The sequence below is a fragment of the Podarcis raffonei genome, chromosome 6 (assembly GCF_027172205.1).
Source record: "Podarcis raffonei isolate rPodRaf1 chromosome 6, rPodRaf1.pri, whole genome shotgun sequence".
Lineage (NCBI taxonomy): Eukaryota > Metazoa > Chordata > Lepidosauria > Squamata > Lacertidae > Podarcis > Podarcis raffonei.
The window spans coordinates 83,206,093-83,350,271 of NC_070607.1; the positions used below are offsets into that span (position 1 = coordinate 83,206,093).

The 144,179-nt window shown below is 43.6% G+C and overlaps 1 protein-coding gene across 4 annotated transcripts; it reads right to left on the reverse strand.

Annotated features, from left to right (window-relative positions):
- Positions 1-57,883: 57,883 nt before the first annotated feature.
- BCAS1 (brain enriched myelin associated protein 1) lies at positions 57,884-110,832 on the reverse strand. 4 transcript variants are annotated; one of them, XM_053394287.1, is made up of 13 exons: positions 110,719-110,832; positions 105,373-105,452; positions 101,813-101,900; positions 93,116-93,684; positions 80,774-80,950; positions 76,757-76,801; positions 73,914-74,048; positions 71,403-71,438; positions 70,302-70,529; positions 67,483-67,644; positions 66,569-66,634; positions 60,920-61,165; positions 57,884-59,003 (listed from the first exon to the last, which is right to left on the reverse strand). In XM_053394287.1, exons 2-13 carry the CDS (start codon positions 105,442-105,444, stop codon positions 58,929-58,931), a joined length of 1,899 nt encoding a protein of 632 aa, XP_053250262.1. In that variant the 5' UTR covers positions 105,445-105,452; positions 110,719-110,832; the 3' UTR covers positions 57,884-58,928. The 4 variants fall into 4 exon arrangements, with proteins under 4 accessions (XP_053250262.1, XP_053250264.1, XP_053250263.1 ...); XM_053394289.1 differs by lacking the exon at positions 73,914-74,048; XM_053394288.1 differs by lacking the exon at positions 66,569-66,634 and having other exon boundaries at positions 110,719-110,831.
- Positions 110,833-144,179: the final 33,347 nt, after the last annotated feature.

Below are 144,179 nucleotides of genomic sequence, written 5' to 3' on the forward strand. Positions count from 1 at the left end.
AATGCATACCGGCTTTCCTTTCACAAAATAAACTCAAAGCATCTTACAATAAAAATAAACACATTAAATGCAATAAAACCGTTCAGGATTACTAAGATCAGTTTCATGCATCTTTCAACCACTAGGTAAGGTAAAGGTAAAGGTACCCCTGCCCGTACGGGCCAGTCTTGACAGACTCTAGGGTTGTGCGCTCATCTCACTCTAGAGGCCGGGAGCCGGCGCCGTCCGCAGACACTTCCGGGTCACATGGCCAGTGTGACATCGCCGCTCTGGCGAGCCTGCACCAGCGCAGCACACGGAACGCCGTTTACCTTCCCGCTATAAAGCAGTACCTATTTATCTACTTGCACTTTAAGGGTGCTTTCGAACTGCTAGGTGGGCAGGAGCTGGGACCGAAAGACGGGAGCTCACCCCGCCGCGGGGATTCGAACCGCCGACCATACGATCGGCAAGTCCTAGGCACTGTGATTTTACCCACAGCGCCACCCGTGTCCCCTTTCAACCACTAACCTCTTGCTAAATTTTAGGTATGGCTGAGAGCAGGATCTCTAGTCCTTCATAAGCAAGACTGGGAGGGAAGAGGTGGAGAACATTGCTGCTGGCAGAAGATAAATAAGATGTAAGCCAAAGGGTGACTGTAGTTCAGGTGGCAAAATTTATTGTGCTGCTCTGGGTGACAGAATCATAGAGTTGGAAGGACCCTGAGGATCATCTAGTCCAACCCCCTGCAATGCAGGAATATGCAGCTGTCTCATATGAGCATTGAACCTGCGACCTTGATATTATCAGCACCATGCTCTACCCAACTGATCGCTCTATATATAGCTAGATGATATTATTATTATTGTTATTATTATTATTATTGATATATATGACTTACAGTATATCTAAAAACATAATAAAAGCATCAAGTCCTGATACAGGGCTGCCTTCAGCTGTCTTCTAAAAGTTGTGCAATTCTTTATCTCCTCGACATCTGAAGGCAGGGCTTTTCACAGGGAGGGCGCTCTTCCTGGTTCCCTGTAACTTTGCTTCTCGCAGTGAGGAAACCAGCAGAAGACCCTCGGAGGAGACAGACAGTTCCAAACATACCCAAAGCACCACAGAAGAATGGTAAAACAGTAATTGTGTGTGTTTGTGTGTGTGTGTGTATGTGTGTGTGTGTGTGTGAGAGAGAGAGAGAGAGAGAGAGAGAGAAGCAGCAATAACACACCCAGCAAAAGCATATGTATACATAAGAGTTTTAGCCAACTTTTGTAAGGCTGGGGGCCAAGTGGTTAAAATCTAATCATCATGAATTGTCTGAGGGAGCCAAGGTGCTATCATCAAGAAGACCCTACCACCTACACTGTATACCGGGGTGGGCAAACTATGGTCCGGGGGCCAGATGCGGCACACTGAGCTCATAAATCTGGCTTGTGGACCCTGCTGCCCTCTCTGTCAGTCCCTGCACTAAACTGGCGTGGTGTCTGACTTCTGCGATGCAGCCAATCTGATGCCTTGGACGCCTCTGGGCAGGCGGCGACACTGGTGCAGCTTTGGATTGGCTGAAGGAAGCTCCTGCAGCCAATCCGAAGCCATGGACGCCTCTGGGTGACACCTCTTCCCACTGAGGCAGCCGTGTATGGCCAAGAGCCGAGCGGGAGGAAGCGGTGGGGAGGCTGCACCCTGCAGACCCCTGCGTGAGTGGCGGTGGTGGTGGGGTCATTTTGGGAGAGGGGGGTTTGGCCCTCCACAAGGCCTGAGGGACAGTGGACTGGCCCCCTCCTGAAAAAGTTTTCTGACCCCTGCTATATACTCACCAAGTAGGTGCAGGATTTGGAGCATCCAGAAGATTTCCTGTAAGCAAGTAAAAAGAAGAGGAGGGATGCAGACCCTCCCACCCCATCTCTCTTTGACATATTCCTTCACTCAACTGTCAGAAGTCGATGAATTTCTAGGAGGAAAAAGTTTGGAGATGAAAGAGTATAGGGAGGTGATTTGTGGTCAGAGGAGAGTTTCGTTCGTTTTGCTATTACAACACACAGATCTGCAGCAAAAATTCCGACCAATTCTGAAATTCAGGGGTGAGTGTAGATGGTTAGGTATCCAGAACCAGATAGCTCACAGACAAGGAATGGAACGAAGGTGGAATGGAATGAAGTGTCCTGGTGGAGGGCATGGCTGGCTGAATAAGACACCCAATCGGAGCAGTCCATGCTGCAAAATTTTGTTGCAAGCCCCGCTTGTCAGGTCGAATTGTAATGCCTTCCGTTTTAGCCCTAAAAACACCCTCCAACATGATTAAGGACGAATAAGGTACACACCCTGTTTTGCACTCTGAAAGAAAAGGCATGCTCACACAAAGCTTCAAAAGAAAGTTCCAAAATTTTAATATTTGCACATAACTTGCAAATAAAACTACATGGTAATGTTGCTGGGGATTTAGAGGGCTTTTTTGGTGTCCCCACCCCACCTCCAGCATGCAATCTTTTATTGATTTTCCTTTTCTGTATTTTTGGTATTCCAGGTCAGTTTGTTCTGTGCTACTGACTGACTGTCAGGCTGCCTAACACCCTCCCAAACAGGTTTGGCCACTTTTCCAGCTTTACTTCCGACCTTTGCTCTGCTTCCAGGGCTTGAGTTCTCTGAATCTGAACATTTCTTTCCTCTCTCAATGTTGTAATGTCTCTTTCTTTCCAAAAAGGCCAGAAGTTGAGTCATACATTGTACTGTACAAGAATAACTTCTTCTTTCCTTTGGAGGTGGGGGGAAATGAAGCCTTATCCAAGAAAGATAAAATAGCTCCTGTTGTTTTGCAAAAGAAGCAGCATATCCCTCATTTGTCCTAAAGAGAGTTCACCCAAAAGGTTAGCCAACTGGGGTTAGCTCAATGTTTTCTTGCAGCTTTGCTGAGAGTGGGGACAACTCTGTATGACTTAGTTTTGAGGGCCTTGGAGGGGCAGGGATAGATATCCAGGATTGTTCTTCACACATGTGTGAAGTTCATGTATGACACACCTGGGCATCTAAATTCTATATCCAAAGGAGTGAGAATCAGGAGATTGCTGGCATTGGGGTAGATTTCATGTTGTTGTAATAAAATAAAAACAGGAATTTATATTTGCACATAATGCTTTCGTAAGCTTTTGTGGGATATTTATAGATTTACAACTATTTTCTGTTATTCGCATCTGTCTGTATTGGGAGACAATGGAGGAGCGCACCTTTGGGGGATGAAATTGATTATTTATTGGTATTCATCATACAAATACTGTGTAGTAGTACGGTATTTATAGGGTCTTATGTAGTGCAGAATATATAGGGTTCTATCTAATCCTAATCCTATACAGAGTAAACACATTGAAATTAATGAAATGAACCTTAGCCATGTCTACAGTTGGTCTGTTCTGTGGAGGACTAGCAGTGGGTCCAACATTATGCATTTACATGGGATTTTTTTTGAGAGGGTTTCCAGTATATATTTCAGGCATATCTAAAATCCAATTGAATACATCACTGTATATTTAAATAGCAGCTGGAGGAGGAGAAGTGGGTAGAACAGCTGTGATTGGACGGGAAGGGCCATAGCTCAGTGGTGGAGCATCTTCTTTGGATGCAGAAGGTTCCAGGTTTAATCATTGGCATTTCCAGGAGGGACTGGAAGAATGTCCTGCCTACCCTGGAGACCTGCTGCTAGTCAGTGTGGACAGTACTGAGCTAGATGAGTCAGTAGTCTGACGTGGTATAAGGTCGCTTCTTATGCCCTAGGGACGTGGGTGGCGCTGTAGGTTAAACCACAGAGCCTAGGACTTGCCAATCAGAAGGTCGCGGTTTGAATCCCCGCAATGACGGGGTGAGCTCCCGTTGCTCGGTCCCTGCTCCTGCCAACCTAGCAGTTCAAAAGCACGTGAAAGTGCAAGTAGATAAATAGGTACCACTCCAGCGGGAAGGCAAACGGCGCTTCTGTGCGCTGCTCTGGTTCGCCAGAAGTGGCTTAGTCACGCTGGCCACATGACCCGGAAGCTGTACGCCGGCTCCCTCGGCCAATAAAGCGAGATGAGCGCCGCAACCCCAGAGTCGGCCATGACTGGACCTAATGGTCAGGGGTCCCTATCTGCCATCCTTGGGACCCCCTGGGAAACTTACCAGACCTACTTGTAGCCTGGAACAGGGTGTGTGCTGGGTGGAGGACTGAGGGAGAGGCTAAGGTGATGCCAGCAGTTTCCAGGAACCTTCCTCTTTTGGGGATAGTCTGTAAGTTTGTAAGAACCAGGTTCAATGGGCAGAGTCTTGGGTGAGAGCCAGGAGGCGGAGAAGGGACAGTGAAAGAAAGAGAAGGAACTGATATTGGTTTATATTTATCAGTAATTGGTTTTCATTCAGCATTTGTGCATGTAACTGTATTTTTGTAACATTTGTTAAGCCGCCTGTTGTTGCTTTAGTTTTCTGTACAGTGCTTATATATTACGTGGTAAGAAAGGGTCTAAATAACTTAATAATATGGAAATTATAAAAATATAGCATGGGGGGGATTTCATGGGTGATGACTACCATGAGTCGTCCACACCATCTTGTTTTGCTGAAAGACATCCAGTACTAATACTTCTACCAGTAATTATCTACTATTACTACCACCAATATTACTTCAACTACTGCAATCCAGCATCCTCTGAGTTCCAGGAAACGCCAGGCAAGATATTTTAACAAGTTGTGCTGAAATGCAGATCATGGCAGGTTTATGACTCAGGTTGCGTTTTCTTTAGTAGAGTGTTGCTGAGTTGAAATAGAGAAAAATAAGGGCAGACCAGCAGCTGTTAAATATCAAAACCTATACGTTTTAGAGGCCAAATAACCCACAAAGTTCAACCTTAACAGCTTGTTATTATGTGACTGATTATTCATCGGCTCGACAAATCATTTATTGATCTCCCTCCCCCACCCTGTTCTTTTACTCCTCTGATGTTATCACGTTCTAAAGAATAATTACTGGCATAATCGTTACCCGAGTTGTTATGAGGTTTGTAAGGCCTTTAAGTTAATGCATGGCATATGTCCGTGGCATTCAGCTAATTCACATATCTGTCTGCACTATTAATAGAGAAGGTTACATGCCGATTATCTAGGGTTCAGTCGGCCTGCTTAGGGTACAATAGCTGCAGTGTTCACGTACTTGATGAGCAACATTCCACACAGACATTGTAAGCAGCTGGTCTACATAAGATCCGAGTTTTAATACTTAGGCATTGATCTTCCCAACCTGGGCTGTGATCTTGATTGGATCACCTCCATCTCCTGCACCGCCCAAGTCTATAAATAATGACTCACAGGTAGCATGACCAAATTCAGTGGGATTTACTCCTTGGTAAACATGCATAGAATTGTAGCTAGAAATTGCATATATTTTAAAGTCTGGAACAATGGCACGATCTTCCCCACCCACCCTGCCCACCAAGGTAATGCATCATCTTTAAATGATGCTTAATATCCCCCACCCCACCCCTGAATGAATAAATAATAAAATGTTTGTTGCATCCTGGTTTTCCCCTGCTTGTTGAAAGCACAAACTATTAAGGTTTGTTCAAAATCCAGGAGAAGATTATATACCAGGGAATAGGTATAGAAAGCCCTTGCTGTGTTCCTCCACCAGACTTCATGTAGTAAACAAATTATAGGCAGGACTGTGGATTGTGACTGCTGAAAATGAGGCATGCATCTGTTCCCATGGAGATATTCCCTCTCTGAGTCAATCAGTGATCATCACACAATATAGGCTGTCACTGCATTTCTCGAGGCAAAGCGCACACACATTGTTCTGATTTGTATATTTTTGGTAACATTTGCAAAGTTCAGACAAATTCCAGAAATAAAGCAAAAAAATATAGAGAGAGGGTCAGCTCAGGTTTGCTACACCCCTACGAAACAGTTCACAGATTTGCAAGTGTCCACTTTACCTATTTTCTGGAAGATAGAACCACAACTTTGCAGCTTTCTGTGCAACTGGTTTTGCTCGGCAGAACTGGTACAACTGTGGAAAAACGGCAAGTCTTGAGAAATATCTATCAAGAGTTTGGAGCATGAGGCATCAGTCGTTAGCTGTTTATTATGCCCTTCCTCAAAGGAAATCAGAGCAGTTTAGCCTCGCAATAACCCTTCAAGGTAGGTTAAGTTGAGAGAGACAGAGACAGAGAGAGACAGAGAGAGATTTGCCCATGGCAAAGAGAGTGTGATTTAATTACTGAAGGTCCAAGTATGTGCTATGCCAGAACAGGGATAGACATAATTTTGCATCATAAGAACCACATTTGCTTCTGGGGACACATGTTGGGTAAGGGTAGGGAGATACGAGCCAAAACGTGGATGAAGCATCTAAGCTGACCGTTGATTTAATCATCCCCAAGGAGATCATTTGCTTCTTGCTTTTTGCATCTTGTCATTTAAGAACTTCTGTGAAGTCACAAACTGTTCACCTTGACCTCTGGTATTAGAATAGCTTTTTTATTTTTCCCTATGTTGCTCAATTGTAGAGCATCTGTTTTTGAGGCACTCTAGTGGCTGGGGCAACCCAGTCAATGGGTTGCATATAAATAATAAATTTATTATTATTATTATTATTATTATTATTATTATTATTATTATTATTATTATTATTATTAAGGTCCTGCATTGAATCCCCAGCATTTCCAGGTAAGGTTGGGAATGTTCCCTTCCTCAAAGCCTGGAGAGTGGCTGCCAGTCAGTGTAGACAATATTGGTCAATACTGGATGTACCAGTGGTCTGTCTGGATATAATAAAGCTTCCTCTGTTCCTAGGTTCTCTTCCAATTCAGCCTCATTTCAATCTGAAGCATAGACTCTGCTGGGGGATCAAAGAGACATTTTGTTCATATAAAATGGCAGGCAGAGCAATATCAGTGTTTGGGAGGGAACGGGCTCAGCACTTTGAATAAAACAGATGGGGCGAAGCTGAAAAGGACACTGACAGTATGGGTTGCGTGATTAAGTAACTACCTTCACTTAATGAAGTCACTCTAGTATAACCAGCAGCAGAGGAAAGCTGTAAAGTAAATAAAGCTAAACTCTCCAGGCTTGAAGCTGAAACCCGCCTAGCCTGTTTTACAACTTCTCACTAAATTGCATTTACATCCCTACATGGGGGAGGCCGCTTCACTTCTCTGAACTGTTGGGCTAGAACAAAGAAATCTGATCTCTCCGAATCTTCCTGGAGCCAGCCCAGCAGAAGGAATAACCTTTGAAAGGACTAAGGAGAGAGAGAGAGACTACAGGGAAGAACAAGGCAGCGTATAAAACTGGGCAGATGAGATGGTTCAATAACTAGATCTCGGCCTCGGTACATTGTGTGTCATTTAAAAAGAGCAAACCAGAAGTATCCCCGTGTGACTTTTTAAAGAATGGATGGTGCCTGAGTTTGTTTCCTCTCCCCGTTCATTTTCTACTTTTGTTTCATGACTTTTAGATCAGGATCTACTGGTACGTTTTGAAATAAATAGGTAATGGCATCTGACTCCCAAATGTTGAATATAAACTACTGAGACACACACACATCCTGAAAAATAATGGTGTGGGGGTGGATGGGAAGGATAAACCAGGAGGAGATGTTCATGTAGGGAGTTTTGTTATGGTACTGATTGCAAATTCCTGGACTGGGCATGTGTACAAAGGTCCCCGGCCCCCTCATTCTTAGACACTGGGCATGTTGGGGTTGTGTTCTTAGATTGTGTCATGTGAATGATTGTGGTGATACTATATGTGAGGCCTTTTTGTCAGGTGATGTTTATTCTTTTTCAAGATTGCATTTTGATGCTGTTATCTTGGTGTGTTTTGATGTTTTGCCCATGATTTTCTTTAGTGGCATCAGTTATTTTACTGATATACCATTATTTTACATTCTTTTGCGATACTATTGCTTAATTACTTGAACTGTGGACATAATAATTAACGGTAGTATAGCTTATTATTGACTGGAGATGTGAATCACTTTGAGATTTCTGTTGAAATATATAGTGGAACAACAACAACAACATCCACCAAAAATAAAATAAAATTCCTTCCAGTAGCACCTTAGAGACCAACTAAGTTTGTTATTGGTATGAGCTTTGGTTTGATAATATCTGAAGAAGTGTGCATGCACACGAAAGCTCATACCAATAAAAAACTTAGTTGATCTCTAAGGTGCTACTGGAAGGAATTTTTTTAATTTTGTTTTGACTATGGCAGACCAACACGGCTACCTACCTGTAACATCCACCCAGCCGAGCCATTATTTGCACCTGGCACTGTCAGGACCCTAGAAGAATAAGGTTACCAGATTTTTTTTCAATGAATCCGAGGACACTTTTCAACTTCAATGGATTTTGTATGGGGACTGATTTGTAAATCCAGGGACTGTCCCCAGGAAACGGGGACGTCTGGTAACCTTATAGTAGAAGAAATAATGAAGTAGATCCCACAAGTGTGAAAGCTCCCTCCCCCCTTTTAGACAGTAACCCTGAGGTGTAGGGACTGTTTTGTTTTTACTAATCACACGTCAGTCATTCTGTGAGCCTTTTGTGGTTAACCATCAGGGTCAAAAGGCTTTAAATAAAAGTGATAATAAATAGGACTTTTCAATCTGTCAATTTTGCTATGAAACATTGCAGGGGAAAGCTTATCAGCTGGGTCTCTCTTCTCCATTGGAGGAAAATGGATCTAATTAGCCCCCCAAAAAACACGCACACTTCAGTTTCCATATTCTAGAGGTGAACCATGAAAGGAGAAGCATGTAATCTCATATCGTTTCTATCGGCTTCCCTCACCCTTTCCCTGAGAGAAAGCGTTCTACAACACACAAAAAAAGATATGGGAGAGAGATGAGAAAAAATGGCCTCCTCCAGTTCAAAAATGATCAGTCATGCTGATGCCAAGGCCTCTGTACAGCATCCCACACCAGCTTATTAAAAGGGAAGACTTCATGAGTAATTCTCTGTCAACCATGTCTTTCATTCCCAGCCTAAATGCTCATAATCGGATAGTGACTTCATCAGCTTGAGGTGTGGTATACGGCTTCCATATGTTTCTTGCTCAGAAGACAACCCTTTAGGGATGCATTTGAGGAAAGGGGAACATTTGAGGGAAGGCAAGAACTGATATTCTATCTTGTACGGTGGAAAGATTGATTAAATTGTAATAGCAAAACACTGAATATCTGTAATTCAGGAGACTTGGGAAGAGGGAGGCGTTAATATTGGTCTGAATCCAGAGTTCCCTGGGAAGAGGGATTGGCAGTTAAACCCCTCTGAGAATTGTAGCTTTGTGAGGAGGGGACTGGAGGTCTCCTAACAACTCTATCCTTAACCAACAACAGCTCCCAGAATTATTTGGGGGAAATAATTCATCCTGGAGAAGAGTGACTACTGGGGTGCCACAGGGTTCTGTCTTGGGCCCGGTCTTATTCAGCATCTTTATCAACGACTTGGATGATGGACTCAAGGGCATCCTGATCAAATTTGCAGATGACACCAAACTGGGAGGGGTGGCTAACACCCCAGAGGACAGGATCACACTTCAAAACGACCTTGACAGATTAGAGAACTGGGCCAAAACAAACAAGATGAATTTTAACAGGGAGAAATGTAAAGTATTGCACTTGGGCAAAAAAAATGAGAGGCACAAATACAAGATGGGTGACACCTGGCTTGAGAGCAGTACATGTGAAAAGGATCTAGGAGTCTTGGTGGACCACAAACTTGACATGAGCCAACAGTGTGACGCGGCAGCTAAAAAAGCCAATGCAATTCTGGGCTGCATCAATAGGAGTATAGCATCTAGATCAAGGGAAGTAATAGTGCCACTGTATTCTGCTCTGGTCAGACCTCACCTGGAGTACTGTGTCCAGTTCTGGGCGCCACAGAAGGACACTGACAAACTGGAACGTGTCCAGAGGAGGGCAACCAAAATGGTCAAAGGCCTGGAAACGATGCCTTATGAGGAACGACTAAGGGAGCTGGGCATGTTTAGCCTGGAGAAGAGGAGGTTAAGGGGTGATATGATAGCCATGCTCAAATATATAAAAGGATGTCACATAGAGGAGGGAGAAAGGTTGTTTTCTGCTGCTCCAGAGAAGCGGACATGGAGCAATGGATCCAAGCTGCAGGAAAGAAGATTCCACCTAAACATTAGGAAGAACTTCCTGACAGTAAGAGCTGTTCGACAGTGGAATTTGCTGCCAAGGAGTGTGGTGGAGTCTCCTTCTTTGGAGGTCTTTAAGCAGAGGCTTGACAACCATATGTCAGGAGTGCTCTGATGGTGTTTCCTGCTTGGCAGGGGGTTGGACTCGATGGCTCTTGTGGTCTCTTCCAACTCTATGATTCTATGATTCTATGATTCTAAGCCATGACTGTTTAAAATGGTATCAAAGTGCCTTAAATGTGTGCAGATTCTGAAGTTCAGGTGCTCACCATGACACCTCCAGTTGCCACACCTGTTCTAAGACTATCCAAAATGAAGTTTTGGCTAGTGCTAACATAACAGTTTCAGCGCCCATACCAGGTTTTCTCCTCGCTTTGCTTAAGGGTGCTGGGAATTGTAGCTCTGTGAGGGGTAAGCTACAATTCCCAGGGTTATTTAAGGAAGTTGTGTGCTTTACATGTATGATAGGAATACAAAGTCCAAAACATCCTAGCAGAATGGGGATTTGAACTGGGGTTTTCACCACCATTGACAAGCACTCTGACTACTACACCAGATACTGCCTCTATTGTATCACACTGGCAATGTTTATTAGGTTGACCCTTTATATAAAACATTGTAAGTGCACAGGGTAAAAGAAGATGTGAAGTGGGGGGGAGATTGGCCCTTAAAAAAATGTTTTTTTAACGTTGACACTTAAAAAAATATCATTTAATTAGTCCTGCTCCTGTGTCTTTAGCAGCAGCCAGACACAAATAAATAAGTGGGTGCAGGAAGCATTTTGTGGGTGCTTTTCTCCTGGAAGCAGGGAAATGCTACACAAAATCAATTTCTGTGTGCTAGATTGCTGTTAACAGCACAGGAGCAGGGTCAGTAAAAAAGGTGGCAAATCTAGCTATTAATCAAAAGTTTAAAAGCAATATCATGATTTATAGAACAGAGGAAGTGCAACGCAACTTGAAAGTGAATTTGAAACTGGATCGCTTTTCACTGATTTAAAAAGTGAAATGGGATCAGGTATCATGCACATGATCACAAGTCAAACATTAACTAGAAGGGGTGAGGACATAGTGGTGGGATAGGGTGAGTAATTCCCCCCCCCATCTTAAAAAATAAAAATAAAAGGGCCAATGCGTTGCCTTGTGGGCCATGTGCATTCAAGCTGAGAGATAAAATCTGTGAGCAAAACAGTTATTGAAGTAGCATACAGACACAGAAATACTTAAGTGGCTGAAGTTTCTTTAGCAATTCTATGACATCCGTGTGCCATCAAAGGAGGAAGTGGGAAAGGGAAGAAAGACATTAGTCAACATTAAGAAAGAAACTACACTAAAAATCGCCCTGAACTTCAGTACAGGAAAAGAACAGAACAGAACAGAACAAGCAAGTCAGGCATCTATTCCCTAGGGTGAATGTACTGATATCACAGTTGGAAATTTTCATAAAGGACAGCAAGTCTGGGTGGTATAGTGATTAAACTAGGCACAAGTAAACATGCTGAGGGATGCACTGTTAATCTTTTAAATACTTGTACTAGTCACTGTTGGCAAGTTGGATTAAAAGTAACCCATGCAAAATGTTTTGGGTTATAGCCAGTGCTATAGAGTAGGAATTATTGAACCTAAGTTAGTAATGTCCATTATCTCTGAGTGGGACTAGTATTGGTGGCAACCTTTTCATTTCCAAACTAGCTATATTTGGTACAATACATTCTTTTGCTAGGTTAAAAGGAAGCATGCAAATCAGTTTCATTGGAGAAGAAGGCACTAACACATATACTGTACACAGAAATACATATACACAGAGGCTATAAGGTTCCTTGCTCCCGTAACCTGGTTAGATTACTGTAATGCACTGTGATGGGGCTGCCCTTGAAGACTATGCAGAAGTTGTAGCTGGTGCAGAAAGGGGCTGGCAGACTCTTGACTGGCTTAGCCTACTACATAATAACTGTTTTTATAATAATATAATAATTTATTATTTGTAACCCCGCCCATCTGGCTGGGCTTCCCCAGCCACTCTGGGCGGCTTCCAACAAAGATTAAAAATACATTTTAAAGAGTGTTGAACTCAGGTTCTGCTTAAGGGAATTCCTTAAGCATCTGGTTGGCCACTGTGAGAACAGGAAGCTGGACCTGGTGCTCCTTTGACCCGATCCAGCAAGATTCTACTTACATTCTTAACACAATGTTCTTTGGTGTGAGTAATAGTGTGTAAGGCCCTAAGCAGCTTAGGACCAAGGTATATGAAGAAATGCCTCTCCCTGTATTATTATAGAGAGCCAGTGTGGTGTAGTGGTTAAGAGCAGTAGTCTCGTAATCTGGGGAACCGGGTTCGCGTCTCTGCTCCTCCACATGCAGCTGCTGGGTGACCTTGGGCTAGTCACACTTTTGTGAAGTCTCTCAGCCCCACTCACCTCACAGAGTGTTTGTTGTGGGGGAGGAAGGGAAAGGAGAATGTTAGCCACTTTGAGACTCCTTCAGGTAGTGATAAAGCAGGATATCAAATCCAAACTCTTCTTCTTCATCCTGCCTGCGCTTTAAGTTCTTCTGTGGTTCCATCCCTGGACAATGTACATTGTTCAGCTACACAGGCAAAGGCCTTTCCATGGTGGTAGCCTGGCTTTGGAGTGCTCTCCACCCACAATCAAAACTGGTGCTGACTCTGGTAAGTTTACGGCACCTACTACAAAACTTACCTCTTTGTCCAGGAGGTCTTTTGTAGGGAGGAGGTGAGGTTAGGGTTGATTTATTATTGTGGGATGTAAAAGCTTTTTAAAATTTTAACATTACTATTTAGCAGTTACTATTGTTTGCATCGCTTTGTGATTGTTTGTGAAGAAGGGTGGGATATGAATTCAGCAAACAAATGCATACATGACTGGGATTTATGTGCAGGATCCTTCACACCCAAATGTCACCAGTGATTTTGACACATGGAACTGCACTGACAACCAGTGGAACTGACAATTCTGTTCATCGCTCACTTTCAAGTCAGGTTGCTCTCCCTGTTTTAAATTGACAGATCCTTTTTGAACACCTAATGCTTTAAAACTTTTAATTACTTCTAGGGCTAGCACGTGTTGTTGTTTTTAACTGTCTGTGCTCCTGCGCCACTAATCATAATGAATGCAGTAGATACTCCAGCTTCCTCTATTTGCCATGGACTCTCCTGATTTTATGTCATGAGACACTTTCCCTATATTCCTGATATTATGTCATGAGACACACTGTCCCAGCGTGTTGTTCAGACATGCAGCAGGATGGGCTTCTGCACCCTCTTACTGTGGCAAGAGATTTAACTATGAAATGTCAGTGCAGGGAGGGCAGGGCCATAGTCAATGCAATGAATGCTCAATAAAGAGATCATCTAGAAGTGATGAGTGAGGGTTTTTCCTCCTTTACCCCAGCTTATAGTTTCACATCTTGACCCAGAAGTATAAGGGATTCTGCATGATGGTCTCTGCGAAAAGGCTAAACGTGGGAGCTAGCAAGCAATACTGAAGAAGTAAGTCACTCCTATGTGGGATAGCTCAGTTGGTAGAATATGAGGCTCTTAATCTCAGGGTCATGGGTTCAAGCCGCACTTCCAGCAAAAGATTTCTGCATTGCAGAGGGTTGGACTAGATGATCCTTGGGGTACCTTCCAACTCTAAAATTATGTGATTCTATGTGGCAATGTAAGTGGGATGATGTACAGGTTGGCTTTCAGGAACGTGCAGAACAATACCTGGAGGAGCTCAGATTTATAAACTATTTTCGGCAATGTGTTGTTGGAACAGAGTTATTCTTGGGTATTTCAAGTCTTAAAAAGCAGAGACATCACCTTGCCAACAAAGGTCCGTATAGTTAAAGCCATGGTTTTCCCAGTAGTGATGTTTGGAAGTGAGAGCTGGACCATAAAGAAGGCTGATCGCCAAAGAATTGATGCTTTTGAATTATGGTGCTGGAGGAGACTCTTGAGAGTCCCATGGACTGCAAGAAGATAAAACCTATCCATTCTGAAGGAAATCAGCCCTGAGTGCTCACTGGGAGGACAGATCCTGAAGCTGAGGCTCCAATACTTTGGCCACTCATGAGAAGAGAAGACTCCCTGGAAAGGACTCTGATGTTGGGAAAGATGGAGGGCACAAGGAGAAGGGGACAACAGAGGACGAGATGTTTGGACAGTGTTCTCGAAGCTACCAGCATGAGTTTGACCAAACTGCGGGAGGCAGTGGAAGACAGGAGTGCCTGGTGTGCTCTGGTCCATGGGGTCATGAAGAGTCGGACACGACTAAACGATTAAACAACAACAACAACAATTTCAAGTCAGTGTGCCTTTCTCTCCCCACCCCTCATTGATGTATAGGCATATGCAGGACACACTTTTCTTCCTTCGCTCTTCCCATGTCTCTCACACATGCACACCATCTTACTTGCTTTTTTAAATGTACATTTATAGTGAGATCTTCGACACTTCCAGATGCCCAGTTTGTTGAGTGAACGCTCTGAATACTCAGAACGAACACTCTGATTTGTGTGTAGGAGGTGTTGTGTCAAAGCAAGTGTTATCTTTCTAGAATCTAGTGTATCTTCCCATCATTTTCCTTATCTCAAAAAGTCCGTGTCCTTTTTGGGGCAAGCGGGCTTGTTGCACAAGACCTCCTGATCAACTACAGCTGGGATTTAATTGAATCCTACACGAAAAGTGTAGGAAACGGATAAATGGCGATTGTTTTTAAGCACCCCTAGTGCCTAAAAAGACTGCCTTGTTTAAGGAGACCCAACAAAAAAGAAAACCAAGGGTGGGATGCTTAATGTTCTTTAAGCTGGATTTCCTCTGAGTTCTTCTCCCCAAAAGTGAAACCCCGTTTTTTGGCATGTGCATTCCAGGCTGTCACATTTCAAAAGGGCCCCTTGTGTGGCATCTGTGTGTGCATCACTCAAGTACGGCTTTTGTCACTGCCAAGCTTGGGCGTTGTTGCACAGCAGTATGCAAATCCTGCTTAAAAATAGCTTTCAGGAAGAACCGATCAGTATTTCAGGCTTTGTCTAAGCTGCATTAAGATTTCCATATGATGAGGACTGAAAAAATAAATAATTACACACACACACACTTTAAAAATGCATCCCCTTTTCTCTTTTCATAGCAATCCCTGGAGAGTATTCCCTCTAGTGGGTTGTCAGGCTTATATAATGGCTGCATCCCATGTGTGTGTGGGGCTCCTCCCCCCCCAACCTCTCCTGCAATGGCAGTATATTGCTAAGGAAGTCCCTCATTAGCTCTTTGATCATATTTATAGAGAAACATGATATGAATGCCTTTTTCTTTTGGGTTGAGAGCTGACCTTTTTCTCCTACAATGCAAGTAGCTGATTTGCTGAGGAGCAAATACAAATATTTTCCCTCACTCGACTGCTGAAGTTTGCTCTAAGTAACATATTAGATCAAAGAAAATACAACAAGTAGAGATGTATGCAAAATCTCGTGTTTGTATTTTTAAATATAACTTATATTGTTGTTGTTGTTGTTGTTGTAAAATCATGAATTAGCAACAAAAAAGCAGGTTATAGATAATTACATTAAATCATCAACTGCTTATATAACAATCGCATGTTATTGCGTATACAGAAAGCATGGCCACCACTAGACTTGAGCCTATGTGTTCATTGTAGCTATGATTTATCTGCTGTGGAAGTGGAGACAAAAGATAAACAAAGATGAAAAGGGAGAGAAGGCAAAACCCCTTGTTTGAGATTTCTAGCAATTTGAATTGTAGTTGTGCTATTTTTGTTTTACATGCTTTTCAAAGGCAGTTGGGAAAACGATAAAACAACAACAACACCGTGGTAGACATTTACTCTTGCTGACATCCTTTGGAAGGAAAAGCAAAACCCAGATGTATGTGTTTCTTCTTCCGCATTTATTTCAAGATGTTGAAATATGCTTTTATATTTACATTTATTTGTTTTTTTGTTTTATTTTGATAAAAAAAATCAATAAATATGCAAGTAATGCTCAGGCTGCTTCCATAAGGATAAACATTGGATTTTGTGATACATTCCCTCCCTATGTATTAGCCGGCTCCCTGACATCCTTCTTCTGAAAAACAAAACAAATAAGAAACCCAGCCATTTCCGCATGACATTCTGCTTATATGTGTGTGTGTGTATACACCCACACCCACACACCCCACATATAAAACCTTTTAATAAAATTCTCAGAGCAGTTTACAATTGTTTGTTTGTAACATGAAACAGGGTGAGATCTGAAGTTAGTCATGTCCAGAGTTTGGCCCATGGAAATCAAAGGCCTTAAAATCACTTAAATCCATTTATTTCAATGGGTCTCCTCTTAGTATGATTAACCTTTGATCGCCTACAGTTTAGCTGCAAAATAATTATAATTAATCACCCAATATTATGGTGGTAAAACTAAAGCAGGCTAAAAGAGTAACAAAGACCATTATGGTAATATAGGAGACCCGCCCACCTACCCAATTTCTTAAGGCTTTATCTGGTAAATTGTTGTAATCTGTCATTAGTCTGTGTGGTTGAGTTGTTGTTTTTAAAACTAACTAGCCTGGTTGCTTTGAAAGAGTTCTTGCACTCTCAAACCTATTAAATAAGATGAGGGGAAGAGTAAATAGAATAGAATGAAACTGAATTGTTTAGTATTGATTAGCAGTGACAACATGAAAATGTGCTGAAAAGTGTAAACCAAAATTTAAAAAGGCAACTACGTAAATCAGACACTTCTGTTTCACTTTTATTCTTCTTACATTTTGTTTTACTTTCTGCATCTCAGCTGCCAGGTTCAAAGATTGCAACAATCTTTTCCAAGCTATTGATTCAATCAGAAATACTGACACAATCATGAAAAACATTCATTTTATTAGTGTCTCATGTGATAAAGTTTCACTGTACTTTTTATGGCTAGTTGCTCGGGGCGTTTTGGCCAAGGACTGCGAACTGAATAAATAAATATTTTTTATTACTTGACCTCAAAAGCATCTTTTGATCAATCCAGTGTTTTATAAAGGTTTTGCTCCCACCCACCCGTTTCCTAATCCATAATCATGGAAAATATCTAATTTCCATATAGAAGTGATATCTTCCTTGGGTCATACTCAGTGCTGAAGCTTCTACAGTCTTGGGTCACAGGAATCTGAGAAAAGACTCTATTAGCATATCAATGGAACTGCCTCTCCAGGAGCCAAGATGGGAAGACAATATTTGCATCTCCATTTGTTAACAGTGCAAGCAAAGGCAGCTACTGCATCACCAAAATTTGTGCTTCATCTTATGACCGCTATTATTATTTTTTGAAAGAAAAACAAAACATCAAGCTTTACAGATTCTGAAAGCAAAAAGGGGTTATTCAGTAACTCTTAAATGGGCGAAGGAAACAAATTAACTGGTTCCTACAAGTTATCCCCCCTTAATAATGACCCCTGATTTGCTGTTGTCATTTAGATGACTGTGGAGCTAAAAAGAAAAAAAATGGGTGGCATCTTATCATTGCTAGAAATGTCAGTATTGATTTTGGGTAATCTTTGTTTCCAGTACTTTTTTAGACCAGCCAACAGCCCAAACTGTACATGGCTCAGAGTTAATTGGTTTCATTGCATTTTCTTATGGTGCATAGTACAGATTTTAAGCGGAGGTGTTTATTTTGCCCACTTTTTAAAAGGCTCTTAAGATTGTACAGTTCCAATCTTTGTACTGCTCCCAAGAGAGAATGCCTTTGATCATGTTTTTAGCCTGCCGTCGTGGAACTGGTCTTTAATGATCCTGAAATTTCCCCCCTCGCCTTTCCTATTAAATTTAAAATTAATGAATTAAATTCAAAAATTGAAAATATACACAAATTATACTGAGCATAAACAAATCCGAAAAAAATCTACAATACTAATACAACAAAATTTAACAGAAAGTCCTTTAACCTGTGAATAGAAGATCTTAAATCACTATGAATTTTTGCTTGAAAAACCATATTGCATTTGTCAGAGGCGTCTTAAAATAATTAACGGTAATTAAAACAGACTGGTTTGTGATCAGTGTATCTTTTTGCTGCCTCTTTTCTTTTAATCTTACAAAATGTGTGAGTTTAGCCATTAAGACAAATTCCCACATTTTTTTCTTACTACACTTTTATCAAAAAACAACAGCAGAAAGGCTTGTGGCACCTTAGAGACAAACATCTCAACGGTGTCATAAAGTTTTGTAGAGTCCAGCCCACTTTGGATGCATGGAAGACAAAATTGTAAGCTTGTAGTAGAATGGCAATAGATTCAAAAATTACAGCCAGTGAGAGTTTAAATGTATGTTAAATAGACACACCTTTTGCAATAGAAGGTTAGTGATTAATTTGCTTAGCATTGCTGAAATGATTGCATTAACATCTGCAGTGGTGCTATTTACATAGATAGAACAGATCCTGGCAATGATAAGCTATTTAAGGCTGCTGCTGCTGCTGCTTCCTTATCAATTTAGACAAGTACAGTGGTACCTTGGTTTAAGAACAGCTTGGTTTATGAACAACTTGGATTAAGAACGCTGCAAACCCGGAAGTAGGCGTTTTGGTTTGTGAACTTTGTCTTGGAATAAGAACATGTTTCCTGTTGAGTGTGTTCCATTTGTAAATCGAGTCCCCCACTGCTATGGGAAAGCACGCCTTGGTTTAAGAATGCTCTGGTTTAAGAACAGACTTCTGGAACGGATTAAGTTCGTGAACCAAGGTACCACTATAATATTGTCTTCCATTAACGCGGTCTTAACACTGAGTCCTAACCCCATTTACCTAGTTACAAGCCCCACTGAATTGAATGGGATTTATTTCTGACTAGACATGGTAAAGATTGTGCTGTTAACACTTGTAGCGTGATAAGAATCTTTTATCTCAAATTAGCCCCTGCCCACGTGATGGTATGGATCAGGCATAGGCAAACTCGGCCCTCCAATGTTTCGGACTACAACTCCCATCATCCCTACCTAACAGGACCAGTGGTCAGGGATGATGGGAGTTGTAGTCCCAAAACATCTGGAGGGCCGAGTTTGCCTATGCCTGCCATGGATCTTGATTAATTGCAATTGGGATGTTTCACATCGTATTCTTCTTTTGAACAACCCTTGTATCGAGCGGGATCCACCTGAGGAGTCCTGTCAGTAGAAGAGGAAGATTTTCCTCTTGCACAAAAGGACTTTCTTCCCTCTTCTTCCACTGCAAGTCCCACCAAAGCCTATGGGGGAAGCAGAGAGGGTGTCATTCCATCTGGCAACCTGAAATGCTTGCAGATACAATATCCACACACATAGCCCCGATGTGACCATATACAAGGCTATTCTAGAATCATAGAATCATAGAGTTGTAAGAGACCACAAGGGCCATCGAGTCCAACCCCCTGCCAAGCAGGAAACACCATCAATATATTCTGTATTCTAAATTTTTATCAAGCGATTCATGTAACTGTAGCAAGGAATTGAATATCTTTCCCAGGAACTGACACTAAAATCTTTCCCACTTGAAACTTGATTCAATTCCAGTTCTTTAAATTTTTTGCTAGTTATTGCCCCACCACATAAGACCGCTCCCCTTCTTGGGGTTTGGAGTTGCAGGCTGGTCACGAGTTCTCCCTGTGTACAGCGGTGGGGGGGGGGCAAGGTGATGCCTCCCATGTTATTGGGAGTCCTGGCCGCGTAACGCCCCACGGCCGACCAATCGGGTCAGCCGGGGGCGTGTGGCTTACCTGATTTGAACCCCGCGCGGCCGGGGCTCTGACTCCTTTCTCCTCCTGTGTCATATCTCCCGCCGTATTTTCATGCGTTCTCCATCTTGGCCTTGCTATGGACTACGGTTGGTCGCCTCTTGAGGGGTCCAGGAAGGAATTTTCCCACTTGGCAAATTGGCACCAGCCATGTGGTTTTCGCCTGCCTTGTAGCAATCGTCGCAACTTTGTAAGGTTTGGCGGTTAGGCATTGGTAAACCTGGTTTATGGGAGGGGAGGTTGTGGCCCTCACCTATCCCTCCTCTCTAAGGGTATTCCGTTAAAGGGATCTGGGGGTGTGGATACTGTCCGAAGCCCAGCTATGAGCTAAGGCCATACCATGACCCCATCGGGGACCCTGGGGAAGCTCGCAGTGGGCTCTCCCTACTGGTTGTTGACCCTTACGAGACTACCTGCATGACGGGCAGGAGTCAGATATAGTTGGTTCCCTTCCAATGCCTAAGCCATGGGTAGGCAATCTAAGGCCCGTGGGCCAGATGCGGCCCAATCACCTTCTTAATCCAGCCCGCGGACGGTCCGGGAATCAGCGTGTTTTTACATGAATAGAATGTGTTCTTTTATTTAAAATGCATCTCTGGGTTATTTGTGGGGCTTGGCTGGTGTTTTTACATGAGGAGGAGGAGGAGGAGGAGGAGAAGAAGAAGAAGAAGAAGAAGAAGAAGAAGAAGAAGAAGAAGAAGAAGAAGAAGAAGAGTAGTAGTAGTAGTAGTAGTAGTAGTAGTTTGGATTTGATATCCCGCCTTTCACTCCCCTTAAGGAGTCTCAAAGTGGCTAACAATCTCCTTTTTCCTTCCTCCCCCGCAACAAACACTCTGTGAGGTGAGTTGGGCTGAGAGACTTCAGAGAAGTGTGACTAGCCCAAGGTCACCCGGCAGCTGCATGTGGAGGAGCGGGAAGTGTACCCAGTTCACCAAATTACGAGTCCCCCGCACTTAACCACTACACCACAGTAGAATGTGTGCTTTTATTTAAAATGCATCTCTGGGTTATTTGTGGGGCCTGCCTGGTGTTTTTACATGAGTAGAATGTGTGCTTTTATTTAAAATGCATCTCTGGGTTATTTGTGAAGCATAGGAATTCATTCCTCCCCCCCCAAAAAAAATATAGTCCGGCCCACCACATGGTCTGAGGGACGGTGGACCAGCCCACGGCTGGAAAAGGTTGTTGACCCCTGGCCTAAGCCAATACGTCTCACACCTGTAACCAATAAAGTTGTGGCCTTCTAAGAAAGGGGGTAGGGCATGGGGTCTCGCCATGCAACAATCTCTTCCTGTTTGGGGCATTTCCAGCACATGGGTACTTAGCTTCCATTTGCTTTATTTAATAACACTGGTGAGATGCACCATTGTGCCATAACTTTATAGGTTTTTTTATGCTAATGTTTAGAGAAAATACACACCCTTCATGATGCTTTTTTATTTTTACGTCTGCTTATTTTGTGTTATTTTTATGGTTGTTTTTAATTTTGTATTTTTATTTGTAAGCCCCATCTGATTATGATATTAATTATATAAAGGTGTGGTGTAAATGTTGAAATGTGTACATATTTTACATTGCAAAAGCATTACTGTATTTGGAGCATATTGCTGCCCAAGTATGCATCATATGGTTAATGTTTTGTCTAGATTTCCTTCTGTTAGGTGATAGAGTTGTGCAATTATTTTTGCCTGACCCTCTTTTCTTAGAATTGCAATGACACTTACCTGAGAGGTGAGTTCCTCCTGAAAAAAAACAACCCTGCATAGATGTGCATTTTTTGTTAGGGGAATAAACATTGTTAATTATATATTTTTTAATGTGGACAGCTTCTATTTAAATATCATATTTAACAAAGGTCAAAACATCATAAATTTTAAAAAATACGTGCACCCCTGAAAATTTTCATGTTCTATAAGACAATTAACAACCAAACAGACCATCATCTTTAGCTTCAATATAAAATACAAAAATACAAGAAAAATTCCATGTTGTAAAACATAGTAAACCACTAAACATAATTTCCTCTAAACCTCAATAAATAAAATATTACAAATGAAAATTAACTACAAAGTATGCTAAAATATGCCACTACGTTTTAGAAGCTGTTAACCAAAGGATTTCAAAGAGTCAGTGCCCATTAAGAATAGAAACCACTTCTTTTCAGGACTCTCTGTTTTAGGCTTTGATATCAATTTCAGCTGAGTTGAGATCTTATCTATTGTAACTTAGGCTGCCCCAAATTTTAATGTACCATCCTCTGATGGAAGGTGTTGTTGTTGTTTTTGTTGTGCTTTTCCAGCTTCAAGCTATTTGAAATTTGTCTGCTGTTGCAAGTAAAATAATTAAACCACTTCAGATTAATGTGTGTGGAGTTGAGGATATTGTTTTGATGGAAGTGGTTTGGCAATCCTGTTTAAGGTTGGAAAGGAAGATGTGCCTCTTTAACTTTTTCAGAAAGCTTTCAAACTCTAATTTTTGACCTACTAGTGTAAGATTGCCTTGACTCCTGATACTGTTGGTTGCTGGCTTGGGCAGCAGGGAGTTATAAAATTATTCGAAGTGTAGAGTGTACACAGCCAGTTGTTCTTTCCACAGTAAACAAATCTGAGGCTCAAAAGCTCGAAGGCAAGACTCAATTAGGTTAACCACATCTTGCTGTTAATTCCTGGCTGTGATTCAAAGAATGGCAAAAGCTGGGAGAGGCCCCAAGTGGCCCCGTAGCAAAGAGTGAGAAAGGGGGTGCCAGTTCATTGGATGGGACGGTTCTTATCCAGGAATGCAGAAGGCAGAACACAAATACCGTGTGCAATTTTTATAGCCTCTCATCATTTGCCTTCTTGCAACGATAGACTTTTTTAAAACAGGCTAATGTCTTCATGGAAGGGAGGAATAGACCCAACCATTTCCAAATCCCGAGTAATACCAATAAATACAAATGCCTTCCGGTTTGCTGAGGCTTTCTTTTCGTTAGCTATGAATCCCACAAGGGCAACCTTTATAAATCTAAAGAGGTTACGAGAGTAGATTGCCCAGAATCCTGGCAAGGCGCCATTTGGCTAATAAATACTACACATTGATTCAGCTGCATGTAAGATTGTGGGTTTTGTTTCAGCAAATCTTCGACAGAGCTGGTGTTTGGTTTTTTGAAAGGTAAGGGGGAGAGATTAGCTATTACAAACACAGGATAGTAATCAACTAAGTCATTCACAGGGTAAACCTATCAAAATTAATGGGCCTAACTTGTTATGTTCGTTAATTTCAACAAGTCTACTCTTAGTAAGACTTAGTTGGATTCCCGCCCCCTTTCACTGTAAAATCCCTGGTTTCAGCTACAGATGACTCAGCTTCAGTGTCAGATATCAAGAATAAAGTTGAAGGATGTGCCACCTTAACAATACTTTGAAATATTTTGCATGAAATCCTTATCGTTTTAGGTAAAATGAAGTTTTGCTATGTATTGGGGGTGGGGGGAAAGGGGTGCTTATTGCAAATATAAATTGCCAGTCCTGATTTATCAGACAAATGGAAATATAAATATGACCCATCTACTGCACATTGGACCCTAACACTATGACATAATCACTAGGTGGTAACTGAGGCTGTGTGCACATTACTGGCTTAAAATGCAACTAAGATGTTCTTTTTCTCTATTTGGATCAAAACACAGTAATTCATAAGGAAATGACAGGGTAGATATGGATTGTGGCTAACATGTGTGCACTACTTTCCCAAACCAACAGTGGGGAAATCACTGAATACAAAGTAAATGGGAGTGTGTACACAGTCTAGATTGGGATTTTCTGTTTTCATACAAAATCTTGGTATTTAGTCTGAAGAATTTAGGTTTTCTTTGTTTAAAAAAAAAACTTGCTTTTACAGCACCACCCTTTTAAAGCCACGGTTCTCTTTTTCATCTAAGCACTGAATCAGTTCCTTTCTTGCTTCCTCTCTAAAATGAGAGTATAATCAGTTTGCTTTAGATAAGGGCAAAATCAAGACAGTAGCAAGTAGGACAGCAGATCAACCTACACAGTAAAAGAGGAGCCAAACCCCTGAGTTTATGGGTTTTTTTGACTACACTGTAGTGAGTAACAATTTGCTTTGAACTGTGGGCAGACATCCTTGCACACAGTAATTGCACGTCCTGGAAAGAATTCATTACAGATACAGCAAGTTTTGCCGCTAACAACAGGTATGGTTTAAAGAAATAAGGCAGAAGGTTTACAGACCACAGAGATCAAACATAAAGTTGTGCCTTGTGAATATGCATGTTTTGCATATTATTTAAGTCTATTAAAAGAAAAGTTTGTAGCAGGGTGTGGCTTCAGAGGAGAATAAAACAACCCAAATTAATCTTTAAGGTGAAACCAGGGCATTTAAGGCTATATTACTCACGCCTACCAACATTTCAAAATCCTGTAATAGTAAATTTAAGCTGCTTCACTCTTCATAGTTTCCTGCCTACTGTCAGCACTCCGTAACCCAGCGGTCCACACCCTCATCCATGTGGAAAATTTAAGCCAAGAAATCTAGGTCAGGGATTTCAATACTTGCATTTGTTCAGATCCCACTCCTACAGGCATATGTCATAAAACTAAAACACACATAATACACACCCTAACTAATATTGCATACTATTTCCTAGGGAGGGTGTGATATATTTTAGAATTTGTAAATCTTGATCCAGGCTAACTTTCAACTGGCCTCTTGCAAAGTTTATCTCACAGCAGGATAAGCTCTTGAGAAGTGGCCAGCACTAAATGGCCGTGGTTCCTTTTGCTCTAGGGTACGTGCACATTGGGACACAGGTGGGGCTGTGGGTTAAACCACAGAGCCTAGGGCTTCCTGATCAGAAGGTCAGCGGTTCGAGTCCCCGTGACGGGATGAGCTCCCATTGTTTGGTCCCAGCTGCTGCCTACCTAGCAGTTCGAAAGCACATCAAAGTGCAAGTAGATAAATAGGTACTGCTCTGGCGGGAAGGTAAACGGCGTTTCCGTGTGCTGCTCTGGTTTTGCCAGAAGCAAAACCCGGATGACCTGGAAGCTGTATGCCGGCTCCCTCGGCCAATAAAGCGAGATGAGCGCCGCAACCCCAGAGTCATCCGCGACTGGACCTAATGGTCAGGGGTCCCTTTACCTTTACCTTTATGTGCACATTACCATTTATTCCATATCCAGTGCGCTCCCATTTTTAGTTTTGGAAGTGCATACAGACGCCACAAGGTGCATCAAACCAATCCTTTCTTGAGAAATATTGCTGTTTGGTACGTTTCCCCCCAAATCAACTTCAATCCAACTAGGGAACTTAAGCTAAATTCATTTTATACTTAAGCCAGGAGTGTGCATTTGGGACAGCTGCTGCACATGTGCAGATGAGCATGCAAGCGCAGATGACAGCTTCATGATAGGAGTTTGGGTGGGTGGGTGGGGGGTCCATGGGGGGAACAAAATTGGGCATGTGTGTTGGATGAAAGACATCTCCACGCCCTTTCTGATGTATGCACATTGTGCAAATGCAACTTGGAAAGCAGGAGGGGGAAAATGACCTCGCTGCATTTTAAGTCTCTAATGCATACAAGTGTGCTTAACATTGCTTTATAAATTCTAGAGAAGAGCTAACTCTAAACTAAGCAAAACAAAAATCTGTGAAGTGACTAGAACAGAAACAAATGAATATGGTGGAGGGTGGAGCTGGTAGGGCTGCATTTTTTCACCTCATTTGTTGAGGCTGCAAATATAACACACTTACTGGTGGGGCTGCCAGCCGATCACAAATACAGAAACATTGGAACTGCCTGGCTTGCTTTTGTGACTTTTTGAACAGCTTGAGATCTTGAAAGCAGCAAATGAATCATTTCACAGCATGGGGGGGACGGGGACATAATCACATGCTCCTGTTTTCATATCAAGCTGCACTTAAGGGCAAGGCGATCAAATAATTGGGCTTTTTGTAATAAGGAAAGCAAACGAGAAATGCACCAAGAAGTGTGGGATAATGCATGTGTTGACAGCGTGATCTAACCTCCCTGCAAATGGCTCAGAAGGACTGCTCATCAAATAGCCCACATCATTGAATCTCCCAGCTGACAAATAAGGATGAATGTTAAATAAACAGATCACCAGGATTCCACCCTTAGGGTGGAATCGTACACCTACCTGGAAATCAAATGAAAAGGCTAAGAGCACCTCCAGATTGGCAGTATTTTGCGGGATCAATTCAAGCGCACTCTAGGAAATTTAGACTTCTGCTATAAAAGTGAATTAAAATAAGATGTCAACCTAGCACAACAAATCCACTATTTAAAAAAAGATATGGACTTTTTGCAGTTATGAAAGTGTTGAAAAAATGAGGGTGGGTTTGGGGCAGGAGAGGCAAGGCTCTGATTTGAAGGGGGGAGGAGAAAGGTGCTGGTACTGTGTAGCAGTGGGTATTTGTCCACAGACAGCTTTCCAGGTCATGTGATCAGCATGACTAAACCGTTTCTGGTGCAACAGAACACCGTGACAGAAGCCAGAGCACACGGAAACACCATTTACCTTCCCGCTGCAGTAGTGCCTATTTATCTACCCGCACTAGTGTGCTTTCAAACTGCTAGGTTGGCAGAAGCTGGGACAGAGCAATAGGAGCTCACCCCATTGCACGGATTTGAACTGCTGACCTTCCAGTCGGCAGACCCAAAAGGCTCAGTGGTTTTGACCACAGCACCTCCCACCCTATAGCTGGACTTATGTAACTGTCCAGGAGGTCCTTTACCTTTTACCAGCACTGATTCTATGAAATATTTAGGTTGCAATTTTGTGCATGAATTAAACCCCACTGAACTCAATGGGACTTACCTCTGTGCAGAGTGGCACAGGCCGTGGCAGCATTGCTAGGAAATCATATATCTGCATATCTGCCAACATACACAAACGAAAATAGATCTTTCCTTTCTCTCCGCCCCCCTGTACTCCCCAAATTGGCTGGGGTGGGGTAGAAGAACCCCCCCTAAAAAACAGCATGCAGTGGGAGGAGAGGGCAACCCATCAGTGCAACAGAATTGCTTGTCTTGACGGCGCAACCTGCTTAGAAGAGAAGAAGAAGAGTTTGGATTTGATATCCCGCTTTATCACTACCCGAAGGAGTCTCAAAGCGGCTAACATTCTCCTTTCCCTTCCTCCCCCACAACAAACACTCTGTGAGGTGAGTGGGGCTGAGAGACTTCACAGAAGTGTGACTGGCCCAAGGTCACCCAGCAGCTGCATGTGGAGGAGCGGAGACGCGAACCCGGTTCACCAGATTACGAGTCCACTGCTCTTAACCACTACACCACACTGGCTCTCTTAGCGCTATGTTGAATTCCTCCTAATTGTCGTACAATCCCATTGATCAGAAGATCAAAACGAGACTCACCAGCATGTGAAATGGGTGTGTTTTGCAGGGCTCTATCATGTTCGTGTGTCTGCATTTACCTGCACGTGCCTTCACCGCCACCCTTCACAGATTTAACAAAGCAAGCCAAACCCTCTTTGCTCTGCCCTGGTGGGCTTGGATTGGGCAGAGCTCAGTGGAGGCTGGGGCTGGCTAGGTCTGGCGATATGGAAGGCACGGAGGTCAACTGTAGGTGGAGCCAGAGCCATTGGCAGCCAAAGCTGCCCATTTATGGCCACTAGCCCTCCCAGAAACATACCAAAGCATACCAAACATACTAAACATGCCAAAGCTGGCAGCCAAAGCTTTTACCTGGTAAAAGCAGGTAAAGGGACCCCTGACCATTAGGTCCAGTCGTGGCCGACTCTGGGGTTGCAGCGCTCATCTCACTTTATTGGTCAAGGGAGCCGGCGTACAGCTTCCGGGTCATGTGGCCAGCATGACTAAGCCACTTCTGGCGAACCAGAGCAGCGCACGGAAACGCCGTTTACCTTCCCGCTGGAGCGGTACCTATTTATTATCTACTTGCAGTTTGACGTGCTTTTGAACTGCTAGGTTGGCAGGAGCAGGGACTGAGCGACGGGAGCTCACCCTGTCGCGGGGATTCGAACCGCCGACCTTCTGATTGGCAAGCCCTAGGCTCTGTGGTTTAACCCACAGCACCACCCGCGTACTGTAGTATTATCCCCATCTTCCTGGCTGAGTTCTACAAAGGCAATTACTGAGACTAAGGACGAGGAAGAAGCTGACAGCCATCACCCCTTGATCTGGGTGTAAGAAGGCAGGCAGGTTCAATGATGGCTGAGGATAGACTGGGGTTTGCCCTAATGGTCCAGCCTCCACTGGTAGAAGTGTCCCTCCACCCAGCCCTGCTGGATCCATCAGTCATCTGTGGAGAAATCAGCATGATCGAGTGATGCCGTTGTCCCTTCTGACTTCCAAACAGGTGGGTGGGTCACCCAAAAGAGAACACAACATCTGAGACTTGTGGGGAGAAAATAGATTGTCACAATGGAAGGCATGGCTCAGGAAACGTGTCATATTGTTTCCCTTAGCGGTACAGAGTTTGAGGTGATAAATATCTTATTTGGCCTAATGGGATACTCAGTATGTTTCTGGTAGGGCTAGTGGCCATAAATGGGCAATTCAGCAAATGAGAAGGCATTCCTCACAAAACATCTAGTATACATGAATTATTTGAAGAAACTGGATGAACTGGATGCTTATGCTAACAGCTATCAAAATTGCTCATGTGTGTTTTGCAGAAACGCCCAAGAAAGATTGTTACCTCCGTTCATTAACTCATTCTCTTTCTCTCCACCCCCTGCCAGTTATTCAATATCATGTTGAGTAATGAAAGGGCTCAGAGGATGTAGCACATACGGCATAATCTTGCATTCAAGGGGGGAAAAGAAACCCACATTTTCTTTCTCCTACCCGCTCACTTTCCCCCACCCCACCCCCAAAATGGATAGAATAAAATACTTTTTGCATTCTTCATGAAGCGTAAATGTCTCCAATATAGCTTGATAAACTGCGATTTAAAACCAGTATCTGTTGATCAAAGAGATAAGCTGTCTCCAGTCTGTCTGGTAAATTTCTTAAGTCCTATACCTGCAATTATTTCTTTCTCTCATTCTTTCCTAATGCATGCATATGAATTTATAGGAAAGTCAGGTTTTAGCATTTGCAGTATGATATGCATGCTTCATTTCGTTTTTTTCTTCTTCTGCTTTTGTCCTGCTTTGGTCTACAGCCTTGGGAGAGATGGCTGTTCTGCCATTTGATTGGATTTTTCTTTCTTTTTTTATGTACAACAACAGGGGAAATGCATGGAGGGGAAATCCAGAACAGAAAACACGGTTGCTTTGACATTCAGGAAGTGCCTTAAAACCTGCAGCTTCATGCTTAAATGGAAGAAAGGAGTAGCTGGTAAACTAGGAAGGGACACCAGAAGCTGCCTCATACAGAATCAACCATTGGTCTATCTAGGGGACCACTAGATTGGTGGGGTTTTTTATTTTAGTTCTGCAAGTCTTTTTCCCAGTTGCAGTATGACTTTGATGCAATAACAGTGGATTTATACTGGGCCACCCACACAGCATTCCATTTTATTACCGTAACTGTTATGCAATGCTTCCACAATGTTACCACATTATTGCCATCTACAAGGGAATTATTGTGCTGTAGCATGACAAAAGTGGGACAAAAAAACCCAGCCCAACATTTATGATATGACACGGGATTTCAGCAGGAAGTTATGGGGCATGCAGTAACTGTAAATGAACTGGTGTACCTGCCCCAAACCTTTTGCAGGGGCAAATAGGATCACATACGTATATAGCCTTGATACATCATGTGCGCAAATCATAATGAATTCACTATAAAAGGGGCCCTAGCTCAGTGCTTCCACACCATGAATGAGGAATCTCTTTTCAGCCTAAGAATCATATTCCCTTCTGGTCAACGTTCTAATGGCCACATGTCAATGGTGTACAGGGTGTGGCCTGAGAAAAGGGTGTGTGGCCTGAGGAGGGTTCCACAGGCCAGGCAGAGGGATGCATTTGGCCCTTGGCCCTTGGCCTTGATGTTCTCTACCCTTGGTCTGCACCAACAGGCAGTTGAGTCTCCAGGATTTTAGCCATGGGATATTCCCAGCCAACCTGGAAATGGCAGAGAATGAACCTGGAAGATGCTAGATTTGGCCCTCACTTAAATTGGCTCATTTTATTGTAAATGGAATTGTTTGTTTTTAATGTTCACAGCCTAGGACCCTCGTACCTACGGGACCGCCTCTCCCGGTATGCCCCACGGAGAGCCTCAATAGCAACACCCTAGTGGTCCTGGGCCCTAAGGAAGTTAGATTAGCTTCAACCAGAGCCAGGGCCTTTTCAACACTGGCTCCGGCCTGGAGGAACGCTCTGCCTCATGAGACCAGGGCCCTGCAGGATCTGATTTCTTTCCGCAGGGCCTGTAAGACAGAGTTGTTCCGCCTGGCCTTTGGCCTGGAGCCAATTTGATTCCCTCCCCCTCTTTCTTTTTCCTTTTTCCTTTCTCCTCCTGTGATGAGGCTGCATTTTAATATTTTAATGTTTCAATATTTTAATGTTGTATTTTAATCTTGTTTTTAAGTTGTATTCATTCAACTTGTTTTTATTATTGCTTGTTAGCCGCCCTGAGCCCGGCCTTGGCTGGGGAGGGCGGGGTATAAATAAAAATTATTATTATTTATTATTATTAATGTTGGATATTGATAAAACTCTGGATTTGTTAGTCATGCAAACTGTTTTGGGAAAGCTAGGGTGCTGAAGAGCGGCTTAGGAATAGTAGTAAATGGAAGGAATTAAAGCTTTGTTCTCAGCCCTGAAGTGTTGCAGTACAAGAAATACCTGCTGCATTTTCTTAACACTAGTTTGCAGAACTGGAGAAACCAAGAGACATTTAACCTGACTTCCTTTTTGCGTTTTTAGGTACACACACACAAATACACACACCCCAAACCTGAAAGAGTCTCTCTAGACGACGGCCCACTTCCTGAATGAAGAAGCAGAAATCTGCACTGCTACAAGCTGATCTGGGGTTACAAAGAGCTGATAATAACCTGAGTTTAGTGAAGAACATGTGGGATCTATAACACAGTGCTGCAGCCAGCCAGCCAGCCAGCTAGCTATGCCATCTGCCAAGATATACTATTCCATTATTCCCTTACTGCCTTACTGCTCACGAGGATTTGCCAAGAATTATAATATTGGCTTGAAACTAGTCAATCTTTCTGCAATCGCTTGCAAACTTTTCCATGAAAATAATTAAACTCAATGGCAGCTACTTCTTGCACAAACATGTATAGGATCAGGCTTAGCTGAAATGACCTAAGGGCTTGCTTCTTTCTCAGACCTGCAGAAATACAGGTTACATACGCGTCAGGTTACAGACGCTTCAAGTTAGAGACTCCGCTAACCCAGAAATATTACCTCGGGTTAAGAACTTTGCTTCAGGATGAGAACAGAAATTGTGCAGCAGCGGTGCAGTGGCAGCGGGAGGCCCCATTAGCTAAAGTGGTGCTTCAGGTTAAGAACAGTTTCAGGTTAAGAACGGACCTCTGGAATGAATTAAGTTCTTAACCCGAGGTACCACTGTACCAAAACTAATTCAGTAAGATTCCTTACTTTCTTTTAGAGAGGAATAGGTGGCATGTTCTTATACATACTGAATCTGAAAGCATTGTTCCCCGCTTACTACTTATAAATAAGCTCCACATCCACACACAGAATGATGTCATTTGTTTATCTCGATTTTCTTTTTTAATTATTATTTAAAAGATTAGCGTTGCCATCGTTTTATTCAGTGCTGGACTGAGAGAGATTGTAACAACCACAATACTCCCTCTGCATAAACTGCACAGAGATTATGAAGAGCTCAATGTTCATTTAAGCATACGAAACCTCTTGCACACAAGTGAGGTACATTTGAAAGCCTCTCAGCCAGCAGCAGGTGTCATTTCGTATGCAGCTTATTTTACCAAATGTTGTTAATGAAATTTGAAGCTCCTGTTCTAGGGGGCTCATCACACATAGTCTAAATAATCAGGTGGAAGCACAAACCATAGATTTTATCTAAGGAGAAAGATTATAATTTGATACTTCAGTTTTGCATTTGTGCTTACTCTCACTGCGTTGAGAAAGGTGGAGAGTTTATCCCTTTCCCTCTGGATACAGCAGGGGTAGTCAACCTTTTTATCCCTAAAAGGTAAAGGTAAAGGATCCCTGACAGTTAAGTCCAGTCACAGACGACTCTGGGTTGCGGCGCTCATCTCGCTTTACAGGCCGAGGGAGCCGGCGTTTGTCCGCAGACAGTTTTTCCGGGTCAGGTGACCAGCATGACTAAGCTGCTTCTGGCACAACGGAACACCGAAACCAGAGCAGTGCACGTTAATGCTGTTTACCTTCCTGCCGGAGTGGTACCTATTTATCTACTTGAACTTTTTGGCGTGCTTTCGAACTGCTAGGTTGGCAGGAGCTGGGACCGAGCAATGGGAACTCACCCCGTCGCAGCGATTCGAACCGCCGATCTTCTGATTAGCAAGCCCAGGAGGCTCAGTGGTTTAGACCACAGCGGCACCCGCGTCCCTCTAATTTATACCTACCACCCACTAGTAAATCTTTCTTGATGGTAAAATTTCCTTACTGCACACCAGTGCTCGATGGAAGGAGGATTCAGCTTGTAGAACCCCTTACCATCCACCTAGAATCCTGAAACACCCACTAGTGGGTGGTAGGGACCAGATCAACAACCCCTGGGATACAGCTTCAGTTAGTGCACAGAATGTTCCCCACTAGCACAGCTACGTGATTATATGTTCTGGTCTTAATGGTCTTCCATATTCTGCTCTCTTTTGATGGTACTTAATCAACAAGTTTAATCAACAAGGGACGCGGGTGGCGCTGTGGGTAAAAGCCTCAGTGCCTAGGACTTGCCGATCGAAAGGTCGGCGGTTCGAATCCCTGCGGCGGGGTGCGCTCCCGTTGCGCGGTCCCAGCGCCTGCCAACCTAGCAGTTCGAAAGCACCCCCGGGTGCAAGTAGATAAATAGGGACCGCTTACTGGCGGGAAGGTAAACGGCGTTTCCGTGCGCTGCGCTGGCTCGCCAGATGCAGCTTTGTCACGCTGGCCACGTGACCCGGAAGTGTCTCCGGACAGCGCTGGCCCCCGGCCTCTTAAGTGAGATGGGCGCACAACCCTAGAGTCAGACACGACTGGCCCGTACGGGCAGGGGTACCTTTACCTTTAATCAACAAGTTTTATATTCCCCTTGATTGCAATAAAACTTCAAAGCGCTTTACAAAAAATATTAAACTTATTAATAAGGAATTGTTTAAAACAGGTGTTTAAAAACAATCAAAGACAAATAAAATCAATCGTAAGTTAAAAATAGCTTAAAGCACATTCTGCACGTCCAGGCAGGCTTGCCTAAGCAAACATGTTTTCCGCAGGCTCCAAAAGGAGTACAGCAATGGCGCCTCCCTGATGTTCCAAAGTGTAGGTGCTGCTGCATTAACATACTGATTTCTTAGACATATGGAGCAAGTATTATGTGGCCAGCTTTGCAGGTCAAAGCAGTCAAGTGGGCCTATATGGGTTAAGGTGATCTTATAGGTAAACTACAGACTCTCCAAGTGTCCCTATTTTCCAGGGACAGTCCTGGATTTACAGAAACCATCAGAGAAATGTTGGAAGATAAGTGGCTACATGGCGCCTGAGCCAAAGAGATAAGTAACTACAGTGGTACCTCAGGTTAAGTACTCAATTCGTTCCGGAGGTCCGTTCTTAACCTGAAACGGACCTCCAGAACGAATTAAGGACTTAACCCGAGGTACCACTGTACTTGCAAATTAGCATCCAGTGTAGATCTCTGAGCACAGGTGTTCTGACAAGGTGTTCTGCCCATTCTTCTCTGTGTTGCTCTGGACATCTGGCCTAATTGCCCTGATGGAACACCACTGTCTGCTGTAACAATATCCAGCAGACACCCCTGCAATCAGGGCCCAGCTGCAAAACACAAAGAGATATTTTGACGGGCTGGGGGTGAGAAAGCATCCATGTAATATTTCATCGCACTGAAGTTTTTACAAATTGCTGCTGATCTTTAAGGCACCTTAGATGCAAATCAAAAGTATGTTTGTAGACTTCGAGCTTAGCTGTTACACCAAGTGAACTCACTGGAATAATCCTCTTGAACACAACCACAGCTTCCTCCTTTGTGTGAAGTTACTCAAGTGTAATTATCTGCAGCTTAAGAGCTTCTTTTTCCCTTAATTAGACTATGCATTCAATGGCTAATTACATTCATGAAAAAACCCTCATTATTTATTATTTTTTTAAAAAAACCAACACACTGGAACGCTCATATTTTAAAGGGCATCCAAATAAAAAAATGACACTACCTCTTTTTCCAGTATTTACCAGATCAATAAAAAACCTTTATCTACTTCCATCTATTGTAAGTTGCTTTGAGACTTTTTAAAAAGCGAAAAAAATGAGTAAGTAATAAATGTTTTAACTCTTTTGTAGTCGTTTCTATTTTAGTCATATGCAGCACGATCCTAAGCTTGTTTACTCGTGAGTAAGTGCCAGTAAAGTAGGCGTATGTATCACTGCAGTCTTTTAGAGCATGATGCAAATAAAGTTAAGCACTAAGTCTTGTTGATTTCAATGAGAGAGCGTGCTATGCATGGGTTTAATACAAGCATTAGAATAGACAGCAATCAAAGCTAAATTTTGTGTTGGATCTAGATGTAGCTTCTGCCAGTGGGGAGCAGAGTTCTGTTCAGGGGATGTTTCTTCCTTGGAGAGAGGAACGTGACTGTTGCCACTTAAGGAATACTCCAGATCAGTGTGTGAGATGGTGTTGGGGTCTGCAGGGATTGGGGGAAAAAATGGGAAAACCGCCTAGTCTTCCAACAGGGTTCTTCTGCTGAATCAAAAGTCTTATGGGGACATACGGAGTCCATCTGTCCACGGAAAGTGAAATCTGGATCCAGCCCTTTGTCTTGGTCATGGCCTTAGTGGATAATATTATTATCATTTTTACACTTGTTTATTTCATTTATGTATTGCTTCCTATGATGCATCTCAAAGCGATCTCGCCATTCAATAACAACATATATAAAACAATTGCATACATAAATTGCAGTTCGTAATTCAGACCAGGTTTTACAGTGTGAAGTTATTTTTACCGGCTGGTGTTCATCGATGCTTTACTGCCATTTTATTGCTGTTACTATTATAGGATGTACTCTGCCTTGCTGCTTTTTTTTAAATGAAAGTGTGGTTTTATAAATATCTAAATAAATAAGAATCTTTAAAACAGTCACATATACATGTATTAGGAAGTCAGAATATAATATGCTGAAAGAAAATTACCTCTATTTTTTAAAAATAAAAATGACAGAGAATAAAATGCCAGGCAGCCAGTGTACCAGCTTTATTTCATATATTTAATATGAGATAGCCTTTTGTGTTTGTGTGCTTGATCTGCATATCAATTTGCACTGAAAATACCTAGCATGTACAATCCAAAAATGATAAATTGTGCTTTTCATAGTTTCATTAATCTACAAATGTTTTGACCTTTCATTAAAATGTCAGTCTCGAGCTGTTGGTTGTAACATTGATTTACCTTTGCAAAAATTGGCCTAATTATTAAGCATCCAACTACATGTTACACTGGCATCTATACCTTGCTGAAATACAGTCTGGAAAATATCGCACCATGCAATGCAACTCACAATATAAGGATTTTGGTATTATAATCATTTCAGTGTAGGCTGTTCCATAAAACTGGATTTAAAAGTACTTGTCTCTGGGCTTACCCGCTCTTACTTTTCTCTGCAGAAAAGTGAAAAACCCACTCTTTTAAGCTGAATCAGAGCAAACGGAAATCCTTGGAAAAAAGGTAAGTGAAGATAAGCCCATACCATATTTGTAATTGTCACACTGCTGCTGGAGAGGGTGCCAGGGTGCCAGCACACTCAAATCAAAGTAGGGTGAGGGAAGCGAACAAGGAGGGGAAATGGAGATGCAAGCAGGCAAGTGAGTGGCTCACCCTGGCAAATGAGTATGTGGCTGGGCAAACCAGGCTTGTGGGCAGCTAAGGTGAGCTGCAGAGGTCAAGGACTAGGGGGAGGAGGTGCCTTTGGCGAGGTATAAAGGAAAGGGACGCGGGTGGCGCTGTGGGTTAAACCACAGAGCCTAGGACTTGCCAATCAGAAGGTCGGCGGTTCGAATCCCCGCGATGGGGTGAGCTCCCGTTGCTCGCTCCCTGCTCCTGCCAACCTAGCAGTTCAAAAGCACGTCAAAGTGCAAGTAGATAACTAGGTACCGCTCCGGCGGGAAGGTAAACGGCGTTTCCGTGTGCTGCTCTGGTTTGCCAGAAGCGGCTTAGTCATGCTGGCCACACGACCCGGAAGCTGTACGCCAGCTACCTCGGCCAGTAAAGCGAGATGAGCGCCGCAACCTCAGAGTCGGTCTCGAGTGGACCTAATGGTCAGGGGTCCCTTTACCTTTTAAAGGAAAGGGGTGGGTGGCTTTGGCAAGAAAGATGGCTTTGGTGAGGAGTGAAAGAAGAGGGTTTCTTTGTTGAAGGGCATTGTGGGAGGGAAGGTGTGTTTGGTGAGTAATACTTTGTTGAATACTTCCCCATCTCTTTCCTGGTGCTGCCCATTCTGTCCCTCACACTCTGAGAAGCCCCACCCTGTGCCAACAGATGCCCATTCTGTGGCGTTTAACAGCTTAATACCTTTCATCCCCACTCTCCAACTCAACCAGGCTCTGCCCCTGAGAGGCAAGAATTGTTTCCCCACAGGACTTCCGGGGTGGCGCCACACTTCTTTTTTTTTGTCTTTTTTGTCTTTTTTTAAGGGTTTGGGATTGTTGTATTATTGTCATTTTTGTGTCTCTTCTTATTTTGAATTTTTTCTTTTTTCTTCTTTTTTACACAGTGGGAAGGGGTTTGTTCTTTTATTATTATTTTCTTTAATGGTTTGCTTTTTTCATTCTGTAATATTTTGAAAATCTTAATAAATATCTTATTGAACTACAAAAAAAGAAGAAGAATTGTTTCCCACAAACATCCACAGACAGAGCTTCCCTTACCCTTTTCCACAGCAGCAACAAAGTGCGTTGTTCCCTCACTTTTTATGAGGCATCCTGATAACATTGTCATCCAGTCATCAGCACCCAGAATTTTCCTTGTAGTTCTTCTGTTTTTCTTAGATTGCAGAAAGTTCCTTCCCCCTGCCAAGAAAAATAGTAGTGAAACCAGCACAGTTGTAAATGCTTTAGCGCTACACTTTCATCTTTTTAAAAGAGTGGGGTTTTGACACAGACAGTGACAAATTTAAATTGTGAGCCTTAAAACAATGTCACCACAGTCTTATGATGCGCACTCTCTCTATGTCTCTCTGCCATGTGTGTGTGTTGCATCACTGCTAATTAAAAGAAATGGAGTCAGAAAATGGTACCCATCACAAGAATTATAACAAATGTGTTCTCAGCTTCAAATGGCTCCATCCACAGCAGCTACATCACACCCACTGGTGTGAATTGCACACAGCAGAATGTACACAAAGAAGTGTAAAAGCCCTGTTAGAATGGAAAGTCAGTTGCATTTTTCTTGTAGTTTACAATGCAAGAGTAACAACTGCATAGCACCATGGACCTGTTGAAAAGATGAACATTGATGGAAGATGCTTTGAGGCACATTGATGGGGCTGAAGATTAGCTGGGATCTTCTTAATTTCTTTCAGCCCCAGTTGGGATGTATGCTCTGACATATCCTAAGAAAGAGATGACAATTTCCCCCCACACACTCACCTTTTCAAAAAGAGATGCAGTCTACCACTTTGAGTGGAAATAAGTGTGTAATGTGTTTGCATATAATTTTTTTCCCTTGTATCAGGATCATTCAGTAGTAATGCAGAGTCTGGTTGACTCATTGTCAGTGATAGCATTATGTAACCACAGAATTCAGAGCTGGGTGGAATCCTCCATACCTCAATCCAGACCACAGTCTGGACAGAACACAGCAGCATCATTCATTCATTCATTCCTTTCCTCTAAGGAGCTCAAGTCAGTGTGGGCAGATGGGAGTTGTAGTCCAAAACCTCTGGAGGAAACCAAGTTGGAGATGGTCTATAAATTGCTAAAAGATTCAAATGTTGCTTTTGCTGTACAAACAGACTAACATAACCAGTGCTTTTTTTTTTCCTAGAGGGACGCAGGGGTACGCATACCCCTAAACATTTTATGAATCTAAGTTTGGTCTCATTGAGGGGCAGTATTTCAATATGAGTAGGAAAATGAGAATACCACTAAACATTTTTTTTATATATAGAAAGAAAGCACTAAACATAGCTATTCCTCTGAGAATAATCTGCATTTTTATAACTGGGAGGAGGAAGTGATTTGATTCCCATTTCCAAGTCCTATCAGAGCCACAATGCACAACCTCATTACAAGGTTAATGTGTGCATTTTTGTCATAAGATGTAGGGGCTAGATATTTTAAAACATTAGTGTTAATTAGCAGTGCACTAATTGTTTTGCCGTTCCCGGTGATTGCAGAGAAGCTTCATTCGTGCAGTAATTGCTGGCTACCATTTCTGATCTGATTTCAATCAAAGCATCACACCACCGCATTTCCAGAGGTACCCCTGCTGTACGTAACAGATCTGCGTTCTCCTGGACATAAACATGCATACAGTCATCTGTTTAAACTGGAAACCTGTAGCCAAAATGTGGCTAGTAGTTGTTCAAATCTATGTATGATATTTAAGCTGTTTGCTCTATGCTCTAATGCAGTTGTTCCCAACCTCCCATCGGTTCATCGTCCTCTGGAGTAGTATACAGGGCCGACCTGAGACGTTTTGCTGCTTGAGGCAAATCCGAAAATGGTGCCACCTGATTTCTTCTTTGCCGCTGCTGCCCCCTTGCCACTGGGGAAACCCTGGTGTGCTGGAGGTGGGAGAGAAAACATGACACTGGAGAGGAGCAGGTGGTGGCAGCAGTGGTTGCTGGTGGCAGTTGACAACGAGCGCAAGAAATGGCGAGTGGCACATTCCTTGGGCCCCAGATCTGCTGCCCTTTCCAGCCTGCCGCCTGAGGCGACTGTCTTACCAAAGCCTCATGGCCAGGTTGGCCCTGGCAGTGTATATTAATAGACGGTAAAGGTAAAGGGACCCCTGACCATTAGGTCCAGTCGTGGCCAACTCTGGGGTTGCGGCGCTCATCTTGCTTTACTGGCCGAGGGAGCCGGCGTACAGCTTCCGGATCATGTGGCCAGCATGACTAAGCTGCTTCTGGCGAACCAGAGCAGCGCACGGAAACGCCGTTTACCTTCCCGCCAGAGTGGTACCTATTTATCTACTTGCACTTTGACGTGCTTTCAAACTGCTAGGTTGGCAGGAGCAGGGACCGAGCAACGGGAGCTCACCCCGTCGCGGGTAATCAAACCACCAACCTTCTGATCAGCAAGTCCTAGGCTCTGTGGTTTAACCCACAGTGCCACCCGCGTCCCTAATAGACAGTACCACTAGTAATAAAGAATAAAAAGAGGATGCAGCATTCTGCTGCCCTATAACATGACAAGTCACTAATAGGTGAAATATGAAAACCTTTGTATGGACGCTGCGGAATAAGCTTACCCTTGCCTGCTGCTGAATTTAACAAGATAGCATTTACCTTCCACCTTTTGAGCCTGAGGTAGAACAGATGTTCATGGAAAGCCTGTTAATTTCCTGCCATTTGGAAATCTATTAGAAACCCTCTAAAACTTCAGTGCGCTGGTTCTCCTTTGCATTTCCTCTTCTGTGCTTCACACTGCGGCTGACAATAGCTGTATTTTCGAGAGAGGGACCACTGTGCATTTCTGTCCCTGTCTCCAGCCAAACTATTAGATTGGGGAAATCAGAGACAGAGCAACCAACTTGCCACAATCCCCTTATAATGTATTGCACTACAGAGACTCACACATGAGGGAACTGGAGCTAAACACAAGTAATTTAAATCTGTGGTGCTTTACTGAAGCCGACTGTTTAAGCATACCAGCCAGCCCTGCCTATGCCAACAAGTATAGAATTACCCCCCCTCCACCTCCTGGGGTGGTGCATCTTTGGTATGGTCTAAATTTCCACCTGCTGCTGCAGGTAGTTTCATGTGTTAGAAGGAAGCAGTTGTTGAGGAAATGCATGTGCTTCTAGATGAGAGCTCAGTCTTGCAAATGGGTTCCTGGCAACAGATACTAAAAATCAAGAGCAACAACACCTTACCAGATTTGTCCCAGAAAGGGTAAATTCTGGTGACTCAAAACTAGATATTTTCTGCAAGTTCCCCTGTGTTCTCTGTTGCCCTTCTCTCTACCGTAAGTGAAGCACCAGCCATCTATTACTTCGGGCATCTCTTTTTGTCCATGCTTTCCACGACCCATAAGACTAGACTAAAGGTAAAGGTAAAGGGACCCCTGACCATTAGGTCCAGTTGTGGCCGACTCTGGGGTTGCGGCGCTCATCTCGCTTTACTGGCCGAGGTAGCTGGCGTACAGCTTCTGGGTCATGTGGCCAGCATGACTAAGCCGATTCTGGCGAACCAGAGCAGCACATGGAAACACCGTTTACCTTCCCACCGGAGTGGTACCTATTTATCTACTTGCACTTGGATGTGCTTTCGAACTGCTAGGTTGGCAGGAGCAGGGACTGAGCAGCAGGAGCTCACCCCATTGTGGGGATTCGAACTGCCAACCTTCTGATTGGCAAGTCCTAGGCTCTGTGGTTTAACCCACAGCGCCACCCGTGTCCCTAAGACTAGACTACTATTCCTGAATTCCTATTTTTATAACACAAGTTTAACTGATGTTGTATTTCTGGTTTTTTAAAACTGTTGTTTAGGACACTATTTTATTGTGTTTGTGTTGCATTTTTGTATACCTATTAGAGTTTTGGTTTGTTTGTTTTTAAAAGCAGTTTACCAATGCTTTAAAATATTTAGATTAAATCAGTGTGGGGGGATGCAGGATGGGATTTTGATCCTGATACTATTTGCATGCATGAGCCGGCACCCATCAATAAACATGGTCTGGAAACATCCAATGAGTATGCGTAGAAGAGGCGAGATAGAGAGAGAAGCAGGGGGAGTTTCAGCTCTTGTGTATTGTTCAAAGGGCAGAAATGCAAGCGGGGAGATGCACAGGATCTATACATTTAGACATATCCCTGGGGTGTGTGTGTGGGGTGTGCATCCCATCCTTTTTTTGCATTGCACAGCTGATCCTGCTTTCTCCCTTCCCACTTTTTTGCTAATCCACCCAACATTCCTATTTAGCTAGCACAATATTTTGATCCTTGCAAACCATTAATCTCATTAACATTGATAGAGCTGTCCCTCTCTTGAAATATTATACATGGAGCGGATTGCAGTGCTGGCTGCACATCACGTATACAAGGACAATGTGGGAATGCACATAATCCATAAGAACAGACGGGAGAGTATGCAAGAAGGAAGGCTCTCTGTTTTATAACTTTTCTAACAAGTAGAATAGCGACTTGGGACGAAGCAAATTAGCTTTAAATCTTTCAAAGCAGGAGGTCAGACAGGCAGAGAACACCAGTTATTAACTGAACAGTAGTGAGCTGCAAGGAGGAAGAAGGGAACAGGAACTTTCCAATGATGGTTTTCAGAAGTGTAGGTTTTTGACTGATCCTCTCTCTCTCTCTCTCTCTCTCTCTCTCTCTCTCTCTCTCTCTGTGTGTGTGTGTGTGTGTGTTGTTTCAAATTTCTCTTTGCATGGCAGTTCCAACCCAAATCTAGACTTCCTGTAAACCGGCTTGGTAATATTCAAACCTCTTTTAAGGCCCTGGGGCCCTCCCCACAAAGCTCTACTATTTCTGCTAAACCGTGAGAGAGTAATCAGTAATTTATAGACTCACAGTCTGGGAAAGATACCAGGCTTTCTTGTAATTGTGGTCAATAGCGGTGATGCAATATTTTAAAAAAGTAGACCAGTAATTAACAAGCAATCGCCCTGATCTAGCAGGGGCGATAATTACAGGGAAATAAGCTCCCCCTGATCCACTGGATCAGGTCTTGAATATACTACAGGGAAAAACAGCTGCATCCAGACTTTGGGCTTGTAATTTGTTTCTGTTGTTATTGATGTAACCCATCCCACGACCTTAGGAAGAAGGCTGGTATATGCATTATAATAGCAAATAAATAACCCAGAGACATGCACTTATCATTTCTGTACTACAGATAGTGTGGTGTACTGGTTTGAGCAGTGGGCTGAGCTGAGGAAACTCAAGTTCAAATCCCCCCCCCTCTGTTGTGAACCTCACTGGGTGACCTTTCGGCCTATCCTTCATCACATAGATGTTCAGAGAATAAAATGGAGGCGTGGGAGACTTTTGTACACTGCCTCACTGGAGAAAAAGATGGAATAGAAGTGTAACTAAATAGATGAATGCATTGTGAGAATGAGGACTTCTCTTTTCATGTTGTCGGTTGGGGTCAGCATTGAATCTTTACGCTCCATATTAGCACTGCCAAAGCTGATTCTCACATGCATCTAACCACTGGCAGTCAGCTGCGGTGAGATAAGTAAGCCACAATGCCATAGCTACAGAGAGGGTTGGTTCAGAGAGAGAGGAAGTATCGTAGGAAAAGCAGCCATTTGAGGAACTCTCTCTTTTTAGGGGAATGGCCCTTTGAGACAGGGATTGATGGGGTGGTGAAGTTTCCTGCTTGACAGAGGGCAGCCCTCTGTTTGAAGGCTGCCTGGTCCAAGTCTTGTTGAAAGGTAGAGGAGCTTGAGGTTGCACATCTTCCTCATTATTCATTAGTCACTTTACTCATAAAAAATGACTTACAGACACAACAGAAATACTTAATGCAATTACAATAAAATCTATCAAAAAACTCAAAACATACAGTAGTCAAAATATCAGTAGTTGGAACCATGACAGAAGATTGGGGAGGCACACACAATGCATTCCCCACTGTGGCCACACTGCTAGGCCACACCCCTGTCCTCAGGCCACACCCCTTACTGGTCCTGTGTTTGCCTGGCAGGAATGTGTCTTTAAATAGTAATGCTACCTCTTGTTTTCCTGGATGGAGACCTGTGTGGGTGAGTGTATAGAAACCTCTAACTTATGCATGGCCGGAATGAAGAAGAAGAAGAGTTTGGATTTGATATCCCGCTTTATCACTACCCGAAGGAGTCTCAAAGCAGCTAACATTCTCCTTTCCCTTCCTCCCCCACAACAAACACTCTGTGAGGTGAGTGGGGCTGAGAGACTTCCGAGAAGTGTGACTAGCCCAAGGTCACCAAGCAGCTGCATGTGGAGGAGCGGAGACGCGAACCCAGTTCCCCAGATTACGAGTCTATTGCTCTTAACTACTACACCACACTGGCAAGAGCCTTTGCTTCACCCACTTTTGACTTTAGCCCTGCCCACTTTCACATTTGGCCCCACCCACCACTGACATGCAGCTTGTGGGCATGAGGGAATGTGGACTTCATGCTGCAAAAGCTTCCCCATGTTTGCTCTGATCTTCCTGCCCACTCACCAAAATGCATTTACTTGCCTTACAGGACCAGAAAACCAAATGCCTCTACTGGTAAACAGAGTGGTGGCGGATGATTTGGAAAGCAGGAGCAAATTTATACTTCTGGGATTTGATTTGCAAGCAAAGAGGCTGGAATTGGGGTCATATAAACTGATGACACAGTGACTAAGAGAGGATATGAGGACTATCCAGAAGTATTTAGGGTATAAGCATTCAGGAGGGGGGATGAGTAATGCAAATGGAAAGGAAACGAACCAAAGTATAAAGTGGGTCGATCTTGTGCTGTGTAAGTGTTTGGTAACAGAAGTGGAAGAAATCTGAGTCATGTAAAACTTGTTTTGCTGCAGGAGTAGAGGCACGCCAGCTGACCACTTGCTAACACTGCATGCATGCATGCACACACTTGGGAAAGCTGTCTTTGAACTGTAGAGAATCTGCTTTGCATGCAGAAGGTCCAAGGCTCAATGGGCTGGAAGAGACCTCTGTCTGAAATCCTGGAAAGCGACTCTCAGTCGGTGGAGATGATGCTGAGCTGGATGAAGCAATGGTCTGATTCCTTATAAGGCAGCTTCCTTTTCGAGGAGGTGACCTTGGCTGCACCCTAACATATGTTATTGGAGGCAAGATAGTGGTAAAATTCTTCTCTTCCACGTAGGTGGGCAGACGATTAGCTCAGCACTTCTCCGTATGTTTGTCTACCAAGCTAAGTCACCAATGGATAACTGCCTGCATCCATCTTCATTGCATGAGACAAGTACATTTACATACACTATCCCAGCAGCCAAATTGGATCAACCACGCCAGCTCACAAGTTCTACTTGCGTAACCTCTGCAAATGATGTAGCAAACCCTTTAACAGCTTATCAGGTAGTGACAGCGATACTTGCCGCAAATTTAGCAATGGTAAATAAAAATCACAGGTGTGGTACAAACAGCTAAAACCGGTGAACTTACCCGGGGTGATTCATGGCAAGAAACAACCCATAAAATGTCATGTTGGAAGGATCGCCCGTGTCTGCCTCTATGCATTTAGGCGTGTGCTGGTAATGGAATGCTTTCAAGGTGATACTCCAACAATAGAGGAATACCTCCCGCGGCAGGGAGAAAGGCTCTGATTGTTCTTCTGGCTTTTGTTTCAAGACTCTTTTGATATCTATTGTCAACATTTCCACTCCTTTTCCTTTTCATCTTCTCCCATCTTTCATGACACAAAGCATGTTGCACACGTCCTCGGATCTATACATTAAACACACCGAGAAGGCTTCAGCCTGAAACAATGGCTGTAATTTTCTAGCATTATACAAGGCCTCAGGTGGCTGGCTTATTTCTTTATGGATACATTTCTGAGTCACCTTTCTACCAGGTCTTCGGAACGATGTGCCTGGAATCAAAGCTAATTCTAAAACATCAATGACACATACAAAGGTAAAAATCAATAAAACTCTCTCTCTGTGTGTGTACATAGCACTAGCACAGCCTGTGAGATCTTCCTCTGCAGAGGGTGTTCCAGAGCCTAGGTGCTGCCACACAGTATGACTTCTTCTGAGCCACCACCCTGTGAACTTCCGAGGGTGGCAGGACCACCCAGAGAGCCCCCTCTGCTGATCTTAGTACTCAGGGGGGTCTGTAGGAAAGGATGTGGCCTTTCAGGGGAGCTAAGCTGTTTAGGGTTTTAAATCTCTGTTTAGGGTTCCTTGAATCTCTGGAAGCAAACTGGCAATACCTGTGTCCTAACACTTCTACAGGTGGTGAGAGACACACTAGGGCCCAGTTCATGGACTGAATGGTGCAGGTAGAAAGCTTTGTCCATGTAAAGCTTTACAGTAGTACCTCAGGTTAAGAACTTAATTTATTCTGGAGGTCCGTTCTTAACCTGAAACTGTTTTTAACCTGAAGCACCACTTTAGCTAATGGTGCCTCCTGCTGCCGCTGCACCACCAGAGCACGATTTCTGTTCTCATCCTGAAGCAAAGTTCTTAACCCAAGGTAATATTTCTGGGTTAGTGGAGTCTGTAACCTGAAGCGGATGTAACCTGAAGCGTATGTAACCCGAGGTACCACTGCACATGTATGAAACAGCACCTTGGCTAGGTCCCACAAGATTAGAAGGAAGAAAGCATTTTGCGCTCTCTGTAAGTACCTGAACCGTGGGAATTCCACACTAACCAGAAACCCTATAGACTATTTTTAGCAAGAGAACTACATTACGTGAACATAACAGACACTGACCTTCATGTGCACATTTCCAAATATCTGTAAAAGTGTGTGGGTAGGGAGGTCCAGAGTTCTGCATGGGAAAATGGTGGGTGAAAGGAGGTGTGCTGAATCCTTCCTTCATCCTCCATTTCCTCTCCCTGACCATTAGGCCATCTCCATCCCCTCTCAACTAAGTCTCAGAGCCCAGGGTGAGAGAAAGGGGGCGTGGGAACAATATGCAGAATAAAAAGTTTGTTTTTTCTGTGGATACAAGGGGACCTGAATGAAAATGTAACAGTGCAGGATCCTTCCCTTCCAGCTTCCAGAGATGCCATCTTTGGGGATGGCTCCATTCTCTCCTCCCTCTTCCCACAACATTCCATCTGCATTCCACAGCCACTACATTCTCAGTCCTTACTGGGTGGGGTTTTGGGGGGTTGGGTTGTTGTTGTTTTTGCTGCACTTAAGGATTTTATGTCTAAAGCTTTGTTCTACTGCATTTCAGGCCCCTTTTGCCCCTTCAAACTCTACAGTGCTATGATTCTTTAAATCTTGGAATTCCATGCAGCTTGCTGACACCTCTCTATTGCATGTTGGTAGAGTGTCTCCATCCCCATCATTCAGCCCAGACACTGAGGTCCAGTTCCAAGGGCCTTCTGGTGGTTCCCTCACTGCGAGAAGCGAAGCTACAGGGAACTAGGCAGAGGGCCTTCTCAATAGTGGTGCCTGCCCTGTGGAACGCCCTCCCATCAGATCTCAAGGAAATAAATAACTATCTAACTTTTTAAAGACATCTGAAGGCAGTCCTGTTTAGGTAAGGGTTTTTTATGTTTTGTTGCATTATTATTATTATTATTATTATTATTATTATTATTATTAATTAAGTTGGGATCCACCCAGAGTGGCTAGTGAAACCCAGCCAGATGGGCAGGGTATAAATAATGAATTATTATTATTATTATTATTATTATTATTATTATTATTATTATTATTACTACTACTACTACTACTACAACAAATGGATCCACACTTGAGGAATTTGAGTTTACTATTAGCATATAGGTTGCCTCCTTTCTTTTCCAAAACTGAATACAAGCAATGCAACTAAGTCAAAGCAGGCCACTGGAATGGTCTTCCATTATTTCTTCTTGTACAGCATGGCTGGCTGCTGCTTTGGAAGGAGCCCTGGAAAGGGCTATGTTTGAAGAACTGCCAAGTCCAAGGCCACACCCGCTCTACATTTAAAGTGTCACTTTCACACTCATGGCTCCCCCCCACCCCCAAAAAAATGCCGGGAAGTGTGGTTTGTAAAGGGTGCTGAGAATTGTTAGGAGACCCCCTTCACAGAGCTACAATTCCCAGCAACCTTAACAAACTACAGTTCCCAGGATTCTTTGCAGGGGGAGCCATGAGTGTCAAAAGTGGTATAAGAGTGCTTCAAATGTGTTGTGTGGATGAGGCACATGTCAAAGAACCTTAAGAAATAAGAACAGGAAGGGCCTTGGAGTTGGCCTTCAACTGTTATCACCTGGGCAGCAGACTGAGCAGGCAGCACACATGGCCAGAGTCTTTCCCACTATTGTATTTCTGTTTGAATTTTAGTAATGGCTTCTAATTCTGCACCTGTATATTAAAGGTAAAGGTAAAGGGACCCCTGACCATTAGGTCCAGTCGTGACCGACTCTGGGGTTGCGGTGCTCATCTCGCTTTATTGGCCGAGGGAGCCGGCATACAGCTTCCGGGTCATGTGGCCAGCATGACTAAGCCGCTTCTGGCAAACCAGAGCAGTGCATGGAAACGCCATTTACCTTCCCGCTGGAGCGGTACCTATTTATCTACTTGCACTTTGACGTGCTTTCGAACTGCTAGGTTAGCAGGAGCAGGGACCGAGCAACAGGAGCTCACCCCATCGTGGGGATTTGAACCGCCGACCTTCTGATCGGCAAGTCACAGCTCCACCCGCGTCCCACACCTGTACATTAGCAACTGCTAATTTTAGGCAAGTCTGATTTCTCTCTTTTTTTGGTGATGCATTTCCTCATTTTTGTGTAACTTGCCACTGTACCAATGGGGGGGGGAAGAGTTTATCAGCTGGAGGAAATTGCCCAGAAGAATTTTTTTCCCCTGGGCAATTTCCGTGAAAATAGTACATAGTCATGTAACTACTTGCAACAAAACCTAAACTGATTTCCAGGAAAGGCATCATAGTGAAAGTCTCTCTGTTGTAATTTTTCAAAAACGGTGTGGCAAAACCCATAAACAAGTAAAGGCTGGTATTTCCTGCCTCCACAGATAGGACTTCCTTTCCCCACTGCCTCTCGTCTCTTTCCCCTTTACTTTTATCGGGATCAAAGGATTTGGCAACATTACATTATAACCCAAATAGTCTTTCCGAGGCCTTAGCAGTAACATTTAAGCAGCTGGAGATTCCTGTAGCTATGGAGGCTGCAGCTAATGTTTGTTCTTGGCTACAGTTCATGGTTCAGAAGGAAAGAGCTTAACCACGATCCCCGCTTTGGACGACACACTAACCTTGGCTTAGCTAGTGAGCTAAAAGGACCAGGAAGGAGCAAAGTGGGTGAGAGCTCCTCTCTGAGAGGCAGCACATTTGCACAGTCCCACTAAGCCATAGTTTGGCCCACAATGAGGTGCAAACCATAGAGTGCTTTATTCTAGAGTGAGAAACCGACTGGGGAAAACAGACAACCTGGCTGCTTTTCTTGCTAGAAAAACAAGGGACTATGTGTTTTCCCTTTCAGAGAACAAGCCCAGCTGCACCCAACTTTGCTCTGACAGACAGACGTAAATACCAACCAATGACATTGTGATTTGGTCATCCACCATGTTTTAGGTTAGCCTCCCCTTGTTCCTTGCTTTTCAGTTTAAAGCACCTTACTCATGGCACTTAAAGCATTGAGTAACCTGCCCACCTCTATATTCCATTAAATGTACATTCATCCCGTGATTTTTGTAAGATACTAAAGTTGCAAAGGCATTCTGGGGGTGGAGGCAGTAGGACTGGTTCTAAAATTGGGGGGGGGGGGGTTGGCACGGGCCACTCTAACAAACTGCATCAGCCTGTTTCCTCCAAGTCAGCTAGTAGACTCCATATATTAGATTCTTGCAATGGGGGCTGCTCAGCACGCCTTGGGATTAACAGCAAAGGGGGTCCAAGCCAGTTGGTTCCACAGGGGTGGACTCACAGAAGCCAGCCAAGGACAGAGTGGCCACATAAAGGGACCCCTGACCATTAGGTCCACTTGTGGCCGACTCTGGGATTGCGGCGTTCATCTCGCTTTATTGGCTGAGAGAGCCGGCGTACAGCTTCCAGGTCATGTGGCCAGCATGACTAAGCCGCTTCTGGCGAACCAGAGTAGCGCACGGAAATGCCGTTTACCTTCCCGCTAGAGCGGTACCTATTTATCTACTTGCTCTTTGACATGCTTTCGAACTGCTAGGTTGGCAGGAGCAGGGACCGAGCAATGGGAGCTCACCCCGTCGCGGGGATTCGAACCGCCGACCTTCTGATCGGCAAGCCCTAGGCTCTGTGGTTTAACCCACAGCGCCACCTGCGTCCACATAGGCATCACCAAAAGAAGTAGGAAATGCATTCTCCAACAAAGAAGAGAAAAAGAAGATACTGGTTTGCATAAAATCTATGTGTGTTAATATGTTTGTCTAGATTATAACTAATTGCTATGATTTAAGCAGAAGACAGAGTACATCGCAGTATAGCACAGTGGTTCTCAGCGTGGCAGGAAAGAATGGCAAGTGTGGCAGGAAGATTCAAGGACAATCATAGAAACATTTAAACGTTTCGGTATAGTATAGTATCAGATCAGTATATTTATTTGCAGGATATGGGTAGATATTCAAGAGCACTGGCTATTCTTCTACAGTTTTCCACGACTTATTGTAGTGAATGGGGATTTTCTACTATGAAAAATACGAAAGATCAAAAAGAGAAAGGCTTCTTTGTGTTGATGAGGAGATGGGAGTTTGTTCTCAAATTAAACCTAATATAAATGAGGGGACCCAGCAAAAGCCAATTCACCTCTCATTGAATTTGTATACATATTTAAGGGACATATGTAAGAGGCTCGTTTATAATTATATTTTGGAAATGATTCAAGTTCTTATGTAGCTGCATTGTTATATACTTTCTGGATGTCTCATGATCATATTATAAAGTAGTTGTGTTCTATATTATAAATCAAACACTGATGAGAATTGTTTCTTTTTGTTTTCTAATATATTTCCAATGTATTTCTTACCAATAAAAAAAATTCAGTGTGATGCAAGCAAATGTTTATTCTGATAGTATGGCCCAGAGAAAAAAGTTTGAGAACCACTGCTACAGCTGGTGAAACTAGTCAAATGACCTGTGTGCTGCTTATCTGCGGTCAGGGACTCACTGCTGATAGGGCTCCCTTAGCTCTCTCGTCTTACGGTTTTTTGCCTCTGCTGCAAATTGGCCAAAAAGAAAGAAAGAAGAAAAGGTTGTGTACTGGCTTTTGTAGCAAACTGACCAAAAAAAGAAGTTGCATCGTGCTTGTTTCTGGAAGGGAAACTATCTGACAAAGACACAATGAGTGCATTTCTACAGCGTTCCTGCATCCTTTCTGAAAAAGAGAGAGAGAAAAAAAAAGCTATTATTGATCAAGGTCTCCAGAAATTAGAGCAAGGCCCCCTCTACTGGTCATGGAAGGTTAAAACTCTGGAAGGGAGTCTCTGTGCGGGGGGGGGGGGGCAGGAAGAAACTGGAGCGTGGAAGTGATGTGAAGCAATTGTTGAAGGATCTTTGTTAATGAAACCGGGCAAAACCTGGCAACTTCTAATCGCAGTATTAGTGAGGACTATTGTTAGCAGGCCTTGTGCTAACGCCTCTCTCTTTCTCTCTGTACATTTTAAAGATGGTGAGACAGAAGTTACTAGAAAAATGGAACTGAGATATCGTCCAAGTTGCTTTCTTTTCCTCCGCACAAAGCAGAACGTCTTTACAGTTTTGGCAGCTCACTCTGAAACCTATTTAAATGGAAACACTAAGCACCAGCTGGTTTACAATGCCCTTGTCAGCCACTCCTTGAGCCAAAACAATGAGAGAGAGAGGCGTGTACAATTGATGTATTATAGTTTAAAGTTCATAGAGCAGGAGTAGGGTTTTTTTTTAATCAAAGGAAAGAGGAGAAAATGTGCTTTGTCGCAAGACATTGTGAGATAGTCATAGGCAGCCCATGCATATTTTATGGATGCTGGCTCTTATATATCAGGATCCATGACTGTAATGAAGAGAAAAAGGCTATTATGGGCAGAGTTTTATAACACTTTTGTTGGGCTAATAACTGTTTCCCCCTAATGTGGAGTTAAGACATTTTTCTTATGAGCAACATGACTATCTTTCCTTTTTGTGTTTATCTTTGTTATGAAGACATAATTGCATGTCTGGACAAAGTTTTCAAAAATCTGCATCTGCAAAAGAAAAAGGATCCCTGCAAGCAGCAGAAAGCAACAGTGTATTCCTCAAAATTCCACCAATTTATTTTATTTGTTTATAAGAGCATACAAAAGATTCAAGTTGCTGCACAATAAAATCATTAAATACCATAAGCTTATCAAAAATCATGAAATTATCAAATTGTAAAATACAGAACAAAAGACCAATATGGAATCAGGCCAATGCTTGGTGAAACAAATACATTTTCAGCAGGTGGTGAAATATCAGGATTGTAGGTAGAACAGTGCTCCAAATGTTGTTGTTCTGTTTATTTTTACCCCACCTTTTCCCCTGTTGGGACTCCAAATTACTGGTGTCATTGTGCTAAAAGGAAGTAAATGAATATGACATAACTGGGATCGTCAGGAAGGCTTCTCCAGATGGTTGCAGTGCTTTGGCTTTGGGACGCAGGTGGTGCCGTGGTCTAAACCACTGAGTCTCTTGGGCTTGCCAGCCATAAGGTCAGCGGTTCGAATCCCCATGACAGGGTAAGCTCCCGTTGCTCTGTCCCAGCTTCTGCCAACCTAGCAGTTTGAAAGCACACTAGTGTAAGTAGATAAATAGGTGCCAGTGTGGCGTGAAGGTAAATGGCGTTTCCATGCACTCTGGCATTCGTCCCGGTGTTCTGTTGCACCAGAAGTGGTTTAATCATGCTGGCCTCATGACCTGGAAAGCTGTCTGCAGCCTGGAAAGCTGTCTGCGGACAAACGTCAGCTCCCTCGGCCTGAAAAACGAGATGAGCACCACACTCCATAGTCACCTTTGACAGCCCTGTCCTCCCTGAATTTGTCTAATCTTTTAAAGCAATGCAAATTGGCGGCCTTCTCTACCTCTTAGGAGAGCCAATTCTGAATTGTTCATGCAGTCCCTTCCTCCTTCTTAGGACAGATGTTCGCAGTCAGTCTCCTTGATTTAAAAGTTACTTTGCATCCATGTATCTGTGCTTAAGTTCATGAACTAACCTAATAAAACTGAAGGTATCCTTCAGAAACATCACAGAGGTCACAGGGAGAGCCAGGAGCATTTTATTTCATTGTTATGGAAAACTGAATTCCCCCACTCCACTGGCCTGACTGATGTTCTGTGGTGCGACAAATTGTGTAGCACTATAAAGCGAGGCTCAGATTTCAGTTGCGCTCAAGCACATCTGGAGCTGAAGATGCACTAGGTGGGAAAAAGCTGCCCTGCAATTGCTCCAGTGTGTGGAAGAGATGAAGGGTGAAAGGAAAGCACACATGTCTTCTTTCAAGTGCTGTAGAAATTGCTTGGGAGTCATTTCCCAATTCACTTAATGCTTGTTAATTGCTGTTCACGAAGTCAGAGGATTCTTGCTTTAAAGGGAACTACATCAACTACAGTTAGTGCAGGAGAAGGAAGGACAGCATACGAGCGAAATGAAATGACCCAACACACTTGTCAACTCCCCCTGCAAAAAAACAAAACAAAAAACCCTCCAAAAAGCAGAGAACATGGTCATTCCTCTCCCCATGCGAGACATGCTTTTGGTATTAAAATTATTTTGCTACCAATTGTATGCTACTGAGCTAGCTTTGAAGTTCTTGTAGTAGCTAATACTAGCCCTGGTCGTCTCACCTCAAAAAGAATACAGTGGTGCCTCGCAAGACGAAATTAATTCGTTCCGCAAGTTTTTTCTTCTTGCGAGTTTTTCGTCTTGCGAAGCACGGTTTCCCATAGGAATGCATTGAAAATCAATCAATGTGTTCCTATGGAGACCGTCCGGGGACAGAGGGGAAGCGCCGCGCACCTTCCCCTCTGTCCCCGGACCTGTTTTAAAGCAAGGGGCAGCGGGGAGAAGATTGCTTCTCCCGTTGCCTGCCCCGCAATCTGTCCCCGGACCTGTTTAAATCTGTTCCCCTCTGTCCCCGGACCTGTTTAAAGCAAGGGGCGGCGGGGAGAAGATTGCTTCTCCCCGTTGCCGCCCCTTGGTTCAAAAGGGGTCCGGGGACAGAGGGGAAGGCGCGCTGCGCTTCCCCGCTATCCCCGGAGCTTGCGGGGCAAGCTTCGTTTTGCGAAGCAAGCCCATAGGGAAATGCGTCTTGCGAAGCGGCTAAGAAAACGAAAAACTCCTTCGTCTAGCGAGTTTTTCGTCTTCCGAGGCGTTTGTCTTGCGGGGTACCACTGTATTGTAGAGTTGGGAAAATTTCAGAAAAGTAAGCCAAAATGATAAAAGGGGATAGGGTGATTCCCCCAAGAGGAAAGGTTACAGCAGGCACATCAAACAGGTAGATTGTGATCTACCGGTAGATCACTGGATGTCACTGGTAGATCACTGGCTCCCCCCAAAGAAGCTCAACAACTTTGACCTGAACCCCCCCCCAAAAAACGGGGTAGATCACTGCCAGTCTTTAACTCTGTGAGTAGACTGCAGTCTCTTGGGAGTTGGCTGCCCCTGGGTTACAGCATTTGGGACGACTTAGTTTAGAAGAAAGGCAAATAAGAGGCAACATGGCAGATGGTCTACTCAAGCTTTACTTCCTTCCTGCTTCTTCTGCAAGTTCAGACAGTATGAGTTAGCATGTACTGGTGTTAACTCCTTGGATCCATATTGGTCACTGTGGCGATCACACAGGGTCCCCGGATGTTTCACCATCTATTGATCCTTGTGCCACCACCCAGGCCCTACCTGGTACAATACTGAGTCCAGTCAGGGTTAAATTGGAACATAAACTTTTGTTTATTTATTGCAGTTTAACAAGCGTGTGGTTTCTTAAATGGTATCGGTCAAGTACAATCATGGGGTGCCTATCCAGACCTATAACTTCCGCTACCTGCTCTCACTCACTAAACCACCTCTCAGATATTTACTTGTCTTCCTAGCTCCTAACTGTTCCTGACTCAGCTTATTTCGCTACACTAACTCAACCTACCCATAGACTCTATCCCAATTCACTCCACACCAACCAACCACCCAACTCCCAACAAACTCCTCCTCTTGCCCCTCCCAGAGCTGGTTTTATAGTCCCTCTGACTCCACCCCCTGGGTTCTGATTGAGTAACCTGTTTAACTATTTCACCTCCAGCACTCTCATATGTTAATGTCACAGTCACATTTAAAACTTAGACCTGGAATGGCTTTATTTGCCATGAGTAATAAATCTTAAGTTTTCTTTATCCTTTTCAACTAGTGGTGTAAACCAGTGAGCCTCTTGGGCTTGCCGATCAGAAGGTTGGTGGTTCAAATCCCTGCGACGGAGTGAGCTCCCATTGCTCTGTCCCAGCTCCTGCCAACCTAGCAGTTCGAAAGCATGCCAAAAAGTGCAAGTAGATAAATAGGCACTGCTGTGGCGGGAAGGTAAACAGCATTTCCGTGCACTCTGGCTTCCATCATATTGTGCCAGAAGTGGTTTAGTCATGCTGGCCACATGACCCAGGAAGCTGTCTGTGGACAAATGCCGGCTCCCTCAGCATGAAAGCAAGATGAGCGCCTTTGACTCAACTTAACCGTACAGGGGTCCTTAGCTTTACCTTTTACCTTACCAGACTATATTTACCAAACACCAGTAACCGGCAGGGTAAAGTAGCCTTGCATATAATGCTGTAGGGGGCCCACTTACACATTGCCAAGAACGAGCACACAGATTTGCTTAAAATTTGCATGTGCACTGACATGCAAAATTGGGTGAGTATGTATTATGCACACTTCAAAGTGTTGGTGCTCACCTTTAAAGCCCTAAACGGCCTCGGTCCAGCAGCGGCGTAGCGTGGGTTGTCAGCACCCGGGGCAAGGCAAGTAATTTGCGCCCCCTAACCCCTAACCTGCCGCCGCTGCCAGCCTCTTCTTGCTGCTGCCTGGTCTGGTCTGGTGTGGTTCTCTCCCGCGCTCAGTGCTGCGCTGGGCGGCGGCTGCACTGTCCCTCGCCCAGATAGTCCCTCGCTCTCTCTCCGCACCGCACGCCTGGCACCCACCCCCTCCACAGTGGGCGGCGACCCGGCGGCTCGGATCGGATTCGCACAGCCAGCACTGCAGTGAGAGAGAGTGAGTGAGCCAGGTAGGGGCAGAGAGCTGCGAGTGCAAGTGCGCCCCCCCAGATGTTGCACCCGGTGTGGCCGGCCCCCCCTGCACCCCCCACGCTATGCCACTGCGGTCCAGTATATCTGAAGGAGCGTCTCCACCCCCATCATTCTGCCCAGACACTGAGGTCCAGCACCGAGGGCCTTCTGGTGGTTCCCTCACTGCGAGAAGCCAAGTTACAGGGAACCAGACAGAGGGCTTTCTCGGTAGTGGCACCCTCCCTGTAGAACGCCCTCCCACCAGATGTCAAAGAGAACAACAACTACCAGACTTTTAGAAGGCATCTGAAGGCAGCCTTGTTTAGGGAAGCTTTTAATGTTTGATGTATTACAGTATTTTAATATTTTTTTGGAAGCCGCCCAGAGTGGCTGGGGAAGCCCAGCCAGATGGGCGGGGTATAAATAATAAATTATTATTATTATTATTATTATTATGCATGCAAATGTGTGTCCTGGATCTATGCAATGGCCGATCTAGTCCATTGCTCTGTTTTCCTCAACTAGCAGGCTCTAGGATTCATGCTAGATTGTGGCTAATGTGTGTATTAGCTGATATGGTGTTCCACCGCCCTGTCCCATTCAGTTTAGTAGAAATGGGATGTGCAAAAACTGACTTAGGTACAATGTATGTAAACAGTCTACATGGTGGTTAGTCTCCAGGAACACATCCATTCACTTTTAAAATAATATTGTATAATCTTCTTTTTCCATCAACTCCATATCAGATTTAAAATAACTGTGAATGATGACTTTCAGTTGAAACACTAAAATGCAAATGAGTTCTCTTCAGGAATGTTTATTGAATCAGAAGAAAATCAAAATATACAACTATTTAGAATTCAGGTGCTAGTTTATATCATTAGTCTTATTCTTCCTTGCTTTTACAATAACACACATATCTGAATTTTCCATGAACACTATTAAACTTGCATCTCATATGATCTTTTTGAAGCAGGCAAAATTTTGTTCAGTCTTATAATCTGGTATAGTTTTTGTTTAAGGAATTAAGTTTAGTTACAGGCAAAAACTAAAAAAAGTTTCTGTAAAACTGAAGTGTTTTTCTTTAATGATAAGAAAAAAATTAATAACAAAAGTAAATACATCCTTTGAGTTAGTGATATAAAGGGCTCCATTGTGCTGCATTTTTGTTAATACTTTAATCACTTTCTTTTCAAAAGCTAATTTCCCCCCATTTTATTACATCAAGGAAGAAAATAGATGAGAATGAGTTAGAAGTCCTGTACATTTCAGCCTTTTCAATATTAATAACTTGAAAATCAATTTGAAGCACACTCTTAAAAGTTGAGTTATATGACCTTGGCACTTATAACCACAAACTTTTTTTTTTTTAAAAAAAAATCTTATCAATGTTCAATTTATCAAATGATGATTTTAAAAGCTTTATACTTTATACCTCCACATAATTTTGCCACAAAAACAGAATCCTTCTTATCACCTCCATCTAACTATAATTATTTTAAACAGGACCCTTATTATGCTGTGCAACCCAATGCAATGTTTACTGTTCAATAAATCTTAATTCTGAGTAATTGTATTTTGCTTAGAATTGCAGGCTTAGAATGTTTTCTTACCTTGTTTGTTAGAATAATCATTCCATTTTCCACATTAGCCTATGCAGACATAACACTTAACTGTGGTTTGTTTTCTTAACCATGGTTAAGCACTGCATCTGATTAATTAGATGATCATTAAGAGTTGCCTGGAAAATAGGGTGGGAAACTAAGGACTGAAGTGTGTTTGCAAACCATAGTTTACATTAGCTGTGGTTATGTACTGCATCTGTAATGACCAAACCACGGTTAAGGCAACAAGTTCGCCCTATATACATTGGACAATTGTTTCAGGCTTCATAAGGCACAGGTTATGAAACCACATATTTATGAAGCTGAGACTGATTAACTGAACTGAGCTATTCTCTGGTTATAGAACATAACTAGGAAAACTAGATCTTTTCACTGCAAAGGATAGAACCAGGGTTAGCAACAAATGCTAACCATGCCCATTATATCTGCGCCAGGTTACAGAGAGGTGTAAGAAGACTTAAAAGGTTGTCTATCTCACATGACCATATATCTACAAAACTCACAACTGAAACTGATTTTGATTCCTAGAGTAGCCACAGGCAATCGAAAGGAACAACAGCATAGTGAGAGAACTCATACTTTGCAATATTGTAGGTGACAGATTCAATCTCACATATTGGGTGGGAAAGACCTGAGATCTTGGAGGGCTGTGACCATATAGAGGAGGCAATGCTGAGCTAGATGGACCAATGGTCTCACACAGTATAAGATAACTTCCCCATGTTCAGAGATAGGCAAGTGGGAAGATCTGAATCTTCAGGTTGCAGTTTTGCTGGCCAACGCAAACTTTGTGCTTTGAACACCATCTCCCTGACCAACGTAGTTTGCACTATTCTCCACGCTTATGACAAGGAAGGATTCTATACCACTTGACTGCAACACTGCTGCGTGCTCACTGTTATGCTAATCAGTCCAGATTAAAATGGTATGATGTGCTGTAAAGATTGTTAACCAGTAGACATCTGCATAGGTACACATAGGTACACATACAAGTAGACCTTATCTGCATAGGTACACATGCAGGGAGAGCTTGGAATACAGGCTTGGGATAAGGCACGGTTAGGGCTGTGATCAGCCTGCAAACCAGGGAAACACAATCTGCATATTGTGAAATTATGAATATGCTAACTGGGTGCACTAAATTTGGCAGCTCTAATTAGCTGCCCAACATGTTTATTGCAGCTGGGGGTAATAAGAGACTCTCATAATTTTGCTTTCCCCTTGCAGGGGATGTGAAGTGGATCAATCTGCTGGGCTCAGCCCTGGACAAAGGCATGCACATTAAGATCTGGTCATCAGAGACATATGTCTTGGTTCAGTGAGGCTGCCCAGAGACAGAGTATGGGGGGGGGGACCCTGCCATAAGATGGCATGACAGGGCCAGATGTGGGAGCAGAAGTCTCCGGTCGAAACCAAGCATTACTTTAATGCTCTAATTAGCAACCACATCTTGTTTTGAAAAACTCAAGACCAGGCACATGCTTGCCCCGCCTCCCCAATTTTCATGGGGACTGCAGCCTGAAGGAAAGGGAACCTTAACAATTCTCTTCCCAGATGCAATCCTGACAAAAATTGCCCTCCACTAACAGCAATTAGCTTTGACAGAGTGGGAGAAGATGCTCCTTTTGGTTAATTTTAATCAGCATCGTAGATGGGGAGGAGGGATAAACCTCCCCTCCCCACATGCCCCTGGTATTCAATTTTAAAAGGCACACATACACAGATGTGGTTGATAATAGAGCTTTTAAAGTAACATCTGGCTTTGCCCTAAGAATGGTGAGCTTTTATGTCGTGAGGATTTTTATGTTGGTGGCCATAGTCAATATTGCTCTCCCTACCCCTTGGACTGACACAACTCTCTTGTCTTTTCCTTTCCCATTAACCTTCCCAGCAGCTGAGCTGTCCTCAACTCTAAGAGTTTCTCCATTGCTTTTCTGTGACCTTTAAGTTAGCCTATTTGAAGAAAACCTTCTGAAGAAATCCAGAATGTACACCAGTCTTTGCTTGAGCCTAGCGCAGCTATTGTTTGGCAACAACCATATGAAGCAAGGGGGTGGAAGGAAGAGAAATGAACCGAAGGAAGTCTCCTTTTTTACACTGCATGGGTGGGGGAAAATGATGGCGGAGATCCAACAATCTGTCATTTGGTTCGGTGTATTCATTACTTGGGTTTCACAAAAGGCACAATTGATACTGGATCTGTTTGTACTTCGGCATCGGACATCCGTTTGGGGCTCTGTTGACAGGGGAAAAAAACAGAGAGAGAGATGTAAAGATATTGATGAAGATGCTAAGATGCTGATTATGCTGGAGCCTCACATAGGCGTTTTCCACTTACATTCTTACTAAGCTTGTAGCCCATGTTATACAGACAGTGAAACAGGCTGTGTGTAAATTTTCACTTAAAAACAATTCTGCACAATGCTGAGTGAAAAAAAATGTATCAAAAGAAAACCTGTAATATGTCCATAACCAGTAAGTTATGGGGAGGAGCCAGGACACCCAGACTACTGGAAATCTTATTCAGCACCTCTTTGAGTCAGAGACTGCTTGCATGCTTGCAACTTAAGGTTGGTAAGCAAAAGGACTAGAAGCTTGGGTTTTTAAGAAAAGAAAGACGAGGTTATGCACCCAGTGATCCCATTTTGCACTTTCTCTGTGCTTCTGCAGAATCACAGAAAACATACAGTCCTGGCTGTAGCATCTGAAAGCTCATGTCTCAGGAAAGTTTATTTTGCATTTAATGTCATTCATAAGATAACCTTCATGTGGTTTGAATTATTCATGCAGAAAGCCAGTATGTTGTGGGGCCTTATCTGATCTGGTGGGCAAGAAGAGCTTAGACCAGTGTAGATTTGCCAGTTCTAACATATTAAAAGTTTTGACCCTATGTACATATATTGTTAAAAAAAAATCACCATTAGCGTTCATATGTATAAGGAAGGCTCAAATAAATGATGTTATTAGCAGTGGCCTCCAAGAGGTTCTAGGAGTCTCTGCTTATCCCTTTAGCTTTCCTTATAGCAAGTAGTTGGAAGAGATGAAGTCAAAGTGCTTTCAGTATATACACGTATGTATTGCTGTTGTTAATTTAGTGCCCCCTGCTAAATGATTAGCAATTGGAAAAAATAAAGCACAAAGTATCCTGCCCAAAGGCTCACAATCTAGAAGACATGACACATATATGAACAGGAGATGGGAAGGGGTAAGAATTGGCAGGGGTAAGAAGGGGTAAGAATTGACACATATATGAACAGGAGATGGGAAGGGGTAAGAATTGGGATTGATCCAGCAGAAGAAAAGATGTAAAACAGGCAGTCAGGTTCACAGTCCAAGATTCACAGGAAATGTATGATGGTGGCGGCTGTTGAATCAGCCTTTTTACCCAGTGTTTCTCTTTTCAATACTGGACTAAGTGCCACCCCACTTAGGACAAGGTTAGGGAGGAGTAGTAGTAGGGAGAAATTTACCTTACTTGCATTTTTATGCAATTTTAGTGCAAAAACATCTAATTTGTATGTCCCCAAACAATGCATGAACCATAACACAATTATCCATCAAAATCCAGACTTTTCTGAATTTTGCAATTCAGTTCTCCAACCAAAAATTGTTTATAAAAATGTGTAAAAAGGGGAATGTGTACTAAAATGCAGAAACACCATGCAAGAATGCATCATAGTAGGAAAATTGTTTGCAAAAATGTGTATATAAGGCAAAATTGCACACAAAAGTGTTTAGATTAGGAGAAAACCCAGATATTTTTTTTCAGAGGACTTAAAAAAGAAAAAGTTGAAAACTGCTATGGAAGATTAGGAGAAAACCCAGATATTTTTTTTCAGAGGACTTAAAAAAGAAAAAGTTGAAAACTGCTATGGAAACATGGAGAACTGAATATAAGTTTGGAAAAATGAGAAACCAAAATTGAGAGATTTGCCCATGCCTAAGGAGAAGGCTCCTTGCCCAGCCCCTCTCAAATTTCGCACCGGCCCTGCTCTTTACCAAACACATTACAACCCCAATTGGCAAACTGTGGCATACAAGTGAACTCCTGGGAACAGATTCGGAGGCTAAGACCCAACATGCTTATACACAAAAGCTTCCCAGAATGGTGGCTACATCAGGATTGCTAAAGAAAAATGAAAGGTAACGTACAAGGCCCTTAAAAAACCCTCCGAATGACTGTCTCTTCTCTATCCTCTTCACAGTGTTTTCCTTCGCAGCTTCCCCTCCATTCTGAAGGGAGTCTGTCTCGGCTGTTTGTTGCTCTGTGGAGTCTGGCTGGTCTTTGGCTTCCTGTTTGTTTCCTTGCTGGTTCTCTGTTGAACTCTCTTGGCTCCTCTCAGCCACAGGTTCTCTGTTCTCAGCCTGGGTCAAGGGCCTGTCTTTGAAGTCCAGTGTCTAAAGCAGTTTCAAACAGCAGTTATTTTTTAAAAGAAAGAAAGAAAGAAATGCATTTGGCAGGAGGCCCCCCAGTTTATTTAAAATTAAAGCTACCTCGCCTCCAATGCACATGCAACCCAAATGGTGGAAAATCTATTTGCTGCAATCCTATGCACACTTAATGAGGAAATAAGAGCCATGGTAGGGCTTACTTCTCCCTGCACATGCATAGGATCGGGCTGCACATCATAATGTTCTGCCTGCCCCCCTGCCCCCCTCTCTCTCACACACAAGTTGCCCTTTTTACAGTTGTGGGACTACTCTCGTGGAGGAAAATGCACAAGTGGCTTTCTGCACAGCATTTCTTTTTACACATGTCTGTTGTTTTTATATTTCTCCATGCATAATAAAAAATTGAGGAAAGGCATTTAAGTTAGGGCCATGTCTAGATGGATCTTATTCAGGCATCCCACAAACAGCGTTTCCTAACATGTTTTTAGAGAGTGTCCAAAGCACGCCACAAATATAACCTTGGTAGTAGTTACAACAATCCTCTAAAGCAGCCCAGGGTGACTGCCACTCCCATATTATAGATGGAGTTCTGAGGCTAAGAGGTAGCAGTTTGCTGAAGGCTGCTTAGTGACTTCAAGGCTGCGGCAATATTTGAACCACATGGCAAGACACATGGGCTGTTTAAATCAATGCCGCTCACCCAATTGAGTGGAACCAGCTGCAGATGAATGTGGGATTTGCATGGGGCACTGCTTAACACTGCAATAACCGCCACAGCTTCCTAAACCAAAAAGGTACCCCCATTTTTGTGACAGAGCACTTTCTTTTCGGAAATTAACTACGAACCCAAAATTTAGGATCCCCTCCAAACCTGTGCCAAAGTTTTGCAGTTGTTTTGCAGCGAAAACCCTGTGTTTTGCAGCGCCCCATAAAATGAGTAATTGATACGTCAAACACAGGGTTCGTACTGGACATGAACTATGAACCCCCAAATTTGGAATCCCCTCCAAACCTGTGCCAAACCTCTGCAGTTGTTTTGCAGCAAAACCCCACATTTCGCAGCACCCCACAAAATGAGTAATTGATACATCAAACACAGGGTTCGGACTTAACATTAACTACGAACCCTAAAATTTGGAATCCCTAATGGGACCACTTTATTTGCATGCAGAAGGCCCTAGTTAAATCCTTGGCATCTCCAGGTAAGGCTTGGAGAACCCCTTTCTCAAATCCTGCAGAGCCACTGTCAATCAGTGTAGTCAGTACTGAACTATATAGATTTCTGGCCTGACTTTGTATAATGCAGTTTCTCATGTTGGCAACTAGGCTGGCCAGATGCAAAGGAGATCAGGGCTCCTGCACCTTTCATAGTTATGCAGAGTAGGAAATGTCAGCAGGTATAATTTGCATAATAATAGGATCTATAATCTGGAGCCTAGGAAGTTACCATCTAAACACAACCCTAGAGACACAATGTTTTCTCATGCATGCATGCAACAACAGCATTACAACAAAGCAGTAACAGTGTTCTCTTCCCAAGCCAGGAAGCATGAAACCAAAAGATGGGAGACAGAGACAGAGAAAGATTTGAAAGATCAAGATAACAGATAAATGACACTGGGCTACAGAAGAGAAAGATTGCATGGACAAATTTCCACAGTGTAAAATTACAATACTCCACCAGAAGATTGACAAGCCATGATTTGGTCAAGGTAGTCCAATGCCATAGAAAATTCTGCATGGAATTGCAAATGGAGAAAACATGACTTTTTACATTCATTCATTTTAAAAATATTATTATTATTGTTTCCAAAGTAACAACGATTACAAGACAGTTCACTATAGCAAAGGGAGTGAAATAAGAACAGGATATGGACAAAGTTCAAAAAGGTTCACAACAAAATGCTACAGTTTGTTTAAAAGAAAGAGGAAGTGAACGGCAATGTTAGATTACAAAGTGAAACAAAATAATATGCACCCCTTTCCCTGCCTTTAGTCACTATTGTGCATCTGGGATGTTATGCCCAAGCTATACATCTGGAAGCCACACATATGCTTTAAAGGTGGCTGAAAGTCACAGGTCATGATATTTTCAGGGTTTATAGGCAACCTCTGGGTTAACGTAAAACTCTTAAGTTTTAATTATTATTATTTTTTTAAAAAACATTCTGAATTTAATTTGCTTGGGCAGCATGCCTTGGTATATGAAACCTCTGAATCCATACCTCTGGCATAATAACATTTACAGATTGCAGAATCAGCTTCTGGAGTCTGCATGAAGAAAGTTCCCATGCTGTTTCTTTTCAAACATCCCTACTTTATTGTCTAGGCTGGTGCACAAGCAGTGCCTTGCTCAAGACTCAAACCACAATTAAGAGATGTAGGTGTGGGCTGCTTGATTGCAGAGACCCTCACCCATAGTTGCCAACTCCCTGGGACCCTGGGAGCACCCACAAAATTCCCCATGAAGGGGCCGGGCACCTACAAATTTTGGTGCCATGGTCATGCACACTGCATGGCACCCGTGGCCCCAGGCAACCATGGTCGCGGGGCCATGCTGGCACTCCTGCCCTCACTGTAACTCTTCTCTTCTTCTCTCTGTAGCTCTTCAGTTTCTCCCAATACCTACAGTTTTTATCAGCAACACCGTTAACCACTGTGATAACACAAGCCCAGTATTTGAAACAAAGGTTAGCTTAGGTGCATCATTGTCCACCATGGTTACAACAAACCATGACTAAAGGCTAGGGATAGCTGACTGAACCATGGCTTAATGCAAGCAAGCAAACTATGAGCAGTAAGCCAAACTTTGGCTTCAGTTCCTAGTTTGTCTGCTAGTTAAACAATGAGCCTGGGTTAGGATGTAACATTAAGCCAAACCATGGCTTGGTTCTCTGCAGCCAGGCAGCAGCAGGACCAGAGAAGAAGCAAAGCAGTTCTGTCCAGGAAACCACATGCCTGCTCATTCACACTAAGCCATGATCTGGTTTAGTGTTCCATGCAGACTGGGCCATTATGTCTACACAAACTATTCATGGCTGGCTTGAACTAAAAGCTGAGGGACTGACATAAGGGAAAGGTGGGTTGGGGAAGCACTAAAGGAAGTATATGAACTTCTAGCAATTGCTAAGGATGTACAGTTATGAGGAAAGAATTGGTCCCCCCCCCCGTTTCCACCTGCAGCGAAACTGTTAAAAACACAGGAGCTCTGCATTTTTTAAAATGCAACCCCACTGCAGCCACCCTGTGATTTCTAAGATCATCCCACTCCTCCTCTTCACAAGTTTCAGCTGACTGTGAAGAACAAACGGTGGTGTCAAGAAAAGGTTGCCCTTGAGCTAAGTGGAAAGAGCATGTTCAGGATATCATCTTATCTTTGAATCAGGCAGAATATCAGCATGTTTCAAAGCAGCAAATTTGGCACATTTTAATGTTGAAGGAAAGAACGCAGGGAAATAGAAAAGGAAAGCTGTAAATAATGAACTGTATCACTCCCCTTCCTAACAGCTGATCCAGACCCAACAATCTGTCTCAGCTTGTAGGCAGCTCGCATTTCTTGAGAAAGGAAAACCAGATTAACGGGATCATAGTTTTCCCGACGAATTCTACTCACGTCTGCCCCAGAGATTTTAATTGACTCGAGACCTGAATCAATCAAACTCTTCAACCTTTGGTGGACTGCATTTCAGTAAAGATCAGGAAAGTGATAGCAGAGTATCCAAGGAGTGGATGCCCCCACCAGAGGACAAATGGGCCCTTGCACTGGCAGTGCTCCAGAGTGGTGCAGCAAAGAGTCTGCTTCTGCACGTTTTTTGCTGTGCGGTGACCTCTCCCCTCTTCTTTCAGGGCTCTATATTGTTGCCACCACCATGAAGTTAAATGGAGCTGATTGGGAAATGTTCCCTTAGCAACGCTGAAGTGTTGTAGGCACATTGCATATGTACAGTGTTATAACGTAAGGCCTCAAGGCTTACTGAAAGGGACGGTCGGCTAAATGAATTGATAACAACCAGTGCAATGCCCAGCACCAAACATCGTAAAGAAAAGTAAGTGTCCCCTATTTACCCAGTGCAAACGGAGAAGGGATGTTTATTTGTTACACTTATTTTCCTGCAAAGAGCTCACAGTGGCGTATATATGGTTCATGGGCAGTCAGTCCTTCATCCAGAGAGCTTACACACCCCACACACTGGGTGCATCTTCCAATGTCATGTTGCCCCTGGAGGGGTTGTGATGGGCCAATGGGACCCCTGAGCCCCCAAAAGATAAGCCTCTGCTAGCTCACAGACTTCAGCAATAGGCCTGTGTTTTGTGGTTCACAATGGACAGCAAGGAGTATCCACATTTCACAAATGAAAGCTATCAGTCTGCTGCCTGTCCTGTCCACATCAGGTACTAAATCTCAAATCATTTGATCCAGTATATGAAGACTGCAGTACAGCCATTTCTACTTTGTTATGTATTAATGGTGGCAAAGGTTTTAACAGTACATAACTGGTAAAAAGAAGCAAATGTACTTATAATCACTGGTTGCAAGATAAAGAGCTAACCTTTAATTAAATGCAGTAAATTAATATACTAGTTGGAAGTTCGCTTTTGCAATGGAACATGAGTTCCACTTGCAAGATAGGACCTTCCTCTTCTCTTCCTGTGACGCCCTCCACCCCAAATCTGCTCCGGAAGTCCCCCAACCCTCTGGAACAGTTATTGAGGGTGATCAGGGGCTGAAAGGAGAGAAGGGAGAAGTTCTGCATAAGTGAAAATCTGCTGTGTGAGCAGAACAGCGGTGTTGGATACAGCCCATTAACTTTTAAATGTATTATTTCACTACTGTAGAAGAAATAGCAAACTAAGTTAATATGAAGTGAATGGACTTGATACAGTATTAAGAACTTTACACAGATGCCAGACCGACATGCACTACACATAAAAATAAGAACATAGGGAGGGTTTTAAGACAAACTTGAGAACAAACATACAGATAAGACGGAATTGTCTTTATTTATCCTTACGTTGAATTTTTGTAAAGACCTGACAGCTTAAAATGATGTTAGAGGTTCTTTAGAAATGTATAAAATGAACTATTGGATATATGCTTGCAGTGCTTTTGATAAATCTGGTCATTTAAAAACCTAAACAATTTATTAATTTTAGTTTTGACTGCAATTATGGATACAGAGATTTGTTTCCAAAGGCGATAGTGACAGTTTTTAAACCCAAGAGTCCCAAATTCAGCTGCAAAAAATGAAGGAAGTGAAGTATGGAACACAATTGGTCAGAGGCTGAACAAATCATGCTCAATGGACAGATGAGTTCTGCTATCATGAAAGAAGAAACAGCAAAGTGAGGCTCTGGAAGTAGATACCAGCTGAACCCATCACCAAGAGAAGATCGAATCCATACACTTACTTGGGCATCAGGGGCTTGCCCATTTACCTCTTCTGGAGCAACTACTACTGCGTCACCTCTGACTGGCTAGAATAACAAAGGGTTAGATGCATTTCTTCTTACCATGTTTCTGTAGTACTGTGGTTACAGAGGACTTTAACAGGCAATGCTAGCTAGATTCCTTAGCCCCAACCCTGTGAACTTTTTGTGAACTTTTTTCAAATGAATCCAATCCAGATAATGCATGCCTCCCTCTTGCCAATCTACGGAGCCCCTTAAACATGTCAATTTAGGGCAAATGTGGAGACTTCTCATTTCCTCAGGTGTTCTTTATAGGCTTGCTGCGATTTTGAAGGCAGGCAACAACTTTGGGCAGGTCCTGTTAGAGTTCACTGGTGGGCGCTGTTTGACTGAGTGTATGGGGTGAAAAATCAACAAACATTTAGAAGAGGGAATGGCCTTAAGGTTCTCCAGAAATCAGGGTAAATGTGGGTTAAATGGGAGGAAATTATACATTGGCATTTTGATGCTGGCAGTGTCATAGTGAATGCAAGAAACTTGCATGTATGAAGAGTTTTGGTTCCACAATACACACCTGTCTGGAACTTCTAAGGGCCCATTATCTGTTGTATGACTTATGGAGGTGGTGACTTTATAGGTCTGACTGTTTCTAATATAATGCCTGTTGCAGGGGGTGGGAGTAAGGAAGAGAGGTGAACTGGTCAGATCATGAAGGAGACCTTGCTGAAGGAGCAGATGTACGTGCTCACCTCATGAGGTGAGATCATGAGAGGAATTGCTCCGCCATAGGCCACCAGCAAATGTTGCGGTACTCTAACTACTCTGTTTGGCTATTTCAAATACTTTACAAATTAATCCCTTCCAGGTCATACTTTATACCTTCTCCCATACAGATTCAAAAATACCCTTCTTACCAATTTAAATAATTTCCTCAGATCCTTAGTTTTGCTGGGCTTCTCATCTCCTTTGGACTTTACTTCTGCTGCTTCCTGACTTCTGCTTTCGACTTTAGCTGGGGCTTGGGGAGATGCTTCGATCCTCTCCGTGTTTATCACCTCGATGTCATCTGTTGGAGTCTGCAGGTTATTTGTAACAAATGTTAAGGAACAGTGGAATGCATATAGATAAATTAAGATGGCCTACTTTAGAAATTCAGAATCACTTACGGGAATAAGAGCCATCATCTCAGAAGGATGAACATTTATTTCAAACTTAAAGAGACAGATTTTATAGCAAACAGGTTGGATTTTTGCACCCTGGATGCCACTCCCACCTTCTGTGAAACACAACTAGATTTTAGAGTTTCCTTGGAGAAAATCCTTTCTGGTAACTTCCTGAATATGTTTGGCTGCTTATAAAAGCTAACAAACTGCTTCAGTGATATAAACTACTTTGAGACCTGTTGATAGCCCACAAATGACTTAAACAAACAGACCATCAGATCCCTTCCCAAAGAAAATTAGCATGCCAGGTGGAAAATTAGGTTAGAACCTTTTCCCCTGGCATGCTACATTTCTACATGCATGGCATTTATTTTTATGTGAGAGAAACTTCAGACATGCCATCCCACCTACCTGCAGCATGAAGTGGTATAGCATAGCAAGAGTACAAGTGATTTCATTGTATGTATGGATAAAGTTCAGATTCACATGCCCATGGTATCTGTAAATATCGCTGCTCATTCCACTTTTGGCATGGCAATGGTGGAATTTCTGCAACACTGTGATTAACAAAGTGCCAAGGAGGTAGGCTATGAAATCCCTACTGCCTGTTTACTCACTGGTGCGGTAACCCATAACATTAGATGTTGGGGAGGAACTGAATGTTAGGCAGCAGAAAGTTGCTGCTGAAAGGTGGCAGTCTGTGATCCAGTTCTGCCATTTCTCCTTGGTAGCGTGAAGTGAAATTTCCCATGGTATTGACCAACATAATGTGCTACTCTGCTGCTGACCAGGGGGCAGTCAGTTATGTGGAGCAGAGTTGGGGAAACCCATAAAGCTGTGTTGTCAAGCATGTGGGCAAGATTAGCAAAATAGTCACAAGGAAAAAGGAGAAAACTGAACACAGAGCTGCTTTACTTGCCAGCAGCCCATTGTTTGCATCACAATGTGCAGTTTCACGCTTAAATTCAAGAGTGAAGTAACCATTAGCTACTTAGCCTGTGGTGTTATTAACAGTAGTAATAGAAATTGCATCAGTTGACGACCCCTCCAGACTTTTTGTGGGTGTTCATTAGTGGTGGATTTATACTGGACAGTCCGCTTTATTAGTTGTTGGAAGATGCCGCTGCAATGTTGGGAAGGAGTCTGAAGGGGCACTCTTGTGCTATGGCACAGCAAATTATGACCAGCGAGCATTTGTGGTATGGAATGTTACAGGGTTTCAGGAGGAAGTTGGGGAGATGCACTGTTTGGAAATACATCAGTACGTTTGCCCCACTGAAAGCAGGATTGCAAATAATCGCCCCAATACCACCATCAGCACAAATAATCATGAATTCACATAAAATGGATGTCTGGAGAGGTCCTGAGTTTACTGACAAGACAGTTAGAACAAATAATAAATCAGGAATCAACAAAATACACAACCTTAAAAAGAACCAGCACCATTATTAGCGGCTGTGATATGGTCACCATGTCATCTTCAACTTTTATTTTACTCTTAGTATAAAATGTAATGCAGCATTGCTATATTGCAACAAAAGATGACCGAACAGAAAGACAGAATACCTTAAATCACAGCTATGAAATAAAATACAGCATGGACATTAAAATCCAATGGCACCGTTCAAAGAAACCCTTGTAACCACTCCAGAAAAACAAATATTGATGTGGTGCTTGTCAAACTGCATCCCCATTGATGTAAATTTTATTAGCATATGGCATTAGCTGTTGCACTGATGCAATTAAATTTGGTCTTCTAGCTCACCAGATGTAACCAGTTATCTAGCTGCAGGAGTTTGTTCTCTTCCCAAAGCAAAATGCATCCTCAATAAGGCAGAGCAGAAGCAATCTCCTGGGACTTCGTTTTTTAAAAAACAGTATAGTGTGGGATCATATTACAGCCAGTGCTGCTACAGCTGTAGCCCAAATGCGTTCTGTCTCTCATGCTATGTTGATGCAGTGGGTTTAGTTTCACTAGTGATAACAGTTGTATCCTGGGAGGAAATTCCAGGCACGTCTGGGTTCAAGGAAAATATCCAGTCACCCAGGAAGCTTAACTGACTGGCTATTTTATGGCTTACCCAAAACATAATGTTGTATTGATGGTACCCCTGCTACTGATTTGGCTCTCATTTGCTGATGACAGTTACTTTTGCTGATAGGGATACCTCAGTTGACGTGTTAATAGAGGTATGTTTGAAGAGATTGGCTGTAATTAAATCTAGCACAAATAAAAGCGACGTTTAATGTTTCAAGTTGCTATTATATTGCAGGTTGCTTTGAGCTTTTGCGAAATGGACAGGGCATGCATATAAGACAAATGAGCGGTTATTTCCTTTAGCTCTGCTGCTCAATGAGCAATTTTTGAATTCATCGACATGTGCAAGTAAATAAATAAAGACTCTCCCATGGAAAACCTGCATTTAATCTGGCTTTGCTGTGGCATCATCAGTTCTAAGAAGCCTTTCAACACTGGGTCAACCCAGGACCTATTGTGAGGTATATGAAAAAACTCCTATAAATAAATCTAGCCAGAAAGGAAAATGGCTATCCAAAAAATCCACACGTACCTTTTTTCGAAAGAATTTACTTAGGGGTGTAGGAGTAGAAGAAGATCTCTCCTTTGTTATTATTATTTCTTTTGGAGTTTCGTTGGTGACAACCACTGTCACTGTGGCTGGTTGTGGTGCAGGAGGGTCAGGAGCCCTTGTGTTCTGCTTTGCGGCTGGACTCTCCTGTGGTGGAGCGACGTTTGCTTCCGATGTCACGGTAGCAGTGATTACAGGCTGCTCAGCAATCTGGAAACAGACACAAGAATTTGTAAATAGACAAAGGGCCATTTAAAAATTTGCAGAATGGGGCGGTGCTGGCCCACGCCAGACATTTACCTCAACACACATTTAAAGCACACGGCTTCCCCCCAAAGAACCATGGGAACAATCGTTTCTTAACGGTGCTGGGAACTGTAGTTCTGTGAGGGAGAAATTGCAGTTCTCAGGATTCTTGGGCGGGGAGAAAAATGTGTGCTAAGTGTGTTTTCACAAAGTGGGGGGAATAATAAGGATGGGGGGAAAGAGACAAGATAACATGACACAACTATAGCTTATGAAAGAGCATCCATTCCTACATTTTTATGCACACCCCGTGCATTATGGGAGCCTTCCCCAATTTGGTGCCCTCTAGATGTTTTGGATTACAATTCCACCAGCACCAGCCAGCATGGCAGCACCGGCTGATACTGCTGAGAGCTGTAGTACAAAACATCTGGAGAGTACCAGTTGTGGAAGGCTGGGTTATAGCATGGGTAAAGAGGAAATGACTTTTATAGGAAATAACTTTTAAAGTCACATTTTGGGCACATGATTGCTCTCTATACATTTGGACACTTAGGATATTGTAACCAAATTCTACATGGTGGATCCTGAGATCAAAGAGCAAGTTTTTGTCTATTTTGATACAAATGGATGCCATTTCGAATCAAGATGGTGGGCTGAACTGTTCTGCACTGATTTTAACCACTAGTTTCAAAATGGCACTGATTTTTTTTTAAAGTTTGTTGAATTCCTGAGCAATGCCAGGTACGAGACTGTTAGCTCTCTATTAAGCTGAAACTTGTAGAAATGTTCTTTGCAACTGGAAACTCATGAATGCTTTTCAACAGTGTTACTCACTTTGGTATTTGCCGCCTGCTGAGCATCTTTCTTTGCCTAAAAGACGAGGAAATACACATACACAAGTCATTTGGGGCTTTGTCATTCCATACAACCCAGTAACTGTGATTATGAACAGGGATAGAGTCACACGATCAGTTTGCCTTACGGTAGATATGATGAAACCCTATAACTTGGAACAGTGTTCAAAACTCCCATTGTTTTAGGCACATTCTGCGACAGGGGATTTCATTAGCACAAGCAGTTTCTGAGCTCTGGGAGCAGTACTGCGCCTAAGATTTCAGATTAAAACTGCAGAGTGGAAGGAAAGTGGAAGGACCTTTTTCTGCCTCCCCACTTCCAGCTACTCTCTGAAGACTGGAGAAGAGACCCTCTTAAGAATATTAGGGGGGTGGGCAGGGGAAGGACTAGACCATGTGAAAAATGAACATAATATTTTAACTGCAGTTCTTTCATTTTTAGATTTGTATTCTTGCTATTAAAAAGTGTGCCTAGACATTTTGTTGTTGTTCAAAGTGACAGTCATTGCAACTGTTCCTGTTCCACCATAAATTCCTAGTGAAAGTGACCATTTTTGAAAACATAGTACGCATTCATATCTTCCATTGTAAATTTCTCATACAGTGGTACTTCGGGTTACATACGCTTCAGGTTACAGACTCCACTAACCCAGAAATAATACCTCGGGTTAAGAACTTTGCTTCAGGATGAGAACAGAAATTGTGCTCCAGCAGTGCGGCAGCAGCAGGAGACCCCATTAGCTAAAGTGGTGCTTCAGGTTAAGAACAGACCTCCGGAACGAATTAAGTACTTAACCCAAGGTACCACTGTATACAATAATGAACTCCTCATGTAATCCCAATGCACCAATGAACTTGTATTCAGCTATTAGTATTTATGTTATTTCGGGTGTTTTTTTTTAGAAAACATACCTTTGGTTGAAATTAGTATTAACATTAAGACCTGAAAAACAATGTTTCCCTGGTTCAGAAGGTGACCATGGCTTTAAGGAAGCATGTGCTGGCTTTAGAAGATATGAGGTACAGGGACAACAGGAAGCAAGTCTGGCAGCTCCTGTTCACTGTGCCACTTTATAAATTTCAGCATGAAGTTTGCACATCTCCCTCTGTGACAAGAGGCATGTCTTGCTGATGTGTGAGCATGCATCTATCAATGTATATATTTAATTAGCAAAACGTACTATGAAGCAGCCTTTCCCCAGCTTGATCCTCGTGTCTACTCAGACATACTTACCCCTGAACTACCTGAGATTTATTTTTTTTTAAGAACGGTTAGGGCTGGAGCCTCAAAACTTTTCTCTTGACCCTAAATAGGATCTTGTAGTTACAACTTCTATAGCTCATCCCCCTTCAGGTGAATGTGTGGATCTTTCCTTTTCAAATACAGCAACCGATACGATACTTTCGTTTCAGAGCAGCCTAAGTGCCTTTCCCACTACCATTCTATTCCAAATCAATGCACTTATTATGTAATCCCCTCTACTCCCAAAAATTCCATGTGGGTGTCTGAGTGGAATTTCTGCACTCAGAAATTAACTTCATTTTCCATCCACAGCTCAAGGGTCTTTGTCTATATGCATTCCTCAGGATAGAATGCTCCCATTCTTTCCCTCCAAACAAAAATATTGATACTTAATATTGAGTAATAATACGTTGACGTGGTTTTGGATACGATTTTGTACTAATACAAATCCTATGATTCTTCAAAATTAGCCATGTATTCATTCTGGGTCTTTACTGCTGACTTGCGGCTACTGCTTTGCTCTACAAGTATGAGGGAGTTGCAGGGAACTAGCTGTCTACAGTTATCTGAAGAGTTATCCTAAAGGAGCAAGATTGTAGCTTGAGGGTACTGTTGGAGCCATCATTGTCACTAGAGGTGCAAGTGGCCGCTATGGTGTGGAATGCTTCTTACGAGTGGAGAGCACATTCAAATTTCCCCCTTTCACTGATGGTAGTTATATAGAATTCTATTGTTCTATATTTCAATTTTACAGTGCTGGTCCAGTAGTTTTCTGGAGCTTCTTCAAGACTGCTAGAAAGAGACACCACAAATAGCACAACCACTGAGCCACCTACCTGTTGCAGAATCGTTAATATAATGGCACGTGAAATTCTCTGAACGCTTTACATGCAGGTCAGATGTAATTTTAATAGTCTCTTTTTGACTTCATTGTTTGTCAGATCGAACCTCAGGTTAATGGCAGCACGGGCATTGTTAGTGAGAGGGAGTTATTAACACAACATGGGAAATGGTCAATATGAATTGGTTAGAGGGTTTTCCTTCCTGAACCCTGAATTCACAGATGTTGCTTAAGGAGTAGATTTCCAGACTCTAAAATGCTCAAGACGCCTTCTTTCTCCCTCCCCACTAAGCCGGATTTTGCCCTTCAGGGAGTCTGATCCTTGCAGTTTTTCATTCTGCGTCAACAATGCGAAGACTCATCTGCTGACATTCAGGGTTCCATTTTTGTTAGTCTCCAGTACCAACCTTATGCCTAAACAGTTTGCTAAATGTACTGTGTCCTAATCTGGGGCTGTCTGGCTTCTTTTTCTTGGTGCCTTTCACGTGGGAATCGGCCGCCGTCTTCTCAGAAAGCTGCCCGCCAAGGCCTGTTTGAGATCCCTTTTGGGCGACATCATTCAAAGCTGAGTCTCCACTGCAGCCTGTGTTGTCCTTTCGCTCACAACATTTATTTACTTAGCAAGATATATAAACCGTTTAATCAAAGAAATATCTCTATGGCAGAGGTTTGCAGAACAGCGTAAAATACTCATTTTAAAAAAGCCTTTAAAAAGGGCAGGTAAAAACAGTATCAAAATATGGATAAAAATCAGCAGCTCTGTTTAACCCCCCCCAAATGTACATAATACAATCACAAATCCTGGTAAAAAGGTAAAGGGACCCCTGACCATTAAGTCCAGTCGTGGCCGATTCTGGGGTTGTGGCATTCATCTTGCTTTATTGGCCGAGGGAGCCGGCGTACAGCTTCCGGGTCATGTGGCCAGCATGACTAAGCTGCTTCTGGCAAACCAGAGCATCACACAGAAACGCCGTTTACCTTCCCGCCGGAGTGGTACCTATTTATCTACTTGCACTTTGATGTGCTTTCGAACTGCTAGGTTGGCAGGAGCAGGGACCGAGCAACAGGCACTCACCCTAATGAAAAAAGCTTTTTAGCAGTGTTGAGTACAACCTAGGCCAAATATTAACAGGCAGGGAGTTCAAGAAAACAGGTTCTGCACACTCAAAAATCAATTGCTTACAAGTGCAGAACAAATCTTTTGTGACACTTGTAAATGTGCCTATGCATGAGAAGAAGAATATGCACTAGAATGTCATAAAATAGTACCCATATCTACACATCTCTCCAATGTAAAGGACTCTGCATTTCACTTATTTAAGAATTATCTCACTGTCTCTCCCCCAAAACATTCTTGAGGCTGGGCTGGTGAGCCTCTAATACAGCCCCCTCCCTGGTCACCCCCCTTAGCAGCCCTGCTCCTCAGCGCTTTTGCCTGACTGGAATGTGTCCTTGAACTGTGATAGTGTTTCTTGTTTGCCTGGGTGGAAAACAGAGAGAGATGAATTTCTGAAGAAACGTCTGGCTTTGGTGTGGCTGGAACGCAGCCCACTGAATAAGTTCAAGAGTTACATCTATTGGCCTCCTTTTTTTTATTTCATTACATTGGGCCCCACATACAAGTGTCATGTGTTTCCCAGAAGGCTGCCCATGAAGAAACGTGGCCTTTAGGACATAAAAATGCTCCCTACCCTTGTGTTAAGGTAAATCATACAGCACGGGGGAAAATCACTATTATAACGAGTACTGCTTAAGCACACCATTCTGTGCGCTAGTCAAACCTTCAGCCTTCATGGAACCCTTTCAAATATTGATTCATCTGCTGAGAAACAGCTACATCTTTGGGGTGTCGCAGAACATTTGGCAGAGGCATGAAAGGCACATGCTGAGCTTTGCAGCAGTCCTGGATGAACGCAACTTAGAATACGTGTTTTGAATGATGTGTGCTGCACTCCTGAGCATAGCTGTCAATGTTTCCCTTTTCTTGTGAGGAAACCTATTTGTAATAAGGGAATTTCCCTTAAAAAAAGGGAAACATTGACAGCTATGCTCCTGAGCCACTGCTTCTCATCATGCAGGGCCAAGAAGGTGGCAGACACACAAAGATGCTTCCTTTTCCTACATAATGTCCCAAGTCCTGCAGCCCCAAAACAAGCTGGGAGCTTGCCACAGGTACCATGATGCTCCTTGAGAAAGGCTGCTCAGAAGCAATATACTATAGCTGGGAGTCTCCTGCTGCTTATGCAAACTGCTCCTTCTGCCAAGGATAGTCATATGCTGTAGGGAGCTTTCTGATTTTTCTTTAGTCTGTTTAACTTCCTGCTTAGGACTAATAGTCTAGAAGTCAGATGTCTTGTGGGCCACTGTACTCTCCAGAAAATGATCTAGGGGCCAAGAACAGCCAGCTTCCTAATAAAGTTGGTGCCACCTAGTGGTAAAGAACTCCCAGTTATTAAGCTTGTGCTCAGGCACAACATTATACATAAAAAGGTAAATTGATATATTGCAGAAATGTACCATTATATGCAGAATTTAGTTTTCTGCCGTCAATGAACGCTTTCAAAACCAATTGCACAAATGTGTCAAATTGCCAAAGAAATATTGGATATCAAAGTCTGGGTTCTTAATAGGCTGGGGCTCCAGCTTGGTAAGAGAAGTGCTGAAACAGGCGAACAACAAATCAGTTCTAAGGGCCATTTCATACATTGAACAGAAAAAAGCAACTCCCCAGACACCCCCCCCTCTGCAACAGGGGGTTGCAGCACACCTTAGTTTTCTCACACATGCACCTATATGAAAGAGGTACTCTCAGATATATATTTGCCAATTTACATTATTGACATGCACCTAAACACCCTCTGCCCAGGTATAGTCCTTAAAAATGTAGCAACCCCACTCAGCTAGGAATCAGGTTGACCTTGGGCTAGTCACTGTATCTCAGTGTGAGCTACATGACAAGGTTGTTGTAGAGATAAAACAAGGCAGTGATTTGGTATGCTACCCAGAGAACCTTGAAAAAAAGGTGGCATGAAAAGCAATAAGTCAGATAAATAAATTGCAGTAACCAATAACACAAGTCTTTAATATTGCCTGACATCAAATCAAATGCAATTATTTGCAATGTAGGTTGGGTTGTGCATGCATGTGTGAACCAGTCCCAAAGTACACATTAAGCCAGTTTAGAAAAGTATCCCAAGAAAAGGAGGAGGGGTCTATATTGAACTTATATTGCTAGGATCCAATCACTCACCTTGTCCTCAGTGTCACCCTTGGAATCTGCTTTGCTTGGAGATACCTTTCAATTCAAGAAAAGAAAACAATTCATGAAATGTGCAATATTCAAAACCAGACATGAACTGAACGAGAATTTAGCTGGAAGATAAACATTAAGTGTGCAAATTTTAAATTGGGATAGCTCAGCTCATGAGATTCCTAATCTCAGGGTCATGAGATTGAGCCCCACGCTAGGCGAAAGATTCCTGCATTACTGGGGGTTGGACTGTATGACCCAAGTGGTTCCTTCCAATTCTATGGAGGAGGATTGGACAAAGGCCAATGGTGTTCAAATGCAGAGACAGACTTGTGTTAAGCACTGGAAAGAACAGCCTAATTGTAAAAGTAATTCAAAGCTAGAACAAGCTACCTAGGGAGATTATGAAGTGTTCCTCAAAGGCAAATTAAATGGGCATCTGTCAGCATGAAGACAATATTGTAGATCCCCCTCCCCCCATAGAAAGCTGAAAGGGGTAAGATGGAACCATAGTGTCAGGGAACTGCCATCAGCTCAGAGGCGTGAGGTGGAAGGGCAGTTGTGTTATAGGGAACCTCTGAAAATCTTGCGAAGCAGTTCCTCCTCTGGCGACGAGGAAAGCCCCACCTCCAGTGGAGAGGAGGTGGTGGGACCAGGGGATGCTAGGGAGAGCCTCAACACAGAGCCTGAGCAAACCCAAGAGGAGGGAAGTGCCCCTTTGCCAGCGCCCATTCTGTGCAGTAGGTTTCGGCGCAGGGAGGGGAGGAGAAGGTTGGGGGTCACACAACTGTTATGCTGGGGGAGGTACAAGGACTGACCACTCCCGGATTCTGCTAGCGATTGAGCCAGACATGAACTTATGACGCTCTTCACTGTAAATAGTTTGCACTAAGAATAAAGCCTGGAAAAGACAGGTTGGAGTCTTGCCTGTTTGCTCTCGAGCAACCACACCAGCACCTGACACATAGGATTGTAAAGTTGGAAGGGACCCAAAGGGTTTTGTAGCTCAGCACTCTGCAGTGCAGGAATTCCAGTTACAGAATCCCAGCTGTAAATGATAAAGCCATCATGGCTTGTGGTGTGCCCACTATTATTTCCCATTATACTGTTCCAAGAATGCAAGAACAAAGGAAGTGCTCTGTTGGGTCAGGCCAAAGCCTGCCTGCCAGTCTGGCTCAGTGTTCCCTCGGCAGCCAATCTGATGGTTCTGCAAGCCTGCAAGCAGGGCAAGGCAAGGCAGGAGTGCAACAGAACTCTCCCCCGCAACTAGGATTTAGAGGCATGCTGCCCCTGTTACTAGAGGCAATGGATTGTCTAGTAGCCACTGATAGCCTTACTGTATTCTCCCTGAATTTGTCTAATCCGCTTTTAAAGCCATCCAAATGGGCAGTCGTCACTACATCCGATTCCATAGCCTTAACTATGTGTTGTGTTCTCTCTCGCCTGCTCTGATTCCCCCATCACCATTCAGCTTCAATGATTGGCCCCAAGTTCTAGTATTGTGAGAAAGGGTGAAAAACTTCTTTGTCCACTCTTGCCATACCTTGTGTAATGTTATGCTGTTATGTACTGAAGTTCTCACCCTGGGCTAGCAGGGGGATACTGTAGATAGTTGTGCAAATAAGGGATCGAAAGTGACATTCAATGATTGGATAGTTTTAGAAAGTTGTTACAGTAACGTTGTACTGGAGCTCTATATAAACAGGCTGACTGAACCCTTCAGTTCAGTTCTGGCCTGGCCTGTGAATAAACAATAGTTGTTTGAAGAATCGCTGTGTCGTCTGATATGTTCACCCACAACTTAACATATACACCTCTATCAGGTCCCCTCTTAACCACATTTTGCCTGCTAAAACTGCATAGCCCCAAATGTTGTACCCTTGCAGCTGCTCCAGCCCCTCAATCATTTGGGTTGTCCTTTTCTAGCTTGATGATCTTCTTTTAGTGCTGTAGTGGCCATAACTGTACAAAATTTTTCAAGTTTTCCATTGCCTCTAGCCATGTATATTTAGTTAGGCTTAAAATTTTTTTTGCAAAGCTTGTTTCACCAGCAGTTAAGCAATCACAAGCAATAGTGATTTCCTAGACCAAGTTTGATAGCAATCCTTTGCTTGCTGACCTTGGAGTAAGCCCCAGAGAACTCAATGGGACTTATGTCTAAATAAACATACTGTTGTGAGTTTTGAAGGGATGGGGTTAGGCCGTATGCCCAAGTCCCTTCTAATTTTTGAATCCGGCAAGGATTCAATTGTTGGAATAGCCAGGCCACCTTCTTGGTGTGTTAAGAACCCTATCTGCTTTTGCATCCGGCCACCCCATGGTGAACCGGTGCACTACTTTGAACACAATATTTTTGTGGCAAATGCTGCCTACAACTAAATTGATTAATACTTAAAAAGCAGACAAAGACAAAGTGCATGTTAGGAAAGTTAAAGTTCCTTGGTAACATTTCCTGTCATGTTGCAGAGATGTTTTATTAGATTTATTACACAACCCTATGCATTTTTATTCCTAAACCAGTCCCCTAGTCCTCCGTAAATGAAAACAAGTTCCACTGAGCTCAGTGGACCTTCTCTCCGAATAAAGATGTCTGTGATTCCTCTGTTAATTTAGCTTTCCTTCTCCTTCCACAACATCAGAACAATTTTCCAAGGCACCGTCCACACTTCCACTTTTCCCGTGCCTTGAAAGCACAGGTCCAAGTGGTTTTCCATTTGTCCCATGCTTTCTAGACACTGTTCAGAGTGGTTTTGCCTTTGCTCTACTGCTTTCCCCTGGGAAATCTGCTCTTTTGCACTAAATCAGAACAAATGGAAATCCGCAGAAAATCCAATTGCCATTTGTTCCGATTCAGTGCTAAAGAGCAGGTTTTCAGTGCTAAAGAGAGTGGATTTTCTTGGGGGAAAGCAGTGGGGCAAAGGGAAGTGTAGATGAGCTTTTAGTTGTGCCTAGATGGAAATGCTTATGTAGAAAATCAGTGGCGTAGCGTGGCTTGTCAGCACCCGGGGCAAGGCAAGTAATTTGCGCCCCCTAACCCGTGGATTTGCGCCCCCTAACCCATGGATTTGCGCCCCTAACCCCCAGATGTTGCGCCCAGTGCGACCGGCCCCCCGTGCACCCCCCACGCTATGCCACTGTAGAAAATAACAAATGGTTTTAATCTGACCTTCACAGCTAATGAATAAAACATTCCCATGCACACTTAAGATAGATTTTTTCTAGTTAAATGACATTTCAAAATTCAGGTAGAGTAGCTAAATGCAAAAGAGGACAGGGCTCCTGCTTCTTATTTAATTGTGTAGGAGTTTCAACAGGTGTAGCTTGCATAATAAGCTACACCCACAGAAATGCCCTCTCCTATACATCTATTAAAAGTGCTGAATTACCATCATTTTTTGCATCTAGCTACACGACAAATAAATTGCTTTCTGCCTCGGTCAACAACACCTGATACTCATTCTATTGAATATATCAGTTTTGGTTTTTCTCACTTTCTTGTTTTTCTAGTTTTTTCTGGTTTTTCTCACTTTCTTGTTTTTCTAGTCTTAAGTTCAGTTCTCCATGTTTCTACCTCGGTTTGCAGTTTTGTTTTTGTTTTGTGACCCCCCTCCCCTCCATTTGCACTTTTTGCATGCAATTGTGCCCAATATACCCATGTCTGCAAAGCATTTTTTGTATTTTCACTGCCATATGCATTTTTGTACACATTGCTTGGAGGAAGAACTGCCTTGCAAAATTCAGAGAAGTGCAACTGTCAAAGGACAGTTTGATTCATGTAGTGTTTTTCAATGTGCAAATGAAATAAATTTGCCTTTAAATGCACACTAAATTGAATCCCCCGCCCCACATACATTGTTTGCAATCATTTCACATTGAACTGAACCTTTGCAGCTTTGACTGTGTTAGTTTGTGCTGCCCATGTGATGTCTCTCTGTAACCGCGGGGCAACAATTTTATCTTACAACAATTCATACATACACCAATTCCATTCAGATAAAGTGATGGCAAAAATCTTACCAAGGTTTTAAAGAAACTCATGATGACAGAGTCAGAGTTGTTATAGTCTGTCCCAGCTGCTGCTGTCTTAACGTTCTCTGGCTTTACGTCTTCTTGAGCAAGATCCTCAGCAGCCAAGCAATTGACACCTGCTGAATCCGGCTGCAGAGTGTTTTGATTGCACTCATCTATTACGTCCTGTATAAAAAGGGAGCACAATTCGGTCAGTTCCTCGCTTGTTGAATGCCCAGTAGAAGATTGTAAAAGTAGCCTGTTTGCCACTTGCATCATGTTGCTCTCTGAGCCACAATCCTAATTCCATCCATATTTCTTCAGCCTACATATCCAGAACAATTGGGCATTTATGCAAGCCCCGTCTAATATATGCAGCATTTGCTGTTGGCCGGGGGAACATTGTTCCGAACCAGAGAGAATAGCAAATACAAGAAGCCAGGTTGCATATGGCACGCAATCTCCGTTTCTGTTCAGTGCAGCTGAACACTGAATAGCAAGCAACACATGTCTGCGGCTTTGATCTCTGAATTCTTTACTGTCAGTTCACACCACATACAGTTTACTCGTGCTCAGTTTACTATCCTTTTCCAGGAAGGCAGACACACACACACACACACACACACACACTGTGCAAGTTCAGGTTTTTTGGCTTATCTGTTTAAATCCAGCTAAAAAAAATCAGTGTTGCTTGCTTGAGGAGAGGGACACTCTTGAGTTTGAATCAGAGGACAAGGATTCTAAATCTCTGGTGAAGTCCATTAGCGGATGAGCTCAGGGGAATGTACCTTCAAAGTGTAACACCATAGCTCAGTGGCAGAGCTTCTGCCTTGCATGAAGAAGGTCCCAGGTACAACCCTGGCATCTCCAGGTAAAGTCTCCTGACTGAAATTCTGGAGAGCTGCTGTCAGTTAGTATAGACAATACTGAGATATTTATTTATTTAAAGTATTTATTTACTTTGTTCATTTAAAGTACAGTGGTACCTCAGGTTAAGTACTTAATTCGTTCCAGAGGTCCGTTCTTAACCTGAAACTGTTGTTAACCTGAAGCACCACTTTAGCTAATGGGGCCTCCTGCTTCTGCCGTGCGATTTCTGTTCTTATCCTGAAGCAAAGTTCTTAACCCAAGGTACTATTTCTAGTTTAGCGGAGTCTGTAACCTGAAGCATATGTAACCTGAAGCGTATGTAACCTGAGGTACCACTGGAAATATATATTTTTTTCCCTCTCTCTCTCTCTCTTTATATATATATATCAGATATACACAGTGGCAGAGCCACTTACATTTCTATGCCATTTTAATTCCACTATGGAGCCCACATACACACATCAGACCTACCTAGCTTCAGTAAGGTGGTGGTCTCATGTGCCTTCAGGCCATAAGAATGTTCACAAAACACTACAGTGGTACCTTGGGTTAAGAACTTAATTCGTTCTGGAGGTCTGTTCTTAACCTGAAACTGTTCTTAACCTGAAGCACCACTTTAGCTAATGGGGCCTCCTGCTTCTGCCGTGCGATTTCTGTTCTTATCCTGAAGCAAAGTTCTTAACCCAAGGTACTATTTCTGGGTTAGCAGAGTCTGTAACCTGAAGTGTCTGTAACCCGAGGTACCACTGTACTTTGAAAATGCAGGGAGTGATCAAAATGTTGCTCTCTTCAAAATCCTTGTCCTCATTCTTGCAGACATGCAGTGCAGTCTTAAACACGATTACTCGGGATTTCCATTGGACTTACTCCCCTTGGAGTGTGCTTTGGGTTACACTCTTAATAGCAAAATACTCTTTGTTTCTACCACAATGTAGTTCCCTCCGTGATCAATGGGGCTTATCCCAGGGTAAAAAGGAACACAAGGAACTGCCTGTGCCAAACCATTGGTCTATCTAGCTTCTTATTGTCCATGTTGATTAGCAGTGACTCACCACAGTTTCTGAAAGGAGACGTTCTCAGCCCTACATGGAGATATTGAGGACTGAACCTGGGACCCTCTTCATGCATAGCAAAAACCTCACCACTGAGCTGTGGTCCTTCCCCATGCATAGGATTGTACCCTAATGCTGTGATCCTAAGAACAGGTTCTTGGGATTAAGTCCCATTGAGCTAAATGGTGCTTACATCTGCTTAGACACAGTGCATTGTAAATGAATAAAGCTCATCTTAGGATCCTTGTTATGGAAGGAAATTGCTTCCTTAGAGTGGGTACAAAAACTGTCTCCCCTAATGCTCTCAGAAGAATAGAACTGAACAGCCGAGAAAGCTGTTTTAGTATTTTCAGTATATAATTAATGGGATGCATAGACAGTTTAATCATCCATTAAATGCAACCTCTGCAGATACAGTGGTACCTCGGGTTAAGTACTTAATTCGTTCCGGAGGTCCGTACTTAACCTGAAACTGTTCTTAACCTGAAGCACCACTTTAGCTAATGGGGCCTCCTGCTGCCACCGCGCCACCGGAGCCCGATTTCTGTTCTTATCCTGAAGCAAAGTTCTTAACCTGAAGCACTATTTCTGGGTTAGCAGAGTGTGTAACCTGAAGCATATGTAACCTGAAGCGTATGTAACCCGAGGTACCACTGTATATGCTTGACCAAAGAAGTCCAAACAACCTGTGGCAAATCTGTTATTATTATTTTTAAAATGAGGTTTCCTCTAGTTTATAAGCATGGAGAAATGATATTACATTTTCTCAGGCCTTAAACGTTTGTTTTCTTTAAGAACCTTCTTCTGTCTCTAACTGTAGGCTGGAGGGAGAGTGGCAGTTTTGGCTGGGGTCAACCCTGTTTTATTGCAGCTTGCTTTCAAATGGTGCCAAAAACACCGATGTGCAAAGAAATGTACAGCTGATTGGCATGATGCACAGAAGCCAAGTCACTGTCCAAAGTTCAGTTTTGGCACCTGCTATGCATCCACTCACTCTTCCTCCTTCCGACAATTCTGAATTGATTTCATACCTTCCAGCTGTTCAGAGATAAGGAAAGGGGTTCTCTTGCCTTCTTGTAACCTGCACTACTGAACATTGCTAAAATCTACCTTGTACTGAGTCAGAACGTTTGGTCCATTCAGCCCAATAATGTCTACACAGACTGGCAGAGGCTCTCCAGAGATTTAGGCAGGGAGGCTTTCCCACCCCTACCTGGAAATGCTGGAGATTAACTCTTGGACCTTCTACTTGCAAAGCAGATGCTCTACTCTACACATAATCGCAAACCCTTTAATATCTTCCAGAAGCACTGCCAGACCCCTCCCACACCTACTGTGTGGGGTGGGGAGTGGGACTTAGACTTCTGCTCATATGTACCACCTTACCTCTGTGACTGAGGAGGTCCAGGGCTGTGTGACATCATTAAGGCATTTGCGCATGATGTTGGCGCACACTGTGGCGTGCTGATGTTGCATGTGCATGCTACATGCTGGTGTGTGTGTGTGTGGATGCCCCACAGCGTGAGCGCATGGCTGGCAAACAAGTTTGGGGGGCCCCATACCCTCTAATTCAAAATTAGGGGGGTTGGTCCCCATGGCTCCCCACACTTGGTGCCTGTGCTTCTGGTGGTCACAGCAAGAGAGGAATAATAATAATAATAATAATAATAATAATAATAATAATAATTTATTATTTATACCCCGCCCACCTGGCTGGGTTTCCCCAGCCACTCTGGGCGGCTTCCAACAAAATATTAAAATACAATAGACCATCAAACATTAAAAGCTTCCCTAAACAGGCCTGCCTTCAGATGTCTTCTCAAAGTCTGCTTTTCTCTTTGACATCTGGGAGGGCGTTCCATAGGGCAGGCACCACTACTGAGTAGGCCCTCTGTCTGGTTCCCTGTAACTTGGCTTCTCGTAGTGAGGGAACCGCCAGAAGGCCCTCGGCGCTGGACCTCAGTGTCCAGGCAGAACAATGGGGAGTGGAGACACTCCTTCAGGTATACTAGACCGAGGCCTTTTAGGGCTTTAAAGGTCAGCACCAACACTTTGAATTGTGCCCGGAAATGTACTGGGAGCCAGTGTAGGTCTTTCAAGACCGGTGTTATGTGGTCTCGGCGGCCGCCCCCAGTCACCAGTCTAGCTGCCGCATTCTGGATTAATTGTAGTTTCGGGGTCACCTTCAAAGGTAGCCCCACATAGTGTGTATTGCAGTAGTCCAAGTGGGAGATAACTAGAGCATGCACCACTCTGGCGAGACAGTCCACGGGCAGGTAGGGTCTTAGCCTGCATACCAGGTGGAGCTGGTAGACAGCTGCCCTGGACACAGAATTAACCTGCGCCTCCATGGACAGCTTCAAGTCCAAAATGACTCCCAGGCTGCACACCCGGTCCTTCAGGGACACAGTTACCCCATTCAGGACCAGGGAGTCCTCCACACCTACTTGCCTCCTGTCCCCCCAAAACAGTACTTCTGTCTTGTCAGGATTCAACCTCAATCTGTAAGCCACCATCCATCCTCCAACCGCCTCCAGACACTCGCACAAGACCTTCACCACCTTCACTGGTTCCGATTTGAAAGAGAGGTAGAGCTGGTTATCATCCACATACTGATGAACACCCAGCCCAAACCCCCTGATGATCTCTCCCAGGACAGACAAGAGGAGTGGAGGATCAATGGAGCAAAAAAACAGCACGGATATAGGCTCGGTGCACTTAAAGGAGCAAGCACCATCTCAAGACAAAGACTGGGCATCCATTCATAACCTTTTCTAACTGCAACAAGACATCTGGAACCTGCCAAATGCACATGTTCACTTGCGGAAGAATGTATTTTGCTGGCATTGTTGCCAGATCCATTATGGGGTGACTGGGGTTTCTTTTTCTCATTGTACCTGCATGTTATGTAAAAATTCAATCTTTAAGCAATAAAGAGATTTTTTTTTTTTTTGAAGAAGAAGAAGACAAGGACCTGGTAGCCCTGGGAACATGTCTATGCTCTTCCTGAACTCAGTGGCTATGTTCACATTACTACTTTCCAGCCTATATGGTTGGAAGCAGTCCTGCATGTGCCTGAATCCCAGTTTTTGGAAGCCACAGGAAGGGAGTGCTGTTGCACTCAGGTCCTATCTTTGAGCTTCCCCACGACATCTGGCTGGCCACTGTGAGACCAGGATGCTGGACTAGATAATAGGCCTTTGGCGTGATCCAGCACACTTGTCTTATGATGTGTCTCTCACCATGTAAGCTCTCCTCCTCACCATTAACATCAGCAGGCAGGACAGCGCTTTTAATAGTTGTGTAGGAGAGGGAATTTAAGCAGGTGTAGCTACACTTGCCGAATTTTCCCTTTTCTACCCAACTATTAGAAGTGAACAGCCTTGTCCTCTTTTGCATATATGGCCACTGTATTAGCCAGGTAAACTTTAATTTCAAACCATCACGTGCCCTCAGAACGTGGGCTAATAGGCCGCTATCAAGGTGATAGTCAGATGTGGGGATTACTGGGTTGGTTCTCCTGGTTATAATGCTAGTGCTTCTGACCTAGTGTTCCTTTTAAACTGCGGTACCTGTTGCATTATGGAACCGCGGCCTTTTGATGGATATACCTCCATGTCATGCTAAATTTTAAACGCTAGGATACCGCCCCAAATTTCACCTCAGAAAATTGTAGTGCAACTTTCCTGTAATTTTCTGAGTTAATAATGAGGTTATTAACTTGTTTTTCTTTGTCTCTGGAAACAATTAACATGCAAACAACATGCTAAACATCCAATAGATTCCAAGTTGTTTTTACATCATGTGAAAGATCACATAAAATGTGGAAACTATCAGGTAAGGAAACATCAGAGGGATTTAAGTGCTGTCTGAATGCAGCCCAACTCTTCTAAAGATGTGGGAGATTTTATTCACAGATAGTTTGGCACTAAGAAACATCATAATGCCTTCAAAATCATGATAACGTTCAGATGGCCTTTTGAAATATGCATATTTTTTTGTTTGTTCCTATGCTTCTCCTTAGGGTGCCCAGTAGTTAGATAAAACCAGCTTTGTATTTGTGTAATATTTGTGTAAGTTTTATTTCTTGTTAGTTCTTGTTGCAAATGACAGCATCCAACTGCTACATCCCAAATATTTACACTTTATTTTATTTTTGTGTGCTTGGATGTTTGCCCCTATATAAGAGCAATTTCAGGCATTGCAGGGGGTACATAATAAAGCCAAATCTACTATGAATCTATTTAGTATTTGTAAAATAATAAAAAGGTAATATTGCTTTGGTACATTGCTGAGTCTGTTCTGCCCTCTCTCCTTCCCTCCCCTTCTTATAAAGAATTTATAGAGAATGGTTTACATATTATTAAGAGGGAAACATACATCTGAGTGGGTCAGCTGTGGGTTGGGGACAGAGATTCTTGATATGTGTGAAATTTTGCATGCATGGAATTGCAGTATAACAAAAGTTCTTCTTAGCTTCATGGAAAGTTCATGGAGAAAGGGCCCATTCTCCGGCTGGCATCCAATGTGTTAAATGAATCTGTTTTATTAGGCGAAAGCACAAGATAATGCCTGCTTAATCTCTCCCACCTACCATTTTGCAAGCTGACCTCCAAAAGTTACACAGATCAGTTGGCTTGGAATGTCCTAAAACGTTGTTTAGAAATGTCGTGTAATAAGAAACTTAATGCAGCGGTCAAGAGCAGCTGCCAAAAAGTAGTGTGAAGGCTTTCCAAGAAAAAATAATGTGCCGTATAGAATGTGCACATTTTTTACCATTCTTCGTCATCGTAAGAATAACGATAAAGATATAAATGAGGCAAGCAAAGCCTGCAGTCATTGTGCCGCACTTGATGCGAATCAAAATGTGATATTGTGATATAAATGAATGTGTAGCAAGAGTCAACTAATAAAACTGTGGCTTTGCAAGAGAAATAATTGTTTGTACGGCAGCACCTTTATTGGAAAGCAAACATTTTAGCGTCACTTTGACATTCTCCTTTTCCTTCCATGTAGGAAGAAATTTCCCTCCTTTATTTTGATTAATTAGATAAATAAACATTAAACTTCCAGGCCAGGGAGGGTAGAGGCAAGTACAGAGAGTTATTCTTACTATTAAATTTATAGTCCATTCTTCCAAGGAGCTCAGGGGTTGTGCACATGTCCCCGTCCCCACCCCCGCTATTGCTTGTATAGTTAAGTAAATCTAGCTCAGAGATCCTAGAGGTTGTAGTGAGAAGCAGGTTTTGCCATCTCTCAATGGGAGTCAATTAGAACTGAGCCAGTTTCTCTTTCCGTATCCTTAGGGAGCCCGCTGCTGATCCATAGCCCTCCTACCAATTGGGAAGTAGGTAAGTAGAAGAGGAAGAGGAAACCCCCTCACACACTGGCTTTCATAGGAATGAACATTTGTATGCACCCTTAGCCATGGAGACTATATAGGGACATTGACACACAGAGAACGTGGAACTCCTTATTAGACAGACAGACAGACAGACAGACAGACAAGAGCCCTCTTCAGGCAAAGCATTAGCCTAGTAGCAAAGGCAGTGTCCTTGCTCCACTGACACCCTCCATTGTGGTTTCAGTTGCCTTCCATGAATTGGAAGGCGCAAGTATGGCAAAGAGCAGTAGAGGTGACACACTCATACACAGTGGTCCTTCCCTCACATGTTTAGTACTAGGCTAACAATGCCTGAAGAGGGCTAGATATATAATATAAAGTCTGCATACCGCTCTAAAGACAGCCCCTAATTGGAGATGTATGTGGGGAAAGAGGCTGTCCCTGGAAGCCAGAAAGCTTGTTTGTATGGTAACTTTGTGTGTGGTAACTTTGACACAACAGGGGCCTAAAAGAGTTATGAACAGAAAGGCTTAGATTTGTGTGCTGAGTGGGTTGGGCTTTTGGGGGTAAGCTGATGATAAATAAGACATCTGTTGGTTTCATAAGCATTTCTGATAAATAAAATTCCTGGCTGAACTGCTGAAGAAAGGCCACAGAGCTATGCAACAGAGTGGGATTCAGTCACATACTGGCAAATTCTGGTTGCGCAACAATGGTTGGTTGGGAGAGCTCGTGCGACAAACCCGCTTCTCCCAAAGACCACAGTTTCTGCAGTAAGGAAAGTGATGGAGAAATGAATTAGAAAGTGTGGGATAACACTTGCTTCGATTCAACATCATCTAACCTCCCCACAAGCAAATCAGAATGAATGCTCAGTAAACAACCAGCAATGTCTCATCTACCTGCAAACAAATCAGGATGAATGCTCAACAAACAGGTGATATGGGAATGTGTTGAGGGGGGGGGGCTATTCTGAGGATGGTCGTTTCACTATTTGTCCTGTCAGAGCTGCTGAGACATTTTGATGCCTGTGGCAAAAGACAAGATGGCTACCTCTCCCAGTTACAAAAACCAAACCATATTGGCAGCTGAACCTTACTTCAGCACTGGCAACAGAGCATCCTCCTTCACCACACCTGAGGGTTCATTTGGAGCAGGCATGTCCAAAGTCTGTTTCTGGGGCTTAATCTGGCCCACCAGCCGATTTAATCTGGCCCCCGTGGCACTATATGTCCTGGGCTAAAAGCTCAACAAGTTTGGTCAGCCCTCACGCATGTTCACTTCATCAAATCTGGCCCTCTTTGAAAAAAGTTTGGGCACCCCTGATCTAGAGGGTGCATAACAGGCCACATAGCTCATACAGCTCCATCCTTCAAAACCTCACCCTTGCAGTAATCATCTATAAATGGCGTTTCCGTGCGCTGCTCTGGTTTTGCCAGAAGCGGCTTAGTCATGATGGCCACATGACCCAGAAAAACTGTCTGCAGACAAACGCCAGCTCCCTCAGCCAGTAAAGAGAGTCGTTCGCGACTGGACTTAAATGTCAGGGGTCCTTTACCTTTACCTTTATATCATCTATATCTATTTTTTTTGTGTGGGGGGTATAAAATCTGTAGTACAAGGGGGAGGGAGTCAGCACTACCCATTTAATTTTTTGTACATACAGAATATTCTGGTTATTATAAAATGTGTATGTGTTAGCATCAGCTCTGCCATTTTGGGTGGGTATAATGAGAAGCTATATGAAAAGCTTGTATTCTTGCCAAGCCCTTTTTTGTTCCCATGAAGAGGACGGCTCACTCAGTGAAACATTTCAGTCACATAATTTACCTTGGCTTGAATAGCGAACGCTTCATCGGTTCATGAATCCTGCCCTTGTTTTAATTATGCAGCTTCCTGAATGTAGTTTTGTGGCGCTTGAAAATAAGGCCATGGTTCAGCCAAACACAGAATGCCTGTGTAGTTCCTGGACTGGAATCTAAAATGGAGGCATCTCTCCCTCTCTCTCCTTCTCTCCCTCTCAGCAATGTTAGTTGTTGTTTGTTGGCATTGTGACATGCGGAAAAAGCTTTGAAGTGATTAAGCTCCCACAGAAGCTATCAGTCATGGCTTACTTAAAGAGTGAAGTGTGCCTGAAGCAAAATCTGGAAAATTACGATTAAATCAAATATTTAGACTTCCAGTATAAATATCTCATCTGTATACAGTAATCAGACGTTCGGCTTTCTGCCGTCTGTCAGAGGCCAAAGATACCAATTTTATCAAAAGTGTGTTGATTACCACTGAGCTTTTTATTTGAGCCTAATTCTGCCCACCTGAACACTTGTATAAATAAACCACTTTGGAATTAATGGGAAGTCAAATAAGAGCTGCAGATTGCATTTATTTCAGAAGATATGTCTGGAAAAGTAAAGATCTGCCTCATAAAGCTTATAGCTTGATGGCAAAATAAAAATAATTAGCATTTTATAATACTTGGAATTTCAAGTTCTACACACAGTTTTTTTGAGTAGAATCTCAACAAACAAACAAACAAACAAACAAACAAACAAACAAACAAACAAACCCTGCTTCCTAGAAATTATCTCAATAACTGTATCCTGACAGTAAGCACACTATGCTCCAACTGCTTCTAGTTACCAATAAATATTGCTGTTTTCTGGAATGCATCCATGGAAAATAATTGGGTGATATCTAGCTAAGTCAACAGGCCCATTCTGAACATGGCTCATGTTGGATATCATTCACTGTTGCTATCTTTTGCTCTTTTGTATGCCTTCTTATAATTTTAGTGCTCTAAGGACCGAAGTAAAACGCAAACATTAATTGCATGAATGCAGTTAAAATCTATGGTTTGGTATATGTAAATAGGAGCTATAGGAATGCTCAGGACATTTTGCTGTCTGAAGCACAGGGCAATATGGCATCCCTCTCATTCCAGGAAAAGAATTTGACTAGACTGGCAGCCGAATCTTACTTCAATACAAGTGACAGGAAAACTTCACTCACTGCACCAGAGGGCTTCAGGGTAGCTTTATGATGCAGTTCTGAGCTCCAAAACATTGCCAACCCTTCCTGCTGCCCAACTTCTGTTTCTTGAGCCACCTGCCTCACTTCTTTCCACAAAACTTGACTTTACCAACTGGACCAATAAAAAACTAACTGCGAACCCAAACCATGGGATGAACCACTACCAATGCTGTTTCGTCCAATCAATAGGGGTAGTCACTGTGGTGACGTACAGATTTTTGTTGGACTACAACTCTCATCAGCTCCTGCCAACATGGCCAATGATGATGGAAATTGTAGTCCAACAACATCTGGAGGACCCTGTGTTGGCTCCTCTTGCTGTACACAGTGGTGAATTTTGTCTAGTGTGGCCTGGTTAGGTCTTTGCAGTTTTCTTGCGCAATGAATTCCTATGTCCCATAGCACGGTGACAAAAGTGTGATGTAGTTATATGTCAGTACACAGCCAAACTAGAGAACTGAGATATGCCAGAAAGACAAAGGAGAGTAATCAGTTAAATTTTCTGCAGAGTTTAAGGGCCAACATAGAGGGGATGTAACTTCCCTCTCTCTCCAAATTCATATAATTTTAGAGTTGGAAGGGACACTGAGGGTCATCTAGTCCAACCCCCTGCAATTGCAGATGTGCTTGGGTGGTGTGAATTGCAGCAGGGCCATATCTGGGGAAAACATTTTCCCAATCTCAGTTGCTTCCCTGAAAGTGCTACTTGCCTTACCATGGAAAACACACAAGTACTTATGTCCTATCACTGATATTAAACACAGAAAATCCAAGGTTCAATCCTGGCATCTCTGGTTAGGAAAAGACCTGGTGATAGAAAGACCTCTGAGATTCTAAATGACTGCTGCCAGCCAGAGTAGACAATACCAGGCTGGATGGATCAATGTTCTGAGTTGGGATAAGATGGCTCCCTATAAGAAAAATGTAATCAGATGAAGGTCAACCATAGTCGAAATCCAGTTTGGTTTGTGTGTGCTTTAAAAAAGAAAAAAAGAAAGTTGGGATATCTAATCATTCACATCTTATTTAGTTTGACCTTTGATAGAAGGGCATGAGACTTTGGAGAGCTACTGTCAGACAGGGTGGATAGTCTTCAGCTAAATGTAACCACAATAAATGAAGCCCTGTAACTCTCAGTAATGGAATAAGCCACATAGGATTCTCATTCCCCAGAAGTTTTTGGTTTTTTCAAGCCATCAGAATGTTTGGGGGTTATGTATGAAGTGTCCAAAATATATGTTGTTAGAAATAAAAGCTATTGGGTCTTTATGCTCAAAATTCAACTGCAGGCAAACTCAAAACCGAACATAAAAATAAAAAGGTGGGGTACAAGAGAGATTATTTTAAAAACTCCCCCCCCGATTCACAGAATCTTATTATTAGTAATTCCACCTTTTATTTTAAAGAGCAACCTGCACAATAGAGTTTACTTCTTTACAAGCAGGGGATGAGGTTAGTACAAAATGCATGACTGAATTTAAACTGTAGAAATGGTTGTAATCTCAAGAGTATTATCCAGAAATTGCTCTAGGAAAGTGAAAGAAGTCTACTTTGGTTTCACCTTGCCTTCTCTGTGTATATAGTTTCATGGTGAAACTCTATACATAAATTTGGTGGCACCTGCCTCACACTCAGGTCACCACAAGTTGACCAATGGCTGAATCTTGAACACCAAACCCAAGGAAGATAAGAAGGCAAAAACATAAGAAAAGCATTGGTAGAAATGTCTCCAATTTTCACAACTTTTCTTATGATAGAAATATTTCAGGTAGTTGAAATTCTCACCACACCTTAATTACCATTCAGTGAGACTGGGGCGGGGAGCATGCAATGATGCTCAGTGGGCCAAATTTGTGCTGCAGAGCTAACATTGCAGCTACAGTGGATTATTATTTCTCTCCAACAGGTGGCTGTTCCACCAATGTCACTCAACAGGGATTTAGCTTCTTATCACATTGTACAGTGTGATGCTATCTTGTCCCATTAAAAAAAACAAAACACCTCCAGACAGACTTAATTAGAAACAAATTATACCATCCTGTTTTGTTTACTTGCCTTCCCCTGCAAGACATTCTCTGGCGTGCTTTGTAATCCTGCAGTTCCTTCTGCTGTGATGATGACACCTGGATTCTCTTCCTTCACCTCCCCTTGGCTTTGGTCTTGTGCTTTGATCTTGTCTTTCCCCCTTTCCACTTTGAAGAGTCTGTCGAAAAAGCTTATCTCTTTGGGCTTGGACAAAGCGGCATCCTCCTCCTCTGCCTTCCCCGGTGCTGTGAGTTCAATTTCACTGAGAGATTCTTCCCTTAGGTTTTTATCTGAAGCTTCCTCTGTCGCAGCTGCAGCAGGAAGGTCCACATTCTCACTCAAGGCTTTGTTTGCTTGGGGTGCTTCTGAGCTGACATCAAGCTGAGCCGACCCAGCCGATGCATTTGCTGCTTTCTCTTCGGTACGTCCTGGTACAGGCCGTGAAAATGCAAAGACAAAACGAGATTTGGCAGCTGGTGGGGCTGCCTTGGCTTCCTTCCCAAGATTATTTCCACTGGCCTCGGAGCTGGAGCTGAGCTCCATTGTCTTCTGGGAAGAAACGGCCACATTATCCTGGACAACACTCACTCTTGCATCCACTACAAGTACAAACAAGAAAACAGCAATTATCCATCATGACAGGAAAGATGCACTATTAATCATAGCTGCCTGTGTATTTAATGGACTGATTGTAAACTGCAATGGCTAAACAAGCACAGTGTGTACGTGTCATTCTCGTTACAAAGTGTGAGCTTTGGCCTATCCGCTTACACATGGAATATGGGTTGCTGGAGCCCACTGTATTGTCATTGTTGACTATTTATGGCCCACACTTTGATGACACTGGAATGCTCCCTTAAACTATAGGGCAAGGGTGAGGAACTCTTCCTGGCCAGCTGGCCAGATCCTTATCTCCCTACCTCTGGAGAGCTAAACTGGAAAGGTGAGTGTCCTAGAAACAGCAGGTGATGCTGTGCTTTGAAGCCCCAACTGTTGGGACTTCAAAGTGCAACATGGAGGTTGTTTGAAAGCTCTTTTGCAAACAGCCCCATGCTGCACTTTGAATGTCCAAAACATGGGGCTGTTTGCAAAAGGGCTTTTAAATAGCCCAGAACTGTATTTTGGCTTTGTATGTTTGCTCACAGTAGGGGGACAGGTAGATACAGCCAATTGAGCAGGATAGAACTCCCCACTCACCAGCTGATGTGTTAAGGGTTCAAGCCTGCTAGATGCAGGGGTCTGCTTCACCAGCACATTCCCTGATGATGGCATAGAATGACAGGGTTAGAAGGAACCTACTGTTAATCATTTGCAGCAATTTGGATTTGTCAAAGGATTTGTGGTAACGGGCACAATTATTGTTTTGTTTTTAAAGACAAAAGTTACAAAAGTGTAGCTTCCCGCTTATTATTCTTTGTTGAATCATTAGAAACTGAAACCACATAAGAAACTGCATGCTGCAGAATTCAAAAGCAGAGCATGCTTTGAGTTGAGTGTAGCTAGTTCCTGAAAATGTGGGGATGGAAATCTTTAGAAATCTGATAAGTATTTGCATTGTTGTGAGAAAGATGAGATTTCTAGAAGTAAAGGCAAGATTCCCCTTGCCAGAAACAGTGTAAAATTGTCCTCAAAGGGAAAGGAAAATTGTGAGGTTTCAAGGTACAGTTTCTGAGAATTAACAATGTGGAAATGCAACAAAACCTGTTCTTTTATTGCAGAATGAATAATCTAATTGTTAATTCCCGTCAAAGCACAATAGCTGAAGGAATCTTATTTGCTGTGACTATTCCAATGCTGCCTTTAAATCGGAGCCAGCCCTACCTTTGGCTATTCCCCTCCCTTGAATGGCAGAGCTGAGTGTGCCAACCATCATATCATTAACCCCCTAAAGTAGCCTACTGCTAACCTGCATTCCACTGTCTTTTGCTCTAGAGCTTGGAACTGCCACTTCAGCAGCAGCATTTGGGTGGTGCAGGTGTGGCTGTCTTGCTCTCCTGACTTCCCAACACTGTGCATCATGGACACTTACAAGGAAGGAGGGTGGGTGGGTGGCAAGGCAGCAGGGAGCTTGGCAGCTACAGGCCTGGTGGCAGAGCGAATCTGATGCTCCTGCTACCAGGCCCGCACAGTGCCGAACTCTCTGCTGCCGTGGCCCACCCACCCTCCCAGTTGGACCGTCAGGACAGCCACACAGCCACACCTGCCCTGCTCTGCCAGCTGCTGCTGATCAGCAGTGGAGCAGGCCATATTTGCTGGAGGCTCCATCCTTTCCTAGCAGTTAGCCCAGGTCCTGATTTGAGGTGTTACATGTGCTTCACCCTCCTCCCAAGTAGCTCACATGCAGCTAGCTCGGTGTTCCTCAAACTTGGGTCTCCAACTGTTTTTGGACCACAACTCCCATCATCCCTAGCTAGCAGGACCAGTGGTCAGGGATAATGGGAATTGTAGTTCCAAAACAACTGGAGGCCCAAATTTGGGAAATCCTGAGCTAGCTGGACTTACTTTCTTTTCTGGCCTTGTAAACCTGGGGGTGGGTGATAAGGGACGATACAAGGGCCAGCCAAGAACCCAAGCAATCCTGGGGCCAGATTGTTATGGTCCTCAGGGCCATTAGTTGTGCGGAGATCTGCTGAAGGGTCCCACTCTTTCTCCTCCTTCTCCAAGGAGAGAGAGAGAACCTAGGCTCCAGGACTGGGGAGGGCTGAACCATGACTTCCTACCACTCTGTTGTCCTTAATAGCACCTTGTCCTTGGTCTGGGGCCATTCCTGCAATCCTCAAGCTCCCTTGAGTCACTGTTGTCCTATCCCTGAACCTCCTTAGAGAGGCTTTAATTTGAGAACTCTGGTTCTAGAGCAATGGATCAAAAAACCTGCCATAAGCTCTCATTAATTAGCATGTACAAGGCAGCAGGATCTAGCCTGAAAATGGCTTTCACTCACGCAAGTGAAATCAAGCACAAAGATAAAAGCCTGCCATGGTCGATTGACATACCTTTGATTTCAGAAACTACACCGAGGCAAGACAGACATGAAAATCATTTCTAAATGCGTTTCTTAAACAGCTGTGGAAAAACATGAGCCAAGTGTACAAGACAAAGCAGGAAAATGGAAAGATCCCACTGTGATGATGCCTTTGCAGCTGTGAACTAGTAAAGCATTATAGGAATGGGGCTTATTTCAGGGTGTCTAGAACCATCAGCAAAATGGAAAAGAAAGTGATCGTGAGCAATATTCACATGATATTTAACAGTCACCACTTTCCATTTCAAGCTCTGTTGCACAAACATGTCTGCACAGCTTGTGACCCACCAAGGTTGAATTTCACCAAGTAGTACTTATGTTTGATGCATATTCTGCAGCTGGTCCAAACAATCCAGGTTCGCATGTATGCTACAACAGCAGCAAGAATACTCATTGCAAAGTATTGGAAGACACAAGATTTACCCACCCTGGAAGAGTGGCAGATGAAGGTGATGGACTATATGGAACTGGCGGAAATCTCTGGCAGAATCTGAGACCAGGGAGAAGAGTCGGTGGAAGAAGATTGGAAGAAATTCAAAGACTATTTGCAGAAATATTGTAAAATTAATGAATGTTAAAATGATGCTGGATTGAAATTAAGCGGCCTTAGCAACAAGGTTAATAAGAAAATGTAAAAATGGATTGATAATGGATGAAAATATATAGTTATAATATGTTGAGATATAGAGTTAAGATAAATGAAAAAGGGTAAGGACTTGCTGAACTAACTATGTGAACGGGGATACAAAAAAGGGAGGTGTGAGGAGGTCAGGGAAACAAGCAAATGAAATTCAAGATATGAAAAAATTGACTTGTTTTTAATTTTTTCCATTTACTTTTTCTGTATTTTGTATCTTTTTTCTATGTATTTGTGTATTTTTTGTATTTTTCTTCTTTTTTTTTCTTTTCTCTTGTTTTTTCTCTTGTCTTTTTTTTATTCGGTAATTTTCTGCTTTTTGTAAAACTTCAATAAATATTTTATAAAACAAACAAACAAACAAACAAACAAACAAACAATCCAGGTTCGGCTAATAAACCCAGCTAATTAACTGCCCCACAAGAATCACAGATATTGGCTTTCCTTCCCATTCACATCTGTGTAGCAGAATCTAGCTAGAAATGCATCTTCACTGAACACATACAGTTCCACCTCTAAGAGGCACCCAACTCACATCAGCCCCAGCCAGTATGATAAATGATGGGAGTTAACAACATCTGGAAGCTCCCATGTTAGCCACCCCTGGTGTAGACATAGCTTTCAGCCTATTCATATGACCCAGCTTCTATTATAATAATGTGAACTGCCCTGAGAACCATGGATGAAGGGTGGTATACAAATTTAATAAATAATAATGACAAGCTGGGTATTTTAGCTGCAGAATCAGGCCATATAACAAAGCAGGTAGCCTCCACTGGGTCCACAGATGAAGAGGGCAACTTATCAAGCACTGGAGCTCCACCAGAACACAGGAATAGCTTGGACACATTGACTATCTGGGTTGCTTTTGTTATTTCAGCAGATTGGTAAACTTACTGCCACCCATTTACTAAATATGCTGCTAAATACACACAAGCCAGGGTGCTATGAAGTCTGGGAAAGTATCAACAAGATGAAAGATACAGAGAAAGAATCAGAAATTGTAAGTTTGATGGTGCTGCATGATGTCTTTGTTTCACTATAGTCTCCTTTGGCATCACTGGGATACATTGTTCTTTATCACTTTATGATGGGGCACTTTATTTGTGAATACTTCATTCTCTTGCTCATGAGGAGGATCTAGAAAGCTTCACTGGAGCTTGGCCGCTTATTGGTCTTGATCTCAAAATGGTATAAATGTGTATGGAGTAATTGTGAGCTGGGACTGGTTATGTTTGCTCCGTATAATTTCCTTTTGCATGGTGTGGGGAGTGGGAGTAAGAGTGAGACATCGTCTTTCTTACCCACCAACTCACCCATCTGATGCCCCTGCCCTACCCTGCAGAGGAGGCTTCCTGGGAGCCTCATGGAAAACACTTTGAGGTTCCTAAAGACCTCAGTATAGAAGCTATCAATATCTATTTATAGACACATGCTACACTTTAACTTTCTCAGCAGGCACAGAAAGGTAGCCGTGTTGGTCTGCCATAGTCAAAACAAAATTTTTTTTTCCTTCCAGTAGCACCTTAAAGACCAACTAAGTTAGTTCTTGGTATGAGCTTTCGTGTATCTGAAGAAGTGTGCATGCACACGAAAGCTCATACCAAGAACTAACTTAGTTGGTCTTTAAGGTGCTACTGGAAGGAAAAATTTTTTTTGTTTTTTCTCAGCAGGGTTCTTGTTGTTTGACTCTTAACCAGCACCTGTTTTTAGTTTGTAAGTAGCTTAACAGAGTAATGCAACATTTTTTGAAATTCAAGATCTAGCACATTTCAGATTATCTTGCAATGATTTATGTTTTTCTTAAATTATGCATGCCAGTGCAGTAAACAAGTGCCAGTTTTTCAGAAAGACCAGGCTTGTTTTTTGAGAGAAAGGGCTTCACTTATTTGCCCTGGCAAGGAAGGGTTATTAATCCATGGCATTTAGGCCAACGTCTCAAATTAGGGCTTTGAATACACAGTTGTACCTTCAGCCACGACTATACGTTAAGAGGCATATAAATGGCTTCATGCACCTTGAAGCAAAGCTGCAACTCCAAATATCACACCACTGCCTTTGAGAAAGGGAGTGCAGAACTTTTTTTCCACTTTCGTTTGTGAACATGGATAAAGTGTGACTGCTATATTGCTGACATCTCCTTGTGTTTGTGTGAAACAATAGAGAATGGTTTTACTTTTAGCATATAGGGCGGGTGTGTAAAAATACTTCCTGTGCTATGATATTAAATAACAGGAAGGCCTTGAGAGATGCACAGTTTTGAATGCCGTGTGGAACCCAACAACTTGGAAGCAACTATCCACATAAGCCAAGTGTCTTGGGGTTCAGCTAAAATTTGATGCATCAGAATGATGTGTGCTGGATGTGGCACCATAAGACAGACAGCAAACAGCTGCAAAAACATGCTGCCTAATGAAAGAAACGCTTCTGATTTAATACAGACATGGGGCAGAGGGAAGTACGTGCTTATCTTTTTAATCAAGATCTCCATTAAAACAAACGTTACCATCTTCAGAGAAGCTTTATGTGAACAGCTGCACTTGTTCAGGTTGTAACACAAAACAAGTTAAATGCCACCAAGCCTGCACACCTGTTGTCTGTATTCTGACAATTGCTTGACATCCCCTCCTGTTTTGTTTTTTGCTTTTCCTGTTTTATAGTCCCAGCAGAAAACAAAAACAGGAGGCTTATCAACCCCCAGGTGTTGGGCTGTTTCTGCTTGTTGTGCTACACAACTGGGGTCACCAAACGTTTTGGGCCCATGGGCACATTTGGATTTTTGAGTGAGTGCTGTGCACTCAGTAGGATTCAGTAAAATTAATCTGAGCTTTGAAAAGTACATAAAGTAAAATGGGAAGTGAGAAAGAAGAAGAAGAGTTTGGATTTGATATCCCGCTTTATCACTACCCTAGGGAGTCTCAAAGTGGCTAACATTCTCCTTTCCCTTCCTCCCCCACAACAAACACTCTGTGAGGTGAGTGGGGCTGAGAGACTTCAAAGAAGTGTGACTAGCCCAAGGTCACCCAGCAGCTGCATGTGGAGGAGCAGAGATGCGAACCCGGTTCCCCAGATTATGAGTCTATTGCTCTTAACCACTACACCACACTGGCTCCAGAAAGAACAGCACTCTTCTGATTTCCTTCTTCAACACTTCATATCCCTCCAAGGGAGTGGGGAGAGTATAGGAATTGTCATCAGAACATAAGGAGAGCCCTGCAGGATCAGTTCAATAGCCCATCTAGTCCAGCATCATCCTGTTTACAAAGTGGCCACCCAGTTGTCCACAGAAAACCCATGAGCAAGACTCAAACACAAGAACACTCTCCACCACCACTTCATGACCAGGGTATAGGGGCTTAGAGGTTTCAGACACATCAGGGGAAGACTTCAAGGGCACCATGTTGGTGACCTCTGTGTTACAAGTTGGGGAACACTCCTATTGTCCTTGAGTGTGCATACACACAAGACAGGCAGACATAAGCAAGGGCAAATGTCAGTCCTCTTTTGCAGAGAGCATGGTCTGGCAGACAAGCCAACTTCTGAATGAGTCAGAGAAAGAAGTCAAATACCATTAATCACTCTGAGTTAACACCCACAACTTATATATGATATTGACATATCTGCTTTTTGTGCTGCGCCTGAACCTCCACCTATGTACTGTACACAGAGAAGAGTCAAGTGACCAATAAATAAATCAAATATAAGCAGGGCTATGGAGAATAGGGTTCATTTGTAGGTTGGTGCCATCAGATTATGGACAGCCATTTTGAAACAATCCCCTGGAGGTCTGTTTGTGGGAATGTTATGCAGAAATTAGTCCACACAAATTTGTCTGCTCATGAGATCCAGTAGTAATCCCGTAACCTGTTCACAGACACACCCAGGAAGCTCTGCAGTCCCCATCCCAGTCATTACACTGGAAGATTGCCCTAAAGCCCACAGCAAAAAGCATCCAAACCCTTTATAGGCTAGGAGTTTGGAAGAATTCAAACTTTGCCTTGCTTTTCTATTACAGTTTCAAAGGAAAACAAAACCAGCTAGGCCAGACCCCTCCTTTCCAGTCTACTGGCAATGATCAACTTTCCCTCAAATCATGTCCAACTTTATGTTTTGCAACATGTCCCTCTCTCTTCCCCTATCACATTTCCTGATGATTTTAGATTTTAAAGTTGCACTCATTTTGGGAAGTGAGTCATTACAGACCCCAAGTGGAATCACTTGATCACATTAAGGGCCAGCTGCATTAATATTCACTGCATGACACAAATGCAGCTCTCTGTTTTGCAAATAGATTCCCATACCTTGATCCTAAACACACACTTTCATAAATGCAGCAAACTAGCCATGCAGAAGCCACACAGCTCGTACTAAGCAGGCAGGTGTTTCCTCGGGGGTGTGATAAATGATGTGGTTTTGTCTTACATGGTTTTATCTCATGCATGTTTTATAAAAGCTTTCTGGATTGTCATTGTTTCTGGCTCCCAGCCTTTGCCTATAATATACTATAGCATATAGTATGGACTGTATACCAATATGATTAATGTCTGCTTAATTTGTATGATTTATATACGTCTCCTGGGAAAAGGAATGCCAGAGAGAAATGCCAAAGAGATCGCATCTTTTATTGGTCTGAACTGCAATCAGTATAGGAAGAGGCAAACTGATGAATGACACAGAATAAAAAGTATTTTGTTTCTAGACAATGATCTAAGCGAAATAACTAAGAAACACCCATTGTCCCCATATGTGTCCAAGAACAAGGGCTGGATTATATGTAGCAATCACGTAGAGCTGTCCTGAACACTCTATCCATTGCAGCTAGCGAAGAGTTTGAACACCTAGATTAGCAGAGGTTGACCCACTAAATGCATCACAAACGCACATTCTTATATCAGATTACATAACAACTGCCCCCTAAAATCTTGCATGTTTTTATACCCAGGAAGTGAACATTTGCATAAATGTGTGGGTGTGGATTTCTCTTTGTACAGGGGGCTTGTTTAAATCAGCTGGAGTTGGAGGGTCCATCCAGAAATGGGCATGACAGCCTTTCCTGCTCTGAACATACCTGCATCACCATTTGCAGAAGGAACAGTCTGTATAGTCGCGATTGTGACAGGTCCATTCTTAAGGTTTTCAGGAGGTTCAGATGAAACCTAGAGCATCAGACTGAAGGTTAGTCGTTGAAACTGCTTGGTCACAAACCCTTGCACAATTTTGAACACTGCAGTAATAAACCCTAACTCGGTTCAGAAGAGAGTGGTTCATTATTACCTTGGGCTTATGCATTCCCTCTTTCCTCTCCCTGTTCCCATCATGCCCTTTACATCAGAACTGGGCAAACTATGTTTTGCTCAAACCAGTTTTCCAGGCTCAGGTGTGTAACAACAAACCATGGCTTGCCATTAAACTAGAAGTCAGGGAAAGAATGAGAAAATGCGAGTAGAGGAAGGAAGAGGATGTGCAAGCATTAAAGAATTCTGGGTACTGGTGTTCACCCTTCAATGAGTTACAATTCCTGGCAACCCTTAACAAATTACAGTGGAACCTTGGTTCTCGAACAGCTTAGTTGACAAACAAATCAGCTCCCGAACACTGAAAACCCGGAAGTGTTCCGGTTTTCAAACGTTTTTTGGAAGCCAAACATCAGACACAGCTTCTGCTTGACTGCAGGAAGCTCCTGCAGCCAATCAGAAGCAGCACCTTGGTTTTCGAACGTTTCGGGGGTCAAATGGACTTCCGGAACGGATTATATTTGAGAACCGAGTTACCACTGTACAATGCCCAGAGTGCTTTGAGGGAAAGAATGTGCTTCAAATGTGCTTTAAATGTTTAGTGTGTTTGCATCCTGGGAGGAGATGTGTGGGTGGAGGAGACTCAGCTATGGAATTCTTAAATTTACTTTTGTGCTTGGATCACTCCCATTTGTATTTGGGTATTTCGACAAACAAATAGCATGGGACTTGATCCTTCTGAGCCACAAAGCTTTGTCTATCCCTGGTTGGTGTTCTATTTGCTTACCTAATCATCGTTTAGCTAGAGATCCACCCTGTTCACTGCTGCCCTTCACAGTCCTTGCTTGATGTATCCCATCCCTACCACCATCCTGGAGCTTTTTCCTTACATGGGCCGTTTTTATAGGTACAGTGGTACCTCGCAAGACGAATGCCTCGTAAGACGAAAAACTCGCAAGACGAAAGAGTTTTTCGTTTTTTGAGTTGCTTCGCAAGACGAATTTCCCTATGGGCTTGCTTCGCAAGACGAAAATGTCTTGCAAGTTTGTTTCCATTTTCTTAAAACCATTAATACCCAGGGTGCATTGCTTGAAGAGGTGCAGTTGCGACTTGACTTCGAGGAGCAACTCATAGCACACGGTGTGGTAGCCTTTTTTGAGGTTTTTGAAGACTTTGGTGATTTTTGAAGCTTTTCCAAAACTTATTTTGCAGCCATTTGGTAAGTTAAACTTGTAAAACTTTTTTTGGGGGGTTTGGATTTTGGGTTGGGGTGTTTGGAATTCAAGGACTTGGTGTTGGGGAGGGGTTTGCAAGAATCTGGAAGCTTGTGTTTTTTTTCTGCATTTTTATGATTTTTTGTGACCATTGGGGCACTCTGCTGTTGTTAAAAAAAAAGATTTCTGGGTTTGGATTTCTGTGTGGTGGGTGGCTGGGGGAATAGTTGAGAGGGGGTTTGCAAGAATCTGGAAGCTGTTTTGGAAGAGGATGCCCAAAAGGACTTTCGTCACTCAGGAGGAGGCCAAGTTGCCTGGCCACAAGCCCATGAAGGACCGTCTGACCCTGCTCTTCTGTGCCAACGCAAGCGGCGACCTGAAGTTCAAGCCCCTGCTGGTGTACCACTCGGAGAACCCACGGGCCTTCAAGAAACACAAGGTCGACAAGGAGCAGCTGAGTGTCATGTGGCAATCCAACAGTAAGGCTTGGGTCACACGTGTGCTGTTTGTGGACTGGGTCAATCTTGCTTTTGGCCCTGCTGTCAAACAGTACCTGCTGGACAACGACCTGCCGCTGAAGGCTTTGCTTCTGATGGACAATGCTCCTGCTCATCCTAAAGGCCTTGAAGAGGACTTGTTGGAGGAGTTCAGCTTCATCAACATCATGTTCCTGCCACCTAACACCACGCCACTGCTCCAGCCAATGGATCAGCAGCTCATCGCCAATTTCAAAAAACTCTACACCAAGGAGCTTCGAGGTGACTGATTGCACCAACATCACCCTGCGGGAATTCTGGAAGGACCACTTCGACATCATCACCTGCTTGAAGATGATCACCACGGCCTGGGACGGGATCAACCAGAGAAATTTGAATTGTGCTTGGCGCAGCCTGTGGCCGGACTGTGTGGCACCAAGTGACTCTGATGCACCAGAGTCAACAGTGGTGCAGGACATTGTTTCCTTGGGGAGGACCATGGGCCTGGAGGTCACAGAGGAGGACGTCAGCGAGCTGGTAGAGGAGCACGACCACGAGCTGACCACACAGGAGCTGGTCGAACTGCAGGCAGAGGCTGCGCAGGAGCAGGCCTCGCTGGAAGAGGAGGAAGCAACTGAGGAACGGCTGTCCTTCAAAGAACTGAGGGACATTTGCCAGAAGTGGAAAGATGTGCAGGCTTTTGCACAGCGGCACCACCCTGACAAGGACCTGACACGTGACCTTGCGAACACTTTTGATACGAGGGTCATGTCGTCTTTCAGGGAGGTGCTGAAAAGGCGGATGAAGCAGCAGACCATGGACAGGTTCTTCAGCAAGAAGCAAAGAGTGGAAGAGGAACCTTCTTCGAGTTGTCCCCCAGAGTCTTAGAAAATGTATGTAGAGTACTGTACACTTTGGTGATTTTTAGATGCTTTTCTGTCATGTTTAGAAACTTAAATTATTGTTCCTTCAATTTTTGAAATGCTCTTTACAGTATGTGTGACTTTAAAGAGCACTTAATAAACTCTTTTTGTACCAAATTTGGCTTTGTTTGGACTTTTTTTGACCATAGGAACGCATTAATTGATTTTCAATGCATTCCTATGGGAATCCGTGCTTCGCAAGACGAAAAATTCGCAAGGCGAAAAAACTCGCAGAACGAATTAATTTCGTCTTGCGAGGCACCACTGTAGAGGCATCCATCCAAGCATGCACATAACCCTACAATTTCCTGACACAGTACAAAATACAAAAGCAAAATTTAGATGCTGCATAGTTGGGTCTCCATCTCCTCCCAGTCTCTAAATACAGACTGCATTTCTTTCAGCCCAGCAAGTGTAGCTGGGGGCTGCCAGAGACACAGCTTGTGCCATGGGTAGGCAAACCAAGGCCTCGGGGGCCAGATTCGGCCCAATTGCCTTCTCAATCTGGCCCACGGACGAGAATCGGTGTGTTTTTACATGAGTAGAATGTGCTTTTTTATTTAAAATGCATCTCTGGGTTATTTGTGGGGCCTGCCTGGTGTTTTTACATGAGTAGTGGGGCATAGGAATTCGTTCATATTTTTTTTTCAAAATATAGTCCAGCCCCCCACAAGGTCTGAGGGACAGTGGACCAGCCCCCTGCTGAAAAAGTTTGCTGCTTGTGCATTTTCAATACAATTTGACCAGACGAAGCAGAACAAAGAAATCTACAGATTTTTACCTCTGAATATGCTGTTATGTGAACAGGTTCGTCGTCTTCAGGTTCCCTTTGCATGGACATTGTGTTTCCCATAGTGGACGCTGTGTTTGAGAAAATACAGAATTTAGGAAACATGGGGTTGACTGAGCAGCCTTTAGCTACACTTCAGAGCAGGGATGTATTCGCAGGACCCTATGAGGATGTGAGTTTTCTTGGCAGGGATACTGGAGTGGCTTGCCAGTTCCTGCTCCAGGTGGATCACATTTGGTGATCCTGAAGCTGAGGCTCCAATACTTTGGCCACCCTCATGAGAAGAGAAGACTCCCTGGAAAAGACCCTGATGTTGGGAAAGATGGAGGGCACAAGGAGAAGGGGACGACAGAGGACGAGATGGTTGGACAGTGTTCTCGAAGCTACCAGCATGAGTTTGACCAAACTGTGGGAGGCAGTGCAAGACAGGAGTGCCTGGCGTGCTCTGGTCCATGGGCTCATGAAGAGTCGGACATGACTAAACGACTAAACAACAACAACAACAACATGGGGATGTGAGAGACACTAAACCGTAGTTCGTATTCTCACATACACCACCACTTCTCTGAGTCGTTGAGAAGTTTCAGATGCATCAGTTTGCCCAGTTTTAAATTACCTTTGGGAGGTGGTTACTGGAGGCTTAGTGGCACTAGGCAGTATTTACATGTATTAACAAATGTACGGGCAGAGCACAGGTGGAAGCACAGCTTAACTTACAAATACTCCACCAGACAGTGAAAGTCATAGAACCATAGGTTCATAGAATTGTAGGCCTGGAAGGGACCCAAAGGGGCATCTATTCTACCCCTGTGCAATCCACTGCACCCACATAGGACCTCTTGAGAGAGGCAGGCTGCACCTCAAGATGCAGAGCCCAAACTCAGCTCTGTCTCAGCACCTATTTCAAAATGTAGTCTTGCTCTTTTCACACACAAACACCTAGATCACAACATCCTTAGCTGGGGTGGAGAAGGTGTTGCTCTTCCCATTTGAAAAACTACAGATGCTTTATCAATAAGCAATTGTTCAACAATTTAGTCCCATGGAATCAACATCACATGAAAATCCCTAGCCTTTAATCTGCAGTTCCCCTAACAATAAATGTCCCATTAAGGAAGTCTCCAGCAGTACTTCTGACACCATTAACCCTTTCCTGTTCAAACCCAGATCTGTTGCTCATGTGGTAGAGACAAGGCATGACACCCCTGCCCTCCATCATGCAAATTATGCTCACAACTTAAGGAATAAGGTGAGTCCTGGTGAATGAGGCCAAATGCTGATCTTGTCCGGCATCCTGTTCTCACAGGGAGCAACAAGATGCCTATGAGAAGCCGGCAAGCAGGACTAGAGCCAGGCAAAACCCCTTGAGGATTTTGAGAGCAGGGCTGGTATGGGCATGTGGCCTGGAAAGCCCCAATAGCTGGACAGAGGACAGGAGGGCTGAGGTCTCTCACTCCTAACGTACGGCATGTATTTTACCAATGGCATAGAAAGCTGCCTTATGTCTAACTCAGTACTGCCTACACTGACTGAATCCTTCCTAGCCCGATCCAGAAATTCCACAGACTGAACCTGGGACTTGTTGGAGCCTAGCTGTTACAGCATTATGAAAATGCAAAGGAAGAAAGATAGCACTCAATAAATCAAGTCAAACTACTCACTAAAAATGAAGCGAACAAGAGAGAGATTGTGTGGTCCCTTAAGCAGATCTCACTTGGAAGGGATTTCCACAATAATTCAAAAAGTACCTGAAAGTCAGGCAGGAAAATTTAATACCCCACACCAAACTGTTCACTTTTGTATTTTAATTTGCACTGCCTTTGCACATGATTGGGGCAGACCTACATGCAAAAGTGTGAGTCTGCCACCATCAAGTATCATCCACTTTGATTAATTGATTGGACAAGTTTATTTATATGACACTTTTCCACAGTGAACGGTGCCCAAAGGGACTTACAGCAATCATTCAAATCATAAAAATACATAGCATTGGAAATACAAATATACAAAATGCAGAACATGTCAGTAAATTCAAGAATGACAAAAATCAACAATTGGGCAAACGCAGAATAAATTCAATCATAAAAAAACAAAAAACAAAAATCTAGGCTTAAGTACATAACATTACAAAGCAAACTAGAGTTAGTCAGCTGCCCTAAGTTTGCTTAGCAATGGACAACCCTGCATGATGTATACAATATCTAATAGAATGTAAAAGGCAGGAAGTTTTGTCACCAAATTCAGGAATATGAAGTTTGGATCATGAGCCTTAGGTGCCAATCTGCCTATGACAAAAACACATGTGGGGAAAAATGTGGAACATGTGAAATATGTCAGACACGTGACTTATTGCTAAACAAATATCCGGCTGCACAGCCAGCAGTGGCACTCAGTAGACGGATGCTACTGCCTGTGTACACACCCGAGGGGAAATAAGGGTTGGCAACCTGTAGAAACGCTTGTTTGGCATTTCTGCAATTGTCTTGCTGGTCCCAGAAAATGTGTGCCAAGTGGTGTCCACCACAAATCTGGAGGGCAAAGTTTTCTATCTGTCTCTACTCTGTCTCTACTCTCTTTCCCTGCTTCAGAGCCGACCGCTAAGGGAAGGGACTGGGATTAGTCACTCGGAGTAAACAAGAACCACCCTTGAACAATTCAAACAGGCACCCAGCTGAGCTCACGTCCTATTTGAAGCCTCTGCGATTTCTGCTTGGCCTTGAAGGCAAGCCTCCAGATTGTTCATTCCCTGTGCTGAATTCTTCTAACAGGGGAAACTCACACATTGGACTCCACAGGCAAACAGGTCCTGGGAACTTTGAAAGGGGGGAAGTGGATCAGGGGAGGGTGATTTGGAGCAGGAAAATGACTGGCAGTGGAAAGGGTTAAGCAACCCCTCTTCACCTGCCACATCTCTAATCAAGCCTCCTTTTCTTCAGAAAAAGCAAGGATCAGGGCATGTTAATGTGATAATGTTCATTGCCCCTTCTTATCTCTGTTTCCTGCCTGCTTGTATGCAGGGTTTACTTGGGTGGCCAGTGTAATGTGCAAGTCAGAATACTGTGGGCACTTCCAAACTGTTGCTATTTTCAGATGGGATTCAATCATTCCCGGCAAATTCAGGTTGCACAAAGATTTGGTGATCTCGTGCAACAGACCTGCCTCCCCCCAATCAGACTTTTTTTGATATATGAAAAATGATGGGGAAACACACTGTAAAGTGTGGACAACATTTATTCTACACAAATCAGGGTGAATGCTCAGTAAGAAGTTAATCTGGAAGTGCCATGTGTCACGAACATTGCTGCTGCAATGCTCTGGAATTTCCTGGCCTATTCACAACATTGCAAATTCATAGAGGTTGCAAGCAGGGTCAGTGCCAGGCAATTGCTGAAATGCCCTCTAGCAGAGTTCACCGTGCATCATTGGGGCCCAATGTCTGGCTTACCTCGCAGAGGCAGCACTTGGATGTAGGGAGTGAGGTGCCAATTTAATGCATAATGCATCTGATGCAGTGTTGCGCCATAACTTTGTGAGACATCAGATTGTTACCCAGTGCTGGTCATAGGGTCAGGCCTGATCTACCTAGGTAATGTGATTTGTCATTTTAATTTCCCACAATGCCCTGGGAGCCCTGGCAGCTGCCCAAGGATTCTGGCTGCTGGTGCCACCCGTGGCTGCTAATATGAGCTGGAGGAGAGAAGAAAAAGGAAATTTGCAGCCAGGTGTAACATGTGAGTTGGTTCCAAACATGGCATACTTAACCAATGTATTTATATAATTCATGAGAATGCACTACATTCCTCCACAGAGCCCACCTTTCCCACGAAGCCCTCCAGTCCTTTTCAATGAAAGAAATCAAGTCAAATCCGATTCAGGGTTAATTTGTGCATTACAATACACTGGCAAGAGGAGATGTGCAAAACCATTTGTGCAAGCTCTGTCAACACTTCTGAGTATTGTGCAAAGGGTGAAGTATGCAAGCTGCATTCTCTTGCCGACAGCATAATGCTCAAGTTGTGCAAACTCCAAAAGTGTGAAAAGGTGTGTGTGAGGTTCCTAACCCTGTCTCATGATAAAGTGTGGAACATCTCGCAATCTGGACTCACTCCGTTTGAAATGTGTCTCTCTATCTCAGCCTCAGTTACCTTTTATAAAATGGGAATGATAGTAATCAACCTTAGAAGAGTGTTGTGAAAATGATTAAGAAAATGCTTTTTTAAAAAAGATGACACCTTACACCAGCTAAGCTACACACAGTGTAAGTAAACAACTAGAGGAACAACTGCTGCCATGACTATTTTTTTTAACAGTCTTCAATGCTTTTTATTTTATTTTGCTGTGACCTAACCTGGGACCTTCTGGTTAAGGGTGTGTAGTAAATATAATTAAAACAACAATAACAAAGAGTGATAATGTAATACCACCATCACCTTTGGTAGTCATGTCCAAAACTCGGCTGATAATGGACAGAAATACTCCAATGTATTGGATTCCTGGCTGCATCATCACATTAAAACTTACTATTGTATGTTTAGATGCAGAGACTATACCAAAATGAGAAGGAAGATACAGCTATGGTTCTATGTAAGTCACTTCAAACTGTATACAGCTCTCCGGTTGTATTTTCATTTACCCCAACCTTCCACCAAGGGGCTCCAAGCAAGAAGCATAGTCCATTTTTTCCTTACAACAACCCTGTGAGGTAGATTAGCCTGGAAATGGTAACTGGGCAAAGTGATCTTCCATGCCTGAGCTGGGATCGCATCAATATCCCACTGAGAAGCAGTGTGATGCGGCAGCTAGAGTGTTGGAACTGACTTGGGGAGTCCTAGGCTTGAATCTCAGTTCACAGAGTGACCCCTGAGCCCATCGCCCTCCTAATCTGCCTCACAGGGTTGTTGTGAGAATGAAGTAGGCTGCCGTAAGCTAAAGCATTGCCACTTTGGATCCTCTGCGACTTTGCAAGGGACCCTTAAGCACACCTCTTGAGTTTTATCCACCTTCCTTCTGCGACCCTTGCGAAATCTGAGATTGCTTGTGCAGTTGAGCTGGCCTTATCCCCTATCAGAGATCTGATTTCAACAAGGGGAGGAGGAATGATTCTGCTCTAAGGCAGAAGCAAGAAGGAACAGCACACACACACACACACACAGCCATGTTGACAGGCAAACAAAACAACACTGTTTTGCAGCTCGAGAAACTGGCAAAATCCCATAGGAAGGGCCATCCTTCAGCTTTCTAAATGCCTTGGGGCAGGGGAGAGAGGAGGAGGGGGAAATGCTCCAAGCCTGAAAGCTCTGAGAAGACCATAGCAACAAAAAGAAAACGACAGCTTACCCTGGATGCTTTTCCGTCAAGACCCTGGCACTGCTGCGTAGTTCTCTCGGAGCTGTTCAGGAAGAGGTGCTGCACTTTACAAAAGTCCTTCCCAGAGGCCAACAGGTGCCTTGCTGTGCCTTGGGCAATCTTCCGTACGAAATAGCGCAAACACTGGGTTAGCCACATATGGAGAGGGTGGAGTCCCTGCTCAAGTATTTTTGCTTCCTGGCTTCCAGGGCCACCCAAACCTGTTCAGTTACATGCGTCCTTTTCTGGAGTTGATGATGCCTGTTAACTCCGTATGAGTAAAATGAAAGTCTGCACAGTCAGATATCATGCACTCGTACTCTGAATGCAACTTAAGGAGATGTTTGTGCAAAGGTAAATCACACCAAGTTCCTTTTTTAAAAAAGATTTTTTCTTATTGATTTCCACAAGCTTTACAAATTTACTTAAATTTCAATATATATTTTTGTCTAATATTTTGACTTCCCACCCTTATCTCTGTGATGTTTTTATTCCCACCTTATAACTATTGCTTTATATAACATACTTTTAACTAATACAATTATCCTCTACAGTGGTACCTCGGGTTACAGACGCTTCAGGTTACAGACGTTTCAGGTTACAGACTGCTCTAACCCAGAAATAGTACCTTGGGTTAAGAACTTTGCTTCAGGATGAGAACAGAAATTGTGCGGTGGTGGCGCGGCGGCAGCAGGAGGCCCCATTAGCTAAAGTGGTACCTCAGGTTAAGAACAGTTTCAGGTTAAGAACGGACCTCCAGAACAAATTAAGTTCTTAACCTGAGGTACCACTGTATTTCACTTATCATTGCTTTCATCCTGCTGCTCATAATTCAAACCCTGTCCACATTTTCATTTGACTGTAGCAGCTCTTCAAATAGTCCGAAATGGAAAATGTCATTTTCCATCAACAGTTCCATGAACAGTTCATCTCTTTTATCTCTTATTTTTGCTGTTAATTTCTCCATTTCCACATAGTCCATTAACTTTTGAAGCCATTCCTCCTTGGTTAGTACTTCTCATTCTTTCCATTTCTGCACATACAGGATTCTGGCTGCTGTTATTGCTTACGTAAATAGTTTAACCATCTTTTTCGGAACCTCTGTCCCTATTATCCCTAGGAGGAAAGCGTCAGGACTTTTGAGAATAACCAGTTTGAACATTTTGCATGTAAATCACACTGAGTTCCATGTCCATAAGATAAAGATGGAAAGGGTAAAAAGGAAGCAGGATATAAAAAGTTAAGGGTTACACACACACACACACACACACACACACACACAAACACACACACACACACACACACACACACGGGGTATTGCTGAGTCCCAAGGGAAACATGGAGAGCCACCTTTGACCCACAGCGTTTCCAGGGGTCAGCAAACTTTTTCACTGTCCCTCAGATCTTGTGGGAGGCCGGACTATATTTTGAAAAAAAGAATGAATGAATTCCTATCCCCCACAAATAGCCCAGAGATGTGTTTTAAATAAAAGCACAAATTCTACTCATGTAAAAATACCAGGCAGGCCCCACAAATAGCCCAGAGATGCATTTTAAATAAAAGCACACATTCTACTCATGTAAAAACACCAGGCAGGCCCCACAAATAACCCAGAGATGCATTTTAAATAAAAGGACACTGTACTCATGTAAAAACACACTGATTCCCAGACCATCCGCAGGCCGGATTTAGAAGGTGATTGGGCCGGATCCAGCCCCTTGTCCTTAGTTTGCCCAACCATGGTTTAGGCCATCCTGGATCTCCAGGAATTATTAGGAATAATGAGTAATGTTTTCATAGGCAAACCAGTGTAATAAAACATTATCTTTATAAAGGGCAATAACTAGTATTTCTTGTACACTTCAAGTCATAAATAATAATGGACACTGACGATCAGCAAAGATTACAATCACAGAACTGTTTTCGTTTCTTCCCTCCCCCCCTTCGGCATTGCAAAATAAATATTTAGATGTGACAATTTCCCTCTATTCATTATTTTTGTTGAATCTTCATCATCCATATATTTTGTTTGTTTGTTCACTATGAATTGGGACAGCTCTTAAGGTATTGTAACCAAATTTTCCATGATGGTTCCTGAGATCAAGGAGCAGTTTGTTTGGCCACCATTTTGAATCAAGATGGCGGGCCGAACCTTTTAAAACTGCTCTGATGTTTTGGTTTCTTAGACTTCCTGAGTAATGCTGGGTACAATACTGCCAGCATGTGATAACTGGTGACCATTCTTCTGGAAAGGCAGCAACCACAAAGAACCAGCTACATGCATCTTTAATGTGGGCTGAAAGCTTGTTTTGGATCATTCCTCTTGCTTGCCTGCATAGAGAGGAATGTGGAACCTCTGCTGATTGCACGGCTGGAATGTAGCCTATGGTACAAAGCATCACACCTGTTGCACCACCAGCTTCAATTTATGGCCCTGTCCAGTGTTATTTTTCTAGAAAAAGAGGTGCTGCAGCCCACCACGAACTTCTCCCTTGTTCTCTTAGAATGGCAATGTTGCCCACCAGAGATGCTGGAGACAAGCTTTGGCTGAAAAAAAAACCCTGGTCCCACCTACCACTGACATGTGGCCCCTGGAAGGCTGTCCAAGGGCCAGTGTGGCCCTTAAGCTGAACAAAGTTCCCCATCCCTGCTTAAGTTAGGGGAGGGGATCAGCAATGGGTTTGGATGCCAAGCAAGTGCATTGGATGCCATCCACGGTTCTCAGGTGGTCCCCCATCCAGGCTCTGGCCAGACTCAGTCCTTCAGAAAGGTGGTGGCCTCAAGTGCCTTCCAACCAAACCTTGTTCTTGTAAAGTGATAGACCTCACTTGTTTCAGTTCATTACTGGCAAATCTGTGTCTCTTCTTACTAGATGCCTGAGAAACACCACTGACTCTCTATCTAATGCCCAGATGCTTGGGTCCATACACCTTGTCTCCTTTTAATAAGACCAGGCCATAACTTGCCTGCGGTAAGCAGGATGTCCTCCTCTGGGCTTTGCCCTGCCGTATTTGCCCTGGTGGATATTCATTTTCCTTTATTTGCTTGAGGTTTATTCCACCCTCTGCGGCACTCATTATCCAGACATTTCTCTTTAACGTGTCACCTGACTTGGCTTGATCTCAGCCTGACTCATGCATTCCAGAAATTAAAATACTCCCTTGCTTTCTTTCTGTTTTCCTTCTGCCTACTTGCAGATAACATCGGCATGGAAAGAAAGGAGAAGAAATGTGGTTTTTTTGGGGGTGGTGGTAGAAAACTGCTTCCTAGCCCACCCACCAGAGCAGTGAATGGATACGGCTCTCCAGAGAAGGGATGTGGGGAGGTGCTGGTGAAAAACTGGATGTGGTGTGTGTGTGTGCATTTGGGGAGGGGTCACTTCTTCTGAACACAGCTGACTCACAGACACTCCATCACTCCCTCTGCACCATGGGCTGTCCACACCTACAGCGTCCCCTGCCCTGCCCTTCTCCCTGCTGAAATCAGGCTTGAAAGGAGCCTTCCATTGGCTCCAATAAAAGGCTTTCCCAAGCCTAATAGTTATACAAGGTAGGCAGTGGGGGAAAGAGACCATCTTCTTGGAGACTACAGCTGGAGAGGAAAGGTCAAGTCCCCCCTCCCCAGCTGTACTCTCCCAGAAGCCTACTTCAAAATAGGCTTACAAAATTGAAAAGCGAGTGTGCAGTTGTTTGCAGTATATGTGCAATGCCCACAATTGTTTCTCCAGTTTACAAATGGGCCCTAAAAGTTGGTATCCCTTTTTGGGCCCATGGGAAGGTGGTGGGCTCCCCTTCATTGGAGTTTGTTTAAAACTGAAAACCCTGTGAGATTAGGCAGAGTGGCCCAAGGCGCTTCCTGACTGAATCTTTGAACCTGAGTCTCCCACATATTAACACAACACTTGAACCACTACACAACACTGCCTCTCTGTGTATTCAGGTTATAAAAGCCCTACGGGTTATAATGGCTCCCCGGTATGAATGAGAGGATTGTAGCCTTTACAACAGGAGTGGAGACCAGATGAACTTATGAAGCTGCCTTGGAGAGAGTGAGACCATTGGTCCATTTATGAATCATCCAAACCTGATGTCCTCCAGGTTGTGGATTCCAACTCCCATCAGCCCTAGCCAACATGGCAAATGGTCAGGGATAATGGGAGTTGCAGCCTATCAATGTCTGAAGGCTCCTCATCCCTGGCAATAAAGGCAGCTGGTAGTGCTGACCAGCACTTCTGCTGTCCTCTGAATATCAAAATCTGGAGGCACAACTGGGTGGTGCTGTGGTCTAAACTACAGAGCCTAGGGCTTGCTGATCAGAAGGTCGGCAGTTTGAATCCCCACGATGAGGTGAGCTCGCGTTGCTCGGTCCCAGCTCCTGCCAACCTAGCAGTTTGAAAGCAGCTCAAAGTGCAAGTAGAAAAATAGGTACCACTCCAGTGGGAAGGTAAACGGTGTTTCTGTGCGCTGCTCTGGTTCACCAGAAACGGCTTAGCTATGCTGGCCACATGACCCGGAAGCTGTCTGTGGACAAATGCCGGCTCCCTCAGCCAATAAAGTGAGATGAGAGCCGCAACCCCAGAGTCGTCCGCAACTGGACCTAACAGTCAGGGTTCCCTTTACCTTTACTTGCATGCCTTTCTTGTGATTGTCTCAGGATCACCTGGTTGGTCACTGCTGAAAACAAATTATTGGCGTGAGATGGATCCTTTGTTCAGCTAGTTAATTTACTATGTCTTTATATTCACACAGTTTCCTTAGCTTCAGGTTGCCCCCCAAAGTGGGATAAATTACAACTGCCTTTGTTAATCCAACAATGATATCGTGTTCCCACAAGCACCTGAAGGGTGTGTGCTTCTAAAAAGGAACAACGGGCTCAAGTGACAATTACTAATACTGTTTCAATGTTGTGGGACTTACTCAGTGTTTACTTAGCAAGCCTTCTGTTTGCTTCCCTGCTTATCTATCATCTGCTTGTTCCACTACTGGAGGAAACTTAAGATCTGGTTCATCAGGGCTGTAATCCTGTGCGGTGACATTGTCTCACATGTGAACAAGTGAAACACCATTATCATTTCGTAATCTTGTGGCGCATTTACAGCATGACAGTTCATTGTGGTGACAGTAAGAGGTGCTCTGTAATTGCTTCCAAACAGCTGACAGTGGCGTCGAAATGGCCCACATGATCTGAGCCAACCGCTGATCGATACATCTGCATGTTATGTGGACAAGCAAAAGGGAAACTCTCCATGGTGGAAATAATAATATTCTGCTTATTCACTAAAATGTATTCTAACTGGCTTTGTGTAGGTAGATTATGACTTCTGGGGATGCCTACATATTGTCAGTATTTTGCAGGAAGGATAGAAGCTCATGCTGGAACTTTAGGCTTGTGCATTAGCCCTAGTGCAACAAACTGACTTTTAAAAAGGCAATAAAATAAAATAAAATTGTATTTTGGAAAGTGATACATCGAAAAGTGTGGGATGAACAAACACCTAATAGGTAGCTGTGCAAACACCCTGCAAGCAAATCAGAATGAATGTTCATTGTCGTGTAACTGCCCTGTAACTGTTGTGTAAAGCAAATAAGGATGAATGGTTAATAAACAAATAATCTGAAGGAGGCCTGGGTCTACCATCAAGGTGCGCTGGTGGGGTGGAAAGTATGACAAGGAACGAGCTCTCCCAACCACCCCTTTCCAATGGTTAGTTTAATTTAATGTTGTTGTTGTTGCTGCTGCTGCTGCTGCTGCTGCTGCTGTCCTGCCATTCTTCCAAGGAACTCAAGGTGGTGCAATTCAGCATCATCACCATGCCTCTCTGTGTGTCAAATAGGTCTCTCCCTCCCAATGATCTTATTCTCCTACCTGTGAATTGAGGGATTCTTGGCTCTAAATGAGAAAGTGGCAATTTAATAGATTGGGAAATACTTTAGGCCCACATTCCTGGAATGGAATGCATGGCGTGGTCGTTGGACCTGGGACCTCCAGGACCTGGGAGATGAAGGTTAAAGTCCTCACTCAGCCATGATGCTCACCAATGTCACCTTGGACCAATCCCTGCCTTCTAGCCTAGCCTGCCTCACAGAGAGGTGGAATACCTTGTCATGGCCCCTTGACACCCTTGGTGGAAAGGTGGGATATAAATGTAATAATACCTAAAAATACACAAGCAGTTGGAAAGTTAATCTAGACTTGAGAAGAGATATAAAAGATGTTATGGATGTGTCCTGTCCTGGTTTGCTTCCCCCACTTCTGCTCTTCCTACCGAGGGGCACCAGCTTGCGAGGGCGATTGCGGGGGGCTCAATGTTGCATGGATGATGTCCCGACATCACCCGTGTGATGTCTGGAGGAGCTGGTTGTGGAGCGAAGCATGGTGTGCCTCCAGCGGCTGGTTCTTCCTCCATGACACCAACTCCAGCTGGAGGTTGCTTCAACCCTCCTTCCCCTCTGTGGCAGCAGCAGCAGGAGGAGACGGCTACTGGAGGCATGCCACGCTCAGCTCCACACTACCCCCAAAATATAGGGGCCTCCAAAAGGGGTTTCCCCCTAGGATCCAGCACTCATGTTCCTACCCAATACATTCCCTCGCCTACTTGCCCCTGTCTATGTGTCTGGAAGAGAAATTATTCTGAAGTCCTGGAGAAACGCTGCCAGTCAGTGCAGACAATACTAAGCAGGATGGACTGTTGATCTGACTTGGTATAAGGCCATTCCCTATTCCCTGTAATCCTTCTTGGCTGGGTGGGGATTTGCGTGATAATTCCCCTACCTAATAATAATAATAATAATAATAATAATAATAATAATTTATTATTTATACCCCACCCATCTGGCTGAGTTTCCCCAGCCACTCTGGGCAGCTCCCAATCAGGTGTTAAAAACAGTACAGCATTAAATATTAAAAACTTCCCTGAACAGGGCTGACTTCAGATGTCTTTTAAAGATAGGATAACTGCTTATTTCCTTCACATCTGAAGGGAGGGTGTTCCACAGGGCGGGCGCCACTACCGAGAAGACCCTCTGTCTGGTTCCCTGTAACCTCACTTCTTGCAATGAGGGAACCGCCAGAAGGCCCTCAATGCTAGATCTCAGTGTCCGGGCTGAACGATGGGGGTGGAGACGCTCCTTCAGGTATACAGGACCGAGGCCGTTTAGGGCTTTAAAGGTCAGCACCAACACTTTGAATTGTGCTCGGAAATGTACTGGGAGCCAATGCAGATCTCTCAGGACCGGCGTTATATGGTCCCGGCGGCCACTCCCAGTCACCAGTCTAGCTGCCGCATTCTGGATTAATTGCAGTTTCCGGGTCACCTTCAAAGGTAGCCCCACGTAGAGTGCATTGCAGTAGTTCAAGCGGGAGATAATTAGAGTATGCACCACTCTGGCGAGACAGTCCGCGGGCAGGTAGGGTCTTAGCCTGCGTACCAGGTGGAGCTGGTAGACAGCTGCCCTGGACACAGGATTAACCTGCGCCTCCATGGACAGCTGTGAGTCTGAAATGACTCCCAGGCTGCACACCTGGTCCTTCGGGGGCACAGTTACCCCATTCAGGACCAGGGAATCCCCCACACCCGCCCGCCTCCTGTCCCCCCAAAATAGTACTTCTGTCTTGTCAGGATTCAACCTCAATCTGTTAGCCGCCATCCATCCTTCAACCGCCTCCAGGCACTCACTACCTTTAAGTGGTGCCCTGCAAATTTGCCTTGTGAGAAGGCCTCCTCTCTCTGGATCTTGGTAAGGCTGTCCCTTGAGAGGCTCTTAATAAAGTGACAGGAAATAAATGCACCTCTAATATTTGTATTTTTAACTAGGGAATAATGTTTAAGAAGAATGACAAAACTGAAAGCAGCTATTTCTTCACGTAGGAGCCTTCCAGAGAAGAGAGAAGGTTACTGTGTCAGAAAGCAAAACGAAAACAGAAAGCCATTGTGAGGATGCCCGGGAGGTGGGTGGGGCAGGCATTTGGGAAGCACAATCGCTCCCCTTGTGCGAGCTGCTCTGCGTTCCCACCAAATATGCCCCATTGATTGCAATACCATGCTAAATATTTCGCTCCATTAATGCAAGTTGCTGCAAAGTGGAGACAACGGTTCCCCTCCTCTTGTCAAAGCAGTTGTAGCGTTTTAAGCGAGGCTGTTATCTCCGACATCTTTCCCCCCTCTTCCTCTCTTTCAGAGGAGCATGAGGAGCTCAGCTGACTCAACAAATGGCTTATTCATGTCTAGACTGATCTCTTTCATGTCACTTTGCTGATGGTGGTGGTGTCTGTATTTTGCTGCAGTGCCAGCTCAGAAGCTGCTACTACCAGGCTAGTCCAGTAATCAAACAGAAAACATTTCTTGCAAGGATCAGCCTGGGGCTTTTTCAATACCACGGCAAACACTGATACAGTGCACCAGCAGGAGGATCTGCTTCTAGACTGCCACCAGTTTTGCTCTAGGGATTCGAGCACAAACCGGAAATCTAGGTTTGTGCAATTAAAGGGGATTAAAGTGCTCTGTCACACCACTGCAACAAATCCACTTTAAAAACAACCACAGACTTTTTGTGCTTAAGAAAGTGACACATAAATCCATTGAAAAGTGTGGGACGCTCAAATGATTAACGGGAGGATGAATAAACATCTCATAAACAAATCAGGATGAATGCCCGTTGACGTAGAATTTGCATGTCAACAGATCTTGCCTGCTCACAGACCTGTCACAGGGCGCTTCCAAACTGGTGGCATTTTTGAGTGGGATTCATTCACATACTGGTAAATTCAGGTTGCACTGTTCCAGCTGGGAGGTTTTAAGTAGCCAGCCTGCTTCCCAAATAAAGACCGGACTTTTTGCAATAAGGAAAGTGATGGGGAAATGCACTGGAAATTGTGCGGTGACACTTGCTTTGACACAACGTAATCTAACCTACCTGCAAAGAAATCAGGATGAATGCTCACAGATATCATTCGGTTTTCTGTGAATTGATATTTGTTCCGATTCAGTGGTAACCCACAAGTTTTCCTGGGGAAAGCAGCAGGACAAAAGGAAAACTTATCAGATCCATGCCTAGGAATCTTCGGACAAATGAAAGAAATCACTGACAGAGCAGAAGTGTGGATGAGCCCTAGCTGCCTACCCTCCATTACTTCAGACTGCTTCAGACTTATGGTCCCTCGTCTTCCATTGTGCCTAGCTATTCAGGTTGCCAGCTGGCCAGTAAAAAGATGGCCTGGCCTGCTTTGGGGGTAAGATACCAGCTAGAGATACCAGCCTGGAATTATCATCAGGCCCAGTGTCAGGACCTGCCATAGGGGGTGTCATGAGCCAGGAGATGGCTTCACCTGCTCAACAGCAGTCTGAAGCGGAAGAAGGTGGAATGACTCCACCTGCAGCTGATCAACCTTCAAGGACATAGAGAAGGCCCTGATGGGAACCAGCTGGCTGCAGCCTTCTTAAACAGAGCTCTCAGCAGCAGTCACAATGCTCGCTGCTCTCAGCTCTCCATTTGGACTCTTGGCTGTGTGATCATTGGACTCCCTGACCTCTGGATTGTCTGACTACATGGGTTGCTGTTTGTCCAACCCTTGGAATGGACCTGACTTCATATTCTGCCTCTGCCTCCAGGCAAGTATATCTCAGAGACTCTTCTATTTGCTTGGCCTCACACTCCACTGAGCTCTGCACACTTGCTCGGCAATGGGACTACAAGAGTGGGGCGTGGTGGGGCTTGACAGGGCCCATCTTGGCTGTCACCTGACACTACAATGGACTAGAGAGGGCCTGTTGGTGGTGCCGCCACTGGCTGCTGTCTGGTTGATGTTGACCGGTGACAAGGCCTTCTAGGTGGTGGTTCCCATTTGTGGGATGCCCTCTCTGGTGATGTGTGTGTGTGTCTCCAGCATAATTAACTCTCAGGAGGAACTAATCTCTTTTGAGGAAACACACGTTAGTAGCTGAAATAACTTGTCTCCTTGAAAATATTTACAAAATGTTTTTAGATGAATTTTTCAATTCCATTGGGAGGTAAGGCATCATAGAACTTTTATAACAGCACTAACAACAATATTCCTGCAAGTGAGTTAGTGAGGGAGAGGGCATCCAATATGAGGAGAAAGTCAAGTGAATGTAGAGCTCTCTGGAAGGACATTAAGTTCAGAGGCTATTACCTTCTTGTACCACTGCAGAGGTTGTATACTAGTCTGCTAAAGTCCTATGTCAGGAGCAATGAAAACACACTCTGGGTTAATTTTAGAAAATGCACTTCCAGGTTTGCTCTGTATAGTAAACCTGCAATGCTCAGATTCAAACCTCTCTCCACGTATTTCAGTCAGATGCTGCTCCTTTCTCCCTCAAAGAGCATACAAGGAATGCAATCTGGGGCTGGTCCTCTGCTTCCATGGGGCCCCAATGAACCAGGAGGCTGAAGGAGGATGCTGCCAATTTCATTCTGCGATGAACTTGGAGTCACCTTGCCCAAGATGTTCCAAATATTACATGGCTCCGTAACATTTAGGGCAAATTAAACAAGACCATCCACAATAAAATGGTTGCTGCCAGTGAGAGGCGCCATTTTTTGTGGTAGCTGCTATTTCTCTTTTCTTGCCCCACAATGCCAGGGATAGATGATTTTCCTGGGGAGCAGGTTTTCCTGGGGAAAGCGGGCAAATGAATAATAATAATAATAATAATAATAATAATAATAATATAATTTATTATTTATACCCCGCCCATGAAAAACCTCTCCGACCCATGCCTAGAAATCACAGAACAAATGCATAGGTAAAGTAAAGGTAAAGGGACCCCTGACCATTAGGTCCAGTCGTGGCCGACTCAGGGGTTGTGGCGCTCATTTCACTTTATTGGCCAAGGGAGCCGGCGTACAGCTTCCAGGTCACGTGGCCAGCATGACTAAGCTGCTTCTGGCGAACCAGAGCAGCGCACAGAAATGCTGTTTACCTTCCCGCCGGAGTGGTACCTATTTATGGTACTTGCACTTTGACGTGCTTTCGAACTGCTAGGTTGGCAGGAACTGGGACCGAGAACGGGAGCTCACCCCGTCGCGGGGATTCGAACCGCCGACCTTCTTATCATTAAGTCCTAGGTGCCGCCTGTGTCCCGAACAAATGCATAGGTAGGGACAAACAGAAGTATGCATGAGCCCTACGTACAGGCAACTCCCATTTTGCGTACGTTCAAAGCACGCACGACTGTGCATGCACATGCTGGTTTCAGACCCAGAAGAGGGCTGAATGGGGGTGTGACAGGCTTGTGCACATTCAGTCAACATGCATGATGACCTGGAACTCAAGCCCCATGCAAATTGGGGGTTGCCTGTATTGTAATAGTACTTGGCCCATTATGAAAAACATGGGCAAAATACTTTGCTAATCTTCCATCGATGCTTACTATACCTGTTCATTTGTGTGACTGACCCATTAGGCCAACAAAATCACATTTTATTTCACTTGCTTTCTATTTCCTATGTATTTATTACCAGCACATGCCCACAGCCTAGGTAACATTCTTGCTATCCCTGATACGGTCAGCAGATGACAGCATTGAATTATTTTAAAGGCAGGCCGTTAAATATATTCCCAATTTGCCCGGAAAACTATCAGGCCATGAAGTGAAGTGGGAAAAGGGGCTTAGAAAACAGATTTTCTTACAGCCTCTCTGTCCCACCATAGGACTAATCTCTTTTGAGGAAATAACCCCTCATTCACACAAATACACACACTACATGTACACCTGACCCTGGGTTTTCTGTAAACATTTTTGCAGTTTTTTGGCAGCTCACTGCTCCATGTTAAGAGTTTCAGACTCGCTTGTGTTATGAGTTTCTGGGTGCCAGACACTGAACCCCTGGATTCAAATGTTAAAATATAAGGCAACCCAGTTTCCTGGTGAAATCGCCTGGGTGATGGGCCATTACAAGAACAAAAGGAAGGTGATGAGCCATTAGGAAAGCCAAAGAAAAGGGCAAATGGCAGGCGTGCCTCCCTCAGCTTAGAGTGAGTTAGAAGACAAAGGGCAAGTTTCAACTGGAGTCTTTAGGGTTGGCTGGGATGTGACCTGGAAGAAAATGGTTGCAGCCTAGTAAAGGCGATGAGCTGGAGAAAGGGTCAGAGTACAGTAGTTGATTTTTGTTTTGGATCCAAGGCTGTGCCTATGGGAGAGGCAAGACCCTCTTGGGGTGTTAATGCTGTGAACGCCTCCATTCTAGGCCCAGGTTGTATATATGTGTAAATAAACTGTATATCCTAGAGATACCACAATCTCTACCGAGCCTCATTTCCAAAAGAAGAGTTTGGATTTGATATCCCGCCTTTCACTCCCCTTCAGGAGTCTCAAAGCGGCTAACAATCTCCTTTCCCTTCCTCCCCCACAACAAACATTCTGTGAGGTGAGTGGGGCTGAGAGACTTCAAAGAAGTGTGACTGGCCCAAGGTCACCCAGCAGCTGCATGTGGAGGAGCGGAGACGCGAACCCGGTTCCCCAGATTACGTGACTACCGCTCTTAACCACTACACCACAAACCCTGGAACCCCTGGAATCTCACACCACACTGAGATTGGGGGTGGTGTGCAACAATACCAGTAATCATGCCAGTAAATGCTGAACTTCAGGCCACCATACCAACTCCATCACAGAAGTCACATGGACCCTCTGTGAACATGCCCAACTGTCCTCAAGCAATAGGAAGGGGGCTCTAGGTTGTGGGCATTGGCGATGTAGGTTGGAAAGGTTCTTGTCCTAAGAGTGGGGGCATGTGGCTGTTATGTACTGAGTTGAATAGGATCCAAAATGCAGCAGTCTGATTGGTCCTAGAACAATAGGATCCAAAATGCAGCAGTCTGATTGGTCCTAGAACAATGCAGCAGTATGATTGGTCTACAGGAGCCACCCAATCCAGCTCCAGATGGAAGTGAATCCACAACCTACAGGAGAATTCTGGAATTAGCCAATCACGTGCTGCCCATTGTGTAAATAATGTCTATAAAGCAGATACTTTGGGGGGACTTCCATTCCTCTTCACCACTATGAGCTGAATAAAGAGCATGAAATCCACTCTCTGAGTATATTTCAGTGGCCCATTTAAAACTGTGCCCTACTACCTCAGAGCATTTCGAAATAGTCTTCTCCTTTCTGGACAGTCCTTTCTGGACCAATCAGGATGGGCTGGGCTGCCCCAAGACATTTTGCTGACTGAGAGTGAAGGACAAGATGGTACCACCACCACCACCTTCCTCTTCTGTGCTTGAGAGGAGCAGCGGAATTGCTTAGTGATCAAGCTGTGCATGCACATCTCTGCTCTCTATCACATTGTCACCACCTCCCATCCCTCAGCATCTTTTGCCTGAGGTGGTCGTCTCACTCTGCCTAGTGGTTGGGACAGCTATGAGGACAGCTGAATGTACTGACTATGAAAAATTGTGTGTCTGAAGTGTGTACAAAGGCTTATACCAAGAACAAACTTAGTTGGTCTCTAAGGTGCTACTGGACAATTTTTTTATTTTTATATATATTATGAAAAATACTGTTTTTGTGCAAGAAGACATCTCTCCGAACTCTGGGGGGAGAGAACATGGAGATTGCTGCTGCAGTGCCCCTTTGAGACATATGGAACAAGCCAGATCTCCTCCAATAGTGGGGCCTCTCCTCACCTTTCTTTCCTGCTGTGGGGAGGAGAAACTTTTTATTTCAGACTAACTAGAGTTCCCGATGACAGCCAGGCTTGAAGAATTGTGGTTTGAGAACCAGCCAGGATCTCAAACCACAGCTTGATTCTGACTTGTTCTAACACAGTTTAAACAAAACCACGGTTTTCTAAATTTGTACATCGCGGTGAACTGTGGTTAGCTTAAAACTGAAAACAGAAGGCATTGACTCATCCTTGTGGGCATGGAAGATGGAGAACTAGCATGTGAAATCCTGAGGCTCCTTCGTGTAGCCAGTTCCCAGAGTGGTTGAACAACCAATCAGTTTCCCCAGGAAACTCTGGGAAGGGGAACAGGGAGTCTAACAACTCTCAGCTCCCTTAACAAACCACAGTTCCCGGAATTCTTTGGGGAATACCATGATTGCTTATAGTACTATAAGCTCTAAATGTGTGGTGCAGATGTGAATTGTTTTATTATATTTTATTACATTTGTTTTTAGTCTGTTCTACTGTTGTATATTTTTATTGATGTAAACTGCTCTGGGGCCTACTTGTGAAGGGCATTATACAAAGTCCTTAAAACCTACTAAGAGTGTACTTTATGTCTACGAAAGTTCATGGTAAACAAACACACCCAAAGCATCCATTTTAAGCAGTCAAGGAACCCGTAGCCCTCCCAATGTTGTGGGAGTCCAAGGCTGTGTACACTTTACTGACTTAAAGCTCAGCTAGGTCATTCTTTCTCTCAGTTTGGATCAAAGCTAGTTTGGGAGGAAGATGCATCAAAACAAAGGATTTCAGATGAAACTGAAGAATAGATATGGATTGTGTAAAGGGAATTGGGGGTTGCTCGTGTGTAAGGGGGCTGCTGCTCTAGGCAACGTTGTCTGGGTAAACCTTTCCCTGGCTGGACAGCCCTTTCTCCGTGGCTGTGTCAGTCACTGGCAGAATCCGTCAGTGGGCGTTTCCTGAACTTCTTCCAACATAAAAGCTCTTTGACGCCAAGTCTCCGCCTAGCCTCCCTGCGTGGAAGTCTTCTGCGCAGAATGGGCGTGGCCAGCGGAGGTCCTGGGCTCTCCCCGCTGGTCTCTGTGGAAGAGTCTTGGAGCCAAGCCATCTCTCCGAAGTCCTTCCCTGCTCACCTTTCTTCCTGGTGTCACACCGATTTCCTTCCCCAAAGGAAGTGTTCTCTCTCTCCCTGCTGGTCCCTTCTCCTGCATCTTTGGGGAGCCTTACCTCCACTCTTGGCTCCGATGGCAGTTCCCTGACAGATTGTGACTAACTTCATGTGTGCCCCGCTTCTCAAACCAAGAGAATGTACTGGATTCAGAATGAGAAGAAGAAGAAGAAGAAGGGGAAGAAGAAGCTGCACATGCACCTTCCTTTTGCGAGCTTAGCTTTCCGAAATCATGCCTGCATTTTGCTGGTTTGTCTCATGCCCAAAGCTTAATTGTGCAAGAAATAGTCTGGAAATGTAGAAACATTTACTCTCACACTACAGGAAAATCCTGGGACCAGTTCCCACTCTTGCTTTCTGTAAACTCCTTCATTAGCAGCTTTATTTTCCCTTCCCAGCTTCTGTGCCGATCAGTTCCTAGGAACTTGCAAATGTGAAGTGGAACAAGCCATGTCACAGGGAGGAATTCCTTACAGATTTGTTACAAAAACATCAAAGTGTTTCAGATAAAGGTCAAATTCCTATGTATTGCTTTACTCGGCTAACTTAAGAGTAGGAAAGTGAAACATCATTAAGGAGCTAATGGGGGGGAAGCACTCCGTTGAGCAATATATAAGACAATCCTGATTTTCCTAATTAGTGGTTTTAGTTTAATAAGGAGATTGTTCACAAGAATCAGGGTTTACTGCTCCAATCCCCTCTTGAGATACACATGTATGAAGCAAGTGTGGCCAAGACATTTACCATCCCTGTTCTAATCAGTAACTCCACTTTTAGGCATACACCATTGGATTCAAAGTGTTAAAATAGTTGGGGAACCTGTGGCCTTCCTGGTGTTCCTAGACTTCAGCTCCCACCAGTCCCTTCCAGCATGGCCAGTGGTCAGGAACGATGAGGTAGAGTCCAGCAATATATGGAGACCCACAGATTCCCTGCCTCTGCCTGAAGAAACTGAATTGGCAGAAGAGATCCTAGGATGAATTTAGTCAAATGTTTGAGCAAACTTTTATTGAAAAATGCCAGAAAACCTGGGATAATTTACATGCATCATCGCAGACCCTCCAAGTGTCCCTATTTTCCAGGGACAGTCCTGGATTTACAGAAGTTACCCCGGTTTCTGATTTGATGTAGGAATGTCCCATTTTTTTCTTCGGACATTCCTATTTTCATTGGAGGGTATAGAATAGATCATCTCTATTTTCATCGGAGAAATGTTGTAGGGTATGCATCATGTTCTTGTTTCATGTTCCCCCAAAACTCTGCTTCCTCTGTCTTGCCACCCACCCTCTAACAGAGCAAATACCGGTCCTTTGCAGCTGAAAACTAAAGATACTGTATATGACAACTTCTGCTTAAGTCTTCGGTCCCGATTTTCCAGTGACAGTGCCAGAATTACAAATGCCATCCTGGCTCCTGATTTGATCCTGGAACGTCCCTCTTTCTCCCACCAGTGCTGCCGCCACTGAGATTGGGATGAGCCGGTGGCAACAGTGGTGAGGGAGCATCCCATTGCCTTTCCACAGCTGCCACTGCCAGCCTCCTCCCTTGGGTGGGTCATGGCATCTTCTGGATAATGGGAGAGGAAGAGGAGAGGCTGCTGAGGCCCAGCCCGTATGACACGCCAACTCTGAGGGATAGGCAGAGGGCAGGGCCACCCTGGGTGGGAAGAAAGGGAGAGAGGAGTGGAGCACAAGAAGACTTGATTTAGATAGATAGATAGATAGATAGATAGATAGATAGATAGATAGATAGATATAGATAGACAGATAAATAAAATATTTTTATTTTTATTTTTTGTAAATCAACCAAAGAATAAAATTCAGAATTAAGGGATTTTCTCAGGACAGTGGAGGGTGTGTGTTGTGTCCTCTTGGTGAAGTGGTGGTGGCACTTGCCCGTCTAATGAAAGAAAATGCTGGGGGGGACAACAAAAATGGGGTGGGGGTTTGAGGAGGGTCAGTTGGGGTAGGGAGTGAGAAATGTCCCTATTTTTATCTGAGGAATGGTGGAGGTCTTAGTGTATCCCCAGGTCTTGGCCTGTTCCTGTACATTGGGCACTTCATAAGAACATCTCTGGACAGTAACATTCTATGCTTCTGAGTTACGAGGATACCACATACTGAGGACCATCATTTATCCTAAGAAAGGCCAATTTTGTTTTTCCACATTACCTGCCTCCAACCCTGGTGAACATCATCATTTAGGAAGGACACCCCACCCCCAGCTCTGTATTACAGAGCACATGCGATTTGTTCCTCAACCCACACTCTACTTTTAGCCTGTCTACATGTTGGGTAAAGTTTATCATTGAAGAGATAGTTAATCATAATTCATTTAATGCATTTTATCCTGATCTCCTGAACTCCTCCAATGATTTCAGGAGATGAGCTGAACCACTGAAGAGATAGTTAATCATAATTCATTTATTGGGTTTTTCATCCCAATCTTCCTGGAAGGAGTTTGTGACGGCATACCAAGTAACAGTGCAGGGCAGGGCAGGGCCTTCAACTCCAGGAATTAGGTTAGGCTGAGAAATTGGGAGAGGGCCAGGGTCACCTCGTGAGCTTCATGGTCCGAATCTAACACTGTTTTCATTGCGTCACCAGCATCACAAGATGTCACATATTCAAGGCTTTAATGGCAGACAGCCCTGCCATTTCTATCTCATTTAGGCAATAATACATCAATCCCACAAAATTAAGGGTGTGTTGAACATTAATGCATGAAACAAATCACCAACTTTTTCTATTCTTTTTTATTTGTAAGCATTAATTTGGAAAGGATCAGAAGACAGTTTTCTATGGAAAATAAATGGCAAGAATCCCTCCTCTGCTCAGAACAGCAGCCCCCTAAGTCTATTGTTTATTAATAGTTTTGGAACTTTGTTACACGTCTAACACGTCAATTACCCCTTAAGGAAAGGGCAGCATCGCTATTTGAAGCTCCTGCGGTTAAATATCCATCAAAGTCTCCTTCTATTAATAGAACACCAGCCACCGAGTATGCATTTTGTTTTCAGCTTACAGAATACATCCATTTATTTATTTTGTACATTTACCTTGAATGTATCCAACAATGGGCCTTTTAACCTTTCATCTCACTTCCTTCCCTCCACCAAAAGCATGTGGTCCCCCTTAATGAAATCTGAAATAGCTCCAATGACAGGAAGGTGATGATGCCTCAATATAGTCTTTCCAAATGCATTTCTGTTGTAGCAATACCATTGACTTGTCACTGAGATTTCATTTCTTTTAACTTCCATTAGCTAGTTAAACCACAAACAATGGAGCAAACTAATTTTATCCTGCCTGTATGAATTATCCATTTAAGCTTACTAGAGCATATTGTGTAGCCCTGAATAAAATGGTCCCCAAGTGGTTTGGTGGAGTTGGCTACCTATTTTATGTCTTGCTTTCCCACAGATTTATATGGGGAGGGGGTAAAACCCCCACATAAAACTCAGTACCCTTAATTGAAATTCAGCCAATGCCACAGGGGAGCTGTCTGGAATTAGTTCCAAACCACGAAATTTGCATACTTTCCTTCTTGGCATTATGATTCATCCTTACTCACCTATAAATTGGTTGCTAACACAGGATCCATACTTCGTGGCTGACAACATGTACTACTATAATGTGGAAAATCCTTCCCTCTGCCATATGTAAAGCAGGGAACATCAGTTGCTTTAGATGTTGCGTAAAGATGTACCATGTTTTCCCTAGTCTTTCCCTGGTTCATAAGATTGGACCCTGTTTCATGTGTGCGGATCCTCTGACTCTCTGCTTTATTTTCTTGTATACTGTTGTTTTATTGGTTTTAGGTTGTATTTTTGTATTAAAGGATATTATTTTTATATTGTACGTAATGTACATTGTATCTTTGCTTACTATGACTGTGACCCCTTGTGTCCATGTTAACAGGAGGCAACATTGTTCAATTTGGGTTGCATTATGTCTGCCCACTGACCAGGACCCTTTTGAAACTTGGCTAACCCAAACCTTTGAGGTTTGTACTACAAGGAGAAACTTAGACCTTGAGGTTCTCAACATGATTCTATTTTTGATTTTCCCATCTTCTGGTCCACCCCACAGCCCTAAAATAGTGCTTTGGTGTCTTTTTTTTAACTCTCTGGTTTCAGCTGCTTTGAGAAGACTTTTTTGGAGGTTTCCATTACTGGAAATGGATTTTCTTCCCACTCATTCTACCTAACCACTAAGTAGACCCTTAAGCAATCTCCACTTTTGTATTCTTCTGAGCAATAATAACAGGATTCTACAGCTGTATACCAATGCGGTTTCAGCTGCAGGAAATCTGTGCTCTGAGCTCCATGACTTTCATCATTGAAGGAATGGGTGGTGTAGTCGCATACATGATCCTAGTGATGGACAGCAGGCCATGATATCCAAATCTTCCACTGTCAGCTCTGTGTCTCTTTAGTTGCGACAAAGAAAACAAATTCCTACTTTTAAAATTTAGACACATTTGTATGCATTAGGAATTTCCCGTCTTAAAGGTTGAGTTTCTTAGAACAGTTCCCTCGCCCCACAGGATAGTTGCCAACTATGGGATTAAACAACACAATACATTTAGCACCATCTCAATTTCCAGTGCAAATAAATGGTTTACTCTGGAATGGGAAGTTGATGATTTCAATGGAAAAGACTCTGAGTCAAAGCTTCCGCACAGTACCAGCTAAGTTTAGGTCACAAGGTAACTTCTAGCCTTTTTATAGGATTTGTGGGCATTTTGAAAAGGGGATTTGAGGTGCTGTGGAACTCCAGTTCCCATCAACCCCAGCCAGCATTGCCAGCAGAGTTGAGGGGAGTTGTAGTCCAACAACATCCAGAGAACTATAGGTTCCTCACCCCTGATTTAAAACATTTCATGACAAAGGTTCCCAATCACTCAACGGATAGAAATCCTCTTCAGGCCCACATTCATGGGGACATGAGGCAGGAACTGCACACCCCACCTCGTTGCATTTTTTTTAACCTTCCTGGGTTTACAGCATTGGTGGCATAATATTTTTTTTCAGGCTGAAGACTCGTGGACAACCTTCCTACAGTGGCAGACCCTCCAAGTGTCCCTATTTTCCAGGGACAGTTTCAGATTTACAGAAGCCATCCCAGTTTCTGATTTGATCCCAAAATAACCCGCTTTCCCTTAGGACATAATAAAACATCAAATATTTAACAACTTCCCTATGAAGGCAGCCCTGTATAGGGAAGCTTTAAAATGTTTAATGTTTTATGTTTTTATGTATGTTGGAAACTGTCCAGAGTGAGTGGCTGGGGCAACCCAGTCAGATAGGTGGGATATAAATTGTGTGTGTGTGTGTGTGTATTGATTAGGACATCCCTGTTTTCATCAGAGAAATGTTAGAGAGTATGCAGCGGCATGCCTGTGGTGGGCAGGGCCTGATGCAAAGATGTGAGCAGGGCAATGGATGCAACTCTTCCCTTCGTGCAGTAGGTTGCATTCCAGCCTTGCAAATGGGCACTATGCAGACACTCCACATATCTCCTCCTCCTTCTTCCAAGCAAGCAAGAGATATTATCGCAATTCAAGGAGGCAGAGGCATTCAAGGAGTGTGGGGTCTCAGCAGTGTTTCTCAAACTTGTATCCCCAGCTGTTGTAGGACTCCAACTCCCATCATCCCTAGCTAGCAGGACCAGTGGTCAAGGATCATGGGAGTTGTGGTCCAACAACAGCTGGGGGCACAATCAAGTTTGAGAAACACTAGCTCCTTCTCACATGTTCCTTCTTGGGTGGTTTGTCCACCTTTGGTCCCCACCCTGCATTCACCTGAGATTCCTAGAAGGTGTCAGGTGAGGGTAGCCAATGGGTCTCAAAACCTTGGTGAGTTATAGTCTTCCTCTGCATGCAAAGACAAGCTCAGCGGATGAGACCAATAGTGGGTCTAACAGCCAAGAAGGTGAAAACAAATTTTTTTTTCCCTTCCAGTAGCACCTTAAAGACCAACTAAGTTAGTTCTTGGTATGAGCTTTTGTGTGCATGCACACTTCTTCAGATACACATGTGTGTATCTGAAGAAGTGTGCATGTGTATCTGAAGAAGTGTGCATGCACACGAAAGCTCATACCAAGAACTAACTTAGTTGGTCTTTAAGGTGCTACTGGAAGGAAATTTTTTTTTTGTTTTGACTATGGCAGACCAACACGGCTACCTTTCTGTAACTGGAGCCAAGAAGGTGGTTTCTGCACATGCTGTAGAGGGAAATGAATATAATTATATGAATATAATAAATATATTGTTATATAAATATAATTCTGAAGGCTCGACAAAATCACTCTTCCATGTCCATGTAGGAGAGTCTTCCTACAATGTCATTCTATAAATAGATGATACCACACCTTTATCTGAAGAAACAGAAGAATTCTTTGAAGAATTAAAAAGAAGTGAGTGGGTATTTGCCTGCTTGATGTGAGTTTGGCTAAGAATGTGATGTTATTACATGTACGGATGCAAAGGCACTATGATCAGTTTAGTTTTTTTCAAGACATCAGCCTAGGAGAGAGATGCCCCTTTACCCAATAATTATTGATAAATCAAAGTGTAAAAGCCTTGGGGGGGGGGACTGAAGTGCAGCAATTGCTAGATAAGAAAGTGGATATAGACTGGGAACCAGTTTTGCTTTTGTCTTTTTGCCAGCATTCCCAAGTAAATACAGTGTCCCAAATCAAGAGCAATCCGATCCGTCTTGTTTTAGAAGTGGTTTACTTCATTCCCACTCACATGAGATACTTGACTTTTCAAACATTCAGCAATCTGAAGTGACATAAGCATGCTTTGAACATGTCTCCAAACCCAATATTTACTTGAGAAGTTTGTGCTAAAACATCAGGGGTTGTGAAAATCTTTTTGCTTATGTGCAAATCTCCGAGATTTCGGAAAGGCGTATTCTTCAATAGGGCATGGAGGTTTTGAATAACAGGAAACTTTTTACCATCATTTCCAACCAGAGCTGTGCTAAAACAGGTATTGTTACGCATGGCCATAGCCTTTGGCAGGCAGAAATGATGTCAATGACTGATTGATGGTTCCATAATGGAGCTTAAGAGTTAGATGGAGTCCTCAGGGATGTTCTGAATGGAGAAAGCTTTCAGAGAGAGAAAGATTACTCATCTCTAGGGATGCAGAAAATTCAATTCAGTTCATACTTTGTGTGAAGGTATCTAATTCACAACACCTAAAGTAATACACAGACCAAAACACAGTTGTCCTTTGAAATTCAGTTTTCAGAATTTCTTGATGCAGTTTTCCACAACCCCAAAATGTGTATATTAGGAGAATATGCATTCAAAAAGGCATATATTAATGAAGATAATGTACAAAATGCATTATATTGGAGGAAAATGTGTACATAAGGCAACATTGCATTGAAATGTATAGGTTAGGGGAGGAAATCACCCTAAATTCCTGATGAATTATTGTGAAGACATTTTCTTTTAAAAAAAAAATTTGGCACAAACTGTTGCAGCTAGGGCATAAGCATCGCTTCACCCTCCCTAAGCCTGGCAGATGCTTTCCGGGCTTTGGAAAAGTGGTGCTGGGCTTTAATACTTTAATACTCTAATTTACCAGGAACATTTAGGGTAAGGTTACCAGATTTATTTCAGTGAATCTGGGGACACAATAAATAAATAAATAAATATTTTAAAAAGAGGGGAAAAGTTATATAAAAAAAATAAAGAAGTAATATCTTCTCTTCTGTGGTCTCTTCTGTTGACTCCTCTGGGTCCCGGTCTTTCTTGGAGTGCTTCCCCTCTCCCTCCTTGCACTGCGATCCCCTACAGGCTTACTCAGGAGTAAGCATTAGCAGAAACCCCCTCCTCCTGTTGCTGCTCTGCCTGCCTGTCTGGGTGTCTCCTGTGCAGGCCTCGTCCGGTGGCCGCCCATCCGTGCCGTGGCGCACCCAGTCAGCAGGTCCGAGGCATAGCTGGTAGTGAGCAAGCAGGAGGAGGTGTGCTTGGACCAAATCAGCTCATCTCCTGCTTGCTTCTCGTCCCCGATGGCCAACGATGAGCTGGCCAACAAGCTGAGCCGCCGCTTGCAAGTTTAGGAGCACAATGGCAAAGCCAAGCAGCAGCCACAGCTGCCCAAGCACCACTGGGAGGCCGAGCCAACGGCCTTGGGCAGCGGTGCCGATGGCGAGCTGAGTGCCAAGTTGCAGTGGTGCACCGAGCTCAATGACCCTGTGTCAACGACCCCCCTAATTTAGGGGACTGGTCTAGTTCCCCTAGTCCACTGCCCACCAACCTACTGCATTGACAGAATTTGCTGCTTCAAACCTAGAAGCGAGAAGTCTCCTCTGGGCAGCACATTCCTGCCAAATCAGTCTTTATCAGTGCCAGAGGGGACAAATCTCCCTGCCAATTGGAGGGTGTGGCAAGGGAGGATGGCACACACTCCTCCTTACTGCTCCGTACCCTCCTCCAATTCATCTTTGCTGAAATCCCTTTGTGTAAAGTGGTGGCCTTTAGTGGATCATGCCCTCATTTACTTAGCATTTTCTCTCACCCACCTCTCCTTTAATAAGGTCGTGTGCTGCTACAACTTGTTTTCTAGAAGTTCTGGGGTTACCAAGTGCTTGGCAGAGTTCTCAGAGGGGAAGGGTGATTTAATGAGCCGCCCCTGTCATTCTTATCTCCACTCTCATTGCCATTGATGACTCTTACTCATCCAGTGTTATTGATGACTCTGACTCATCCAGGCGTCTTGTTAAGCCCATTAGGGCAAAGTTGTACACAGGGTGCCGAAAAGTTCAAAGAGAGAGAAGAAAAAGAGAGTGTGCAGCATTTCAGCATAGTATCTGCCTTAATTGTCTCTCTGCTGTTTGTTTCCGTGCTGTAAACCAATCATATTATGGCTTATCAGGGAAATAATACGCTGTATTCCCCTGAAAATCCTGCTCTATGGCCCTTCCCAGATAACAGCAAGTTGGGTTTACAGAAGACGAAAAGATGAATAATATGCTTGTTGTAGTTATTCTTCAAGCATGAAGAATGAAGAAACAATATGATCAGACCATTTCTTTTTTATTTCTTTATCTTCTACAGTTATAACCTGCTTTGCTTCCATCATGGAACCCAAGGCAGCATAAATGGGGTTCCTTTGTAGTCAGTCATCCAGGTGCTGCCCAGACCTAGACCTGATTACCTTCAGCAAATGTGCCTTCAGACCATACCTGAACTCTTAAATGCTCTAAGTCTCTGAATGTCCCATCATCTGAATCATGGAGGATACTCCTAAGAGAAGGGGCTTTCTCAGTAGGCTGCCATAGCCCTGTTGTGGAATGCTAGCCCAAAAGAGGCCTTGCCTGCCACTGTGCTTAATGACTTTTCATCTTTGTCTCAAGGCAAATACCTTCATATTTTCCCATACCTTTTCAAAGCACTATTTAATCTCCAAATTATGCTGTGGTTTTAGCGCAGTTCTTAATGCTTTTAGCCAGTTCTTAATGCTACCCCCAACTTCTTTCCCTTACATATTTTTTAAAAGTGAGTAAGGAAATGTAATTATCTGAAATGCCATTCAGTGATGATGGAAAGTTACTCTGCACATGCTCAAAGGCAGGGATGAAGCATGGCATGTAAAACCTGTCCATGCACCTCTCCATGTATTGAACCACTGCTAACATTTCCTTGACATTTCATTTGTCATTTTTCCTAGCTGCACCTTGCAGAATTCTAAAGAATTAGTGTATCCTGACCCAAAGAAAACACAGCCTCTACTTGTTTGCACAACGTTCAGTATCAAATGACCATCTAATGGGTTCTTCAAGGAGTGCCAATTGCCTCACACTTCCCTTCTGCTTTTAGAGGAACTGACCTTTTGCTGAGCCCTTGAACTTTATGTTAGTCACTGGCAGCTTGGGAAACAAAACGATTCTTGGAAGTGATGCTTAGCCTTTGAGCCATACATAGAAGATAAGTGGCAAAGAAAGGGAAAGGATTAAGAAGAAAAAAACAGAGGAAAAGTGTCAATTTTATCCATAACAGCTCATTCTCTGAAGACAGGGTGAATTCCCAGAACCGGTTTGAACTGAGTAAATTTAAGCAAAGGGTTAGGGTTTTCCGGACCTGAACTCTGTATTCGACTACTGCAACCTATCGTACATGGGTTTTCCTTTGAGAATAGCTAGGAAACCTCATTTTGGTCCAAAATGCTGTTGGGCAGGCTCCGCCCTCCATTCCTAGGTAAAAGGTAAAGGGACCCCTAACCATTAGGTCCAGTCGTGGACGACTCTGGGGTTGCAGCCCTCATCTCGCTTTATTGGCCGAGGGAGCCGGCGTACAGCTTCCGGATCAGGTGGCCAGCATGACTAAGCTGCTTCTGGTGAACCAGAGCAGTGCATGGAAACGCCGTTTACCTTCCCGCCGGAGTGGTACCTCCTGCTAGGTTGGCAGGAGCAGGGACCGAGCAACGGGAGATCACCCTGTCATGGGGATTCGAACCGCCAACCTTCTGATCAGCAAGTCCTAGGTTCTGTGGTTTAACCCACAGTGCCACCCACGTCCCTCCATTCCTAGGAGCCCCCCTCAAAAGAGGGTACAGATTTGCATGACATTTTCACACGGTTATTCTTCGATCTGGCTGCAGATCTAGGAATAATTATTTAAATAGAAATACGTCTCCCCAGAATGGAGAAGACTGTGGTCAGATGACCTTTGTGCCTGTTCAGCCTGGTGCCCAAGTGGTGCCAGTCATAAATGGGCAACACCAGACCATTGCTGCCCTCCCTTATTCTGGTTCTTTATGAAACAGGCTTTCCAGCAGGCAGTGGCTGAGAGTCTCAAAACAGGTGCTACATTAGCTAAGACACCCGAGTTGTTCCTGCAACCAACCAGACACTGTGTCTATCCTCGCATAAAGAACAAAAGCTTTAAAATACTTCTAGCCTTGCTAAAATAGAAACAGTGCCAGAAAGTTATTGCTTCTGCCATGATTCGTGCTGGACAGATAAGCAAACTCATTAGCCAGAACCCAAGGTATTTTAAAGCAAGAGAAATTTAAAATCCTACTTTATTCCAAAGACACTTATCAGAAAGTACTAGTTTGCAGATCAGTTTTTGTAATATCTATCGAGATGTTTTCTAAAATAGTAGTAGTTTGTATTTGATCTATTTCCATTCAATATTCCTAAAGTGTTTTAGGTTAGGATGTTCTACTATATATTCTGGAAAGTTGCTATGCATTTCGACAACTTTTAGGATATCATAACCAAATTTTTCACAACATAGCAGGTTTTTGACTATGTTTGGGTACATTTGGACAACATTTTGAATCAAGGTGTTAGAACAAACCTTTCAAAACTGCAATGACTTTAACCAAATTTTGCATGATGGTTCCTGAGACCAAGAGTTTGGAACAGGTATAAGTCTTCCCTTGCCCCAGCCTGTCATGGCCACACTTCCAGAATGCCTCCCTTTTTTGGCACTTATACCAGCATAAATTACACTGATGCTGGCTGAGACCTGCGAAAGCCTAACATCCGACAAATCCTGACACTCTCAACCCAGCATAACTTGGATTTGGATTGTGCTGTGACTCACCTAATTCAATGCTCCTCCATTCAAAATTTCCACCTACACGGAAAACTAAACATCAGAGGGAACATTAGTTATTACATTAGCTTTCTGTGTTGAAGAATTCTATGTTTGATGGGTGGCTTCCCTCCCCGCACCGTGTGTGTGTGTTGTGTGTTTGAAAATTTTGTTTTGTTCTTGCATTCACCGCTGTGAACCGCTGCTACAGCCTGCAGTGGTACAAACCAAAGACATATTTTGCCACCTCAGTGAAAACAAGGCCAAAGTCCCTTTCTATTAATAGCACACTAGGTTCAAGGGGTCAGTCGTGAAGGTTTGTCCTGGTCAGTTTTCTATGAAAGAAAGTTAAAAATAGACAAAAGTCCAACTTTGGTAAAACTTTAATTTGCTGAGGTAAAAATAAGTACCACAACAGGCCTGGCAGGCCAACAAAAACATTTCTACGGGTCATTGTGCCTTCAAGAGCTGCTTAAACTGTGGAATAAGCATAATAACTAACAATTCAGTTTTCAAGATGCTTCAGTAGGCCAAATACCAGAGGAATAAAATTTGGATTCTGCCAGCAGGGACACTTGAGGATCAGAGTCTGCAATTTTGATAGCTGCTTCCTTTGCAATGCATTTCTTCCCAGTTAAAAATATTCAAAGAGAGAAGCATAGATCTGCATCATCAATATTGGCCAGTAGTGACTCTCCAGAGTTTAAGGCAGGATAGCTTCCCAGCCTGGTGATGTTGAGGATTGAACCTCAATTTCTTGAATTCAAAAAAGCTGCTATATCACTGAGTTATAAACCTGCCACTCAAATACCTTCCGTTGCTTCCTTTTACCTTATTTTGATTTTGTGCACTTCAGAATAAATTCAGTTATGTTGGAAACTGCCGAGAGTGGCTGGGGAAATCTAGTCAGATGGGCAGAGCATCATCATCATCATCATCATCATCGTTGTCGTCTTCATCTCTCAAGCCACTCTGCCATTAGTTTTAGACCCATATTGTCTACTCTGACTGATAGCAACTCTCCAGGGCAGCCTTCTCCAACCTGATACTACAGACCCAACTTACACCTGTCTCCTCAGCTGGTATAGCCAGTGGCCTGACTATTGATTATTCTGGCTGGGGCTGATGGGAGATGTAGTCCGAAACACCTGGAGGGCACCAGGGTTTTCTTCAACTGCATGAGATCAAGCTGTTGAATAAACCTTTGACCAAAGAGTCCAAAAAAGAAGAGCAGCAGTGACGAACAACAGTGTGCACGTTATCCATGGATCTTGCCACAGCATGAAAGGGCTGCTCAAAAAAGGTGGTGTGAGGACATGAAAGGCATGACTCAAGTTCTACATGAATGGGAAGATCTTGATGGTACGTGAATTTGGACAGATAGGGCAACCCTACGGCATGTGATTTATTAGATTTCCTTCTGCTGCTCTTCTACAGAGAGCACTTTGTGTTCTACATTTAGTTTCCAGTTGGTCCCCCATGCAGGCATTCTCTGGACTCAAATCTGCTTAGCTTGCACATTGTTTCAGGAAATGCCAATTGGGTATATTGGCATAAAAATGCAAATAGGTTAATTCAGAGAGGAAACAGCGGAAGGCAGATCCCCAAGAGAGTCTATGCAGTCATTTGCGGCCAACTCCTGCCAGGCTGCAGATTGAAAGCTGCATGCATAGCCCTCTTAAACAAAACAAAAATTAATGCACTTACACCCACCTGGATATTCAAGTATGGCCTGCTGCCACCTGGAGGGGGCCAAGCAAACCTGGAGACTTCAGGGCAGCCCTGACGGTCTGGCAACCCTAGTTACTGGTTTGTCTGTTGCTAGATTGCATGGTACCAGTTTGCTGACTGCCTACCATGGAAGCTTATTATGCAGAGGTAAAGGTAAAGGACCCCTGGATGCTTAAGTTCAGTTAAAGGTGACTATGGGGTTGCGGCGCTCATCTTGCTTTCAGGCCAAGGGAGCTGGCGTTTGTCCACAAACAGCTTTCCGGGTCATGTGGCCAGCATGACTAAACCACTTCTGGTGCAATGGAACACCATGACAGAAACCAGAGTGCATGGAAACACTGTTTACCTTCCTGCCATAGTGGTACCTATTTATCTACTTGAACTGGTGTCCTTTCGAACTGCTAGGTTGGAGCTGCAGGAGCTGGGACAGAACAATGGGAGCTCACTCCATTGCAGGGATTTGAACTGCCGACCTCCAATTGGCAAGCCCAAGAAGCTCAGTGGTTTAGACCACAGCGCCACCCTGTGCCAGCCCCATAGCAACAGGCCCTTGCTTTCTGGCTTGGAACTTTACAGACTTGCTAGGAACTTGCATGGCATTGCCTTCCCTAAAACAACTGGCAGCAAGTTAGTGTGGCATGTACAACTCTTCGGTTTCTGTACATTTGTGTATGCAAGCATGAAAGATCTTGTACCTCGTACAAAGGGTCTTTGCTCTCCTCTCCCTCTCCCCACCCCCCACAATCTCAGATTTCCTGATGTCCTGAACAGGGGCAGTAGCTGTTGCTGCCTCTGTGGAGAGGACATGGCCACGGTAAAGGAAAAAGGTGTTCCATGAGGCTGGCACAGAGAGCATTTGACTTGATTGACAGGGCCAGCTGTACCATCAGGCAAATCAAAGCGGCTGCCTCAGTTGTGGATGCTGGAGAAAGGTGTTAGAACTAGGTGTGTCCCATACAGCTTGCCCTGCATCCCCTAAGCTAGCCTGCTGAATTCAGGTGCGGTGGAAGATAGTGCCCCATTGCCAGTGTGGAAGTATGAATCAGCTGCCAGTCTGGTTGGCTTCTGCATATGGAACGGGGGTGGGCACCATCTTGTCCTTTGCTTCAGACACAAACTGCTTTGAGCCAGCCCTGGCTGTTGAGTTACATAAACACACACTTGCAGAAAGTGAATTAGGTCATTTGGAAGCCTTTTATGGGGTATATCAAACAGAACTAGAATTTTCTAGTGTTGCTTGTATAATAAGCCTCTGGGATGCTCCAAGAATCCCAAAATGTTATTTGTTGTTGAGTAACCAAGCATCTGCAAGATATCTCTCCTGCCTCCAGCAGTCATGAATCATGAAGCAGTTGGAAACAAGTACTTTGTCCTCTAATAAGTAGGTTAAACATGACTCTGATTGGGGTGAAGGCAGGAATGTTATGTTGGATGATTACTGTTTTCTTGGATAGTTCATGTTTTCAGAGTTGTTTTTTGATGTGCTGGGTTTTTTTAAGCACAAGCTGTTGCAGGACCCAGCCTGGAGATTGCATACATGCCATAAAAGATGTGAGGACTATATAGTAAAGATGGAAGTTGAAATGATCATTTTATTATTTTGGTAACAGGGTAAACGGATCTTCCGATCCTGAAAACGAGCCAAGCCATGTAAAATTGCAGCACCCTTGTTAACATTTCTGCACTCCATATTCATGTTTATGATGCTTACAGCCATATTTCATGTCATCAGAGCACTTTGTGCATCATAATGAAGAGCTCGTTGCCAAATAACCTTATTTTGGTTTTGGCACAATGCAGAAGGCATCTCGCCAAATCTGCTGAGGGTGCCACTTGTGTTGATATGACTCCACTGCTGAGAGTTGCACAAATCCCTGCAGATTGTGTGGAGTAAAAATAAATAAACAAGTTCAGCTCTAAGGGAAAAATCCTACACTCCTGGGAACTGTGGCAGAGAGGCTGTTGGATTCTTCTGACCTCCCTCCATGAGCAGAGAAGGAGGTCCACCTCCGCAGGATTTCTGGTTGCAATGGCGGAGACCTCTTTCCCTGTTGCTGCTCTGCTGGTGAAAAGGGACATCTCAGGGTTCTCAGAGATGCCAAGGACCATGGCTCAGTGGTAGATCATCTGCTTTGCATGCAGAAGGTCTTGGGTTCAATCCCCAGCATTTCCAGGTAGGACTGGGAGAGACACTCTGCCTGAAACCCATTGTGGACAATGCTGAGCTGGATTGTCCAATGGTCTGATTCAGTATGGCAGCTTCCTATGTTCCTATGTACCTTGGATCTGCACTCTTCATTAAGCCCTCCTGTCCCCCTGATATAAGGATAGGGGAGAAATTCTGTTCAGTTTGCATTTGAAGGCAAAGTGACCAGATTCACTGTCTGAAATAATACACAGCTATCGATCAAAATTCACACTGCTCCCAACTTTGCAGTTGCACCAGCCAGGCGATGCACATAAAAATATGTGAGTTTTGCAGTTTTGCACTAAAATGCTGGTGACGTTTAATGGGGACTTTTAAAGGGGGAAATAAATAGCAGTGTGGAAATGCAGAGAGCTGAATTTAAGACTAGAAAAATGAGAAATCGAAATAGACAGACTTGTACATCCCAACTGGCAAGCCCCTGACAAAGGAAATCAGCTACACCTGCCTCAGACTCGGAGCTGTTATTTTATTTCCTATGCTACAAGTGAGAGGGATTGATTGATTTACGTAGTTGTGAAAGGTTGGACAGAGCAGAAAAGCCACCGACACCCTTTTGTACTATGGCTGGCACAAATCCAGCTTGGTTTAAGAAGTTACTGTTCTCTTCTACTGCCCGTAACCTCCATAGGATTGCTTTCCTTTTCTGGATAACTTGACAGCTCTTTTGACATCGCCTGGAATATGCAGCAGTAAACAAGACTGGGAATGCTTCTGTTCAATAAGATGAGAGTGTTAGGAAGCCTGAACTCGACCCTGAGCATCACTATTAAACAGTCGTAATTTCTTTGTTAATGTTACGAGCTGTCTGGAGCCTGGGAAACAGAATGGGGAGTACATTTAAATGCTTATTTAATGGTGCAAACTAAGAACACGTCTGATTCGGAGATAACTTGCTCATGACCGAATCTTAGGCGATTGTTTGTTCTAGCGTATTGATTATGTAAATGGAGTCTAAGGGCAGCTTTACCCTTGCATGCTAATCTCTACCAGATTATTGGAACAGGTTACACTATAACCAGAGTATCCAGGGTTCAAATCCCTGATGAGCCGTGGAGCTTGCCGGTGACCTTGAGCCACTCATGCTGTGCACATCCACACCAGCACATTTAAAGCACATGGGGAGGAAATCAAAGTAGCACTGCATCAGTTGTTCTGTAAAGCAAGTATCTGGGCTTGCCAGAGCCAGACAGAATCAGCGTTCGCTCCTTGCACACTGTGCACTCTTCTGGGAAGTTCTCCTGATTCTTTTCCAGAGCCAATTTTTTGGGGTGCGGGGGCAAGCAGGAAGAGGAAATGGGGGAAAGCCCCACGGTGCATGGAGAAGTTCCTGGGAACTTTGGTTGTTAAGGGTGCTGGGAATTGTAGCTCTGTGAAGGGTAAACTGCAGTTCCCAGGATCCTCTGGGGGGGGGAGCCATGTGTTTTAAATGTGCTTTAAATGGTGTGGATGTAACGTCCTCTCTGTTTGGGTTTGCTGCAGATTATTGTTTGTTCCAATTCAGTTTTAAGGAGCGAGTTGTTGTTTTTAGTGGGGAAGCTCTGGAACAACAGCAAAAAAGGGTGCTCAAACACAGAGCTTTAAAGTGCGCACCATGCTTGGAAACCATGGAGAAAGGGAAGCCCACAGCCTAAACTGCATCGCAGGGTGGTTGTGCAACACACACCACATGAAAAGAAAATATAAAGGGTTGTACACAACTCTGCATTTGCCCCTGAATTTCACTTTGCTAGTTTCCCATTCTATCAAGTTCATTTTGAATTAGATTCATATCCTCTGAAGTGTTAGCTATTGCTCCCAGTTATGTGCCACATGCAGATTTGATAAGGATTCCCTCCACCCTTTCATCTGCATAATTGTTTAAAATGTCGAAGAATGCTTCCATTGATTCCAAAGGTGATACAGAGCCATCCATACACCTGGGAATAAATTCATTTGAATTCAGCGGGATGAAGAGTGAAATAAATAATCCTTTGCACAATCCTTTACATTAATAAAACTAAGGAATATGCGGTGCTGCTATCACAGTCCCGGGGCAGTCACATTTTATACTTACATGTAGGTAGCCGTGTTGGTCTGCTGTAGTCAAAACAAAATAAAAAAATTCCTTCCAGTAGCACCTTAGAGACCAACTAAGTTTGTTACTGGTATGAGCTTTCATGTGCATGCACACTATACTGTGAATGTTGGGGAAATGTATGTACAAGTGACATGTTGTTGTTTAGTTGTTTAGTCATGTCCGACTCTTCGTGACCCCATGGACCAGAGCACGCCAGGCACTCCTGTCTTCCACTGCCTCCCGCAGTTTGGTCAAACTCATGCTGGTAGCTTTCAGAACACTGTCCAACCATCTCGTCCTCTGTCATCCCCTTCTCCTTGTGCCCTCCATCTTGCCCAACATCAGGGTCTTTTCCAGGGAGTCTTCTCTTCTCATGAGGTGGCCAAAGTATTGGAGTCTCAGCTTCAGGATCTGTCCTTCCAGTGAGCACTGAGGGCTGATTTCCTTAAGAATGGATCGGTTTGATCTTCTTGCAGTCCATGGGACTCTCAAGAGTCTCCTCCAGCACCATAATTCAAAAGCATCCATTCTTTGGCGATCAGCCTTCTTTATGGTCCAGCTCTCACTTCCATACATCACTACTGGGAAAACCATAGCTATACGGGCCTTACAAGTGACATAGAACAGACAAAGTTATTCAGATACTGTAAAACTACTCAGTAATGTTTGTATATTTATAAAAATCAAATAAATGAAACATTCTTTTTTTCCTGGGAAGGTCATAATTATCACCCTTTCTCAGAAATACTTTCAAAGATCAGCACTGAAGGTTGCCTTGGACACTGAAAGGTCCATTCATTCAGGACAAATGGTAACTGGCCGCCAAGTATGGTTTTGTATTTATCTCATAACAAACAGCATTTGAATTCCCCTGTTATTGTTATAGGTAAAATTATCTTAGCTTCCTGTTTAACTGAAAGTGTTATATCCTGGGAACTGTAATTTCCCCTTAGCTACAATTCTCAGAACCCTTAACAAAAGACAAAACATCCATTCCTTTCTCCTCAAATTATATACTGTTTTTATCCAGTTTTACAGAGTAATGTGTTATCACTTTACTTTCTGTCT

Bases quoted from the DNA above. Each gene is read 5' to 3' on its own strand.
- BCAS1 (XM_053394287.1), bottom strand. From the start codon at position 105,444: ATGGGAAACACAATGTCCATGCAAAGGGAACCTGAAGACGACGAACCT. The intron at 80,951-93,115 runs GCAAGTAAACAA...CTTTTTATACAG, and splicing joins AGAATGTCTTGCAGGGGAAG to GACGTAATAGATGAGTGCAA. The intron at 67,645-70,301 runs GTACGTGTGGAT...AATAACCTGCAG, and splicing joins GTAAATTCTTTCGAAAAAAG to ACTCCAACAGATGACATCGA.